The sequence below is a fragment of the Talpa europaea genome (assembly GCF_964194135.1).
Source record: "Talpa europaea genome assembly, chromosome: 8".
In the NCBI taxonomy this organism is placed as follows: Eukaryota; Metazoa; Chordata; class Mammalia; order Eulipotyphla; family Talpidae; genus Talpa; species Talpa europaea.
This window is the reverse complement of record NC_140075.1, coordinates 51,471,998-51,579,875: the sequence shown is the minus strand read 5'-3', so window position 1 is coordinate 51,579,875 and position 107,878 is coordinate 51,471,998. Positions and strand designations below refer to the sequence as shown.

At 51.0% G+C, this 107,878-nt stretch overlaps 2 protein-coding genes across 3 annotated transcripts; both read left to right on the top strand.

Annotated features, from left to right (window-relative positions):
* Positions 1–5,069: 5,069 nt before the first annotated feature.
* On the top strand, positions 5,070–41,838 carry IGDCC4 (immunoglobulin superfamily DCC subclass member 4; the record flags this gene model as incomplete). Of its 2 annotated transcripts, none has more annotated exons than XM_084240905.1 (20): positions 5,070–5,139; positions 15,454–15,804; positions 16,529–16,670; positions 23,110–23,246; positions 24,571–24,711; positions 27,791–27,946; positions 28,528–28,941; positions 29,470–29,634; positions 30,183–30,320; positions 31,157–31,327; positions 33,007–33,243; positions 33,396–33,497; positions 35,331–35,514; positions 36,515–36,642; positions 37,836–38,006; positions 38,258–38,395; positions 39,156–39,261; positions 39,745–39,973; positions 40,708–40,869; positions 41,428–41,838. In XM_084240905.1, 20 exons carry the CDS (start codon positions 5,070–5,072, stop codon positions 41,836–41,838), a joined length of 3,753 nt encoding a protein of 1,250 aa, XP_084097031.1. The 2 variants fall into 2 exon arrangements, with proteins under 2 accessions (XP_084097031.1, XP_084097030.1); XM_084240904.1 differs by having other exon boundaries at positions 31,154–31,327.
* Positions 41,839–47,802: 5,964 nt separating this feature from the next.
* IGDCC3 (immunoglobulin superfamily DCC subclass member 3) lies at positions 47,803–92,475 on the top strand (the record flags this gene model as incomplete). Its single annotated transcript, XM_084241001.1, has 14 exons — positions 47,803–47,890; positions 50,111–50,416; positions 85,498–85,642; positions 85,976–86,106; positions 86,534–86,671; positions 87,930–88,088; positions 89,233–89,410; positions 89,723–89,970; positions 90,171–90,335; positions 90,604–90,795; positions 90,941–91,045; positions 91,490–91,628; positions 91,784–91,994; positions 92,263–92,475. 14 exons carry the CDS (start codon positions 47,803–47,805, stop codon positions 92,473–92,475), a joined length of 2,418 nt encoding a protein of 805 aa, XP_084097127.1.
* Between the last annotated feature and the right edge of the window lie 15,403 nt (positions 92,476–107,878).

Sequence of the window (107,878 nt, the reverse complement as noted above, 5' to 3'; positions counted from 1 at the left end):
ATCCTGACTCTGTAAATGTATTCAGAGATGAGTCATGTAATAAACTTTGAATCATTTTCATTCATGCAGAACTTTCTGTTTTAACAAGCAAATAATTATCTTTTTTAATCCCAAACTTGTCTATCTTTCCACTGATTTTTCTGTTTTGCCTAATTGTGAGTAATTCCAATGTTTTTCTGCAATATATTTCCATTGCCGAAATACAACATTTCAGATATTTAATGAGTTAAATAGACTTTGATTGACTAGTCTGAGAACATAGCTATCATTTGTAGGGTTAGTTATTTAGGGAAATATGTCCTAATTTCCAAGCAAATAGTTTATAAATGTAATAAGCATGACTACCTGTATGATGCTATTTTTGCCCTCAAGGAGCTTCCAGTGTCATCTGAGACACAAGACTAAGATATATTAATTATGTAAGTAAAGAAACCGCTGTACAAGGCAGATAGAATCCAGTACCTACTGAGTGGTATAGACAGATTCGGGAGGACTAGATGGTCAAGGACTGGATGGTCACCTTTATTTTTTATTTTTATTTTTAAAGATGTATTTATTTATTTATACAAGCACTGGGTATAGTCAGAAGCACGGGAGGGTGAGAGAATTCACCAGAGCCAGAGCGGGGAGCAGAGCAGGCAGAAGGACCGAAGCACACTGCTGAGGGGAGCAGCGGGCAGCAGGAGAGGTCTGCGCGCCATGTGGGACCCTCCTCCGGTGGCCGGGGAGCAGCCAGGGATCGAACTGGCGCTGCAGAGGCTGCGGGCAGCTTCGCAACCCAGCGCTCAACCGCTGCGCCACTGGGGAGGCCCCCCCCACAAGATTTATTTATTTATGCATACAAGAACTTGGAGTATAGGCCAGAGGTGTGCGGGGTGAGAGGATTCACCAAAAACAGCCCGGGGAGCAGGTGAGACAGGAGAGGTCTGCTGCATCATGTGGGTCATCACCCTGGCCGGGGATAGAACTTGTGCTGCAGTGGCTGATGATAGCTTGATAGCACTGAGACTAAACCTGTGCACACCAGGGAGGCCCTGGGGACTAACATTAGGTTGAAATTTAACGATATTATAGCATCAAAAATTGCTTTTGGGGGCCTCCCTGGTGGCACAAGGGGTTAAGATGCAACCTACAAACCTATCTGCAGCCACTGCAGCACGACTTTGATCCCCAGCCAGGGAGCTACCCACATGGCACAGCAGACCTCTCCTGACTCACCCACTGCTCCCCTCAGCAGTGTATTTCAGTCAATCTGCCTGTTCTGTTCCCCACTCTGTCTCTGGTGAATCCTCTCACCCCCCCCCACACCTCTGGCCTGTACCCCAGTTCTTGTATGAATAAATAAATAAATCTTTAAAAAAATACTTTCATGATATGATTGCATTTTGTGCAATATATTTTTAAATTTAAAAATTTTTAGCTTTCCTCTAAAGCGTGAAGTAAAAGATTTTAGGATCTATTGGGAAATACTTCCCCACAAATAACATGTTGTGAATGGTCTAATTTTTTCTTTTTTAAATTTTTTTGGTCTGCCTTTCTAATAAACAAACAGATAGAATATCATCAGATCTTATTTTTTTAAACATTGGCTTTGACTTGTTAGTGATTAATGACTTTGGATCAGAAGATTATAACATTCTGTTCTGATGAGGGTTCACTTGAGGCAAATTTGCAAAATTATCATTTTTCTCCTCAGCATCAGATTTTTGTAGTTTTGCCATCAATGTTCCTCATACTTCCTGTCGTATATTTCTTGTGGGCCAACATGGCTATCAATTAAGTAATACAGAAATACCTGAGACTGACAATTATTTAAGTTTCTAATGGTAAACACCATGACAATAGAGGCCAACAATGCTCACTGGATCATCTTCATGGGGCCTCCATGCCTGCCACTCACAAACACCCCAGACACACTTGGAGGTAGTCCATAGTACCACTTGGAAGGGGAAATACAATATGTTATTGATTGATTTAAAAAAGAAAGAAACGTGCCATCTTCACTTTTTATGGTGTGATCTCTTTGGACCTCTTTGGAGAAATATGCTTCATTTTCATACTTCAACCCTCTTATTTTTCTTTTTAAAGATTTATTTATTTATGCATACAGAGCTGGGGTGCAGGCCAGAGGTGTGTGTGGGGGGGTGATAGGATTCACCAGAGACAGAGGGGGGGAACAGAACAGGCAAATTGAAGTAAACTGCTGAGGGGAGCAGCGGGCAAATCAGGAGAGGTCTGCTGTGACATGCGGGCAGCTTCCTGGCTGGGGATCGAATTCATGCTGCAGTGGCTGTGGACAGCTTCATAAGTTGCATCTTTAACCCTTGTGCCACCAGGGAGGCCCTGACGTTCATATTTTGGATGAGGGGACAATTATAAATAAAACAAGTAAAATATAGAACATGTCAGAAAGAAGGTGGTTAGGGAAAGTGGGCGAAGTTGTAAGGTTGGGGGCTGGGGGGACAAATTTCCAGACTTGCACTGGCTAGGTAAAGGCCTTGAGACTGAAGGGAAGCGGGCTGGCCAAGATCAAGTTACAGCAAGGAGGCTAGTGTGCAGGTGGTGGTAAACAAAAGGGAGGAGATAGGAGGTGAAATCAGAGAGGTGAAGTAGACATCCAGACCAGACAGGTGTTCTCATCGTAATAAGGACTTCGGCTCTGAACTAGGAGGCACTGGTGGGAAGAGAGGCGATTTCATTCACATTTTAACAAGATGCTGTTTGTTTTTTTTTTTTTGGTGGGACCCTCGCCGGTGGCCGGGAATCGAACTGGCGCTGTGGAATCGAACTGGCGCTGTAGAGGCTGCAGGCAGCCTCACAAACCAGTGCTGAACCACTGCGCCACCAGGGGAGGCCCCCAACAAGATGTTGCATTAAGAGGTGACAGTGCTTGGACCAAGGAGGCAGTGGGAAATGGAGCATGAAGGATGTGAAAGTGAAGAGTCAAAGAGGACTCCAATATTTTTTACCTGAGCAGCAGGATGAGCTGAGATGGGGAAGACTGTCAGGGGAGCTGAATTAATAGGAAAGATCAGAGCTTAATTTTAATTCTGGACATGTTAAATTTGAAACGCCTGTTAGACAACAGATGGAAATGCTGATCAGGAAGTTGGATACCCAAGTCTGGGGTTCAGGGTAGATGGTCCAAATCAGAGGTATAAACTTGGGCACCTTGAGTATAAAGATATTATTTAAAGCCTTGGTAATCAGATGCCATCACCAAAAGAAGCAAATGGGAGTTATGGGCTAAGTCAAATGTTCCTGATGGGCCTGATGATGAATGAACAAATGCTAGATCCTGTTAGATCTGCCGTAGTACAGGTGAGTCATAGGGTAAGTCAGGATAATCAGGTAGTTTTAGGGACATTGTAGGTGGGAACTTCAGGAGAGTTAAGGAAGGCTCCAGAGATAAGCACAACAAGAGGAATAAAGGAAAGGGCAACTGATTTTGATGGGAGATAGTCAAACACCCCAGGACTAAGGTCAACAGGACATTCCGGAAGACTTAGTTCTGGGCACTGAGACATTTAGGCAGTGAGTGAGACCACTGAGAACTAACCAATCACAAAGAGACTGGTGGGGCTTTAGAATAATCAGGGGAAGAAGGTATATATTCCCAGAGACATGACTCCACTTTGGCTTCCTTGCCCCTCTCTAGCCTGGTTCCACCGGTCTGGGAGTCCCACTTTATTTCTGTTCCTTTTCTCCTCAATAAACTTTTTCTTTCTCTAAGCAAATCTGCATCTTCTCGCTGCTTGCCTGAGTGTCAGCAAAGTTCCTGCTGCAGTTTCGAGAGACACCAACCCATGGTGGTCTAGTGGCTGGGACTCAGCACTGCACCTGCAGCCTGGGATCCCTTCCTGGCTGGGAGACTAGGCCTGAAAACCTGTGATTTCGGTATCCCAGGTATTACTAACCAGCAACAGATATGTTAGGGGTCTGCTGGATACAGAGATAAAATGGCTCTAAGTCCTAGAAACCACAGAGATACACAGAACAACGGACCATGGCATCTTGTTCATGGAAGGAACCTGGAGAGGGTCATTTATTCTGTCCTCTTTTCATCCCACCTAATGATTCAATACCTGGCTTTGAAAAATATTTGTGGGATATTGAGGCAACCAGTCTGGCTAGGGCAGTTAGAGAAAGCTTAGGTGAAGAAGGAGTGGGAAGAGACCTTCTGGAGTCAGAAAACCAAGTCTGCATCTGTTGTTCCCTAGCCTCATGTCCTCAGGCAAGTGACTTCACCTCCTCAAGCCTCAGTTTCCCCGAGTGCAAATCAGCAGCAATCAAACTTTCCTTGTCCCTCCCAGGGTTGCAGAGTGACCCGGATGGGGCGTGGGGCTTGGGGTAGAGTAAATGCCCTGTTGGGGTTGATTACTGCAAGCGCAAGGGAAGGAGGCCAAAGGAAGCTCCAGGCTTGGAAAGGCAATGGACATGGGGTGAGGAAAGAACGGCCATGGATGGCCTCAGTGGGTCTGCTGGCCTACCTGGGTTGATGCGAAACCTAGATTGGAATGGACTGGGTTCAGGTGGTAAGATGGAGTCATCAGCAGAAGACCCAGACCTTGACTAAGCCTCCACTGAGGCTGGAACCGAGATGAAGGAGGCCCTGAGGCAACGCCAGGGAAAGGAACCGGAGACACCGAGGCAGCAACAGGGTGACTAAGGACAAACAAGCCCAGAAACAAGCGAGCCAACAGGGGCCCCGGGAAGCCCAAGCAAAGGCGAGACACCGGGGAGCGGACCCCAGCGGAGCCGCGGACCCCAGCGGAGCCGAGTCCCCGCGCGGCAGCGCAGGGTCACGGCGCGGGCCCTGAGTCCCCGGCGGGGCCGGGTGGCCGCACCGGTCGGGCGCCCCCGCCCGGGCTGCTCGCCCAAGATGGCGATGGAGGGGCGGGCGAGGCAGCAGCAGCCCCGGCCCCCGCGCCGGCCCCCGCTCGGGCCCGGGCCCCCGAGGCCGCGCCCCCGCCCGCGGCGCCGCGCCTCCCCGGGCCACTGACGCCCGGCGCGCCCTCCCCCGGCGGCGGCTGCCGAGGCGCGGGGCGGCGGCGGCCCTGCCCGGCCCCATGGCGCGGGGGGACGCGGGCCGCGGCGGCGGGCTCCTCGCGCTGACCTTCTGCCTGCTGGCCGCGCGCGGTAAGGGCGAGCGCCGCGGCGGGGCGCGGGCGGCGGCGGGTGTCGGCGCGCCCGGGCCGGGCTGCGGGGCTGCGGGGCTGCGGGGCTGCGGGGCTGCGGGGCTGCGGGGCTGCGGGGCTGCGGGGCTGCGGGGCTGGGGCGGGCGTGCGCCCCGGGTCCCGGCGAGGGCGGGGGCCGCGGGGCGCGGGCTGCGCGCCCTTGTGCCGCGATGCCCGCGTTTGGGGGTCTGCGAGCTCCGGCCCGGGGGCGTTTGCGGCGCTACTTGTCCGCAGGGGGTGTGTGTCCTTGGTGTGCGGAGTCTGGAGTGAGCGAGCGAGTGTGTGTGAGTGTGTGAGTGAGTGTGCGCGCGCGGAGGCTGGGAGGAGGGCTTTTGCGGGCATACGTGTCCGCAGGGCGTGCCACGGTCGTGGCTGGCATCGCGGGGCCGTGGCTGCGGGGCTGGCGGCTTGCGTGGGGCGGGTTCTGCCATGCCCGCGCGTGTCTGCGGGTGGAGGATATGTGTGGAAGAGGAGGGGTGTGAGGGTGTGTATCTGCCCCTCCATTTGTGTCAGGAGCGTGTGTAATTGTGTTTACTGGGCTGAGCTAATATTTGGCCTTGGCTTTGGGGAGTGTCTTGCCCCTGGTGGGGGCGCAGAGCAGGGGATTCCAGATGAACTGGGGGTGGGGGTGTGGGGTGATCAAACACTCAACTTTGCTTAGTGGGTGTGGTCCCTGGAACCGGCTGGGGCTTTGGGGCGCTAGTGTTGCTCCCCCAAGCCCGAGGCCCGGAGTGGACTGGAGGACAGGGAGGAAACCAGTTGCTTTCGTAGACGTGTCCAACGTTCGCTCTTGGGATGGGACGCGTGTCACGCCTGCCCCAGCCCCCAGGAGATCAGGGGATCGCAGGGGAGGCCTCGGGGCCACCTCTGTGCGGGGTGGAGGTGGCGGTAAGTCAGAGTTGTCCACGCTGGAGAAAAGGTTGGGGATGGGGTTACGCAGTCCCAAGTCTGTAAACTTAGGGCTCCTTCTTCTACCCCCGACCCTCTCGCTTTCTGTCTGGTGTGCACTGGGGGGGAGGGGGCAGCCCTTGGGGAAGGTAAGTTGTAGGGCTGGGAGGGGGATGGGCTGCCCGCTTTGTTCGCCTAGTTCTAGCCTTCCCTGCCGAGGGGGGAGCTGAGGATGTGTCCGGGGCGAATCGGGGAGGGACTTGGAAGTGGGGGTGGGGAGGGGGATTTCTCTCCAGCTGCTGCGGCTTTCCAGAGAGACTCAGCCAGGCCACGTGGGAGGGAGGCTGGGACACAAGAAGGGGAAGGAGCCTCCGCCTGGCCGGCCCCAGCCCGTCTCCAGGAAACCCCAACAGCGGGTGGGAAAGTGCGAGAACTGCTCGGACCCTTCTCCCGAATGCGGACCTGGCTGGGGTCTGCCTGGAGCCTGGGTCCCAGTGGCGGCGCTAGGGGAATGAGCTCCCACCCCCCTGTCAGGTGAAGGGGGCGTGGATGTGCCACGAAGCCTCTGCCCCGTAGTTGGGCCGCCCTCTTCTGCTCTCTCAGGAGCTCCGGGAAGGAGCTCAGGTCAACCTATTCTGGTTGGGACTACACTAAGGCTTTATTGAATATGGGTGGGCCCCAGCGGTAAAGGGCTCAGTTTGCCTCAGAGACCTGGCCTCTCCCTGTTCCAGAGTGCATAGGCAGGGCCCTAACTGGAGTTCCTCTGGTAGCGGTGTGCATGGCTGGAGCAAATCTTTTGAGTATGCAAAGCTCCACAGGCCAGCACCTAGGTCATTCATTCATGCACCAAATATTTACTGACCACCTCTGATAGGCTAGCATGTACCTGGAATATAGTAAATAAGGAGCCAGACCTGGTGTCTGGTGCAAAACTTCCAGTTTAGGGGTGGGGTAGAAGTGGGAGTGAGGACTTCAGATAGGCTAGAACCTGCCTTGGAATGGGAGGAGGGGCTCCTAAGCTAGTCTCGGAAGGACAGGAAAGGATTGGAACTCAATGTAGAGGTTGAGTTAGCCCTGTGAAGGAGACTGAAGATGGGGAAGGTTTTCTAGAAAGAACAGCATATGCAAACTGTCAGAGGTGGCTTGGTTTAGAACATTACACAAAGGTAAATCTGGCTGGACTTTGGAGCACAAGGGCTGAGAATGGGGCAGCTTGGGGAAGGGTAGGCCAGTATCAAGATAAAAGGCTGAAGAGGGGCGCTGGATCTAGCTTCAGAAGAATCTGATAAACTCCACCAAGGTTTCTGGCCTGAGAGCCCTCATGAGCCTTTGGCAGGTTTTAAGATCAACTTTGCATCAGCCTGCTCCAGCTAGTGTGGAGAATCGATTGGGCGAGACTGGAAGCAGGAAGTTCCAGCTTCTTTGCAGGCTGTTGGAGTAATCCAGAAAAGATAGTGGCAACTAGTGTAGTGGCAGCTGGGATGGCAAGAGTAGCCAGGTTCTAGAAATATTTAGGAATTGGACTCAGTAAGACTAGAGGATGGATTGAGTTTGCAGGGGGTGAGGGAAGTCAAGTATAATAGACACCTCAGTAACCTCAGTGTGGCAGAATAAAGGACTGGTGTTGGGGTCAGGATAGTGACTGGTTAACCTTTTCTAGACTCTTAGGTGGTGAAATGCTGCTGTTCTCACCATATGTAAGAATGGGGCTCTTCCTTTCAACCAGTTATAATTTGGGGGGGTGACAAAACCAAAGATCAGTAATAAGAAGGCTTTAAGAACATGATACTTGCTTTCTTTTCCTCTGGGAGGTCTCCCCTCCGTCACTTTCTCACCTCAGAGGCCCAAAGGCCCACCTCAGTCAGTTGGGGTGTTGGGATGGCTCTGTCTAAGAGTTAGGAGCCAGGTCAAACATAGTCTCTCTTAAACATGAATCTTAATCAGAGGTTAAAGAATCATCATTGATCCTGTTTGTGCTTTCAGGGCCCTATTAATGGCCCTATTCACACATTATGTGTAAATTAGCACTACCTTCCTCTTTCAGGTTAAACAGTCTCACAATTAGCATATCATGCAATGTCAGCACTGAAGGGAAATAATTTTAGCATGAGCCCATTTGACAGATGGGAAAACTATGTAACTTCCTAAAGTTACATGGATAGGGAGTGAGCTGGGGTTGGAACCAGTCTCCTGGCTCTTGAAGCAGCCACTTTCTCAGAATTTGGTACACACATACCCAAGATTAACCTCTGTGCGTTCCCGCCCCCTCACATAAGAAATGATCAACTTTGGGCTTGGCCCCTTAGTTGGTCTGTCTGAAATCTGGAATCCACCCTTCTCCACCCAGCCCCACCCTCCCTCTCCTGTTTGGCCTCCATAGTTTCAGAGGTACAGCAACCAGACTTGACACGGAATTCCAGATGCAGAACAGATGTCATTGCCAGGCAGGCCTGGGGGCTCCCAGCTTCCCAGGGTGGGGAGGAGGAGTAAGAACAGTTCTGATGTGGGAGGACCCCAGCCCTAGCCTGGTCAGAGGAGGATGATGGGAGCTGGGAGTGGGGGCTGCAGGGAGGAAAACCAGAGAGATGCCCTCTTTTGGCTGACATGCAGAAAAGTGGAATCCTTTTCTTCTGGACAGGTTGGGTGGCCAGCTACTTCTGCCAAACAGCTGAGACTGAGGCATCCTCTGGATTTGAGGGCTATGGGGTCATTGTGGTCAGGAAAGCAAAGGTTCCATAAACTCTCACTTGGGTGCAGACCTGAGCTTGCAAACTGGTACAGATCTAAGCCTTCTGGAGGGTTTCATAAAGGCCTGTTGCATTGTCACATAGATTGGAGAACAGGGCTCCTGCAAGTGAGCAGAGCATGTGCACAGGGAGATAAAGGTGGAGACAGGAGAAAGACAATTTTCACCATAGGAACCACAGAACAGGAGAACAGATGAGGCAGCGCCCTCCCAAGCTGGGGCTCTTTAAATATAGAGCTTCTTTCAGTGTAGTTTGCTGTTCTGTCTGTGCCTTTTATTGGGCATCTCCTAGGAGTAAACACACTCTGCATAGATTATTTCCATCATCTCTGGCCCTGAAGGGAGTTACTACAACTTTCATAGATAAGGAAACAGGCTTGGAAAAGCATGTGGGGGCTCCGTGTCTTATCTTTTTGATTGTGTTTCCTCATGTCCATACAGCCAGTCATGGAGTATTTATTGAGTATCTACTATATGCCAGGCACTGTTTTAGGTAGTGGGGATTTAGAAAACGGACTAAGACATAACCTCAAGCTTGTTGCCTGGTTGGCGAGAAAGGCAGGTCAAAAATTGAGAGTGACAATTTTAGTGACCGAGGTCCCAGCATCCCATGAGGGCAGACGCAGGGAGCAGGAGCAGATGGAATAATGCATGGAAGCATTGTGCTCTCAGAGAACCAGAAGTGGTGTGGTCTGGTGGGGACAGAGGGGTCAGGGAACAGGAGGTAGGCAGGCAGTTGCACAGTGTGGCTTTGCTGTCAGGTTGGCTGAGGCTGAACCTCTCTCCTCAGGGGGGCGGAGGAAGGGAGCTCTGGGCCTTCTCAGTGTCCCAGGCAACTGTCCCAAGCTCTCATTCCAGCTGTTGGTGGGAGGGGCTTAGTGTGTGGTAAGGGAGGTGGCCTGGGAGGGGGGAGGGCGGTTTCTGGAAGAAACTAATTTATACCCCCTGGGAAAGAACTGATGATGGTGTCATGGAGAATTGCCCCTAGAGAAGTTGTAAGCGTGAAATTTAGAAGTGACAGAACGCTGATGTTGTGGCAAGTTTTTGGCTTAATGAGGGAGCCATTTCAACTTTATTCCCCTCCCCCAATCACCCACTCCTTTCCTGAGAGTTCACTGAAAGATGGTGCCCAGGCCCTGGGGCTCAGCAGTGAATCTCCTTTCTGTCTGGCTTCTAATTGGCCTCACAAAATCTAATTTATCCTGTAAGTGGGTAAAATAATCTGTCAGAAAAAGGAGATTGAGAGATGGCCCCTGGGGTTCCCAAGCCTAGAAACTGTCTCCAGCAAGGTCTCACCCAGGAGCTGGAGGAAAAGAGATTGTGGGAGGAGGAAGCCCACCTCGAGGCAAAAGGCTGGTGGGTAGCAGTGTCCACTGAATACCTGTGCTATGACCGCAACAGTCCTGGCAGTAAGGGCCTGGAGAGGCAGACAGGGCAGTTAGATTGGGGGTGGCAGGAAGAGATGGTTCTGAGCCACTGGACAAACCAGGCTCACTCCACAGAGCATCACTTTTAGGAAAAGATTTTGTGGTGCAGAAACCACATTTATATTAAAACAAACATTGCTATGTAATGGAGCAGAATGCAGAATGTGCCAGAGGTTGAAAAATAAAAACATTTCGGGCAGTGAGCCTCCTGAGTACGCTCTTCTCTGCTGCAGGGAGAATCTTGGTGAGAATGTTTGAGCAACGTAGAGACTCTTCATCTTCAAATTAGAAAAACTGAGGTTGAGAGGAGAAAAGTAGAGGACCCCCACCACACCCCCATTCCATCTGGGCAAGAGGAAGGGTGGGCAAGGGCCTACCAATGGCTATGTGATGTGAGACTTAGGACGAACTTCACTTGGGGAGACGGGGCAGCTTCACAGAGGTGGGGGGCTGGCACCTGATCTGAACCCCTAAACATGCATGTCCTGGGAACAGAAGTTGTATTGGACACTGAGGCAAGTAGGACCTTCTTATTCGGGAGCAACTGAGTCTTCAATGCTGGGTGTATCACCAGAAGGTCAGAGAAGGACAGTTTCCCCAGAGTGTCTCCTGAGATAGGAGGCCCAGAGGGCCTCAGTTTCCCCATCTACCGAATGAGGCACCTCGGGCTTCACACACACTTCCACTAATGTGGGCCAGCTTGGGGGAGCCCTGTTGTTCTCTGAGGAGCACCCCAGTTCTCTCCACAATCTACATCCCTGTTGATTTTCCCTATTCTGCCTAGTTGGGTGCTGGGCTCCTTAGAGGGTGGGGAAGCCAGACATCTGCTGAGCCATGAATATTCAGGAAGGGAATTGGAGCCTCCTCTGGGTTCCCCAGCCAGTCGCCCTGCCCCTCTGGCCACAATCCTGCCCGCCAGAGCCCAGGCTGCTGACATACCCAGCAGCTGCTCAGCCCCAACTGTTCACATTGTTTGTTCAGCGCGGCAGGGGATTTTCCAAACCCCGGACATGCTTTGGGGGGCAGGGAGGCTGCCGGAGGGCTCAGGGATTCGTGTCATGTGGGCTTTTCTCCCCTGAAATTCAAACCGACTGCTCAGTGGCTGGAATAGGGCAATTGGAAGCCACTGGGCTGAGAGCCCGGCCTTGCCTTCCCCTACCCAGTGTTTGAATCATGGAATCTAGGGCCTCACAGATAGAGGGGACTGCATGCTAAGAACAGTGATTAGCATTTGTACGACGGCCCTTTGCAATTTACAAAGTGCCATTAAAGAAAGTCCTGTTCCACTGGGCTCTGGACTGGGGTTCCCATGTACATCATCTTGTTTAATCGGCATAGGCTTGTTAGCATCATTTTCATTTTATACATGTAAAATGTGAAAACTGAATACCACAGAGTTTCAGAGGTTTGTCACACAGCTTTTAGGTGGAACAGCATGACTGAAACCTTGATCTTTGTCCAAGGTCAAATGCTCTTTCCACCACAGCACACGACCTGCAATGGTAGATGCCAGTGCAATTTCCTCAATTAGAATGGAAATTGGAGAAACATCTGAATTTGGAAAAGCACCCCAGAAATTATGCCACAGATTTGGAAGGGGGGGGCGGCGGCAAATCTGTTAGTAATATGTTGCATTGCAAGGTTCTTTTTTGCTAAAGAGATTAAGTACTTAAAATATAATTTCATAGATGTAACTCAAAAAATAGACTGGAAACCCGGTGAGGGTTGGACCACCTTCTCCCTCACCCACTAGTAATGAGTTCACCAGTGCCGCTGGAGATGCCCAGGGCAGCCTTTCTGAGGGAGTAAGAAAGGCAGAGGCCTGGTTCAGGTCCATTCTGCCTGTCCCTTACATGGTGATGTCAGCACCCTGACTTCTGCCCTGCCCTCCTCATCTCAGCCAGTCCAGACTTTTCTTCCTCACTCAATCTTGTTCCTCTTTAGGGATGGTGACAGGGGTCCGGGGGACTCCCAGTTGTCATACATGTGTGCAGGTGTTGATGAATGTGGCAGGGACTGGGATGCATGTGTTCAGGTGTGGAAAGGTATCTACAGTTTTGTGTGTGATGATCTGTTTCTTTAGGAGTAGGTATGTCCAGTTCATTGAATAATTTTAAGATCATAGACCCATAGACATCTTTGATACAGCCAAGTAAACTAAGGCCCAGAAGGGGAAATGACTGGCCCTAGCTGTTACAGGGCAACCAGTGTGAAATGGGTTGGCCTGACTATGGGTCCTCAATGGTGCGCTTCAGAGGGACTTATAATGAGACTCAACTGCAGGTACACACAAAAGGGGTCATATAGGGTTTGTTTATAAAAAAAAAGAAAGAAATGCATAGCTTAAGGAGAAAGAGAGATAAATTGGTGAATGCGTCCTGTCAGTTCCGCTGAGCTGGGACCCCAATAGGATGCTGATTGCCGGGGAAAAAACCAAGGGTCCCCAAGACCCACATATCTGGTTATATACCAACCTTGGCTGCTTACCTCCACCCTCAGTTCCCAGCAATACTCCCTTTGGTGGTGATGACACTATGGGATTTGTAGTCCTTGGTGTCTCGGATCTCTTTGGTCCTGGGTGGGGGTGGAGGGCCCATAAAACCTATTTGTGGAGTTTGTTCAAGACATCCTAGACTGTAACAGAGCTGGGTCTAGAACTGAGGGTCTCCTGATTCCATAACTATTGTGCTTTTTCTACATGTCCCAGACGGCTGTCAGTCCACACTGACCTTATCATGAGTATAGGCCATTGCCCTCACCTCTGTCCCTGGTTCGCTATCAAACAAACCACTCTACCTTGAAGCAAGAGTCAGGCCAGAGGATAAGAAGGGGCCTTGGGCTACTGAGTTTTTGTGGAACAGGGAGACAGCAGTACAACTTTCTGGGAGAACCATTTATCTGTCAATAATGGTTACTGGACCTTGATGAAATGTTTGTTAAAATAATAGACATTGATCTTTGTGTGATTTTGCCCTTACCGTGGGATGCTGTTCCCTTCCTCCATTGTCCCTCTACTCTTCCCTTTGTGGCCAGGCGAGTGTTGGAACTGCTGGCTCTTCTGGGGCCCCTAAAGAGAAAAAAGCCCTGATCTGGCTCACAGACTGGGTTCTGGCTCTGGTTCGGGAAATTAGCTGTAGGAAGAAGTCTTTGCTCTCTCTATATCACAAGTGGCAGCTAGCCAGTAGGGCTCTGGTCCCCCCAGTGCCTGAAAAGAGCCAGGGGAGCCTCCTCTTAGACTTGTTTTGGCTCGAGCTTAGGCTGGCCCCAACCTGGATGGTCACAGAGCACTCGGTTTTGCCCAGCAGGATCTGCTCACTGTATCCACTGTGGGACAGGAGAGGAAGTCTGACTTTTTTATTTTCATTTTTTTTTAAGATTTATTTATTATTTATATAAGCACTGGGTACAGTCAGAAGTCCATTAGGGTGAGAGAATTCACCAGAGCCAGAGCGGGGAACAGAATAGACAGACAAATGAAATACACTGCTGAGGGGAGCAGTGGGTGGCAGGAGAGGTCTGTGCACCATGTGGGGCCCTCGCCGGTGGCTGGGGATCGAACCAGCGCTGCAGAGGCTGCGGGCAGCTTCACAACCCAGCACTCAACCACTGCACCACGGGGGAGGCCCCAGTCTGACTTCTTTTATCCTGGTGTTCACAAACCAGCTAGATCTTATTTTTTGTTTTGTTTATTCAAGATATTTATGTATTCAGGGCCTCCTTGGTGGCGCAAGGGGTTAAATATCAGCACCCTCTGGGCCTCCCTGGTGGTGCAGCGGTTGAGCACTGAGTTGCGAAGCTGCCCGCAGCCTCTGCGGTGCTGGTTTGATCCCCGGCTGCTCCCCGGCCACAGGAGGAGGGTCCCACTTGGCGCGCAGACCTCTCCTGCCGCCCGCTGCTCCCCTCAGCAGTGTGCTTCGGTCCTTCTGCCTGCTCTGCTCCCCGCTCTGGCTCTGGTGAATTCTCTCACCCTCCCGTGCTTCTGAGTGTGCCCAGTGCTTGTATGAATAAATAAATAAATCTTAAAAAAAATATATATATATATATATCAGCACACTGAAGCTCTCCACAGTCACTGCAGCATGAGTTTGAAACCCAGCCAGGGAGGTGACCCCCATGGCGCAGTAGACCTCTCCTGTCTTGCCTGCTGCTCCCCTTAGCAGTGTGTTTCAGTGAATCTGCCTGTTCTGTTTCCCACTCTGTCTCTGGTGAATCCTCTCACTGCCTCCTACACCCCAGCTCTTGTGTGCATGAATAAATAAATCTTTAAGAAAAAACAAGATATTTATGTATCCACAAACACATAGCACATTCTCACACAGCATGTTCTCACACTCACAATACATTTCCTGGATACAATATTTTTCAACCCTAGTGTATATTCTTCATTGGGTATCAGTGGTCAAGACAATTCCTAAGGTTCCAGGGGAGGGGATGACATTGCTGAACCCCTATTCTATCCCAGGCCAGGCCTGTGCTGTGCTCTTTTCTCACACACGTGTCCTCTCATTGACTGTCCACAATAGCCCTATGAGAAAGGAATCACAGTCTTTTTTTATTGAGATATGATTCACATACCATAAAACTCACCGTTTAAAGTGTTGAAATAAGTGGTTTTCATATATTTCACAGGATGTGGAACCATCATCGCTATCTAATTCTAGAACATTTTTCTCTCCCAAAAAAGAAATCTCACGCTTCTTAACGATCACTCCTCGTTATCCCCTCTTTCCGGTCCTTGGCAACCACGAATTTCCTTTTTGTCTCTATGGATTTGCCTACTCTGGTTGTATTATAGAAACATGTGGCATTTTGTATCTGGCTTCTTTCACTTAGCATAAAGTTTTCAGTGTTCACCCATGTCGGAAGGTACATCAGTACTTCATTCCTTTTGATGGCTAAGTAATATATCTATCCATTCATCAGGTGATGGGTATTTGGGTTGCTTCTACTTTTTGCCTTTTATGAATAGTGTTACTATGAACTGTGTTTTCATGGATGAGGAAATTGAGCAGCGGGGGAGGGTGGGCAAGGAGAAGCACAGCGGTTTGGCCAAGGTCACAGTGAAGGTGAGTGCCAGGACCCAGAGGCAGGTCTCTCCATGAGACAACTTGTCCTACCCCATCATGTGCCCCTGCCCCGGTGGGGGGGCCTCAAGAGCTGGAGACTACCAGAGGTGGGAAGACACCCACTGATGACCCATGCCACCTCAATGCAGGGGAGCTGCCTTTGCCCCAGGAGACGACGGTGGAGCTGAGCTGTGGAGCAGGGCCTCTGCGAGTGATCCTGGGCCCAGGGCAAGCGGCGGTGCTGGACTGTAGTCTGGGGGCTGCCACAGCTGGACCTCCCACCAGTGTGACATGGAGCAAGGATGGAGGCGCCCTGCCGGAGCACGACCACCTACGCCTGCTTCCCAATGGCTCCCTGTGGCTGTCCCAGCCACTAGCACCCAACGGCAGTGACAAGGCTGCCTCTGGAGCCCCGGAGGTCATTGAGGGCAACTATTCCTGCCTGGCCCACGGCCCCCTCGGAGTGGTGGCCAGCCAGGCCGCTGTGCTCAAGCTTGCCTGTAAGTGCCTACATTTGGGGGCTAATCTGAGACCTGGGAGACCTTGGGTGTGCGAAGTGGGATTTGAAGTTAGTTGCTTGCCTTAAGGCCTCTCTCTGGAGTCCACTCCTACTTTTCCTGTCTCCAGTACTGTTAGGTAGATCCCTTGCTGGTATTGTCTGCCTCATTGTTCTGTAGTCCCCCTGCTCCTCACGCCTTGTCTTTCTCTCTGAGTTTCTGTTGTCTTTCTCTTGGTGTCTTGAGTGGAGCTCTCCTCCAAGAAGCCTGCCAGAGAGGCTTGTGAGAGTAAGAAACACACAGGTGCCTGCCTCCCCAGGGACCTCCCCACCCCACAGCAGGTGGAGTACGGGGAGTCAAGCCCCATTGTTCAGCTCACCCCTCGGAAGGCTCTCAGGAGGCACAGTCACAGATCACCATGAGATAATTTTCATGCGTGTTACTCTAGTCTGACCACGATGTGCTCTTAGGCGGAGGGACTTGAATTCATTCTGCTGCTGCATCTGATCTGTAATTACCCCTTCATTTCCCTGTCTGCCTCTCTCCAACGGTCTCCTTTGGTCTGTATTTGCTCTGCTCGCGTTTCTATTCCTGTGTTTCTGTGTCTGTGTGTCCACGCGTGCATGGCCTGCGTGTGTGTGTGTGAGGTGGTTCACTGTCCACGCTCACTGTCCATGTCTCTTTCCCACACCCTGTCCTTGCTTTGTCTCGCTGTCCTCATCCCCAGCACTGGCAGGCTTCTCTCTGCACCCGGAGTCTCAGACGGTGGAGGAGAATGGGACAGCTCGGTTTGAGTGCCACATTGAAGGGCTGCCAGCCCCTGTCATTACTTGGGAGAAGGACCAGGTGGCGGTGCCTGAGGAGCCTCGGTGAGTGCCCTGTAGGGTCTGGGGAGTGGGTCCCAGTGGGCAGGCCAGAGAGGGCTCTGGGGGATGCTCAGGAACTAGGATTCTTAGAGTTGGGGTGACTCCATTTGTTCAGACTGACTTGGGAGCCAACCACTGCCTGACTCTCCTCTCGCTTCTGGTTCAAAAGAGAAGTTAAACATGCTTCTCAAAAGAGAAGTTTTTGCTCTTTAGGAGGAAAGACTCCCACCATGCTGTGGAACTTGGAGAATAGTGGTGATAGGGTCCTTCCGAGCTAGTCCAACCACTTGCTGTTTGAGAAGGAGACTGAGGGCCAGAGAGGAGCTGTAGTTTAAGCAAGGCCACACGGTGAGTCATTGGGAAGAATGTTTGTTGTTAATTCAGGGCCTGGAGGCTGCTGGGAGGGTTTTCTCTTTGTAGGGTTCCTATCCAGTTTGCACCCTGGATGCGTAACTGCCTCTCTCAGTTGCATCCAGTGGGGTACAGCATCTGATAAATGGGTTGTGGATGTTCTTGCTCTTTCACCTTCCTGTCTCCCTATAAAGGCAATGGGTAAGTGGAGAAATGCCAGGGAGGAGTTTCTAGGGTGGAAGAGAAGCAGAGGCTAGACCCCAGAGTTGATCCCTATTTTGGCCTCCTGGGTAGGTCCAGATGTCCATGCAGAACGAACAGGAGGCATGAGGCTCACGTATATCTGGGCCTATGTCTTGACCTTAAAGAGTCATTTCATGACTGCCACCCCCATGGATTCTTGCATCTTTGGAATGTGCCTCCAATGGCCTTTCCCAGCTACTCTACAGTCCTCTCCCTATGTTTCTCTCGTGTAGTTGAGTTGACAGCTCACTCATTTTCTCCTGGGGGAGGTGGAGTTCCTTAGAACTCAGAAATACTGGTCTCCAGATCTCCCGGGCTTGAGACTAACCTGTCTGGAATGTGTTGAGTCGCCCCAGCTCCTCTGACTTTGGCCCATGTCTAGGTAGGGGTGAAGGTGTAGGAGAAAAACCACAGGACACATCCAGGCAACACTTGTGAGGGAGAAAGGCGAGAGGTCAAAATATAAGCGATCCTGTTGACTTTGGTGATCGGTGAGCCCTATTTGTCCTCAGCAAGTCACCTCTCACTCAGCTTCATCATTCCCATGTATAGATTAAAGGGGGAAAAAAATGAAAGGATTGGATTAGATCATAGTTTCCCAAAGTTTTCTCTTTATAACACATTACTTCCTAAAGATGCTTCTTGAAAAAAAGTGTTCCATGGTCAGATAAGGTGAGGAAACTGCCTGTAAATCTCCCTGGAATTGGCCAGGCCTCAGAAGCCCTGTGCAGGGGGCCGTGGAGCTGGGCACTACCTAGACTCAGTTGCCTGGTGCCCCTCTGGGGGCAGCCCTGTTAACATCCCATGGGTGAGTGTTCTAGGGAGTGGACCACGGGGATGCTGGCCCAGCTGTACCTGTCCTGGCCGCTTTAAATTCTATGCCTTTCTGAATGTGGGGTGTCTCACCATTATCTGGTAGGTACTTCCTGGAAGTTACATGAACACAGAAAAGATAAGCTGAATGAGAATCAGTGAAACCCCACTCCTGGGAGCCCCCAAATGAGGGGCGAGCAGAAGAATTGTCTGGGTTCAAAGTTACTACAAGGACTTCTTAGGGCAAGCTCACTCTGGGCCCAACATTGTGCTAAATAAGCCTTTTGCAAAATTTATTTTCTCACTTACTCCTTCCCATCACCTTCAAGGTATTTCTTATTTTTCTCCTAGTTTGTGTTCCTAGTTGATGCATTTTTCAAATTCATGAAAACAAAAAAAAGAGGAAACAAGAATTATTCATTATCTATTCACCCAAGGAAAGCCCCTGTTAGTTTTGCCGTCTGTCCTTCTGGACTTTCCCCTCTATATATTTATAAATATTACTTTTAAAATTTTGGGTAATATATTGTACATGCTGAAGTTCTCTTTCAATAACCTTTTTATTCAAAGTAAAAGTAGGATTGTACTTTAGCTTTCACTTATTTTCACTTACACATAATGCACATCCTTACCTATGTCTGTACACATGGCTATGTCAGATGATATTACCTGGACTGTTAAGTAACAGAACTGAAGATCAGAGACAGAAGTAACTTGCCCCAAGTCACACTGTTAGTTCCCAGAATGCCAGGACCCAGGGCCCTAACATGGATGACACACACACTTCACTGTGATTTAATGTTTGGGCACAGGGTCTGAAGAAGTTCCTGCTGCAGGTGGTCAGTGGCTCTGAGCTGAGAAGTTACTTCCCAATGTTCTCAGTGGTGAGGTGCTCTGGCCTCCCAGTATCTAGTTCAGGCATCATCCCGTGAAGCCACAGGCCTCTCCCAGAAGGCAGGAGCTGCCAGTTCCTGGACTCTGGAAGTGTTTGCCCCCAAGTCCTCTGAAAAGTGATCCTCTTCTATAAATAAGTCAGGCTCACATGTCCAGCACATTGTGTGGGGGGAATAAAGAAATGTCTAAAACAGCAACTTGATTATGTCCAAGGTATGTATTTTTACCCATGCTCAGATATAGCGCATGTACAAATATGCTATTCATAAACGCAGCCCAGTGGTTTGAAAAAGACCATATGCCTTGGTGTGGGGTGTGCACATGTGCAGTTAATAAACACACTCTGTCAGGGTATATGTGCATTTTTTTGGAACTGATGGTGAAGAGTAGATCCTGAGGCAGTTCCCTGTTCTCTATACTAATTTCTAATGATAGGAGATAATCTTCCTTCCATGGGAACCCGTGATCAATGAAAGCAATCTCAGGATTTCACAAAATCCCTTCATAATTTTGGCCATCCCAAAGCCATTCACTTGGTACATTTTCTTGAAGTTAGCTCTCTCTTTTGTTACTTTGACCCAACTAGAAAGGAACACTCAGTCAAATGGCCAACCGGCAACACTTACCATAAATAGAAGGTAACCATAAAAATAAATATGCAACCACTGAAATAAAAATGTGTATCTGGATCCACTTGAAGTCATTTCGTTATCACCATTCTCTCACACTTTTAAAATATGGCACTAATGGACTTAAATGCCATGGGGTCCCTCGTCTAGTCGTCTGCCCTGGGCATCCCCACTGTCCTTCATGCCTGTCAATCTCATGTGACCCTTTTCCCTGGGCAGATCTCTGAAGGGCTGGAGTGGGTGCTCCTGGCCTTCAGGAAATTCAGAGCAGCTGCGTCATTTTTTCCTGCATTCTTGAATGCCTGGGTCCAAGTGACCTTTTCAGGGTGGAGACAGCCGGCTTAAGCTCAGGCATGGAAAATCTTTTGCACAGAGGTGACTTTTCATTCTATGAGCAGCTATTTTGTTTTATTTGAAATTTGAATTAAATTTTAAATGATGAAATATACCAGAAAGGTACAGAAAGGGGGAAAATTGCCATCTACCAACTGAATATGGCTGTTGCCATTTTGAGTGTTCCCTCCTGGTCATTTTAAATGTAAGTATGTTTGTGCCTCTGTGTTTGGCTGTTGTGATTCATAGATCGTGTTTATGTCCATGAGCTCATGTGAACTTACAACACACTAAAAAATACCAGGTGCCTTTGTGAAGTAGGCAGGACAAGAATTATGGAACCATTTTTCCGGTGAGACACCTGAGGCCCAGACATTTGAGGTGATGTGCTAAAACCACCAGTGGTGCAACCAGTTCTCTCCACACCACTGCTGCTTCTGTGGGGGGGCCCGGAGTTACACAGCAGTGTCCAAAGCTTTTCAATTTTTAAAAGTTTTAAATTTTCAAATGTGTAAATATTCACTGTAAAAGATGTTTTAGAGTTTCTGGGCTGGTGGACATGGAGAGATTTGGGGAGCAAATCTGCCCCACTCTTTTCCCACACCTTGCCCTGCTTCTTTATCTTGCTGTTGGTTCATGTTGGGTTTTTTAGTATTCTTTGCAATACATCAGTGATCTAGTGAGTGAAAAACACTCTTTTAAAACACAGCAAATATGGGTGCCAAGTAACCCCACTCCCAGAGAAACCCCACAAATAATATATGTGAGCCTTACCCTCTTAACATTTTTCTATGCCTCTCCTAACCTATCATTTATCTATTTTCCAAAAATAGAATTGCTTCATAAACACTGTTTTGTGACTCCCCCACACCAAACTAACCAATATAACTTGGACATCTTTCCAAGGACAGAGCTCCTTAAAACACATTTTAAAAGAAAAGAATTTTGATGAACACTGACAGCAGCCCCTCTTGTTTCTGTTGGCTGCAGCAACAGCACCACATCCAAGGAAACGTATCACTCCTTCCTTCGTTCACTAATTAAACATACATGATTAAGGAAGTGGTACTTGTCAAAGGAGCTATCAGCTCTTGGGCACCCAGGGCACAATCTCCCTGGCAAGACTGAGAACTTTGGGGTTAAGAAATGTGGGCAGCTCTGGCAGGCCCCCTGCATACATGGTCAGCAGGCTAGACCCAGGGAGCAACCAGTTTTTGGATCTAGAACATATTAGCTGGAGGAAACCTAAATGGGTCTGGGGCCTTGTTTCCCAGGCAGGCCCTGCTGGTCTCCCCACACTTGTCCTTTCCCTTCAGTTTTCCATGGCAGAAGACTGGGACCTGGCCCAGGATTTTACTCCCAAGCACCCTTTGCCTCCTTGTCCCTTTGCCCACTCTGATGTGGGCAGCTGTGGGGTGAGGGTGAGACCCTGGGGCAGAGGAGGGTTTGCCTGTTGTACAAGGGAGGGAGGGAGGGATGTAGGTTTCTGGTTTTTCTCTAAGTATTTGGACCAGATTTCCAGGCCCCTGGCCAGAAGTCTCTCCCAACGCTAGTGAGCTAGCTCTTTTCCCGTGGTTAGATTTTCTAATGCCCCATTTTCCCACAAGCCAAGCGATCTTCACCAAATGCACAGCTGCCCCCTTCCCTCTCTGACCTTAGCCAAGCCTACAGCTAGGAGTTAGCACCATTTGCTCTATTGAGAAACTAGGACTCTCTACCTTGAGCTGTCCCTGCAAGGATAACGGCTGGAGGATTCAGCTCATTCACCCTCTGCTTGGGCCAGAGCGTGCTCTGCTGTCTAGCTCCATGGTCCTATGGGGAATTCTCCACCCTAGACTGCATTGTCTCTGGACCTTTCTAGCATGAGCAGCTTTCCCACCTTCTAATCAAGAGGGCAGAGAAGACACCCTCATCCATCGTGTCCCTCTTAAGGAATACATGTGTTAACTGAGGCTTGCTGGGGACTGCATTCCTTCCAGGGCATTCTTGGTCATCTAATGGCTGTTGAGACAAGGAGGGGGCAGGAACATGGAATTTGGCAACAGAAGGCCTGGGTTCAAGTTTTAACTGCACCAGTAATGAGACCCTGGGAACATATCCTACTCCCTCAGAGTCTTGGTTTTGTCACCAACAGAATGGAAGTTGTGATCACCTCTAGCTCTTGGATTTCTTTTGTGAGATATTGAATGAAATAGTGTGAATAAAGGAATATTGGCAGTGGAGGGAGAGGTAATACAGATAAATGGTTTTAAAAAAATATATATATATCTATAAATAAATATGTGTATATGTATATATGTATACAAATACGAAGGTATTTAATAATAAAGACTCTCACTGTGAGGATGTCCTCCCCAGAGACAAGCATCAAGGACATTCAATACAGACATGTAAGTGTCTCTATCTCTCTCTCTCACTGCCCCCTGCCCCCACAAACACACACACACACACACACACACACACACACACTGTTCTGTACCAAACATATTTTGAAGATCATCCTACATCAGCACACATGGGCTACCTCCTTTTTAACAACTGCCTAACATTCCATTGTATGAACATACCCAAGCCAATTTAGCCAGTTATCACCCTCCAATGGATACTTGGGTTGTTTCCAGTCCTTTATTGTTACAAATAGTGCTGGAGTGACTGTCATTAAGAGTACATTGTGGGGCCTCCCCTGGTGGCGCAGCAGTTGAGCACTGGGTTGTGAAGCTGCCCGCAGCCTTTGCAGCGCCGGTAAGATCCCCGGCCGCCAGCGAGGGTCCCACAAAAAAAAAAAAAAAAAAAAAAAGAGTACATTGTGTACACTTATGAGAATATCTGTGGGACAGGGTCCTTGAAATGGCATTGCTGTGTCAAAAGGCATATGCAGGTCTAATGTGAAGATATCACCAGCTTGCCCTTGAAAGAGGGTGTATTGATTGGTATGGAGTGCCCTTCCTTCATCCACATAGGGGGGTTTTATTAAACTTTTTGACCTTTGCCAATCTGAGAGGTAAAAATGGTATCTTGCAGCTTTGACTTGCATATCTTTATTATGAGTGAGGTTTGACAGTGAACTGCTGTAGGTATTTCAGGCTGGAATGGGAGGTGGACCCAGGAAGGTTTGGGCAAGCCACTCTCCCTGTGGTGCTCCTGCCCACCTCACAGGTAACCCCTTCCCCATTCCCAAGATTCATCACTCTTCCCAACGGGGTCCTCCAGATCTTGGATGTTCAGGAGGGTGATGCAGGCTCCTACCGCTGCGTGGCCACCAACTCAGCCCACCAGCGCTTCAGCCAGGAGGCCGCACTCAGCGTGACTCACAGAGGTGAGGGGGCTGGTTGGGTGGGAGAAAACTGGGGGTTTCTGCCATCAACCCTCTCAGCAGTTAAAGGGGACTCAACAGGTCCAAATGGGTGTGGAGGGTATTAGTCCCATGGGACAGGTGAGGCTATGAAGCCCCGAGAAAGCAAGACCATCCAGCAAGTCAAACAAAACTGGACTGGGAAGCCAAGGCTGGACCCCCAGTCTGGGGGCCCCCTCCTTCCCGCGTAGTCTCTGTTCCCCTGGGTTGGGTGGAGCGTCAAGGACCATGGAAAGGAGTGGGGTGGTAAGGCACCTGAAGAGGGGTATGAGTGCCCTGAAGTCCTGGTCCTGCCCCTCTGTGTACCCCAAGGGGCTCCTGGCACAGGGGGATATTCCCCTTGCTATAGTGCACTGCAGGTCTGGCTCCCTGCCAGCTAGTGTGCTTGTCTTTTTCTCTGATTCTCGGAAAAGATCCTATCCCAGTGTGACAAAGTAGGAAGGGCAGAGCTTTGGGGTCAGAAAGACCTGGTTGGAATTCTGGCCTCCTCACTCACCATCTGTGTGACCCTGGGCTTGTTATCGAATGTCAGGTTCAGGGAGGTGGTGAGAATAGCTGATACGAATGGAAAGTGCCTGGCACATAGCCCGCGTGCAACAGATCTGACTTCAGGCCTCCCCCAGCTGGCCTCCCTTTGCCATGAAATCTCCCCTCACCTGGCTGCTCCCTTATATCTCCCTCTTATCTTCTGCCCTGAGTAACCCCTTCACACACACCCACACTTAAGGGCTTACTTAGCTGATCAGCTGCTCAGCCTGCTGGGCTCTTTTCCTGCACCCTGGGTCTCTGCCTCCACCTGCTGGACAAACCAGGTATTCGCCATGCCCACCCACAGGGCCAGGGTGATGCTGCGAACTTGGCAGGGAATCAGCGCGCAGGGAGATGCCAAGGTGGCAGAAACTTGAACCCACCACTGCTACTTTCATGTGGGAGCCTGAGACCCTTTGGAGAAGGGACTTGCCTGTGGTCACGCAGCATGTTGTTGGCAGTGATGGAACTAAACAATGATTATTGTCTCCCAATCCATACCCTGCTAGGCCTCTGCCTGGAGGGTTAAAGGAGGAAAGACTGGGGGTAGGTGTGTCATAGGCCGGGTTATTTTTTTCCTGGTTCCAAGAGAAAAAGCCCTGAGTTCGGATCCCAGCTCTGCTGAACTATGTCGCCACTGTCTGCCTGATGACATCCTGACTGCTCCTTGTCCCACCTGCCAGGTGACTGCTATCAGGTGAGGTACTGCAGGTGAAGACACCTAATGGTAAGGTTGCCTGCTGGCCTGCTCTTTCTCCAGGGTCCCTGGTGTCCACTCAGGGGCAGGATGTGGTCATCGTGGCAGCCCCAGAGAACACCACGGTGGTGTCTGGCCAGAGTGTGGTGATGGAGTGTGTGGCCTCGGCTGACCCCACCCCTTTTGTGTCCTGGGTCCGACAGGGTAAGTGGAGGGCATAGGAAAAAGAGGTGGTGAATCTCACCAAGTCAGGGAACTGTAAGTGTGATCACTCAATGGCCACTGACCCTTAGAGCGGTGGAACTCCTCTCCCAGGGCTGACTATGGATGGGAAACCTGGACAAACTTTATCACCTGTTGGATAGCATGTTTCCTTTACCAAGCAAGCACTTGGCCTTCCCCTTAAAAACTTGTTATTGAAACCCTACTTGGGGTGGTCACTGGGCTGGTTCCCCATCTTCTTTCCCTCCTTCACAAGAGTTGCAAGCGAGTGTGTGCAAGCTGGGAAGGTGGCACACAGCAAGTCAGGTGGATCCAGGATCCCACAGCTGGTCTAACTACAGAGTTGCTTCTTGGTCTACCTCTCAGTCCTAGTATGCTGCTGCCTTTGTGTGCCTGGCTGCAGGCTGGGTACAATGAATAAAATCCCCAGATGAGACAGACAGGGACCCTGCTCTCTGAACTTGTGGTGTGGGTGAGGGAGATAAAAACAGCCATGATGAGTGGTTTGACAGTATCAGGCAGCAAGTGATAAGTTGTCAAATGGGACTGCATCACAGGAGATGCTATCCGGGCAACGAGCGCACTAGGCCAGACCACCTTGCAGCCTACTTAGCACTCATACCCGTTCTCCTGCACTTCTTGGAGGGTTGTGGCCAGGACTATTATTCTCAGTGGGCAGATGAGGACACTGAGACTCAGAAGCAGGTGAAGAGGCAGCATCAAAACTTTAGAGCCTATTCTCTTTCTGGTATTCCAGTCCATACAGGTCCTGTATGGAAAAAAAGCAAGGACTATTTTTGTTTCCATTCATCAATAAGAAGTGACTTGTTTCACCCAAGTTAATGGTGAAATAAGTCTTACTCCAGTTCTCTTTAGCCTTCTTTCCTGGATGAGGCTACTACCCTACCCTGCCTCTGTTTTATAAATTTGTATCTCACATTCAAAAGTATGTAGTTTAAAGAAAAATAATAAATGGAATAAATGGAATGGCTATATCTGCCACCGAGATGATGAGAACGAACAATGCTGATATCTTTGTGCTTCCTGATCTCCAAGGCCTCATTGCACCTGCAGCACTTACCTTGTTAGGGTGATGTTGGGGCCAGCAGAACCCTCATAATATTGGGACAAGGCTGTGGTGTCACCCAGAATTTCTATTATCAGTGTTTCTAATCCTGACCATGCATCAGGGACTTTAAAACTGTAGTCTCCTTCCCTCATGCCTGGAGAACTGTGAGCTAGCATGACTCCCTGGTGGCCTAGGGGTTAAGTCTCAACACTATCACTAAGGTCTGAGTTCAATCCTTGGCCAGGGAGCTAACCCACATGATGCAATAGACCTCCTCTAACTCGCCCACTGCTCCCCTCAGCAGTGTATTTCAGTAAATCTGCCTGTTCTGCTCCCCTCTCCCCTCTTTTTCTCTGGTTAATCCTCTCACCTCCCCACACCTCTGGCCTACAACAACAAAAAAAAGAATTGTGAGCTAGAAATCAAGTGTCCTCTGTCTTTGCTACTGAACGGTGGCCTTTGGAGCTACCACCTGGGCCCAGTTAAAAATGCAGAATCTGGGCCTACCTTGGGCTTCCACATCTGAAGGAGGTACCCTGCAATTCTATGATTAATATGCACAACAAGGATTTGAGAATTGCTATCCCACAGGATTCTGACATCTGTGGTTTGGAGAACTCACCTGGAGAAACTCTGCTCCTACCACTTCTAGACAGACTGGAAAGAAAAAGATTGGAAAAGGACTTCATTCCTGACCCTAGGCATTTTTCCTTTTCCAGGAACTTACTCCACTAAGTCAGGGAAGGGGCATGGCTTATTTTGTTTGATTTTGTTTTGATTGCAAAAGTTGTACATGTTCATTGTAGAAAACGAGGGAAAAGCAGAAACAAAACATCCTACCACTCACAAAAATTGTTAACATATGACTGTGTTTTCTTCCAGATTTTTAAATGCACATGTACATTTTCCCCTGAAAAGGAGAACATGCTGTATTTATAGTTCCAATTCTGTTTTCATTCAGCAGTATATCATATACATTTCCCCCATCTTCAAGAGTTTTTTCAAAACCTGGTTTTTGAAAAATCTGCCCTTTCTAGTTGTCCATAGTTACATTTAACACTAATACTGCAGTGATCAGCCCTGTTTCCATATCCCCAGGACAGGTGCCCACAAATGGAATTCCTGGCTTCAAGGTCAAGGTGTGGTCCCTGAGGAGCCCCTTGAGAATTTACTCTTTCTCTAGTTTTGCAACTGGTTTTTTTTTAAACTTTCCCAATTAACAGAAAATTAACATCTTTTGATGATTTGAGTTTCTTTGATTATGTGAAGTTGAGAACACTTTTTGTGTTCCTTGGCCATTTGCATTTTTTTCTCTGGATTTTCCATTCATATCCACAAGGCAGGGCTTTTGAAATGGTTTTCACATGGAGATAAAAGTCTCTGCACACATTCAAATCTTCGTTTCTGGCCAGACCTTTCTAGTCATAAATTCTTTTTTTAAAAAAAAAAGATTTATTTATTTATGCATACAAGAGACAGAGTGGGGAACAGAACAGGCAGACTGACCAAAACACACCGCTGAGGGGAACAGCAGGCGCGACAGGTGAGGTCTGCTGCACCACTTGGGTGTCTCCCTGGCCAGAGGCTGCGGATTGCTTCATAGTGCGGTGCTTAATCCCTTGTGCCACCAGGGAGGCCCCTCTAGTCATAAATTCTTCATTGTCTCATTGGCTGAGACTATAAGCAAGGTTGTGTCCTTTTTGAGAGAAATGAGTTTAATAATGTGCAGGAATAACTGACCAATGTACTCAGCACCTATCATGTGCCCACATTGTGCCAGGGGTTCTCAGTCCTACCCTCACGGCAGACCTTCCAGCTAGGGACTCTCCATTTTACAGATGGAGACACTGAGGCCCAGAGAGGGTCAGGGACTAGCAGGTGGCGGGATTGTTGTGCTCTCTTAACCAGCTCGTATAGTCTCCCTCCAGGGTGGGAGAGTGGATGGAGGGGCAGTCCTCAGGGCCCGCTCCAGCGCTGTGTCTCCTCCTCCAGATGGGAAGCCTATCGCCACGGATGTCATCGTCTTGGGCCGCACCAACTTGCTAATCTCCAGGGCACAGCCCCGGCATTCGGGTGTCTATGTCTGCAGGGCCAATAAGCCCCTTACACGCGACTTTGCCACCGCTGCGGCTGAGCTCCGAGTGCTGGGTGAGCAGGGTGACGGCTGAGGGTGTAGGTGTGAGGGAGACAGGATTGGGGCGGATTAACTGGGGCCAAGGGAAGACTAGGGAGAGAGAAGTGGGCAGGAGGGTATGTTAGACTGAGAGGTGATCCTGGAGTGTGAAAAGGGGATGGGGCTGCGTGGGTAGGGGATGTCAAGCTCACCAGGAGAATCCCTTTGTTAGGGAGCATCCAAGGTGACAGACTTGATAACTGGAAGAAAGGAGGTGGTGGAAAGAGATTGGAAGATGTACTAGGGGGAGTTGGGTCAGGGAGCAACTCTAGAAGGTAGAAGAGAAGGTAAATGAGGTGATGGGGTGAGGTACGGGAGGAGCTATTTAAGATATTTAGGGGAAGTCTGGGAACAATTCCGGGAGAGGAAGAGCATGGTGAGTGTGGGCCTGGGTTAAACCGGGGAGAGGGGTGTTGCGCTGCCCTGAGTATTAGGGGGGAGGCGGAGAAAGGTTAGAGCGCCTGGACGGGTGCGGTCGTCAGTGGGGATATTTGGGGTACGGGACAGAGCTCCTAGAGATCGGAGTACTAGCTCAGCTCCCCCTCTCCGCCCCCAGCGGCCCCTGCCATCTCGCAGGCGCCCGAGGCGCTGTCGCGGACGCGGGCGAGCACCGCGCGCTTCGTGTGCCGCGCGTCGGGGGAGCCGCGGCCCGCGCTGCGCTGGCTGCACGATGGGGCGCCGCTGAGGCCCAACGGGCGCGTCAAGGTGCAGGGCGGAGGTGGTAGTCTGGTCATCACGCAGATCGGCCTGCAGGACGCCGGCTACTACCAGTGTGTGGCCGAGAACCACGCGGGCACAGCGTGCGCCGCCGCCCCGCTGGCCGTCGTGGTGCGCGAGGGGCTGCCCAGCGCCCCCACGCGCGTCACGGCCACGCCGCTGAGCAGCTCCGCGGTCCTGGTGGCCTGGGAACGACCCGAACTTCACAGCGAGCAGATCATCGGCTTCTCTCTCCACTACCAGAAGGCACGGGGTAGGTCTGCTGGGCCCGGAGGCGCTGCAGCTAAGGCCCACCAGGGGGCGTCTCGGGAGGCACGGTTGGAGGCTGAAGCGGGTCCTTTGGAGGTAGAGTGGGATGGGTAGGAGCCCCCCGGAGAGAATTGAAGGGAGATGAGCTCATCTACCTTCAGACTTAGACAACAGTCTTCTGCCTGCAAAGTGTGTGGCACGTTTTCCTTTCAGCCAGTTTAAGAGAGGAGGAGGAAGATGCTTGTCCCAGGGAAAATGCCTTGGCATCCCTGGAGCCACATTTTAAACTGCTGCAGGAATAAATTCAGCTAGACGCCAGAAAGAACTTCCTAGGCAGTGGAAGAACTAATACAGTAGGACTAGAAGCCAGGGTAATTAATACTCTACAGCTTAGCTTACCTGGTATATGATTCAGCTATAAATTATTTCAGAGCCGGGGACAATATGAAGGCTCCCTAGACAGCCTTCAACTGACTAGGCCCTGGTAGTAGCCCTGTGACAACAGTCCTTTTGTCCCCTGTCACTGCAACAGGAATGGACAATGTGGAGTACCAGTTTGCAGTGAACAATGACACCACAGAGCTACAGGTTCGGGACCTGGAACCCAACACTGATTATGAGTTCTACGTGGTGGCCTACTCCCAGCTGGGGGCCAGCCGCACCTCCACCCCAGCGCTGGTCCACACACTGGATGATGGTAGGGCCTCTGAACCTGCAAGGGGCACCTTGGGGCCCAGAGAATTCCCTGGGGGTAGTGGCATTGCTTCTCTTTACTAGTGGGAGCTAAGGCACTTTTACCTGCCTTGTGTCATCTTTTGTTCCCTGTAAGGGGGTGGACAAGGGTTCTCCCCAGTTTATAGTCCGGGAAACTGAGGCCCAGAAAATGAGAGTGACTTGCCCAAGGTCAGTAGTACAATGGGACCCACACCCAGATCTTGAGGTTCCCTGTATCCAATGACCCTTCTCTGGTACACACATGCACCCTCCAGTCAGGCAGGGGCCAGTGACATTAACCCATTGGTTGTGGGAGATTGTGCTCCAGACTTATTTCTGGCTTCAGGGTGGGAAGGATGTTCCCTCATCTCCAGCTTGGGGCTCTCCTGAGAGGCTCCCTTTCCTCCCTCAGATCCTGGTCCTGGGCCTACTTCTGACTTGCTGTGTGACCTGGGCAAGTCTCTGACCGCTCCTGGGCCTCACCTTCCACGTCGGTGGAGCAGAGCTCATGCTGATGTTCTTCTGTCTCAGTCCCCAGCGCAGCACCTCAGCTCTCCCTGTCCAGCCCCAACCCCTCGGACATCAGGGTGGCGTGGCTGCCCCTGCCTCCCAGCCTGAGCAATGGGCAGGTGGTGAAGTACAAGATAGAGTACGGTTTGGGAAAGGAAGGTAAGTGGGGGCAGGTGGAGGCTCCACCTGCTTGGGAATTAAACATGTGAAGGGTTGGTCATAGCAGAATAGGGGGACTCTGAGGAAATTAGGCAGGGTGGTGCTATAGGGAAAATGAGCCTGGAAAAGAGGTGTGGGCTAAGGGTAGGGATGGCAGGAGTGAAAAAGAAAGACAAAGAGGCTAACTCAAGACTGGGGGAGGCCAGAGTCTATCCCCACCTGCTCTGTAGGTGCAGTGCATAATCCTGTAGGCTCCCTAAGTTTCTTATCTGTGAAATGAGGCAGGTAGCTAGGTAACCTCTGGGTCCCTTCCAGCTCAAAAAATATTAATAAATGAGTGATAGACAGGTAGAGGGTATGTTTGTGGTACTGGGGGAGATGGGGTATTGGGGAGGGTGTGTTAAGGTAGATGTTGGTAACCTGGGGTGTGGGTATGCTAGGGATAAAGAATTAGGAGAAGGCAAGTGGCTGGGAGAGGGGTAGGGTGAGGGTGAGAAGGGAGGAAAGGTGAGACTTGGGATGGTCATTGGGGCTCTGGAAGGTGGGCAGTTGACCTTCACGACCAACCCTCTGTGCCTGCACACTGCAGGGGCAGAGAGGAGGGGCGGTCATTGGCAGCTTGTGGAGAAGTGGGGAAAGCATGCCATAATCCTCTTCACTCTGAGCCAAGGCTGATGGCCTGTGTCAGCCGGGTTGGAGGCCCACATTGTCCATCTAGCTGCTGAGGCCTCAAGCTCCCCTGGGCACTGAGAAACCAGGATCTGAGATGAAAGAGTTTGGTGTAGGGGAGTTGTTGAGGGTGGCCACCCAGCAGCTAGTCCTTTCTGTCTCAGCAGATCAGATTTTCTTCACCGAGGTGCCAGGAAACGAGACACAGCTTACATTAAACTCGCTCCAGCCCAGCAAGGTATATCGAGTGCGAATCTCAGCTGGCACAGGGGCTGGCTACGGGGCCGCCTCACAATGGGTGCAGCACAGGACGCCCAGTGTGCACAACCAGAGCCACGGTATGGGGTCAGGGATGACAGGGTAGGGCAATGTGTGGGTACATGTGTGCCTTTGGAACCCAGACCAACCCACCCCCTCTCAGAGACTGCCCATGGCTCCTCCCACAGGATGAGTACTAGAGGACAGGTGTAGAGGCTGGTCTTTTCACACATACTTAGGCTCATGTCCCTTCTATTTGCCATGTGACCTCAGACAAACCGTTCACAACTCTAAGGCTTCAGTTACTGCCAAGCATGAAGATTGATAATGCATTGCAAATGAAGTCTCCAGTACATAATAAGAAGTTGCTAGGGCCTCCCCGGTGGTGCAGCGGTTGAGCGCTGGGTTGCAAAGCTGCCCGCGGCCTCTGCGGCGCCGGTTCAATCCCCGGCTGCTCCCAGGCCACCAGAGGAGGGTCCCACATGGCGCGCAGACCTCTCCTGCCGCCCGCTGCTCCCCTCAGCGGTGTACTTTGGTCCTTCTGCCTGCTCTGCTCCCCGCTCTGGCTCTGGTGAATTCTCTCACCCTCCCGCGCTTCTGACTGTACCCAGTGCATGTATAAACAAAAAAACAAAGAAAGAAAGAAAGAAAGAAAGAAAGAAAGAAAGAAAGAAAGAAAGAAAGAAAGAAAGAAAGAAAGAAAGAAAGAAAGAAAGAAAACGTGCCTCTCTCTCTCTCTATATATATATATATATAAAAAAAAAGTTGCTAAATAGCAGCTGCTTCCATTATTATGGTTGTATTTGGTTTTGTTGAGAGGCCCAATAGTAGAGTGGTTAAAGGCAGACAAAACCTGGTGCACATACTATCTCTGTGACCTTTGACAAGTCACTTAACTTCTCTGAGCCTCAGTTTTCTTTTTTTTCTTTTTTTTTTATAGAGGCATGTTTTTTATTTATTTATTTGTTTGTTTGTTTGTTTTGTTTATACATGCACTGGGTACAGTCAGAAGTGCGGGAGGGTGAGAGAATTCACCAGAGCCAGAGTGGGGAGCAGAGCAGGCAGAAGGACCGAAGCACACTGCTGAGGGGAGCAGCGGGCGGCAGGAGAGGTCTGCGCGCCATGTGGGACCCTTCTCTGGTGGCCGGGGAGCAGCCGGGATAGAACCGACGCTGCAGAGGCCGCGGGCAGCTTCGCAACCGAGCGCTCTACCGCTGCGCCACCAGGGAGGCCCAAGCCTCAGTTTTCTTATCTGTAAAATCGGGATAATAGTGTTTTTATTATTTTATAAGGATGTGAGAATGAAGTTAAAATACATGTATAAAATGCTTAGCATAGTGTCTGACACCTAGTAAGCCCCCCATACTTTGACTCTAAGTAGAGTTCCCCACTCTAATGGCTTTATCCCTCCTTCCCAGCCTCTACAAACACTGTGACTCCCGACTGCCGCCTTCCATACAGTCCTTCAGGGGACCTAGAGAGCCCCACACTCTGCCCCTTGTTAACCTCTTTGCAAATGCCCTGAAGACATCCCTGCATTTGCAGAACTCTGGGCCTGTACAATAATGAGCCCAGGCCTGGCACTTAGGGTGGTGGGTGAGCGGTGATGCTTTGAGAGAAGGCTGACAAGAACATCACTCAATGCTTCTTCCTGCTTTTTGTCTCTTCTTGCCTCTTCTTCCTCTTCATCCCTGGCCTTCTCCTCCTCTGATGCCCTATTCTCTTCTTTCTCCTTTGCATCCTGCTCCTCTGTCCCCAGTCCCTTTTGCCCCTGCAGAATTGAAGGTACGGGCGAGGATGGAGTCCCTGGTCGTTTCCTGGCAGCCACCCCCTCATCCCGCCCAGATCTCTGGCTACAAACTGTACTGGCGGGAGGTGGGGGCTGAGGAGGAGGCTGATGGTGAAAGCCCCCCAGGGGGCCGTGGAGACCAGGCTTGGGATGTGGGGCCTGTCCGGCTCAAGAAGAAAGTGAAGCAGTATGAGCTGACCCAGCTAGGTGAGGAGGGCTGGGGGAAGGAGCAAGATGGACATAGCTTCAGCGGGGGGCTGGACAAGTTGGGTGCAGGAGTCGGAGATGGAGTCTTCTCTGGGGATGAGTGACCCCAGAGGCCCCACTAGCCAGTGAGTGACCCCTGTGACCTTCTGCAGTCCCCGGCCGGCTGTATGAGGTGAAGCTCGTGGCATTCAACAAGCATGAGGACGGCTATGCAGCAGTGTGGAAGGGCAAAACGGAGAAGGCCCCCATACCAGGTGAGGGACTGTGGAGGCGGGAGGAGGGCTCCTTGGAGGCTTCTGTGTGCGGCTCCCTTTCCTTTTTTCTGGGCTGGTCCTGGTGATCAGGCCATCGGGTAGCCTCAGCCACCCCATTTTTCTAGGCCCAGGGTCCTCGTCCAGCTCCAAACAGCCTCTGTCATAGACAGAAAACTTGTGCCCTGCCTTTTAGTCTTGTCTTTTCATGATCTGTGAACTAATTTGTAAGTGCTAATTTGTAAGGTTTGGACCGAGAGCAACCCTATGGTGGAAAGTGACTCCTGACCCTAAGTTTGACCTTTACATTTTGAAAACACACCCACCAAGGCCACACTCTCATCTTATCCCTGCACTCCAAGCAGGGAGAATCTGTTATGTGACTCTCAGGAAACTGAGGCTCAGGGAGGTGAAAAGACTTGTCCAAGTCACACAGAACCCAGGCTTGAGCCAGGACTCCCAGCTCCCAGGCAGGATCTTCCCACTCAGGGCCCTGTCCTGGTGTCATGGTGGTGCACCCCAATACTCCCTTACCCCTACTTCCCAGGCTCATTTCCACCATGGAAAGCATGTTAGTGGAAAGAAAACTCAACCTGGAGCCAAGAAACCTGGGCTCTAATTCCAGTTTGTTTGTTCAGCAAATTGTTTACTGAGTGTCTGCTATGAGCCAGCTTTGTTCTAGGAATTTAGTGTGAAGAACTGCACAAATAAGGCCCCTGCTCTCCTGGAGTTGGCATTTTATGTAATAAACATGTTTATGTAATAAACATTACATTATGTAATAAACATTTATCATCCTATAGTACTTACCATATATATACACAGGTACATATATGCTGCATATATATTTCAGGCTGCTGTAACAAGAACATCATAGACTGGGGACTTAGGTAACTAACATTTGCTACCCACAGTTCTGGAGGTTGGGAAGTCAAGATCAAGGTGTCGGCAGAGTCAGTGTCTGCTGAGAGCCCACTTGCTCATTCATAAACCATAGATCATCTTTCTGTGTCCTTGTGGCAGAGAGAGGGCTGGAGAGGTCTCTTCTGCAAGGGTGCTGTTTATGAACTGAAAGTCTGTGTGCTCCCCCAATTCATATGTTGAAACCCTACCCTCTGATGTGATGCATGAGGAGGCAATTAGGATTAGTGCCCTTAGAAGAGTCACAAGCAAGCCTGCAACCCAGAAGAGGACCCTCACCAGGACTTGAATATGCTGGCACTTCACTCTCCAGACTGTGAGAAATGAATGTGTTGTCTATAAGCTACCCAGTCTGTGGTTCTTTGTTCTGGCAGCCTGAATGAACAAACACAGGCACTAATCCCATTCACGAGGGATCCACCGTATGTATATGAATTTTGGGGGGGACACAAACATTCAGTGCATAACAATATGCCAGACACTTTTCCATGTACTTTACAAATATCAAGTAATTTAATCATCATCTCATAGCTACTCCCTGAGGTAGATATTTCTATTGGTTTCACTTACAGAATAGGAAATAAAGGCATAGAGAGGTTAAGTAACTTCTTTGTGGTCACACAGCGAATCAGTGGCATAGGTGGGATTTGAAGAGGGGCTGCCTGGCTCCGGAGTCTGTGCTCCTAATTGCCATGATTGGCTACTTCTCTCCAGTACATTCTTACATATTAGTGTTCCACAGTCCTCTCTATGTATGACCTTGGCAAAAATCACTTAAATTCTTTCCTCATCTGTGAGCAGGAGCAAAAGAAGGGAAAAGGAAGTGACTATAAACTGGGAACTTGAAACCACTTTACATGTTTAGGGAGGAGTGTCTTCCTCTCTTCTTCAATACTTTTCTTTTTCACCTTCCAGATCTACCCATCCAAAGGGGGCCACCTTTGCCCCCTGCCCATGTCCACGCAGAATCCAACAGCTCCACATCCATTTGGCTTCGATGGAAAAAACCAGACTTCACCACAGTCAAGATTGTCAACTACACTGTGCGCTTCAGCCCCTGGGGTCTCAGAAATGCCTCCCTGGTCACCTATTACACCAGGTAGGGACTGGGCTGGTGCTGTAAAGGGGGAGGAAGGGTGGACAGGGTGGTGAGGGAGGCAGCGGGTGGTGGTGAGGAGAGACACCCTGGGATTCAGGAACAGTCCATGGTTCGCATGTCATATTGGGGGACACAGATGGAGAAGGGGAGGTCATTCAATCCCATCTCCTCAAAACACAACTTTGCACTTACCCCATTGGGAACATGATGCAGGACTGTCCTATTACTTCAACCTCAGAGGGCTCACAAGAAGAGACAGCCCGGCTGCTGTCCTGTGAGGGGCCCCAGTCAGATGGGGAGACAGAACCCCTGCCATGAGGAGTTGCTGCTTTATCAGAGAAAATATTGCATAGATATAAATGGTTGCAGCAGATGAAAAATTAAATCAAGGAAAAGATGCATTAAAAATGGTTCTCTGGAGGCCTCCCTGGTGGCACAAGGAGTTAAGTTTCAGCACTCTGAAACTTTCTGCAGCCACTGCAGCATGAGCTCAAGCCCCAGCCAGGGAGTTAAACTACATGGTGAGACAGACCTCTCCTGTCTCTCATACTGCTCCCCTTAGCAGTGTATTTCAGTAGATCTGCCTGTTCTGCTCCCTACTCTGTCTCTGGTGAATCCTCTCACCTCCTCCCCTCCCACCTCTGGCCTACACCCCAGCATTTGTATGTGTAAATAAATGAAATAAATCTTTTTTTTTTTTTTTTTGAAAGAAAATGTTCCCTGGGTAGAGAATGACTCAGATTAATCCAGGAAGGTTTCCTGGAGGATGGGGCATGGCTTAGAGACTGGACAGGGTGCACAGTTGACAAGACACCTTGGGAGCAATATATATTCAGACCTCTCTGTAGGTCTTCTGGGTGGTTTAGTGGCCTCCATGCCCAGGGGCAGATTCTCTTCCCCAGGTGGGATCTGGGGCTGGGGCTGGGGCAGGGGCTAGGGCAATAGATTAGAAGAGTGTGCCTGAGTACTAGTCATGGTTCTTCGGTTCTTCCCTCGGCAGCTCTGGAGAAGACATCCTCATTGGCGGGCTGAAGCCATTCACCAAATATGAGTTTGCGATACAGTCACACGGTGTGGACATGGATGGGCCTTTCGGCTCAGTGGTGGAGCGCTCCACCCTGCCTGACCGTGAGTGTCCCTCTTATCACCAATCTGTCCTGCCCCAGCAACCCTGTTTTCTAAAACATCCCTCAGAGCCCCATTGTGACTGTCATTTGCTTTGCATTTCTTAACTACTTACGCATGCATAATAATGTAAGATTTAGAGGAATGACTTCTTTTAAGGGGCTATAGCAAGACCACCGTGATGGGAGAAGAGAGGCTAGGCAAGGGCAGGAGTCCTAGATTTTGTATTTGGGTCTCTGTCCTCTCCCTGACGTTGCCAGGCCCTTCCCACCCTCATATGTCCTCATTCCTCAGAAGGGAGGAGAGGCCCATTTGCTCTGGAACCCTCTGGAAATGGCATTTCAAGACAAATGGACTTCTCTTTTCACAGCAGAGGCTCTTTGGTTCTGCAGCACCATGACCATTTCCCTTCTCACTAACAGAAGACCTTTGTCCCATGATCTGAAATAGAGATATATGTGAGGGTGAGAACAGAGGGTCCTCTGCTCTAATGAATTTCTTTTTTTTTTTAGCTTTTTTTTTTTTTTAAGATTTATTTATTTATACAAGCACTGGGATACAGGCCAGAGGCACGGGAGGGTGAGAGAATTCACCAGAGACAGAGCAGGGAACAGAACAGGCAGAAAGACCGAAAGCACTGCTGAGGGGAGCAGTGGGCAAGACAGGAGAGGTCTGCTACGCCATGTGGGGATCGAACTTGTGCTGCAGTGGCTGGTGATAGTTTGATAGTGCCGTCTTTAACCCCTGCTCCACCAGGGATACTCTTTCAATAAGTATTTTTAAACACTGTTTACATTGAACTTTATTGTGAATAGATGGCAACCTTAGTATGAGAATTTAAAATAAATGTAAATCTTCCCCAAAAATTTCAGTTCTGCTCCCAAGCCTCAGAATACCAGACAATTTCCTCAACTTTTGGAAGCATTGAGATGTGGAAATTTGAGGTGCTCTGCTCCCCTAATTGGGTGGAGCTGAGTAGGGAAGAGTTTCAGGGGGTGGATAGTGGTAAAGTTTTCTCCCTAACTGTTTTCTAGAAAGTCTCCAATTAGAGACCAGACCTCATTTTTTTTTTTGTTTTGTTTTATCCAGTGAAAGAGGAAGAAGGGAGCCCATATCCTCACCCCTGTCTCCCAGTTGCCCTCAGATCTAGGGCTCCTGGTGACCCTGCCTCTCCCTGTGTCCTCCCCTGCACTCAGGACCCTCAACACCCCCATCTGACTTGCGCCTGAGCTCCCTGACACCGTCCACTGTTCGGCTGCACTGGTGCCCTCCCACAGAGCCCAATGGCGAGATCGTGGAGTATCTGATCCTGTACAGCAACAACCATACCCAGCCCGAGCACCAGTGGACCCTGCTCACCACTGAGGGTGAGGGCTCCCACCCTGGGCATCCAAACAGGAACTTCCTCGGCCTCTCCAGTGGCTGGGTTTGTAGAGTGCTGCTGGTTGGTCCTAGGGGAGTCTAGGAGGAGTAGACAGAAGCCACTGCCCTAGTGGGAGGAGGAAGACTTTCTCAGTCCTATTTCCCAGCCCATCCCCTTATCCCATTCCCCTCCACACACACACCGCGCCCCCCACTCAATCCACCACCCCTGCTCTGTCTGCTTCCCCCACCCCAGGAAACATCTTCAGTGTTGAAGTGCATGGCCTGGAGAGCGATACCAGGTACTTCTTCAAGATGGGGGCACGCACCGAGGTGGGGCCTGGACCCTTTTCTAGCCTACGAGATGTGATCACTCTGCAGGAAAAGCTCTCAGGTAGGAGGGCCAGAGGGAGGCAGATGTGGGGGCCATCCTGGGGTGACCTAGGGTCTCCAGAAACCCCTGGAGTTGACTTCTTACCTTGAAATCATCTCTTCCAAGACCTTGTCTCCAAGTCCAACTACTCTGTTATGGTTCTGCACAGTGGTCCCCCTGGTTCGGAGTAGAGGTGAATTTGAAGGGAGAAAGAGTATGGATCAGTGGCGATTCAGTGCAGAAGTCAGATTTATGGGAGACAAGTTTGGTTTGGAGACTAGTTTCTTCTCTGGGAGATTGCTATAATTGGAGGATTGGCTTGGTGACATGATGACCCTTGTGGGGTGGAAGTGGACAGCCAGACTATGTCATTTGTATGACTCAGTATAAATGAAATGTGGGGTCCCTTATTTAAAAATGAGGGTCAATTTTAACATGGTGACAGAAGAGCATTAAACTCTTAAATTAAAGTGTGGGCCCCTCTGAGTTTGGCCCCCTTCAATCTCACTTGCCACACACCCAAGAAACCCTGGTGGACGGGCAAGAGTGTCACTGAAAGGGTCAAGTTGATGGATCAGTATCACAACTTCCAGATGTCCAAGGGGGAGGACAGTCAGAGGAAGAAGCAGGGCGGAGCCTCCCTGCCTGGCATCTGAAGATTTCAGGTATCCAATGGGTGAGAGTCAGGCTAGTGGTCTTCTGAGGAAGCCACAAGAAGTCCTATCTATGAATCTCGGGCTTTTCCTGTCCTTGACCACTCTGTCCCCTCTCTCTCCCACAGACTCCTTGGATGTGCACTCAGTCACGGGCATCATAGTGGGTGTCTGCCTGGGCCTCCTCTGCCTCCTGGCCTGCATGTGTGCTGGCCTGCGCCGCAGCCCCCACAGGTGGGCGAGGGAACCCGTCTTGACCACAGAAAAGAGAGCTTTCCAGAAGGGCTGCAGAGCTGAGAGAGAAAGGAGCCATGATTTGCCCCCACAGAGCTCCACTAAAATTAGGACTCTGGGATGAAGGGACTGGGGTGATGTTCTCATGAGTGTGGGGCAGGGTTTAGGGGAATCCCCAGCTTACCCCCCTCAGTGAGGGCAGGCATAAGTAAAGCTACTTTTCTCCCACTTCCTCTATAGCTGCCAGCACCTTGGAAGTGGGACCCCAATGTCCAGATGCCTGGAGCCAAGGGAGGAAGGCCCCCTTATGTAGGGTCATGGCTGTTTTAAAATGTTTCTCACTCATTGCACAGTCCAGAAGATCAAGTCCTAGAGATGGACAGAATCTACCCAGGAATATAGACTTGGCTAGACCCTTGCCCCCCTCCTCCACCTGACCCCTCACTCTGACCAACACTGCCTGTTGCCCATCTTCATTTCCAGGGAAACCCTCCCAGGACTGTCCTCCACGGCCACCGCTAGAAACCCTGCACTGTACTCCCGAGCCCGACTGGCTCCCCCTAACCCCCCAACTGCCCATGAACTGGAGTCCCTTGTGCACCCCCGTCCCCAAGAATGGTCCCCACCACCATCAGACATCGAGGACCGGGCTGAAGTGCACAGCCTCATGGGTGGTGGTGTTTCAGACTGCCGGGGTCACTCCAAGAGAAAGGTGAGTTTGGAGCTTGGGTAGATGAGCCCCACACTGCAGCTCATTCCCAAATAGGACAGCAGGGGGCACAAGAGCACAGCATGTGACCCTGTGAGAGAACCTCCCCTCCCCTCCCCTTCCCTGGCCAACTGCAGGAGAAAAGGGGCACTCTCTCCTTCCATGAAAGGGTTGGCAGGGCAGGGAAGCAGATGGGCCTCCACCCCCTGGCAGAATGGGTCAGTCTAGTTGTTATGCCCCTGATGGGCAGCTGACTCAGGGGGATCAGAACACCCAAATCCTTCCGCCTGGGAGTTGGGGTGACCTCCAAGACCCAGTCCTCCCCATATAGGGAAAAGAGCCTGGTCAATTTGGCTGTAGTCAAATAAATTGGGACCCAGAGAAGGCAGAAGGCATTTTCCCCTCCCTATACTAGCAGGGTGGCTCATCTCACTCTACCCCCAGCAGTCCCCTCAAATCTGAGTCTTTCCTCAGCCTCTCGCTGCTTCTGTGGTGAAGGAGATCCTTTCTAACTTGGAAATCTCTGGGTCTTACCAGGACATCTGATATTAGGCTTTTCTGCAGGAGTCTTCACCATCCTCCAGTTCACCCCACACTCTCAGTCCATTTTGTGCTCCTCCCATAACCTTGCGGTGGGAGAGACCAAGGGGTCCTAGAGTCCAGCTCTACTGCGTCCCTCTCTTCTGCTTCTTTCTCCCGCCAAGCCCTCAGTATTCCCACTTCCTTTCCCTGTGCAGGTCTCCTGGACTCAGCCCGGTGGACCCACCTGGGCAGGTTCCTGGGCAGGCTGTGAGCTGCCCCAAGCAGGCCCCGTGCCCTCTCTGACCCGGGCCCTGCTGCCCCCTGCTGGAACTGGGCAGACACTGTTGCTTCAGGCTCTCGTGTATGACGCCATAAAGGTCAGTGTGCCGGGAGAAAGGGAGAGGAAAGGAGAGAAGGGTCCCCAAGCTTGTGAAAAGCAAGTAGTGAGTTCTCTGAGACCCCCGAAGGTCACTTCTCTGGGGATAGGTGTCTAACCAGCAGACCCTGGAACCTCTACAGGTGAGTGGGCGAAGAACAAGCCAGTTTTCTAGAGTCTGTTTCACCTGGTTTGGGAACAGTCCCCTCTCTACCCACACCTAAGTGGGCCACAACAGAATTACCGTGTACCCGCGGGTGGGCCTGGCCTGAGTGCATCCAGCCCTCTCTCCTGTTCACTGAGGCCCTGACTGTGTCCACTGTGTCTGGAACTCGTGGGTGTGGGCAGATGGGCAGTGTTCCCATTTCTTTCTGCCTTCTCAGGAGGCTGACCATCATCTCTCATAGGAGAGTCACTGCTTCCCGCCCCATCTCCCATGTGATCGACACTCTGGGGCCCCCAAGGGAGGGTTGGTCTCTCTGCACCCCAACTATGTTGGCCATTCTGATGGTCCATCTTAATGATGCTCACTTGTCTTTGTGTTATCTGCTCTGACTAGGGCAATGGGAGGAAGAAGCCGCCCCCAGCCTGCAGGAACCAGGTGGAGGCTGAAGTCATTGTCCACTCTGACTTTAGTGCCTCCAAAGGGAACCCTGACCTCCACGTCCAAGACCTGGAACCTGAGGAGACCCTGTGTTTGGATGCGCCTGAACTCACCTTGGGGGTTGTAGATCCAGGGCAAGGAGCAGACTGTCTGGACACAGAGCTGGGAGGGTGTGAGCAGGCAACTAATGGGCCAGATAGACTTACGTGCCTGCCAGAGGCAGCCAATGCTTCCTGCCCCTACCCGGACCTCCAGTCCAGTGAGGCTTTGGAGGAGGTCCCTGGAAATAGCTGCCAGCCAAAGGCCCCAAGCCCTCTAGGAGCCAGTCCAGGCGTGCCCAGAGCCCCAGTCTCCTCCTCTGCTTAGCTCTGTAGCGGGTGCAGTTGGGGCAGGCTGGTGTGGATCACAGGACATGACATGTGTGGCCACAAGTGCACACACATGTACCTGCAGATACTGAGCACCACCAAGCCATCTGGAGCCTTCTAGGGTGCTTTGGCTGGGGGAACAGGGAGAAATGGATTGATTCACTCCTCCCATACTCGACGCATGTGATATGTGAAAGACACATGAGGCACCGCTAAATGTGATATACGCACGTGTGAAGCACGAATATGTGCTGGTTGACGAACTGGGGACCTTGGTCCAGGCAATGGTCACCACGGCCTAACTGATCCTCCAGGTCAGGACAGTGTCCCAAAGTGGTCCGTCACCAGCCCTGAGGGCCCCGCACCTCTGCTGCCCAGCCTTTTATTACACTCTGAGAGTGTCTCCAATGCCCTGTCTGACAAAGACAGTCCCAGCCCGTTTTCCTGTCTGGCTGGGCTGAGCGCGAGTAGGCTCTGAATGCCTGACATTTTAGCTGCATTGCCTCCGTCTCCCATGTCCCCACGGCCCAAGTCGAGAGGGTGACCCTGGCTCCCCTCGAAGCAACTCTGCATTTAATTTTGTAATTTGGGAAGTGCCTGGTCTTGAAATCTCTTTCTTTCCTTCCCCTTCACTGTTCTGTTGGTCTGTCTCCCAGCCTCCTTCCCTCCCAGTTCGATTCTAGTGTCCCATTCTGCTCCTCCTTGCTGATACTCTCCTTTCCTCTGTGCTTTGTGTCCTCCGTGAGTCTCTGCTGGCTCTCTCGCCTCTCCCAGACTGTGTCATGTGGCTGTCCTGCCTGGGCTGCAGCTCTGCATCCTCCCCTAACAACATGACTACCTCATGTCTGCTTCGAGGCCATAGCTGACTTCTGTGTCTGCCGTTCACTCACTCGCTGGTCATCCTCCTGTCCCCTCTTCTCTCTGTGCCTCCTCACGCCTCTCCCCAGGCAGACTGCCCAGGCCCAGTGCAGATGTGGGGAAGGCCTTCCAACTGCCCTGGTATCTTTCTCCCTGGGATCGAGATAGGTGAGTTCTCCTTGGAGTTGATGAATCCAAGTCACACAAGGGGATTTTTGAGACAGGGAGAGTGTGACCCAGAGGCTCAGGATAAAATTACTCCCTTTTCTGCAGGGAGGTGGGTTTGCTTGATGGTGGGGGTTAAGGTCCACCTTTCTTTCCAGTTGAAGCTAAAGGAGGGGCAAGGGTGGGAGTTAGTGTCCCCCCACACCCCCAGCCCCAACAACCCAGCCATTCCCCTCTATGTACCTTGAAGAAGTGGTGGAGTTGGTAGTGAGGGGGAATCTTATCCTCTGGGGTACTGGAGGGAGGTCTTTGCACAGGACAAAAGTGATTGGCTCCTTTCCTTTCGTTTTGTTTTTGCTTATTGAATCCTGAAGTCATTTTCTGCTGACCCACCACCCAGAGACAAGCTTGACTTCTATTTCCCGCGTGGAGGAAACAATGTCATTTGTTTGATTTTGCACCTCAGCTTCTTAGAGAAGCCTAGAACAAGAGGTTTTTCCTTCCTAAGTGCATCTCTTGAACAGATTGGCACACCAAGGGTTAACTCTGGCTTCTGGGCCAAATTAGAAATAACCAGTCTATCTTTTCCTAGGTTTTTTTTTTTTTTTTCCTCTCTTTTAATGGTGAAATGCCTCTCAGTGGAGTTGCAGCTTCCTCAGACCCTTTCAGCATCTGTTTATTACACTCGGGTGTCACTCACGTTTGACATCCCGCACCTACATTTCCTCCCCCTCCCCCTCCTTCAGCCAGCTTATGATAACACTAAAGATTATTAATGTTGGTTTTGTATCTCGTTAAGGACAGAATTGTCACTTGTACTGTTTCTGTAGCATTCAGCCTTGCTGTGGCTAACACCACTGTCTATGTTTCATCATTGCTCTGAAGGTCAAAAGCCTCATTTTATTTTGCTGGTCTGATTTTTTTTTTTCCAGGGGAAAAAAACTGCCCTGAATAAAATGGCTGTTTTAACAGTAGGCTCTTAGCATTACACCACATAGTCATTTTTCATGTTCTTGTTTAACAGGCACTGAGGTTCTGGTTTAAATTAAATAGCTGCAAATGAGACAATTTATAACCCATTAGGTTGGGTGGAAAATTGTTTCTCAAAAGCAAATAAGTAATAAATCTGGTATCTGCCTATAACTCACAGTTGATAAGAAAGTGGCCATTACTCACTAGCATTATATATGATTTGGGCTCTGGGTAATTTGGAAGTGTTAGGTTTGTGTCTTTGTAGCAGTATTTTTATTAGAAAAGAGTCTATTGGCCTTTTACAGGGTATTAATCGCTTTTGTCACCCACCATTGATGCCTTATGTTTTTTGAGTCTCACTTAAAAACCTTCCTTTTCTTGATGCATGACAAGTGTAATCAATATGTGCTCATTTATTTGTCTGTATTTAGTTTATTCTATATTATTTAATTACTTTTCCAGCAGTTTTCTTTTTCTTACAAATATGATATTCTTTAGTGTTAAGCCAAGGCATTGATCATGTATCTGTCCCTATAATGAGTTAATAAACTATTTTTCAAAAATGTGAAATTCTCTTTTGGAACCAATGATTAGTCTCTCTGCCCTGGGAACTGTATTTCCTATCAGGACGGGAAGTGTTGATTTTTGAGGGCAGAGAGCAGGCAGTCTATGGGGAAGAACTAAACCACCTTCCTCTCTCAATAGACACTAAGGAAAAAGATTTAAATCTAGTAAGGATGCCTTCTTGATAACACTCTTCCGGGCTCTCTGAGGATCTTTTTTCATCTGGGCACACAAGGGTACCCAGGCACAGTGGAGTGCAAGGGAGGCATGAAGGAACAACTCTAGAGATTTGGGTTCTTCAATCTTCTATGTAACTCTGGACATCAAAACTGCTCACGGCTGCATAGTCACACTTGTGGACACTGTGCCCACAAGCTTAGAATCACACATGTACAGGCACTTTCACCAAGATCCTGCGTCCCTTAACTCAAATATGGGTAGTGTCTCACACCCCACACCCATGGCAGGATCCCAGTTGGCAGCAGCTCTGCTGAGATTTTTACAGAGCCTGGAACACACATACTTTTCTACTGGAAGGAACCAAGAGCCAGAGGCTGTCTTGCCCAGGACCACCCCCAAAGTGACTGGTGGGCCAGACCTGAGAGTTAATTGACAGATCACACAGAGAGATACTGCACATTTTGCATGCAGCAGAATAGCCATTATTTGCATATCACTCTCAGACCAAGGGTTGTGATAAAGAAGAATTAAACACTTGTCAAAATGAATTTAAAATGACAGCAACTCAGGATACCAATTTGACCTCTCTGGAGCCCAGGACAAGCCGTGAAAGCCCTATGGAAGGGAGTTCCAGGACTTTCCCTCCTTTTCCTATGGCCGGTAAGAGGCCCATCATCCCTGCCTTTCCTCACAATTAAATTGCTTTGGGGCTCTGGCATGCTTGTGTCCCTGATTCTGAATTTCTCCATTGCCTCCCACTTCTTATTTACCTCAAGTCCTGCCTCTCAGGCTCATCTTCCAATTGCTATTAAGGTGTAGGGAGTCCCTGGGATGCACAAACCCCACCAATTGTAAACTTTCTTGATTTTCAGAGAACTGAAATTCTTTAACTCTTCTGGTTAGTTTCATATATGGTTAAGACTCCTGATCTGGGGCCTCCCTGGTGACACAAGGGGTTAAGTCTCAGCACTATGAAGCTATCAGCAGCCACTGCAGCACTATTTCTTTTCTTTTCTTTTTTTTTTAAAGATTTATTTATTTATGCATACAAGAACTGGGGTACAGGCCAGAGGTGTGGATGGTGAGAGGATTCACCAGAGACAGAGTGGGGAACAGAACAGACAGACTGACTAAAATACACTGCTGAGGGGAGCTACAGGTCAGTCAGGAGAGATCTGCTGTGCCATGTGGGTTGCTCCCTGGCCAGGGATTGAACTTGTGCTGCAGTGGCTGCAGTCAGCTTCATAGGTTGTGTCTTAACCCATTGCACCACCAGGGAGGCCCTGCAGTACTATTTCTATCCCAGGCCAGGGAGCTGACCCACATGGCCCAGTGGGCCTCTCCTGTGTTCCCACCCCAGCAGTGTATTTCAGTAGCTCCACCTGTTCTGTTCCCCACTCTGTCTCTGGTGAATCCCCTCATACACACACACACCCTCTGTACCTCTACCCTACACCCCAGTTCTTGTATACATAAATAAATAAATCAATCTTTAAGAAACAGACTCCTGATCTGAAGACCCTAGAATTAGTATGAAAACAGAGACTTAATTGACTTAATTTCTCTGCTATCCCAGTCTAACACCAGAGGAGCAAAGAGTGAGTGAGGCAGAAACTACCCCCTTTAAATCTCTTGCTCCTAGAATTTAGCAGATGTTAACCATCAACTACACGACTGGCTAGTCCATCGTGCTGGACCCAACCAATCATCTAATAGTGAGTGGCCAAGGTTCAAGATCTCCCAGAGCTGGCATAGGTATCTATCTCCTCAAATACATGTGTCATCTTTTCTTCTTTAACATTCCTAGGTGGGACCCCCTGTCTCCTTTTTTTTTTTTTTTTTTTTAATAGAGGCATGTTTTTCTTTCTTTATTTGTTTGCTTGTTTGTTTTTTGTTTATACATGCACTGGGTACAGTCAGAAGCGCGGGAGGGTGAGAGAATTCACCAGAGCCAGAGTGGGGAGCAGAACAGGCAGAAGGACCGAAGTACACTGCTGAGGGGAGCAGCGGGCGGCAGGAGAGGTCTGCGCGCCATGTGGGACCCTCCTCCGGTGGCCGGGGAGCAGCCGGGGATTGAACCGGCACCGCAGAGGCCGCGGGCAGCTTCGCAACCCAGCGCTCTACCGCTGCGCCACCGGGGAGGCCCCCCCCCCCCGTCTCCTTATATGAATTCTGACATGGAGCATTGAGTCTTCTTTGTGGCATAGAAACGTAACTGGGATTTTAACTTTCAGTGAGCTTCTCCAGTAAACCGGTCAGGGCCTGTGTCAGGACCAGCGGTGAGTAGAAGAGATATGATTATTTTATCTTTCAGATGAGCTCAGGGACTGCCTCGCTGTTTGGGCAGAACTGGGGTGTTCGAACCCGGGTTCCCTTAGCTTTCTCATTGTGCTCTTGAGTCTGTTCTCTCTGAACCCTGGAGGATGCTGCTGCCTTCCCACCCCTGCTACCTCCTATTCACCCAAGCGCCACAACTGTCCTGTCCAGAAAGGCCATTCTTGCATCTAAGCAGCCTATCGTTTGGGTGGAACGACTAGGAACCCAAAGAAAACAGAATCTTTGATAACTTTCTGCAGTTTTTAGGGAATTATCTCGAAAATATAGACTTGGACACGGTGGAGGAGGGCGCAGCAGAGTGGGTCAGAGCAAACCCCTCAGCTTTGCGTATTTCTCCACAGCTCGGACCCACTCCAGAGTCCGCTGGGCTGCGCTCCTCCAGGCCCCCAAGTCTGTGACTGGCCCGCAGGGAGGGGGCACGGGGCTGCAGCCCGGGACAGCGCCGGTCGCTCCAGTCACAGTTCAAAGCGCAGGGGGCGCGTCCGCCGCCCAGCCGGGAATGTCCGGCCGCTTAAAGCGCTCGCCGGCTCTTTTGTTCCCTACACCGGGCCTCCGGGGAGAGGGGGCTGGGGGAGGGGACCCGGAGGGGAGGAAGGGGGGCGACGCGCGGAGGGAGGAGGGCGGGGCGGGCGCGGGCGGTGCGAGTGAGGAGCGCGCACCCTGGGCGAGGCTGACAGATCGCCGGGGTGGGTGCAAGATGGCGCAAGCGGCGCTCCCCCTGCGCCCCCGGCGCTCCTGAGCCGGCATGTGGCCCCAGCCCCCCGCCGCCCGGGCTCGGCCCCGGCCAGAGCCCCGGCCCCGGCCCCGGCGCCGGCCCCGCGGGACGCTGTGAGCCGCGAGAGGCCCCGGAGCCGCGCGTTGCCGAGCGGAGCGGACCGAGAGCCCCATGGCTGCTCCGCGCACCGCGCCCCCGCGCCGGCCACGGCTCCTGCTGCCGCTGCTGCTGCCGCTGCTGCTGCCGGCGCCGAGCGACGGTGAGCCGGGGCCCTCGCGACCCGGGAGGCTGCGCCCCGAGCCCCCCTGGAGCCAGGCGGGAGTAAGCGGGCGCGAGGGGCGGACCTGGGGAGCCCCGCGCGGACCTGCGAGCGGACCCCGAGCGGCGGGGACTTGAGGGAGAAAGGGGGCCGGGCGGGCTGGGGCGGAGCCCGGGAAGAGGGCTCGGAGGCCGGGCTGCCGGGCGACCGGGGAGTATCACGACCCGCCACCCCCTGGGAAAGCCGGGCTCAGCCCGCGGAGGCTCCGACTCAGGGCAGGATCCGGTCCCTGGTCCGAGGGGCGAGGAGCGCGGCAAAGCTGCGGCCGGGCTGCTGGGCTAGAGTTAGGCGAGGAGGAAACGCGCGGGGGAGCCCGCTGGGCTGAGTCCCTCCTAAGGTGGGTGAACTGGGGTGCGCGGAGCCGGGCAGCGCGCACCGAGGAGCCCAAGGCGGCCGAGGCAGGAGGCAGCAGACCCGGGACGGAGGCCGGGACCCCGAGGCTGCGCGGGGCGGAGAGGGCGCGCCCTGGATTTGGAGAGCGCAGGAGAGACGGGAGGGGGAGAAAGGTTTGCGAGGGCTGCGGCTGGTGAGGAGAACACCGGGAGAAGCCCGCGAGCTGAAGCCGGGAAAGGGAAGCCGGCTCGGGACGCAGGAACCGCGGGGATGCGCACGTGCCCGCCCTGCGCAGCGCGCAGCGGGGCGTCCCTGCCCGGCTCCGCCCGGGCTGCGGGCTCTCTGTCCCGAGCTCCGTCGCCGCGACCCGGTTCCCCCAGTGTAGTAAGGGATGCATCTAGCGGGCAAAGGCTGCAATCTAGTCCTTTACCCTCGCACCCCAAGTTCTCAGCAGACCCTCACCGGGGCGGTGTTTTCTCCTCAACCCGGTAGAAGCAAGGTAGCGCGTCCGCATCTAGGAGAAACTTTATGTACCCGCGGCTAGACTGGGTTGGGTTGGAAGCTGAGGCAACTGAAGCGCTGGGCGTGGGAAGTAGAGGTAGGAGTTTGAAGGGGGGAAAGTCTCAAATGTCTGAAAATATCGCCAGCGCTCTCCTTGCTCCCGCACTCACCGCCGCGCCTCCCCCAGCCTGTGAAGGCGCTGGTCTTTGGGGCGGGGCCAGCTCCAGGAATGCTAGGTCCCTGGAAATGTCGGGGGTACCTTGGGGTGAGGAGGGGTGGGGGTGTCGGGGGAGAGGCTTGTGGCCTCCCTTTCAAACTTGATGGGTTTATTTCTCCTGGAGTAAAGTTCTAGCTGGCCTGGTAAATTACTCATTGGAGAAGTTGGCGACTTGGCATCATGCCTGGGATTAGAGTCCTCGTGCTTCCTGTCAGGCTTCCCGGTTCCCTGATCACCCTCGTTTCCCTTTTCTTCCCTCTCTTCCAGCTCATTTTTGTTCTGCAAGAGCTTTAGGATTACTGCAGAGGTTCTAGGAACTTCCCTCTTCCTGAATTTTGGAAAATCTGCTTTGGCATTTGATACCCCTCATCTCATCTCATGACAAAAGCAAAACCACCAAAGCCAGAGCATCCTAGGGGAGGGGCGGTGGGGCTGAGCCACAGCCTAGCCTGTGCTTGGATATTGGGCCTCCAAACCCTGCTCCCTGTCAGGCATCAGACCGGGGCCTCTGCTGGTTTAGCCAGCAAAAGGAAGTAATCATTTATTACTCTCACATTTTATTTGTTTAGAACTTTTAACTTTTCATAGTACCTTTGAGCCTGTTAATCATGTTCTGCAACCTGTATTGTTCCTGATTTAAACAGGTGAGGACTGGAAAGTCAGGACAGGTGAACACGTTACCTAAATCCTCACCTTGAAAGTCTGTGGGGCTTCAGTGCTTAATCAGAGTGACCAGAAACTACAGAAGTGTGACCAGAAGTGGCAGAAACTGCAGTGAAATCAGTTTTGCTTTTGTAACCTGGCTTTGCAACTATTAACTCAGAGACACTGGACACATTGCTTGACATCTCTGTGCTTCAGTTTCCTTATCTATAAAATAGCCAATGATACAAATAATATCTATCTCTCTGAGATGTTCTGCTAAGAACTACTGATTCAGTAAAATACTACATGAGACAGCACTTTGTAATGCATGAACTTCTATATATACTAGGGACTCCTTTTAACATTACAGAAAGATGCACAGATCCGGGCACCTGAACCCCTGTGTGTGTTCTTCCTGGCCACTCATTCCACACTAACCTCACCATCTCTCCTGCTCAATGCAGGTCTTGGCCACTCCCCTGAATTGGCATTTGCTGTGGAGCCAAGCGATGATGTTGTAGTCCCTGGGCAGCCTGTACTGCTAGGCTGCAGGGTGGAAGGGACCCCTCCAGTTCGAGTCACCTGGAGGAAAAACGGAGTGGACCTGCTGGAGAGTACCCACTGCACCTTGCTGGCCAATGGGTCCTTAATGATCCGTCACTTCCGCCTGGATCTCGGAGGCAGCCCTTCAGATGAGGGCGACTATGAGTGCGTGGCTCAGAACCGCTTTGGACTGGTGGTCAGCCGGAAGGCTCGCATCCAGGCTGCAAGTAAGTTGACACCCCTTACTTCTTTCCTCCCGGGCTGAGGATCCAGGGTCAGCCTAGGTAGGGTTGGGGAAACAGACATGGTTCCATTTTAAGCAAACTTCTAGAGACTATTTTCTCAGCATGGGTTAGTTGAGAGGTACATTGTTTGTGGTGGTGGAATTATATCATACCCTCAGTTATCTGATTGGAATGTGATTTGACAAGAATGTAGCCAAACAGTGTTGGGGAGAGATGGAGAAAGAAGGAAGAGCTTTATCCAACTCTTGGATCAGTGTGTCTTAGTTTCCACAAATACTGTGAGCTTCCCAGACCACTGAGTATGAGTTTTAAGTTTAAGGATAACCAGCTGTCATATTTTATGGGTGATTTAGAAGAATTTTGAAAGGTAATTTTGACCATATGCAATTTTTAAGTTAATGCTGACTTTTAAACACTTTGAGTAGGGTAAAACCTCACTCTGTTAGTATCGATGCTCTGAAATTTGCCAACAGTTTGCTTTACAAAAGATATGGCAGAATAATTTCAGTTATTGCAATGATGACATTACTCCCACTCATCTATACTGATATGCTTTAAAAAAATCAGTTTAGGGCCTCCCCGGTGGCGCAGCGGTGGAGCGCTGGGTTGCGAAGCTGCCCGCGGCCTCTGCGGCGCCGGTTCAATCCCCGGCTGCTCCCCGGCCACCAAAGGAGGGTCCCACATGGCGCGCGGGCCTCTCCTGCCGCCCGCTGCTCCCCTCAGCAGTGTGCTTCGGTCCTTCTGCCTGCTCTGCTTCCCGCTCTGGCTCTGGTGAGTTCTCTCACCCTCCCACGCTTCTGACTGTACCCAGTGCTTGTATAAACAAAACAAACAAACAAACAAATAAATAAATGAAAACATGCCTCTATTAAAAAAAAAAAAATCTTTAAAAAATCAGTTTAATTGAATTATAATTGACAGATAAAATCGTGAGATGTTTAAAATGGACATTGTGGTGGTTTTATATCTGGTGGGCTTTTTTGAATGGGAGAGAGTTGGTTAAGCAAGGTGTTTCAGCTCCAGTTGAGCTTCACTTGTGCTAATGAACCTCCAATTGTTGTGATAAAAGGATCGCTGTGGTTTACTGCTCTGTCCTGCAAAAATTCTGTTATTCTTTAATCTGTGCACACTGATGGGTGTGTGTTGCATAAATCAGAACAATCTATCTCCAGGTGGAAAGTGTGCCCCATCTATATCTTTATCCTGGGGGAGGGTACCCCTTAAAGAGCCTGCTTTAACTTTTCTAGGTAATAATTCTAGCTCACACTTATTAAGCACTTGCAGTGTGCTGGACATCTTGCCTGAGCACTTTACATGTGTGATCTCATTTAATCATCACAGCCACCCAGGGAGGTTGCAGTTATCCCCTTTTACAGATGAAAAAACTGAGACTCAGTGGGGTTCAGTGACATCTTAGCATGCAGAGGAGCAGGACTGCACTCTCCCTCTTACCTCCTGTGCATGCTGCCACCTCCCCAGTCTGACCGCTGACAAGTTTCTTCCTGGTTCTGAGAGCATGTGTACAGTTGCTCTGAATGGCTGGTGAGTGATGAATGTTCTGAGGCGGGAGCCCTCTCGTTGAGCTTAAGTTGCCCCTTTGTTCTACAGAAGGCTGGTCCAGGCCCCCATATGGAGCTTTCTGGGAGGCAGCCCTGGACCTTGAGACCAATCACTTATGGCTCAGCAACCCCTCCTTCCCAGGCCCTCCTGGCGGTGTGGGGGAGGCTGGTGCAGTCTCTGAGCAGATGGCTGGGTGTGAGGAAGAGAAGCATGGACGCGGGATGGGGACCCAAGGATGATTTGCGGGTGGGAGAAATGAGCGTTCTCAGGAAGATGACCTCACACCCTCCCTGGCCTGCGTTCTCTTGCTGGGGAATAGATGACCCTGGGTCTCCAGCCCACAGTTCTGGAGATAAATCCCAGGTATCTATGTTTAGGTAACTGCAAATGTGCCTTTCTATAAATGGTAATACCTTTAAGATCTGTGATGTTCTTAAACTCCACATAGTGTATAAGAAATTGAACTGTGAGCTCTGACTGGGGAAAGGGCCAGTGGGTAAGGTCAGCCTGGTTAATCCTTTAGTTTCCTGGGGACAGCTGGGGGGGACTTGCTGGCAGTCTGATATGGCCTTTCTCCGCACACAGCTTGTGTCCTCATGGGGGAACGCTCGGATACCAAGCAACCCGGTGGCTGGATCCCTTTTTCTCACTTCACAGGCTGATGTCCCTAGAAACCTCCAAAGCTGATTAGCTGCCTGGGTTTTCTCCTTTGGTAATAACTCCCTGCCCACGTGCCCGCAGGCACTGCAGATGTTGTGTGACATGGGAGTGTGCCTTACTGAAAAGGTGTGAGAAACCCTCTGGAGCCCCCTACTTCTGCCTGTTCCACAGAGGCTGATGGGGAGGGGGCCTGCTAAGCACCCCTCACAGCCACAATCTCCCCAGTGGACTACTCTGCAAGGCAGACAGGGGCTCAGGTCTGGGTGGGGCCTGCTGTGCATCTGAATTCTCTATGGCTGGGAGTGACGCCCTCTATCCTGCTGGGCTCTGATGCTGCTGTTGAACACTGGTCTAACCAGGGTGACTAAACTGCAGACTGGTTTCTTGGGGGCTTCAGTCCCATGTGTCTCCCTTTTAGGATGGAGTGGCTCGGGATCCTAAGAGTGCTTGTTCTTCTAGCATATCTGATTTCACTGCCTTGTATATGCTTTCTAGTTTGGAGGCTGAAGATTGTTAACAATGAGACCCTGAACAAGTTAACATCTCCATGGCCCGGTCTACTCATTTGTGAACTGTGCATAGTCCTGCTTTGTGGGATGGTTGTGAGAACCAACACTCCCACACTTTGGCTGACACATAGGAGGCTCTCGGTACTTATTCATCATTTAAAGGCCATTTCACTGACATGGCCAGCAAAAGCAACCTGCCTGGATCACCTCCCGGGCCCTAGCTTTCTCCCTTACTGGGATCCAGTTAAGGAGTACTCCTGGGAAATCTATCAGGGGTGGAATTGTTGGAGCCCAAGTGCAACTTGTTCTGTTTGAACCCCTTTCTGGGAGGGCCTGGGAATTTTCGCGAGTTTCTGGGCATGAGTTGAAGCTGGACTGGGCTGTGAGATGCCCTCCTGCCATCCTTATGGAGGGGCTCCCAGGAAGATATGTGGGCTCCCTGACCCCATGGGGACTTGTGCATTGACTCACACCTGTTGAGGTCTGTGTGCCTGGATGACCCCAAAGAGAGGTGGGAGCTCTGTAGGGAGGGGGAGGTGATTGGGGGATGCATTCCCAGCGCCCCTTAGGCAAAATCCTTTAGTCCCTGCCCCTACTTCCTGGCCTCAGTTTATGGCCTCAGGCCCTTGGGGAACTGGAGTGAGGAGATATATGATCTCGTGCAGGACTTCATGAACTTTATTGTGCCTGTGAATTACCTGGGTGTCTTGACACTACTCAGTTTTTGAATCAGTAGGTCTAGGCCAAGGCCTGGGGTTCTGCATGTCTAACAAGACTCAGGTGATGCTGATGGTGCTGGTCCACTCAGGTGATGCTGATGGTGCTGGTGATGCTGATGGTGCTGGCTAGAGAAATGACCACTCCTACATAAATTGCTGGTTAGGGGGGTCTGTGGGCAGCAGGGTGAAGACCAAACTCTTGGACTTCAGGGTCAAGGGTTCACTCACCAGGTGAGTTTGAACCCTTGCTTTGTCACTCATTGATCATGTGTCCTTTGCAATAAACTTTTTTCTTTTTTCTTTTTTTTTTTTAATTTTTTTTTTAATAGAGGCATTTTATTTATTTATTTATTTATTTATTTATTTATTTATTTGTCTGTTTGTTTTTTTTGTTTATACATGCACTGGGTACAGTCAGAAGCGCGGGAGGGTGAGAGAGTTCACCAGAGCCAGAGCGGGGAGCAGAGCAGGCAGAAGGACCGAAGTACACTGCTGAGGGGAGCAGCGGGCGGCAGGAGAGGTCTGCGCGCCATGTGGGACCCTCCTCTGGTGGCCGGGTAGCAGCCGGGGATCGAACCGGCGCCGCAGAGGCTGCGGGCAGCTTTGCAACCCAACGTTCAACCGCTGCGCCACCGGGGAGGCCCACTTTTTTCTTTTTTAAAGATTTATTTTATTTATTTATGCATACAAGAGCTGGGGTGTAGGCCAGAGGTATGGGGGGTGAGAGGATTCACGAGAGACAGAGTGGGAAGCAGCAGGTGAGACAGGAGAGGTCTGCTGCACCATGTGGGTTATCTCCCTGGCTGGGGATCGAACTTGCGCTGCAGTGGTGGCTGATAACTTGACAGTGCTGAGACTTAACCCCTTGCGCCACCAGGGAGGCCTTGCAATAAACTTGAGCCTCAGTGTCCCCTATCTGAAGCAGTGGGCATAATCCTGTCAGCCTGTGGGGCTGTTGGAGGATTTAAAAAGGTGATAATTGTAAAGTACCTGGCTCAGGGAGTAGCATCAAGGAAGTGCTCATTAAGGGTTATTGTTATTAAGTTTATTGTTATTGGTACTGCTAGGTATTGACCACTAAATTAGGTTTTAGGCCAGCCTGTCAAAATTTTGGCAAAGTACTCAGCGAGCCAGGACTGGGTCCCCACCCAGTCTGAAGCCATCTTGGCTAGGCAGGCCTAGGGGTGGATATGAGAGTGAGTGGTAAATCCAAGATATGGGAACAATCTAAATGTCCTCTGATGGATAAATAAAGAAAATGTGGTACACACACACACATAATTGCGCATGCACACATGAATATTATTGTGTCATAAAAAGAGAAGGAAATCCTCTCACTTGCAACAATACAGATAAATCTGGGGGATTTTTTAAAAATATATTTTTATTTTTATTTATTTATTTATGCATACAAGAGCTGGGGTACAGGTCAGAGATGCAGGGGGTGAGAGGATCCACCAGAGACAGAGTGGGGAACAGAACAGGCAGACTGACTGAAATACACTGCTGAGGGGAGCAGTGGGTGAGTCAGGAGAGGTCTGCCTCACCATGTGGGTTCCTCCCTGGCTGGCCGGGGAATGAACTCCTGCTGCAGAGGCTGTGGATTGCTTCATAGTGCGGTGCTTAACCCCTTGCACCACGAGGGATGCCCAAATCTGGGGGATATTATACTAAGTGAAATAGAAGTGGAAGTGAAAGACAAATACTGTACAGTATCACTTATATGTGGAATAATTAAAAAAAAAAAGACAGATAAGAAAGCTGATTTTCAGAGAATGGGCAAACGGATACCAGTTGGGTAGACTAGCTACTCTATAGAACTCACACTGTGTGACCTTGGGCAAGTCACTAACCTCTCTGAGCCTCAGTTTCCTCATCTTTAAAATAAAGGAACTAATACTTACCAAGGAGGAGTGGTGTGCAGATCATCAATGATAGTGTGCATAAAGAACTTCACATGGTGTAGGTACAGAATATATGAAAAGTGTTCCCTGGGCCTCCCTGGTGGTCTAGGGGTTCCATCTCAGCGCTATCACCTCTAACGCCTGAGTTCCATCCCCAGCCAGAGAGCTGGCCCACATATGGCGCAGCAGACCTCTCCTGTCTCGCCTGCTGCTCCCCTTAGCAGTATATTTTGTGGTAATTTTTTTTAAAGATTTATTTATATATGCGTACAAGAGCTGGGGTACAGGCCAGAGATGTGGGGGGTGAGAGGATCCACCAGAGACAGAGTGGGGAACAGAACAGGCAGACTGAATCACACTAGCAGTGTATTTTAGTAAAATCTGCCTTTTCTGGGCCTCCCTGGTGGTGCAGGGGTTAAAAACAGTGCTATCAAGTTATTGCCAGCCACTGCAGCAAGAATTTGATTCCCCAGCCTGCCCCGAAGGTGACCCACATGGCGCCTCAGATCTCTCTTGTCTCACCTGCTGCTCCCCTCAGCAGTGTATTTCAGTCAGTCTGCCTGTTCTGTTCCCTGCTCTGTCTCTGGTGAATCCTCTCACACCCCCCACACTTCTGGTCTGCACCCCAGTTCTTGTATGCATAAATAAATAAATCTTTTAAAAAATCTGCCTGTTCTGCTCCCCACTTTTTCTCTGGTGAAACCTCTCACCCCTTGCCCCTCAACACAAACCTCTGGCCTACACCCCAGTCCTTTTATGCAAAAATAAATCTTTAGGGACTCCCCTGGTGGCGCAGCGGTTGAGCGCTGGACTGCGAGGCTGCAGCCTCTGCAGCGCTGGTTCATTCCCCGGCTGCCGGCGAGGGTCCCACAAAAAAAAAAAAAAAAAAAATCTTTAAAAAAAGTTCCTTAATGTTGATTTAATTTTTAATTTAGTTAATTTGCATTTTAATAATATTCTTTAAATATCATTATTTTGGGGAAGTAAGAAAGGCAAAAAATGTGAAATTCTAAGCTCCCTTAATTGTGCTGGTTCTCTGGTGATTTAAGACACCTAGAAAGAGGCAGTGAGTCTAGTGAGGGGAGAAAAAGCCAGTTTTAGTGCCCTCCTGTCTCCACCTCAGCCAGTCACCTATTTCTTGGGCCCTGGATTATCCACATCTAAGGTGAATCTCAGCCTTAGGGAGGGCAGATTAACCAGCTGCTCTGGAATCCTCTTTCAGCTGCAGGAGCCATGGTCATGTGGATCTGGATATAGGGTCTCAGCAAAGCCATGTGCAACTAGGTCTGGGTGGGGTCTGGAGAACTATGGACTGGAACAACCAACTTGGGGGCCTCAGCATGTATAGGGAGCCCTGAAGTGTCTCTGAGTAGGGTAGTGGGTAGTGGAGGAAAGTGGCTCCTGGCACAGTAGCTGCTAACCCTGGAGCCCTTTGTCACCTGGAGGTTATATGCTCAGGCCTGGTGTGGGGAACCCAAGCTTTTCTCTCCTCCTTGAAGGGCAGCTCGGCTGAGGTATCCTTGAGGAAGTCTGACCCTACAACACACTCATCTGCCTACCTGTTAGGGCAAGAAGCAGGTGCTACAGCTGAAATGTCCTTGTGATGAGCAAGGCACCACACATAGGCTGCTTTCACGCCAGGGAGCTTGCCTGTGTGTAGGCTATGGACAGAGGTAGGTGCAATAGGTGGGGTTCAACCCCTAAGACCTGCCAGTCAGTACTCCACAGACTAACCCCTTCTGGCACTCCTGAGAAACTGTAAAGTGCAATGGAAAGTCTCTTGGCTGGACACCTGGAGCCATATGTGGCTCTGGGCAAGTCATTCACCATCCCTGGGCTTTGCTTTTCTCATGCCAAGTCGGGGTGGTTGGACAAAATTTCCTCTGCTCTAATAAGTCTTCGTCGCTGTCCTCAGGATGCCTGCCCTTGCTGGGCCTTTTCTCAGTCTATTCCTGCCTCTTCTCATCTCTCACTCCTCATCTCATCCTTCCTCAAAGACCACTTAGCTTATGGTAATTTCTTCGTCCTCCTATGGGGGAGGTAGGAGGCATTCAGGCTCACCCTTCCTCTCTCTGATGGCCACTTGCATTGTTAAGTAACTGTTTTGTGCCTGGCTATGCCATCTGTCTCTCCCAACTAGATTTTAAGTTCCTGGAGGACTTCTTTTTTTCATTTGTATTTCTCTTGTGTCCTGCCTGTGGAGGTTGGTAAAAACTAAATGAACATGTGGTCCTCTGGGTCCAAAGCTCTGTCTCTCTTGTTTCTTTCTGCTTCTCTTTTGCGCTCTGTCTCAGTCTGTCTCTCCCTGCCTGGTAATTGATAGCATAGCTCACAGGAACAGAAGCTTGTGAACAGGCAGGATCGGCAGGGGAATATAACACACTCAGGGCAGGATCATGGGGTGGCTGCTGCTGCTGTGTGTTTATCTCTGGAGGAACTGAGACTCTCTCTTTCTCGCCAGATGGGATGTGAATCAGAGACTAAATTGCTTCGTATCCCTCCATGCCTATGTTTTAGGGTCTCTGCTTCAGATTTTATTTCCTGGCTGGATGAGGCCTGTGTCCCCACGTGCAATGGCCCCAACGATAGAGGGAGGGCCCCCTCGCTCCCACCCGCAGGACTTGAGTGTGGAAGTTGATCGCTTCTGGTTCCCACACCTTGGCTCCACTGTCGCAGGCAGCCAGCTGGCCCCTTGAACACAATGTGCAAATCTTCTCTGTTCCTGTTCCCGGCATTGTCCGTGGCCGGGTGCCTTGGCTGGGAATGTGGGCCGGTGAATAGGAGAGGCATTTGCAGCCTGCAAATGAAACAGGCCCCCCAGCCCCCCTTAACCCTCTGTCCCCTCTCCGCCCCCAGGGAGAAAGGACTTTTTCACTCCTGGCCTTCTTGTATTGCCTTTCCCTCTCCTCTCCAGAGTCCCTGCAGGCTCCTGCGTGTGTGTGTGTGTGTGTGTGTGTGTGCGTGCGTGTGTGTGTGTGGTGTGTGTGTGTGTGTGTGTGTGTGAGAGAGAGAGAGAGAGAGAGAGAGAGAGAGACTTTTCACAGTAGCTTGAAGGCTGTTCTACACAGCCTTCAATAAAAGTGGAACGGAACAGAAGGGCACCCAGGAAAACGGCTCACTGCCGTCTTTGTTTAAACTGGACTGACTGATTCCAAAAATGTCTTCCTTGTGTAACTAATCTGTGGCACCCTAAGAGTCTCTGGCTGTAGCCGTGTTGCAACAGGAATATAGAAATCAGTAGAGTGTGTGTGTGTGCACGTGTACCACATGGACCTCTGTGGGTACCTGAGCATACAGGTGTGTGTCTGAAGGATGTATATGGGGGCCCAGGGTTGGAGTCCAGCTCTCCCCTAAGGGTCTTCTTGTGGGATTCCTTCTCCCATTGAGCAGCGTGGCCAGGCTAGAGAGATCGAGTGGACAGGACTACTGCAGGGCAAGACGCAGGGGTAGATGATTTCATTAGGTCATGCAAGAGGCTGATAGCAGACAACTGAAGTGAGAGAGGAGGGAAGCGAGCCCTAGGTCACTGGTGGATGGGCACATGGGCGTGGTCGCAGCACCTCTGGAGTCTCAGCCATAGTTTTCTTGTTCATTAGACTGGTGCCAACAATCTGGCTGCAATCTGAGCCTGCTGGCCTGTGCAGCTCCATCCTCCCTAAAGGCCCATTCCATTTCTGGGCTTGCTCTCCTCTGTCCCTAACTTTGCTCATTTGTCCTAAGAAATGCTAGCCCTTTGTGACTGCTCTCACATGTAAGGGAAGAACAGAAGAGAGCGATCTCTATGGATGGGTGCAGCCCCTTGAGGAGGGGTAGCTGCATAGGTGATACTGGGATCCTAAAATGTTGAAAAGCAGAGGTCCAGCAAAAGAAAAAGTGGGAGGATCTCTGGGCCAGACCAGAGATCCCAAGGACATGCAGGGGAGGGGAATGGGGGCTTAACAGAGGCCGGTCAGCCTCCTGATTTAGGCAGAGGGAGGAAAATTTGATGCTTGCTTCCCAGCTTTCCCCACTAGACATTTCCATCTCTTCTTATGATCTTGGTCTTCTGTGCTTCAGCCTTTGATATACCTCCCCCAGAAATCCCCCTCCCCTGCTTTCCTGTGAGGCCACACTTAGCATCTTTGTCTTTATCATCCCCAGCCCCAGTTTCTCCTGCCCTGTCCTATCAACTGGCTTCCTTTCTCCACTCCTTTTTCTCTTTATTCTTTTGTCCTTCTTCCTGCCTCTTTCTACAACTATGGCAATTCCTGTGTCCACCATCCTCTGCTGTGCTTGAGGGAGAACCTCTGAGGAGCCAAAGTAGGTGAGTTCAGAGATAGGAAGAGGAAAGACTAAGAGGATAATGCTCAAAGAGGTCCCCAAAAAAAGGGGTCCATGCCCCCCCCAGCAGGTCAGAGGAGCCCTGGGGCATCCGTTCATGGAGAGCAATCTGAGAACTTGGCCCCTGCTTGGGGCCTGTCTCTGAGCCGGACACTGACCACAGTGGGTGGTGGGGGCAGCTCGGGGCTGCGCTCTGGAATGCTGGTGTTGGGTTGCACTGCAGATGCGAGCAGTGATAATGGGCAGGAACTGGACTTTCTGGTCTGGCTGCTGCCCCCAAGGCCACTGGAATGTGAGGGGGGGACTAGCGGGAGGCCCCGGGGACTTGGGGTGGGCAGATGGAGACCAGACCACCTAAATGGAGAGGAGGGGGCAGACCACCAGGAGAGAGGACCAAGTTCTAGCCCTTTCACTGAGTTGCAGGCTGCAGCAAAAGAACCCTAGAATCTCAGCCCATCCAGGACTTTGGAGGTCTCCCAGCCTCAGGGTAGGATAACAGGCCTCATCCAGTGCTTTGGGAGAAACCAGAAATTCATGTGGCCCAACCTTCTCTTTTGACATTTTACAGGGTGGAAAACTGAGGCATCAGTGGGTACTCTGCCCAGGGCTGTGGTTGGTCCTCTAGCCGGGGCAGGCAAGAGAGCCAAGAGAGCCTGTTGAGTCCCTGCTTCTCACCTCCCCCTGCGTCTCATGGGAAAGATAGGTATTTTTATATATTACCCCCCAGGCAGATTGACACACATACTGCTGCTTTTCTTGTGTCCTGCCCTGCCGATGCAGGCTGTCTATAGTCGTGGTTCTGAATGCAGGTGTCAAGCAGAAATGTGGGCTCCTGACATCTCTGGCATATTACAGAGGGCCTCTGCATTTCTAGAGCACCCTGGATGCTGAGCTTGTTATAGAGCAGCCCCGATATTGAACGGGTTCCTGGCTGTGGTCCTCACCCGCGCGCTTACAAGGGACTTATGAATACTCCACTACAGGCACACACAAAAGGTTCATAAAAGGTTTATTTACAAGGGAAAAGGAAATAAGGAAAATGTACAGGGAGAAAATAGGGAAATAAAGTCTTTAATGCGTCCTACCCGATCCGACGACCTGGAAACCCAAAGTCACTCAGAGTGGCCGGACGCTGCGAGCTGGCGGAGAGCCAAAAATGGGGGATCCCCTCCAAAGCCCCCATGTCTGGCTTTATACCACACCTGGCTGCTTAACCCCACCCTCAGGTCCCAGCCACCTTCCCTTTGGTGGTGATGGGATTTGGAGTTCCCAGTGTCTTTGGCTTTGGCCTGGGGTGGGGGTGGAGTCCACAAAGCCTGTATGGAATTAGCTTTAGGACATCCTTTTCCCCTAACAAGAGGATTCACCAGAGACAGAGTAGGGAACCAAACAGGCAGATGTACTGAAATACACTGCTGAGGGGAGCAGTGGGCAAGCCAGGAGCGCTATGTGGGTCACCTCCCTGGCCGACGGGGGGATCGAACTTGTGTTGCAGAGGCTGTGGATAGCTTCACATTGCTGTGCTTAACCCCTTGTGCCACCAGATAGGCCCTGAGCTGAGTAGTTTGAGAGCTACTTGTATGCCAGCACTTGGGGTGAACTAACTAGTAGTAACAGAATTAGTCCTAGTAATGTGGGGCTACACAGTCTTAAACCCTTTGTATTAATTTACTTGATCTCCACAACAATTCCATTAATAGGTTTTACTAGTCCTATTTTACAGATGGGTAAACAGAAGCCCAGCATGGTTAATTATCTTGCCCAAGGGTACTCAGTAAATAGGGAAGCTGAGATTTAAATCCAGCCCTAACCTAAGTGCAGTGGCCTGATTGTCCTTAGAGGGGCTACAGTCCCTGGAGAACATAATCAGCATTAATGACTCAGAAATAGAGTCAGGTACCTTGGGACATGCAGGGTGTGTGGGGGGGAGGGGTGACGACGGTGTAGCGCCTTGACGGAAGTGGGAGCCAGCCACTGTTGGGTGGGCCAGGCGAGGCTTCAGGCCCCCTACCCCCAGCTGCAGCTAGAGGCCCTTGGATAACCTGCAGCGACAATTAGGTTGAGATGCTCTGGGTGAAGACTGTCCTAGCTGTGATGCTGGGCAGCAGAAGGGTCCAGGTTCCAGGCAGGAAAAGAAGTTGGGAGGATGGGGGGGGGGGGTGGAGGTGGGCGTTGCTTCTTCCCACGGAGGAAAGACAAGTTCCCTTCCCCCCTGGGGCCCCCTCAGCTCCCTTTCCCTTTCTTGTTTCCCGCATAATGACGCTGATTGCTCCACATCTGTCATAATTACTCTTTGTTTGAAAATTCAGAACAAATCACAGGAGAGGGACTGGTGTGGCTTGAGAAGGATCCTTCTCCCCAGGGGGCCTATGTGTGGGGGGAGGGGTAGCAGGGAAAAGCCATAATCAGCCCGGAGGAACCAGGCTGCTGATTGTCCTTGTGCTGTCCCCTTGCCTCAGCCATGACCACAGCCTCAGGGCCAGGTGGCCTAAGGCCTCATGGACTTACATGGCTCCCTTCCCAGGCCACAGTACCTGTCTGCTGTGGTGGCTGGGAGATTCTGCCCCCACCACAACCTGAGGGAGGGGTCTGCATTGGGTCCCCTGTCCTTTTGGCCCTACTAAATAATGGGTCAGGCAGCAGGATGCATGATAATCTATGCAGTCCAGCAGGGAGGGGCAGGCTGTATTGGCTGAGATGGTTCAGGAGTCCACGCACAGGGCTGGGGACCTTACTGGTAGGGGTGCGGGGCCGTTATATCTGGGGGGTGAGGGCTGAAACAGGAACTGAGATGGGTGCTTCCAAAGATTATCAAACCAGAAGCTCTTGTGGACCCAATAGTGGTCCTGGAAGCTCAGTGCTTCTTCACACCCACTCTCCAATTTCCTGCCCCCACCCCCAACCTGAAGGTTTTGGAGGCTGATAATTCCGGGGGCAGGTGCCTTGTCCTTTGACCCTGACTACCATAAGCACCTTTCCAGGTCCCCCCCACCCCACTCAGCTCCTTCCCAACTGGAATTATGCCTGCAAAGACTGCATACTTCCATGGGGAGAAATCAAGGGCCACCTACAAGTCATCCCCAAACCCTACCTGATGTAAACCCCCACATGCTTTTGCCATGGAATGGTGGTGGGGCTACAGATACCATCAAGGAGCTGGAGCACGGTGAGATGTAACTAGACTTGCACCGAGGATTAGGTCTGGGTTCAAGCTTCCTCCCTAGTGTTGCTGGAGCTCCCATTTGTGGGAAATGGGAAGGGGCACTACTTGCCTGTCTTTAGGAGAGTGGCGGAGTGGGGTGCAGGCATTGTGGAGTGTAGGGTTCTGTTCCCTCTTCAGCAATCCGTTGCTGGGGGCCCTCTTTATTAGGTGTTTTTTTTTTTTTTTTTTAAGATTTATTTATTTATTTATACAAGCACCAGGTACAGTCAGAAGCGTGGGAGGGTGAGAGGATTCACCAGAGCCAGAGCAGGCAGCAGAACAGGCAGACCGACGAAATACACTGCTGAGGGGAGCAGCGGGCGGCAGGAGACCCTTGACCAGTGGCCGAAAATCGAACTGGCGCTGCAGAGGCTGTGGACAGCACCGCTGCGCCACCTGGGCGGCCCTCTCTTTATTAGGTTTCAGTGAGCACTGGAGTCAGCAGGGTGAGGAGCTGGAGTAGTGCTGAGTCCTCGAGATAGGACCCCATAGAAAGTGCCTGGGCTTGGCTTGGGCCAAACACCTCCTCTTGTCCCACTGTTATTGACTGAGGGCCGTGGGAGGAGCCTGGACTCCACTCAGGCATCATCACACTAGCTTCTGTGGCCTCTGTGGCTCCTGCTTCCCTGAGAAGCTGTTTTTGAAATGGAAATATTCAACTTATATTTGTGTGACTTTGGAATCATTAGCTCACCTTCCTGGGCCTCTCTTTCCTCGTACGTGCATGGTGGGGAGGGTCACTTTCCTGGGGCCCATTTTCCACTTCTAAAATTCTGGGACAGGGCATCCCTCATGGCGCAGTGGTTGAGTGCCGGGTTGCAAAGCTGCCCGCAGCCTCTGCAGCGCTGGTTTGATCCCTGGCCCCTGGGTGAGGGTCCCACATGGCGCACAGACCTCTCCTGCTGCCCACTACTCCCCTCAGCAGTGTATTTCGTCAGTCTGCCTGTTCTGCTCTCTGCTCTGTCTCTGGTGAATCCTCTCACCCCACACACCTCCGGCCTGTACCCCCATTCTTGTATGCATAAATCTTTTTTAAAAATTAAAAATAAAATAAAATTCTGGGACACTGACTGGTTTTTTGTCTTGAGCACAGGGGCTCTCCCCACTTGTTTCCCCTCCTGGCTTCTTTCCAGGGTCGCTCTAGCTCGCCCCTCCATCTCCCTCTGTCACGCCTATCTCCAGCCATCCTGGTATACTAAGAAAGGCCTCTTCCTTCAATGACATGTCAAAGTTTTGCAGAAAAACTCTCCTGTCTTTCTCACCATCTTTTGCTCCAACCTTGTCCCCCCACCCTGAGTGGCACCCTCCTAACTCCTGCCAGTTCATGACTCCAAAGGGACCATCGTGGTCCGTGGAACTTGCAGGTTGGAGTTTTGCTATGCGCTCTAGGGGTGGTGGAGAGGGAGGAGGGCAGCGAAGCTGACCCCCATGCAGCGACTCGCTGTCCTCAGGCCGAGTGTCCATGGGAAGAGCATGACTGGGGCAGTGCTGAGCTTTGAAAACCACCCCTCTTCCTCACGCTCAGGGAAGGAGGGTTGTCCCCTACCCCAGCACAAAGCAAGCCTGCTTCTTCCTGAGGCAACCAGATCCAGGCAGGGAGGCAGGTGGGCTGACCTGACCAGCGATGGGCAGGACAATCAATGTGCATTCAATTAACTCCGCGCCACACAGTCGCTTGACTGTTATGTCACTGAGCCCGGGGAGGGTCTGTGTGGTGTGAGCAAGAATTTGTGTGTACGTGTGAAGGCATGTGAGTGTGAGTATATGTTGTCTGTGAGTGTGCATGTGTTCTCACTTCCTGGACACAGTGCCTTGGGGGAACTACTCTCTGGGGCTGTCCTGGCCGGTGTGCATGGGAAGGGACGTTTTCACCTTGTAACATGCGAACTCTCTCACCAGCCCAGATCCTGGAACTGGTCTGGGGTTGGAAAATGGAGCAGGAGCGAGGAGGTCCTAGGTTCCCAGCCCCTTTCTTCCCCATTGGCTTGGGGTGCAGGCTAGGGACTTGTGGCAAGGGGCTAGCCAAGCCCGTCGGCAAATCTTTAAATAGGCGAGCTCCAGGAGGGCAAAGGAGTGGAGAGGGTCCTAGAAGGCTGGTAGGATGGAAGACTTGAACAGGGAAGTGGGCACATGGTGCCCTGACAGGTTTGGGGGAAGGTGTTTCAGGTTTTGCTAATTCAACCTGAATCTACTCTGCCCTCACTCCCAGCTTACTGCCCGTGTGTCTCAGAACACTGTTGTGGAAACTGAGGCTTAGAGAGCCTGCCTTGGTCCCAGTCCTGGGTATACAGGGTAGGGCATAAAGGGTCTGGATGCTCTTTCCAACATGCTGATTGGTCAAATGGGGTTTGGACGCTAACTTCAATGTCTGGACCTTAAAGAATTTAAACCCAGTATTTGACTTGTGATAAACAATTCTTGGATTTTTTTTCAGACATCTTCACATCTGATTCATTTTTTGCTCACCCCACTTTTGCTGCTGTTTCTTTTTTTTTTCTCTCCTTTTTTTCCTCTTTTTTTTGTTTTAAGATTTATTTATTTATGCAAGAACCGGGGTATAGGCCAGAGGCGTGGGAGGGTGAGAGGATTCACCAGAGACAGAGCGGGGAACAGAACAGGCAGACTGATGAAATACACTGCTCGGGTGAGACAGGAGAGGTCTGCTTTGCCATGTGGGATTCTTGCCAGCCGGCTGGGATTGAACCCATGCTGCAGAGGGTGTGGACAGCTTCACAGTGCGGTGCTCAACCGTCTGCGCCACCAAGGAGGCCCCCACTTTTGCTTCTTATATATCCTGGCTTATATTGAACATTACCCTATTTCTGCACTAATTCCCTTCCCCTAATTTTTTGAAGTCTTTTAAAAATTATATTCCAGCTTTCTAGCACCTTAGAGAAACCCTGACTAATTTAGTTCCACTTGCAGATTGGATTAGAATATTCTTGATTCCATTAAGTCAGATCACCAATAATGATATTACATAGAATGAGCCTGCTTGATATTCCTGCCCTCCTGTGTTTCTGATTTGCTTCTCAAATCAGTCATTTTGCCATCAAACCGTGATAAAATCAAGATCATTGTAAGCAAGCTGTCATGACATTGATGGGATCAAGGCTTTGCTGAAATAAAATGATATAGCTTTTATTATAGCAACTCAAGAAGGACCCATTGGACTGTATGCCAAACTTTGCCTTTTCAGGGCAGGAGAGAATCAGGAGATACAGGCCATTCTGGTACAGTGAATATGTCATGCATCATATAGCAATGTTTTGGTCAGTGGCAGACCACCTATACTCAGTGGTCCCTATACATAGCCCAAGTGTGTGGTAGGCCACACCATCTAGGTTTGTATAATTACACTCTATGAAATTTGCACAGAAATCTCCTAGTGCATATATTTCTCAGATGCTATCCAGTTGTTAAGTGATACACGACTATTTGTATCTTGTCCCTCCCAGTGGTCTGCAAACTCCCTGAGGGGAGAGGCCTGCTCCTCTGTGCATCCGTCCTCAGTGCTGAGCAAGGGGCTTTGCCTGGAGTTGGTGCCTGGTGAGGGTGAGAGAATGGACAGCGTGGGTGTGTGAAGTGCGAGGGTAGGAACACCTCCTGCCTGCAGTGGGTTACTCACCCTCTGGAGTGCAAGAGCCTGGGACTGGGGAAGGGCAGATAAAGCTCAAGGGCCAAAGCATGGTTCCACTAAGCCATTCTCCAGATATTTCTGAGTCCCTACTGTCAGGAGCTGACAGTGGCCCTGCGCCTCTAACTGTACCCCAAGTACCCTATCCCAACCTCTTCGGGTCTGAAAGGGCACGCCCATCTCCCCATTCTGATTCCTTCCTTTAAAAAATCCTTCTTCCGGGCCTCCCCGGTGGCGCAGCGGTTGAGCGCTGGGTTGCGAAGCTGCCCGCGGCCTCTGCGGCGCCGGTTCGATCCACGGCTGCTCCCAGGCCACTGGAGGAGGATCCCACATGGCGCGCAGACCTCTCCTGCCGCCCGCTGCTCCCCTCAGCAGTGTACTTCGGTCCTTCTGTCTGCTCTGCTCCCCGCTCTGGCTCTGGTGAATTCTCTCACCCTCCCGCGCTTCTGACTGTACCCAGTGCATGTATAAACAAAACAAAAAACAAACAAACCAGCAAACAAATAAAGCATGCCTCTATAAAAAAAAATAAAATAAAAAAATAAAAAATCCTTCTTCCAAGGTCCCACTGATGGGCACTGCAGGGTGGAGAGGGATTTGATTAACCTCAGGTGCCAAGACTAAGTGCTGAGTAGGAAGAACCTGGACTGGTGAGTTCAGACCTCAGTCTACAGATGGCGACAGGTAGCCGTCACCTCGAGATAGGATATCCTTGCAGGCAAGGTGGAGATCCTGGGATCATCCCCAAAGGAGTTAACAGGGGAGGTTCTGTGCGAGAAGCATCCCTCTGCCCTCCGGCTTCTTGTGCATCCTCTTTAGAAGGACTCTCCCTGCCTTGCATGACAATGTTTTGGTCAATGGCAGAGCACCTATATACAGAGGTCCCTATATATAGCTGAGGTATGTAGTAGGCTACACCATCTGCCTACCTTCCTGTTATCTTGAAAATTCATAACCGTGATAACAAAGCATTCAGTGACTGCATGTTGCTGTGGGAATGGATAAAGGGAGAAAACACACACATACACGTTATTATATCCTATCAAAATACCCACAGAGCATTATTTTTAAATTTATTTATGGTCTTAGTTTTGGGGAAAGAATAGATAAGAAATAGACGTTTTAAAAGCACCTTTTCAGTTAAGAGTATCAGTTCTCTAATTTGGACCAGGAAGCTCCTCTTGCTTTTTGAATAGAGGATCATTTTCCAATGTATAATGTATGTGGGGTTAAGATATTCAGGCACACTTGCTGAAATCTGGGCAAACCGCAAAGGCAGCATACAGTAACATAGAGTAACAATTATAGTTGTAGTTTCTGTTGGAATGGTCATTTAAATCTTATACTATGAAGCTGGCGGCTAGTATAGCATTAAAATTATCTTTGATCTGCTACTAACTAGCTGTGGTTTCCCTAGTTTAAGGCCTTTTTTCCTCTAGATCGAGGGAGTTAGAGTCCTTGGGTCTGTGAAGGGGACTCAGAGGTTGGAGGGGGGGTGAAGAAGGTGCCAGAAAGGGAGGGCTTGGGCCTTCCACATCCACCCAGCCACAGCAGCTCTGTTTTTGTCGTTTGTTTGGTTTTGGAGTTGTCTAAATCAACTAACTAAGCAGACTGGCCTAGGCAGTGGGGAAGTTCAGCAACAGTTGTGGTGCCAAGTGGGCTTAAGATTCTAGAGCCTTAGGCAGAAGAAATACGACACTAAATTGAAGATTTAGAAGAGTTATGAAGAAAAACAGTATGATCATCATATCTGAGGTTATGACCAGAATTCGATTAAACCTTGATTCAGGACTGGGTCAGAAAAACAATAAGCTATGTTTAGATTTTTCCCCTCCCCTTTAAAAGCATGCTTTTTTATGTATCACTGTTACAAACTAGTGCTTAGTAATGTTAAATATGGATGGTCGATCAGAACAAGGAACAATTTTGGCTATTGTTCATATAATTTTTTTTAAAGATTTATTTATTTATGCATACAAGAACTGGGATGAGAGGATTCACCAGAGACAGAGCAGGGAACAGAACAGGCAGACTGACTGAAGTACACTGCTGAGGGGAGCAGCGGGCAAGTCAGGAGAGGTCTGCTGCACCACGTGGGTAACCTCCCTGGTCAGGGATCGAACTCATGCTACAGTGGCTGTGGATAGAATCATAGGTTAACCCCTTGCGCCACCAGGGAGGCCCCTTGTTCATTTAATCTCTTAACAGTATTGTCAGTTTTTAAGTTTATTCTCAAATGAATGAATGGCTGGGTAGATGGATGGCCCTGTTTAAGAGTTTGTCTATGGGCTGCCCACAAAGGGCTTACAATCTAGTTGTGCCACGGACACTAGAAAAGATTGCAGCTTCAGAAAGATCTCTGCGATATGAATCAAAAAGTGGCTGCTGGTTTAGTTCAACAACTTACTGTTGATCTGAGCAACAGATGAGTCCTTTTTGTTATTTGATAAGCTGGATAGAATATTAGAACATATGTATAACATTCTTCCTTTAGGTAGAAATAACCTAAGAGTCCATCAGAAAGGATTAGGAAGTATGTGCTTCCAGGAAATGTGGAACTGCAGGATATTAAAGCAGGTCAGTTCTCAAATCAGTAAATCTAAAAGAGCATCTCTCCTATATCTACCCGCCTCTGAGCTAAGCACTTCCAGCGACAGCAGAGATAAGGCGTTTCCTGATCTCGAAGGATGTAATCTCCACCTCCCTCCCCTCCACAAAACAACTGTATTCGGTGACCAGAATGCAGCCAACACTGCACACAGAATCTGTTGGATGCATAAATATTGTGATCATCAGCTTTCTAGGCCGACTCCCCTCATATTCTTATACATTAAAAAAAGTGACATGGGGGGCCTTCCTGGTGGCGCTAGGGGTTAAGCACCGCACTGTGAAGCAATTTGCAGCTTCTGCAGCACGAGTTCCATCCCCGGCCAGCCAGGGAGCAACCCACATGGCTCAGATAAATAATTTTTTTAAACAATTTTTTTTTAAAGAGGCACGTATTTTATTTATTTGTTTGTTTGTTTATACATGCACTGGGTACAGTCAGAAGCGCGGGAGGGTGAGAGAATTCACCAGAGCCAGAGCGGGGAGCAGAGCAGGCAGAAGGACCAAGGCACACTGGTGAGGGGAGCAGCGGGCGGCAGGAGAGGTCTGCGCTCCATGCGGGACCCTCTTCCGGTGGGCGGGGAGCAGCCAGGGATTGAACCGGCGTCGCAGAGGCCGCGGGCAGCGTCGCAATCCAGCGCTCAACCGGGCCCAGTGACATGACTTGTACTAGCCTAGCTTTCTGATAATAGTTTCCACAGGTAGGTGGTTGGGAACTCTAATCTTACCTATCAGCTCACCACTCTTCCTAGGATGAAAATACTGGCCTCGGTGCTTCTGGTATTAAATCCAGATTCTGAGGCCTGGCTTTGCAGAACCCCTATAATTTGGACCTCCCTTTTCCAATCATTTCCCATCCCCCCCCCCCCCACCTCACCCAACAATTTCTTTTCCAAGACTTTCCTCCTTTTCTCCACCTGGCTCCCAGCCCTTCTCTGAACTTCTCTTTTCAGTTGGTGGCACAGTTGGCCACCGAGATGCAGAAATTCCCGATTCCTCCAATTATTTCATCTGTTCCCAACGAAGTCTAATTAGACTGTTGACTGCAGGGCCGCGCCTGCTTTTCTGAATCCAGGACAGAACTGGGGGACCACAGTAAGGTGCCCCTAAGAACCTGCTGGTGGAGAAGCCTTGTTGAGGAGCCCAGGGCGTGTGTGTTGGGGCGCCCCGGGACAGTTGTGTGTCCGCCCACCTCCCACGGAAGGGGCAGTGGGTGCTTCCTTCCTCCCTGGAAAATGGAATTGCTGCCTCAGTTTCCCTTGCAGCGGCCGAGCGCGCCCGGGCCCGGGCCCAGCTGGGGAATGTGCGCCCTTGGGGGGAGGGGGTGGCGGGAAATGGTGCCTCGCTCGCCCCAGCGACATCAAACCCTCGTTTGGCGTGTGAGGACAATGGCTGTCTTATTTTCTCCATTCGCCGCGCACAATGCCGGATTCTCTCATTCACCCGCGGCGGTGCGAGCGAGGTAATTAGCCAGCGCCATTCAGCGCGGACACTATTGCTATGCGGGGGGGCGAGGACGCCCGCGTCGGCGGGGATTAGCCGCGGCCCGGGGTGTGCAGCTGCGGCCACTTCAAAGGGGCCCGGCGGCCCGGCCGGCTGTGGGAACCGGGCGCCGCCCGCGAGAGCCGCCCCGCGCCGGCCCCGGCCCTGCCGGGGCACCCGCCGGTGCTCGGGCCCGGCCGGCGCCCGCCGCCCTCCGCACCCGCAGGCCCCGCAGCTCCGGAGGCTCCTGTCGCCCCCCATCACACTCCCACTTTCATCAGCTCTCAAGTGCTTTTTTCTTTTGAGTCCCGGGAGTCAAAGGGCAAAGAGGGGAAGGGGGGGCAGGCGCGAGGGGGCTGGGAGCTTGACACCCGGCGCTGACCTCTGAGGAGTGGAGCAGATGGTCCCACTTACTCCTGCCGCCGAGCCAGCGGCTCTCAGGGCCTCCGGCTCCGGGCCCTGACCCCGCCCGCCTCCCGAATGCCTGCACTGGGGCCTCGCGGGGGCTGCGCTCCCACATGCTCCTCCGTGCACCCCGCAGCCCCCGCCGCCAGCGCCAGCGAGGCTGGGGACTGGACCTCCGAGGTCTGCTTCTGTCGATCCTGGAGCCTCAGGGAAGATCAGGGATCTCAAGAACCTGCCGAGCCAGGGCTTCCAACCCCGTCTAGGAATGAATATGAAATACCCTCTGGAGCTTTTAGAGAAATAGATTCCTAGGCAGCAGGCCAGGCCAAGGGGTCTGAATCTGGCAGCAGGGCTCAGGAATCTACATAGTTACCTAGGTTCTGAGCTTATTGGGTACACAGTCACGTTTGGGGGTGCCAACTTAGCACCTTCATTTTTATTAAAGAAGGTGAGTCCTCATATAGGAAGTGACTTGCCCAAGGGTAGATAACAGATACTGTGGCAGGCTAGGAACTTGGGTCAGAGAGAAAGTGGTGGGAAAAGACCCTGCAAAGCCATATGATTCTTAAAGTCAACATTCAGAAAGCAGTTTGTGGGCCTCCCTGGTGGTGCAAGGCGTTAAGCACAGCACTATGAAGCAAACAGCAGACTCTGCAGCACCAGTTCGATCCCCGGCCGGCCAGGGAGCAATCCACATGGCGCAGCAGACCTCTCCTGTCTCGCCTGCTGCTCCCCTCAGCAGTGTATTTCAGTCTGTTCTGTTCTCCACTCTGTCTCTGGTAAATCCTCTCACCCCCCAGCTGTACCCTGTACCCCAGCTCTTGTATGCATAAAGAAATAAATCTTTTTTAAAAAAACAACAGAAAACAGTTTGTGAGGAATTACTTAGTATTTGTTCTAGGTACTGGAGGTAGAAAGGTAAATTAAATTAGGCTATGCTCTGCCTGTAGGAGTTGCAGAGAGTAGGTGGATTGATGCAGAAGCAGCTGACTTTAACACAGTCTGACAAGGGCCAAGAGAGAGGTACAAGACAACACATCAGAGGCAGGGATTAATTCTGTTACCTGTGGGGGATACAGAGAATGGGGGTGCTCCTAGAGAAAGGGACAAGAGTTTCAGGTGGAAGGGACAGTAGATGTAAAGGAATATTAGAGCAATTATGTGCAGGGAAGTCTTGTCTCCCATGATCAGAGTATAAACCATGTGAAGACACAATTAACTGGAATTTGAGGCTGGAAAGATGAAACAGAACCTAATAATGAAGACCTTAAATACTATCCCAAGGAGAATACCCTTGATTCAAGGAGGACCACCAAAAGTGTTTAATGAATACATTGAATATTCTGGAAATAATTGTGGATTCAGGATGAAGGAAGAAGAGGAAGGAGGGAAGAAGTAGGAAGGCTGGAGGGGGATTGTAGGGTATATGAGTTAATCAGGCTTTTTGCGCCACTAGCCTCTGTGGCTATCACTTGTGGCCTTGATTGTGTTGATGCTGGAGGTATTTGGGAGCGTGGGCATAGGGCACAGTGACTGATGGTGGACACCTGGGGCATGGGTGTGGGCATGTGCAAGTATGCACACCTGAGCCTGGAGACCAGGAATATAAGGACAGCTACAGGAGGACGTGTGATTATAGGAGAGGTGAGACCACGAGAGAAAGCCAGAGAGAGCCCAGAAAAAGAGTAAAGATTTGTGGGGGGCTTGTCTGCCTGCCTCCCAGCGCCCCCTTCCTGGCCCATGCTGCTTCCTTGCATGCCAGCCTCCATGCCTGGTATGCCTATGTACCTGGTTCCCTGAGAGAGCATTAAGGCCTGGAAAAATCCACCAAGGGCTCCAAGACTCTCCTTTCTCCATCTGCCTGAATTGATAGTGAACCTTCCCTATGCTTGCTTGCACAATAGGAAGCTATTACAGAAATAGTTGACTGTGCCTACGCCAAGGCAATGGGATAAAATGGAAGGATAAAGCAGCATTTGGTGATCAGTTAGGTGTGGGAGACAGGGAGAAGTGAGGGATGGTGGCTCCGTGGTGATAGCTTGGGTATTCCATGTGTGGTGAGGCTGTAAGACACAGGAAGAGGTTAGGAGTGGGTTGGTGATTCCTTTGAATATATTGGAAAGCTTTTGAAACCCTCTACAGAAGATGGTTCCTAGGGCTTTAAGAGAATTCTGACAACTAGAAGGCAGCAATGGAGTTCTCCAAATAAGTCTGTTTCCAGGATTTGGCAGTCCCATACCAACCAAGAAACTCCATGATCCTTTCCTGGAATATAGGCCTCCCTCTTTCCCAGAACAGATAAAGCTTATTTATTCTGAGGTGTCCTTGGTGGTAGAAAGTTGTCATCTGTTACGGTTCTGTGTTGAGCCACCAGAGGTCCTGTAGAGCCACGAGATATAAATGCATTGGATCAAGTTTCAAGAATAGGAGAAGCCCCATTCCTGGGTGGAAAGAGACCACTTTACTTAGTGTCATCCTAGAATCTTAATGTTGCTATTGGCCCTAGAGGTTATTTGTCTATTCTGCCCACTCCCATTTTATACATCAAAAAAAAAAAAAAAAAAAGATTGGAACTGAAAGGTCAATAAGGGAGACTGTGACAGAGCCAGGTGTGATCCCAGGTTGCCTCTCCATTCCCTAACCCTGCCTATATTAGTCCCTTCAAATCCTAATATATGACTTTGGAAATTTGGGGGAAGTATCTGTTTTTGTTGAGTTGTCCCCATGGTCATGTGAAAGCAATTTACTTAATAGCTCCAGCCTGGGCCCCCTAACCAGACGCCCTTCCGGGAGGTGAGGGGGATCCGGTGTCTTGACCAGAAAGACGGAAGTGAAGGATGTTGTGGGCCTGGGCAGGTTTACATAAGGAAGATTGGTGACCCTGGCATGGGCGGAGACGTGCAGTCTGTGGAGAGGGGCTCTGCTGGGCCTGGACATTTTCAAGTCTAAGGCGGAGAGTGATTCCCAAGTCAATTCCCAGCCCCTGATCCTGTACCCCTGGCTGGTGCTTGGAAGCAGATGTGCCTCAAAGACTGCAGCTGGCTGAGACTTTTTAACTGGTCCAAATCAGCTCCCCCATCTTCCAGAGGTAGAGACAGAGGCCCAGAGAAGTTAGTAAAAGGACTGACTCAGTCCTCCCATTAGCTCTTTCACCTCCCACGTCCCTTTACTGACCTCATGGAAGGCACTAGCATTTCAGAATGCTTTGTCCTACCCTCCAAAATCAGGAAAACACATCGCTCCTTTGTTCTGTAAGACCCAGCCAGGACAGGAGTAGCCCTGTGGGTCCTACCCTGGCAAGGCCTGCCCCCCAGGTTTGCGGGGTTGGAAGTACTCTGGGAAAAGCTGTCCCGGGACAAGCATCTTGGTTGTTTTTTCACCTTTGTTAATAGAATTTAGGAAACATGTGTGGACTCAGCAATCACTAGTGGCATGATAACACCTCCATATCATGGTACTTTCTGCATTAGTCATGCTCTATGAAACTGCCCCAAACCCTGGAGGAGTACAATTAAACCGAAACCTGCTATGTCAAGGGTGTCTCTGAATATGAGTAGGCACAATGCTTGCATTGTGCTTGTACAATGCTTGTAAGGGCCTAGGATGTTGTGTATCTCTTTTTCTGTGTATGTCCATGGATAACATCAGCATGTTTGAGCATTATTTAAGTATGTGGGTCTTCCTCCATGCCCTTCCACCCTACCCCAAGCCCCATTCCTAAGCTGTGATTCAGAGAAAGAGCTCTGGATTTGGAGTTAGACCACTCTAAAATTCAAATGCCTATTTTTAACATCACTAACTGGCTGTGTGACCTTGGACTAATTACTTAACCTCTCTGAGCCTCAGGAAGGCTAATAATCTCTACTGCTCAGAATTATTCTGATGTGATAACTAACTTTTGACTATGGAGGGCTTCTGCAGGTCTGCTTTTAGGGCCATACACCTGTGATGCTACCTAAGAGCCTGTTCCTGGGGCTTTCACCCTTCTGGCATTTCTTAGGAGCTTGTATAGAAATACGTAATGACAGAGCCTTTTGGATAGAGGGAATTTTGCCCCTAGAGTGCCAGCACATCCTCTCTGACACATCGTCAGATAGTCAGTAAATGCTTACAGCTGATTCTGTGGGTCTGCTGTGTATACAGAATTGTTTCCCAGCCCCCAAACCAGGACACCAGGACACATTCTCTGACTCACTACCTGATATGTGGAATGAAAACAAAGCAAACTATTTGAAATCCTTACTGCCTTTGAAAACCTAGTAGTGGGATGTTCACATGGAATGGGTGATGCTTCTTGATCTTTCCCCCTCTCTGAATGTATAAGGGACCGCCACTGAAGCAGTAGACATACCCACCTAGTGGAATGTCCAGTGTGCCACAGAAGGCCAGTGTGTGTCCACAGCACACATCCCCCCAGGCATACTTCACACCCCCCTCTGAAGGCTGGGGGTGCAGGGGGAGGAGCTCATGATTTGATCTGGAAGAACTGGAGACTCCCAATTATGGGGCTGTGTAATTAAAAGTAGTGCTTTGAGAGGCTTTATTCTCCTTGGGTTGTAAAAGCCCAGCCCTCAGGCCACAGAGAGCCCCAGATCACCTCCCCTGCAGCCATGCCTTCGGCCTTATAGTCCATTGGAATCAAAGATCAGGCCATAAAGGTTCGATACTCACCAGTCCTACAGCAGGCCAACAGCTGGATGCAGGGACTTTCCCTTGCTGAGTCCGCTCCCACTGTCCACCACCTCTTCCCCATTCAGGCCCCCATTTGTCAGAGGTGGCTGAGGGGAGGGAGGGGTGAGACATGGATTTATGGCTGCTGACTTGAAAGACAAAGTTGCCTTTTGTGTTAGAATTGGGGCCAGGGGAGTGGTGAGCTGGTGGTGGAGTAGGAGGGTGGAGGGAGGGGCTGGGTTCTGGGGGCCCAAAGCAGGGGATGAGAGGCCTGAGGAGGCAGAGGAAGCAGACAAAAGATCCCTAGGCTTCTCAGAGCAGGGTCACCAGGCAAAGGCCCAGATGAATCAATCACCCCAGCGAAGCCAAGTGAAGTCTCTGAGCCATTACAGTCTTCTGGGGCTGTTTGTATGTGCTGGACACTGTCTGCCCACTCCCCTCCAACATCCAAACCCCACACAGCCCTCTCCTCAAAACATGTGCTTTGGATTCAGAACCTTAATTCAACACTCAGATTTGATTTGGAGGCCCAGGAAAAGTCAACCCAGGTCTTCTAAGTTCATACCCCACTTCAAATGACCATAGTTTATCGATGTGGGGATTCTTCCCTAACAGCCAAAATAGGGCAAGGTGGGGATCCAGATAATGGGGACATGAGGACAGAGTGTTGAGGAGGGTTGGGGAGCAAATGCTGATGACAAGACCGATACCCCATGGGGGACTGTGGGCAAGTCACTAGCCTGTCCAAGACACGGGGTTCTCTGCTGTCACGTCCCTCTTTCTCATACGCATTTAGAGATAGTATATTTACAAGTGCTTTCAAGAGTTAAAGAGGCGTGTGAGGTGGACCTTGGCTGGCCCCCTGCCCCTCAGGGGCCACCCCGCCCCAGCTGTGCCCCGCTAGTGGCTCTGCCTGGTGGGTCTGGGTGGAGGCCTGAATTCAGCAGGTGTTTAACTACACCTCAGAGAGTCACATCCATCCCCCAGAATGAGCCTGGCCAATAAAGGCACGGGTTTATAGGCTTCATAAACATTTTACTAGAGAAATCAAGGCCTCAATTACCCAATGGCCTCTTCCAACTGACAGCTCGCCTGTTGGAGCCTCTGTGAAGCCCCCAGCAGAAGTAAGAGAGAAGAAACCCAGCTCTGGTTTCTACCTGCTGCCTCCTTCTCTCCCCCCCACCCCCACCTCCACTAACCGGTTCATCATTCCGGCCTTGCAAATTCTCTTTACTCACTTGTTCAGAGGACTTGAGGCTCTTAGCCTCTCTGGGGAAGACAGCCGTCCCCTTGTGGAAGATAACCACCGCCACCCCCTGTCCCCCCAGCCCCACCATACGCTGCCATCACCTCTCCTTGCTCCCTTTTATAACTCAAGATTCTACTATTTTCCCTCAACAATAGCTAACAAGGATTTACTATTTGTCAAGGACAGTGCTAAGCACTTTGCAAACATATCTCATTGACTCCTTCAGGGCAGCAGCTGCGGCAAAATGAGCTTTTATGGTCCCTACTTTCTAAGTGACAAAACAGTTTCTGGGAGGTGAAATAACTTGCTCAAGGTCACGCAGCTAAGAGTAGTGGTGTGGAGGTTTGAACCCAGCTCTCTATGATTTCAGAGTTTGTACCTCTTGACTACAGCACTACCTCCAAAAGTTGGTAACAAATTTCCCCACTAGGAACAGAAATCTTGTCCTGTGAGGCCTGTCTTGCCATGCAGTGTGACAGCCCCAGGATGTGATCAAGTGTGGGCCTTGCCAACAGTCTCTGAGCCCATGTGGCCCAGTGGGAGGGAGCGGTCAGGGGCAAGGCTCACTGGTGAAGCTGGAGAGGTAAGGGTGGGCTCTCTGGTGAAGCAGCAAGAGAGAAGACAGCTTGGGCTCTGAGCTTTGGCCTGGATCTGGATCAGTGCTGTCCAGTAGAATTTCCTTTTTTTTTTTTCAGTAGAATTTCTTTTTTTTTTTTTTTTCAGTAGAATTTCTTAACCAAGAAAATATTCTATTGGTGCTGTCCCATAATGTAGCCAGTGGCCACCAAACCTTTGAAATGTGGCTAGTGAGTCAGAGAGACTGAATTTTAAAATTTTATTTAATTTAAATGACCACAGGGGACACTCACTATAGCAGATGGCTGAAATCTGTGCAGAGTGCTCTGGTGCTACATAGCTCTGAGGGTTCCCTATGCCCAGGGTCTGTGGCCACTTGTGGATGCCACGTTGTAAGTGGCCTTGCTCATCCATAGTGTGGCTCCAGAAGGGTCTCCAGGCTCAAGGCTTCTGAATACCATTTCACATAACAAGTGCTTAAAGGCTTTTTTTAAAAAAGATTTATTTACTTATGCATACGAGAGCCGGGGTACAGGCCAGAGATGGGAGGTGTGTGTGTGAGGATTCACCAGAGACAGTAGGGAACAGAACAGGCAGACTGGCTGAAATACACTGCTGAGGGGAGCAGCAGACAAGACAGGAGAGGTCTGCTGCACCATGTGGGTTGCTCCCTGGCCTGCAGGGGATCTAACTTGTGCTGTAGAGGCTGTGGCTTGCTTCATAGTGCGGTGCTTAACCCCTTGCGCCACTAGGGAGGCCCAGGAGTAAAGGCATTTTTACCTCAGAAGTTGTATCTCAGGGAATGACCCAGAGCTCAAGTATTTGAAGAGCTATTATATGAGGAACAAAATTGTTTGTGTCTTCTCCACTGCACTGGCCAGTGGAAGCCACACAGGTGACTTAAATTTGTCTAGTAGTCACATTTACAAAAAATCCAAAAGAAACAGGTGAAGTTGATGTTAATAAAAAATTTGACTTTGGGGGGATTGCAATTGTATGGGGAATATAAAAATAAAATTTATTAATTAAAAAAAATTTGACTTTACTTAATATAGCCAAAATATTATCATTCCACATGTCATCATTATTTACACATTTTAATAAGATTTTTGCATGTTTTGGACTAAGTCTTTACAATCCAAAATGTTACCACTTCCATTTATAATCAATATTTAAAATTATTAATTATTATTATTAATTTTAAATAACTTTTACAATTTTTTATTGTGGCACAATACACAAAACAAAATTTGCCACCTTAGTCATTTTTTATGCCAGAAGTTTATTTACAAACACATCTACTATGTTGAGTTCAAGAGCCCAATATTTCAGAGTGACTTTTTCAAATGCTTCTCTTCATATTTGCTCTATGGTTGAACTAAAATGCCCTTATTCCTTAAGTAGTTGGTGTCTTACTATAAAGAAAGGGGCAGGAGGGGACTCTGGTGGCACAAGGGGTTAAGTCTCAGCACTATGAAGCTATCCGCAGCCACCAGGGAGCTACCCACATGGCGTAGCAGACCTCTCCTGTCTCGCCCACTGCTCCCCTCAGCAGTGTATTTCAGTAGATCTGCCTGCTTGTTCTGCTCCCCACTTTGTCTATGATGAATCCTCTCACCACCCTCTCACCACCCCGACACCTCTGTCCTGCACCCCAGGTCTTGTATGCATAAATAAATAAAATAAATCTTTTTTTAAAAGGGGGGGCAGCAAATTCAGATCCAAAGCACAGTCATCATAATTAGAAACATCCACATTTTCTGCTGGAAATGGCGATTTCCTCCTGGGCCCTCCTCAGAGTGGTTTCTATGGGCCCCAGAGTTTGTGAATTCGGGTGCTCTATGGGGCACAGCACCGTCAGGAGCCCTTGAAGAACACAGACACCAAGGCGGAAGAAATGGCGGCACCCCACCCAACCCTTATTTCACAAACTTGTTCTTCTGTGTGCCTTGCCCATCGTCCCGTGTGCAGCTCAGCGGCATTCAGTGCCTTCATATTACTGGACCACCACCTCCACTCTCCTGTCTAGAACTTCATCTTGCAAAAGTGAAACTATTCCCGTTACACATGCCAGTAAGTCCTCCTTTCCCTCCTTCCCAGCTCAACACCCAGCCTTCTACCTTCTGTCTCTGTGACTGGGACTGCTCTGGAGACCTCCTATAGGTGAAATCACACAATTTTGTCATTTTGTGACTGACTTATTTCACTTTACATGTGCCCAAAGTTCATTCATGTTGTCTCAGAATGTCCTTTTTAAGACTGAATAATATTTCATTAAATCTTATGCCACATTTTTTAATATATCCGTTGATGGACTTGGGTTGTTTCCACCTGTTCCCTATCAGGAATAAGGCAGCGTGAACCTGGGTGTGCAAATATCTCTTCAAGATCCTGCTTTCAATTCTTTGCAGGTATATACCCAGAAGTGGAATAGCTGGATTGCTTGATAACTTTATTTTTATTTTTAATAATACTAGTTTTTCAAAAAATATTTATTCATGCATAGAAGAACTGGGGTGTAGGCCAGAGGTGAGGGGACGGTGAGAGGATACACCAGAGCCAGAGTGGGAAGCAGAACAGATGGATTTGCCAAAACACATTGCTAAGGGGAGCAACAGGTGAGACAGAGGTCTGCTGTGCCATGTGTGGGTTAGCTCCCTGGCTGGGGATTGAACTCATGCTGTGGTGGCTGGAGACCACTTCATAGTGCTGAGACTTTAACCCCTGCACCACCAGGGAGACCCAACTTTATTTTTAATTTTTTGAGGACCCTACTGTTTTTTATAGTGGCTGTACCATTTCACATTCCCACTAACAGTATATAGGGTTTTCATTTCTCCATGTGCTTGCCAGTGCTTGGTATCTTCTGTTGCTTTGGGTTTTAGTTTTTTGTTTTTTGTTTTTTTTTTTTTGGTGGGACCCTCGCCGGTGGCTGGGAATTGAACTGGCACTGCAGAGGCTGCGGGCAGCCTTGCAACCCAGCACTCAACCACTGCGCCACCAGGGGAGGCCCGGGTTTTAGTTTTTTGATAGTACCATCCTAAAGAGTGTGAGGTAATACTTCGTGGTTTTGCTTTGCATTTCTTGAATATTTATTATCTTTCTGCTCTATATGAGGTCTTTGACACTCAGTGCAAATATTACACTTATAGCCTATTTCAATTTGTCTAGTCACACTGCAAGTGCTCTAATATAGTTGAATACTATATTACAAAATAAGACTCTCAAGGGGAAAGTTGGGGGCAGTAGGTAGAAGCACATGGAATTTAGGCATGTCCTGGTGAAGACAAAAAACATTAGTGTTGCCCCAGCTGCCTATGGAAGGCCTAGGCGTCCAGGGTGTCCCTGTCCTTGGTTGGGATGGATAGAAGAAAGGGACTGGCTTTGGATGCCTTGGGAAGTGTCTGTAGTTCATGGTTGTTCCTTTTGAATGGCTGGGGGGGCGGGGAGCAGGAGGAAACTGTGCCTCTGGCTTCTGCAAAGGCTATGTTTTGAAATCCCAACATGCCTACTGATCTTTGTCATCACACACAGGACAGGAGTCTGGTTTTAGCCTAAGGGTGAGGGGGAGGCAGGGCTTGGGGGATGCTACCAGCTTCCTTCCCAGCACTTTGCTGCGACCCTTCACTGCCCCCCAGCGTTCCCCTGGAGCCTGCCTAATCAGATCCAGGCCTGACCTCACCAGAGGTCCTGGACCAGGAGGAAAGCCCCCCTCTCCTCCCTTCTAGATCTGCTCTCAGGAGACCCCTCCCCTTGGGTGATTTATAGGAGTGTCTGGGACTGTTTCCTGCCTGTTTCTGCTGCCTTCCATCCTGACGATTGCTGGGCTCTCTCTGTCTCTGTCTTTCCACAAGGCCAGGCTGTCCCCAAGGTGCAAGGAGTGACTGGGAGATTCCTTCACAGATTGCTTGGGGATAAAGGTGCTTCTCCCTCCCTCCTCCACAACTGCTGCCATGCAAGTCTTTGTCCTCCCTGTCTCTCTCCAGCTGGCACACCAGAAGGCCATTGCTCAACCATTGCCCATTACCCTCTCCCATCACAAAGTTTGAAGTGAGGTTCCTAAAACTGTCCTTACAAGACCACAGGTGTCAGCAGGATATGAAGCATCAATAGCCCCAAACCAGAGAACCACCTTCAAGTCCACTGGTCATTGATACAATTCCTCCAGCACTGCCACAAACTGTAATGGTATATATATCATTTCCCATTATCCACATCATCTGGCATACTTGTATAGGGCTCAGGACATTTAGAAATCCAGCCCTCCATCCCACACATCCATGCTTACTCAGGAACCCGCTTCCCAGAGAGACATGATGAGGGACTCTGTGTCTTGCTAGTGCAAGCCAGGACAAAAGTAAGCCAAACATACCCTACCCTGAGAGATTGGGAGAGACCTAACCGGCCCCAAGAAACTTTCTCCCCTGACTTCGTAAAGAAAAAATATTATTAGGCCTCCCTGGTGGTGCAAGGGTGCAAGACACAACCTATGAAGCAATCCGCAGCCACTGCAGCATGAGTTCGATTCCCGGCCAGCCAGGGAGCAGCTCACATGGCACAGCAGATCTCTCTTGTCTCGCCCACTGCTCCCCTCAGCAGTGTATTTCAGTCAGTCTGCCTGTTCTGTTCCCCACTCTGTCTCTGGTGAATCCTCTTACCACCCCCACACCTCTGGCCTGTACCCCAGCTCTTGTATGCATAAATAAATAAATCTTAAAAAAAGAAAAAAGAAAAAATATTATTGCCTGTGAACTAGGAGTGAGTGGAAGAGTCCAAGAGACGCCAGCTGCGTATGCTCACTCAAAGACTGTGAGTCTGGACAAGGCCTTGTTTGTGAAGACTGCAGGGGTCACAGCAGTGAGGGCCCTGCTGAGCACCTGTTTGCTCCTTCATTTGCAAGTGAAAGGACTGGCACTGAGCCACTCCTGGTAGGGTCACCCCTGTGGCACCTGAGAATATGCAGCGCTGACCTTAAAGATTGGGTAGGAGTGTGAGGAAGGGAGGTCCACACCTTCCTAAAGAGGACCACGGGACACCTTCTGTGGACCTGCAACATGGTGCCAACTCCCAACCAGTGAGAAGAGGCCTGTCCAACTTGTAGTCTACTCCAGGATTATCTGCCCGTGGAGAGTGAAAAACTTGCTGGAGAGCTATGGGACATCCTGACAGAGGGCAGAGGCATGGGACTTCTGTTTCAGTGCCAGTAGAGTCACCAACTCAGTTTTCCTTTCATAAAATGAAGGTGTTGGCGGCTTTAGATGCACCTTTAAAGGCCATTACCCTGCCAGTGAAGTGTTTGATACAGAGGTGCAGGAGGCATTACTCAATGGAGGTGAAATGTGGAGCCCTGGGTGGGAGGGGGTGCAGCTGCAGTCAAGTGCCCCAGGGGACCTTAGGAGCCCCTGTTTTATGCTGCCTGAACAGTATCCCCCCCCACCCCGGCTCCTTACCCGGGACCCCTTTCTGCTCTAGCCCTCATCTCCAGCAGCATGCTCGGCCCAGTTTTGTCAGTGCTTAGTTTTGACAGGGGAATGAGGAGGCCTGATGGTGAGGCAGACTTTTCTACATCGCCAGCACGCAGATAAGAAGCCGCCCTTTCCCTGGTCTCTTTCCTCAGGCCAGCTACTAGCTCTGAGTACCTCCAGGGATCCCAGAATGGGGGCTAGAAACACAAAAGGATTCGGTTCCTTAATGAGGAGGCATCTGTAGTCAGTGGAGCCATTAGTCCCCGCCCCGGGTCCCTGGGGGCTAGGGAGGGGCATGCTGCGAGCTCCTTTCCAGCTGGAGTGAGGTGGGGGCTGGCAGCTCCCAGCTCCTGAATGGGCAGAGCCTCAGGGGGCACTGACAGCCAACCTAGGAGCCTGGGTACCCTCTCCACCCCCCTAGATATGCAGTCTATCTTGCCCTCCTGGAGGTTGAGTCCTGGAGGCAGAAAAGAGGCCCCAATAGCAACTTGTCACCCTCCCTCAAGCCCCTGGGCTGACCTGCAGGCCCTTGGACAAACAGTCTTTGGCCTGAGACCAAGCAGGCTGACCTCAGGGTGCTCCCTGGAGATCCTCTCACCCAGCCTGATGGGGACACCAGCTGCAGCACTTGCCCCCACCTTCTGCCCCAACGTACCGCTTATAAGGGCAGTACCTAAGTGGGTGTGCATGATTGATTACCTCCTCAGCACCAGAATCACCAGCCCTATTCACAGCCTGCCGTGGACACTCAGGCCACATCATAGAGACAGCCACCACCTCCTGGCACACACACTTGTGCAAGTCGGAGCACACACCCATCAGCAGCACTCCCAGGAGACCTTGAGAGAGGAGGAGGAGGCAGGCCGGGGGATTTTTATGCATGTTTATATTTAATGAACCACATGCAAATGAGATGGAGAACGTGCCACAAAAGAGTCTGCCCCTAGAGACTCCGGGAGGAAGGGCACAAAGACTTGGGCTTTGGGGCTGCCCTGGAGTCCAGAACAGGCCGGAGGGTTGAGTGGGCCTGAGACAGGTGTGCCCACCCACTCAGGGGAGCCAAGAGCAGGAGCTGGGACTGGCTCCAGCGTCCCTGCTGCTGTGGGGGGAGAGCCCCTTCTGGGAGGGGACACTGTCCCGGTTGACGGAGTGCGGAGGGGAGGGGCTGCTGCCTGGACAGATGGTGAGCCGCCTTCCCACACTTGAAGCAAAGTGGATTTTAATGAAATCTGCAGCCCTGGTGCTGAAACTGGGAACTCTAGTAGGAGGGGCCCCTTTCCCAGGCCTTACAGGGGCATGCGGGTGGGTAGGAACATAATCAGGACTAAAATGATCTGGGGGTGCCCCTCTGTTCTTGCCTCTGCAGACCAGAGTTCAAGGGGCTAGTTCAGATCCCCAAAAGGTAGAGAGGGGATCCCTGAATATTTATGACACATTGAAATGTAGATTGGTGGGCCTGACAGTCTTCTGAGAGGCTTGTCACCTTGGATGGATACATCACGCTTGCTTTTGGGGGTCCATTGAGAAGCTGCAGAATACCTGGGGTTGGGAGTGATGAGGGTGGGCAAGGATAAGTCACTGGGCGTCAGTAACCAGGTTCTAATTCTGGACTAATCATGTTCCTTCTCTGGGCCTCAGGAGCCTCTTCTGTAAAAGAGACCCATACTCAGGCCTTGTGTACTTTCGGGGGAGCTTATAAAAAGAAATCCAAAAGCAGCTGAATAAGTGGGAGTCAGGCTTTCTTTGACTGGCCTTTGTAGGTCAGCTTTGGGGGAGCACTGCCTCCCAAGGAAACCCCTAACTGCCCAAGATTTCCTTCTTAGAGGCTTGTCAGCCTAGAATGTCTCCAGATTTCTTAGTGTCCCCACCCAGCCTACCACCTACCAGTAAGGGGGAGATGGTTCCCATGGATAAGAGGCATGGGAGGCATGGGTGTATCCCCAGACTGCTGCCCTGCATCTGCCAGCGCCAGAAAAGCTCCCTGCTCCACACTAGGTGGGCCCAGTAGTCAGGTCGAGGCCCTGTGACCCACCACCGGTCCCTTCCCTCCACACCTCAGCCTGTGCCTCTCCTATACATCTCCCTTTCTTTTTCTAGCCATGTCGGACTTCCACGTGCACCCCCAGGCCACCGTGGGCGAGGAGGGAGGTGTGGCCCGCTTCCAGTGCCAAATCCATGGGCTTCCCAAACCCCTGATCACGTGGGAGAAGAACAGAGTCCCCGTTGACACGGCCAATGAGAGGTGAGCCACGTGTGGAGAAGACAGAGGCTGCTGGTGTCTGGACTTAGGAGAAGGACCGCCCGCCCGAAGCCCTGGACATGGAGCCATGGGCCCCTGAGACAGTGGCGTTTCTGCAGCTGGCTTGAGACTGGGGGTTCCTGGGGCTCATGGGATCCAGTCCCAGCCGTCGAAGGTGTGTGTTCTTTGCCAAGGCTGGAATGACGGTGTCTACCTGCAAGGGTCCCAGTGTGTCTGTGATGATGACGGTGACAGTGGGAAAGATCCCAGGGCCCGTCTGTGATTCTGAGTGACCCTGTGGCCCGTGGTGCCAGTGCTGAACTCTCCCCTCCGCAGGTACACATTGCTGCCCAAGGGGGTCCTGCAGATCACAGGACTTCGGGCTGAGGACAGCGGTGTCTTCCACTGTGTGGCCTCGAACATTGCCAGTGTCCGGGTCAGCCACGGGGCCAGGCTCACTGTGTCAGGTGAGGGTCTTTTGCTCGGCCTGATTCCACCTCCAGGCCGCCTCCTGCCTTCTCCCCACCCTCAAAGCAATCCCCTTTTAACTGACTCCTGGAGACTCATCAGCCAAGTGTGTACAGAGCAGTCTAAACACACAGTGCTGTGCTCCTTGTGGTGAGGGCTCAGGGGAATGTGAGGCTCGCTCCCTGCTGCTGTTCCACCTGGGAAAGCCATGCTCTGTCTGTTCCAGAACTGTCCCATTGCCAGAGGCTCTGTGGGGCTGGGAGAAGAGGGATGGATGCAAGGACAGGCCTGTCTCCCCCACATCTCCTCTCAGCCCACAGGACCTGTTGTCTGGGCTGGAGCTTGTTGCCACCATGTCCTGGGTTGAGGGCAGGATGAGGTGGTAGGAGGGTCCTCAGGAGAAGAAATGGGGTTTCTTCCTCCCAGGCTCAGGCTCTGGGGCCTACAAGGAGCCCATGATCCTCGTGGGGCCTGAGAACCTCACCCTGACGGTGCACCAGACCGCGGTCCTGGAGTGTGTCGCCACGGGCAACCCGCGCCCCATTGTGTCCTGGAGCCGCCTGGGTGAGCCTCCTCCTTCAGCCCCTGCTTCTCCCAGCCCTGTCCCACCCCCTGAGAGGGCCTGCTCTCACCCAGCTCTGTGGGGACTTTGAATCCTGTTTGTTCTCCATGGGGGTTCGTTCTCTTGGAGGCCTGGGGAAGGGGGGGCTGTTTCCCTCTTCTTGGCAAGACCAGGGAGGTCCACCTCTCCATGGCATTCTCCCTCCCCCTGTGTGGATGGCTTAGCTCCCTGGGATACCTCTGCTAGCCTGGCAGTCCTGCAGAGATCCCCTCCTCCACACTGCCCTCATCCGGAGCGTGGGCCCCCAGAACCCCTCTCTCTGTAGCTCTCTGTGCCCCGGTCTCTTTCCCTTCCTGTGCATCCCTGCCCTCTATACCCTGGACATACTCCCGGGCTCTGCAATCCCAAACCCCTCCAAATCTCAGCCGGTGTCAAATCCTCACTCTCCACCCACCCCTGCCCCCGAGTCTCTAGCCTGGCCCCCTAAATCCCCAGCCTAAATCCCTAGGCAGCTGAAGGAGAGAAATGAAAGGGTGCAGATGGGCCCACATTGTCTGGGTGGAAAGGTCACCGGGGGAAGGAGAGTCTGGAGGCGATGGGGTGGGGTCCACATTCACAGGGAGACTGCACCACATTGTAGCAGCTGAGTGATGGGGAAGGAGGGGGCAGCAGGCGGGATAATGGAGTAGATTTCACCACTTCAGGGACTGAATGGAGAGCTGTCTCCTTGCATTCTGACTGTGCTAATCTGATCCTGGACCGGGGGTGGCGGGGAGGCCTGTCCCTGGGAGAGGCTGGGAAGAGTGGCCTCAGCATGAGGAGAAGCCCATAGGCACTGCAAGGACCATCTGGCCCAGCTTTTCCCGAAGCCTGATCTGCAGAGGGGGAGGAAAGACATGGGGGTCTAACAAGTTTGGGAAACAGCTCGCCTGGTCCTGTTGCTATGGGACTTCTCCAAACTAATGGATGCTGGAACGGATGGAGGGAGTGGAAAGGATCTTTAACCATGGACTGTTTTCACGAGAGACAAACTAGTTTGGGAAATGTCCACCTAACTAAACCCCTCACTTTCCTGACTGGGAAACTGAGAGAAAGGGATTAGAGGACCCCAGTGAGTCCACAATAATGCTAGGGCCAGGACCCTCGTCTCTGCTGCTGCTGGTTGTAGAGTCAATGATTGGGGCTGTCTGGGAGATCAGTGATACATCCGGGATGTTCCTCTATGCCCACCTCCCTGAACTCCATTCTTGCCCTCCTCAGATGGCCGTCCCATCGGAGTGGAAGGCATCCAGGTGCTGGGCACCGGGAACCTTATCATCTCAGACGTGACTGTCCAGCATTCCGGAGTCTATGTCTGTGCCGCCAACAGACCTGGCACCCGGGTTCGGAGAACAGCGCAGGGCCGCCTGGTGGTGCAGGGTACAGACCTTCCCCTTGCAGAGGGAGGGAAGGGGCTTTTGCAGGGCCTCCTCCCCCTGTCTCATTCCTTACCCCATAACATCCATGGCCCACCCTGGGGGCCGTCCTCTTACCCAGTTCCTATTTTCACCCTAACCCTGTCCCCTGCCCCTCCCCCGCCACCCAGGGACAACTGTCTTCTTCTCCGCCCATGTATATGCTGACAGTGGGAGAACATTCTTTTAGTCCTGTGTGCCCCTCCAGGTGCCAGCATCCATGCTATCCACCCCCATACCCTCCATCCACCCCAGTCATTTCCACTTTTTTGTCTCAGCTGGTCTCCCCAGCCTGCATCTCTGACACATGTCCCTCCCCCCATGAGCTGTTTGCATTCACACGTGTGGCACTTCCACGCTCACACCTGCCTGCCAGCGCTCAGCGTGTGTCATTTTCACACTCTCACACCCCAGCGCCCGCCTCCACTCCCGCGTGTGTGAGGCAGTTCTGTCCATCCCCCTGCTCTGGGGGCTCAACTGTCCCCATAAACCTTACCTGCCTTGCCATTTGCAAGGGCCTCCTGTGCTTGTTCCCTCCTGGAGCGCTGGGCCAGGGTGGGAGGGGGGAACTAGCAACTTAAATGCCCGTTTGTTTAGCATTCCATGTGCCGTTCATCTGTCCAAATGAAAGTGATGGAGCATTTCATTTCTCGGGTCTTAATGGAGACTTGAAGCTGGGGATTGGAGGAGAGTGGAATTGAATGTAGGGGTGGAGGGGGCCTGTACTGAGGGCTCATCCATCTCCCCGTCATTACCTCCTTGGAGGTGCAGCCAAATCTATTAGCACATTTATTTATTTAACAATTTCCTGAACAGGGAGCTCAGCTTGATTGCTTTCGGATACAAATGTCAGTCTTTTAAACAGTCATTAAAATGGAGTCCTCTCTTGGGTCTGCCTCTCTGGGGCAGAGGGAGTGGGACCTGCCACTCCCTGGGGACCCTGCTAGTGTAAAGGGTGGGCCGCCCCCCCCCAAGGAATCTCCCAAGAGTGGATGAACCCACCCAGTCGCCTGCAGACCTTATGATTCCCCTTTCCTGGCAGCTGTGTCCTCCCTCTTCACTTGACCCTCACGACTCTCCCTGCTTCTCTGTGCCCACCTCACCCCCAGCCCCAGCAGAGTTTGTCCAGCACCCCCAGTCCATCTCCAGGCCAGCTGGGACCACAGCCATGTTCACCTGCCAAGCCCAGGGTGAGCCGCCCCCTCACGTCACGTGGTTGAAGAACGGCCAGGTGCTGGGGCCAGGAGGCCACGTAAGACTCAAGAATAACAACAGGCACGTGCATGAGTGTGAGTGTGTATGTCTGTGTGTGTGTGGTATACTGGGGTGAGACCGGGAAAAGAGGCAGGAAGGGGGGCTGGGGACAGATGGCTTGAGCAGGCAGTGTGCCTCCTAGCAGGGAGGAACACCAAATTGGGAGTCTGGACACTTGGGTTTGCATCCCAGGCCTGCCGCTAACTTGCTGAGAAACCTCAAATAAATCTCTTGGCTTCTGGAGGGGGTTAAGTTTCTCCAGCTCTCAAATGGGGTGATTTGGCCAACCTCTAGGGCTACCCTGGGAGAGGAGAAGAGAATCTGAGGCTCTCCCTCCCTCTGTAGCACCCTGACCATTTCTGGAATTGGCCCTGAAGACGAGGCCATCTACCAATGTGTGGCCGAGAACAGTGCCGGCTCCTCACAGGCCAGTGCCAGGCTGACGGTGCTGTGGGCCGAGGGGTTGCCTGGACCCCCCCTGAATGTACAGGCAGTCTCTGTGTCATCCACTGAGGTCCGCGTGTCCTGGAACGAGCCCCTGGTCAACACCAAGGAGATCATCGGCTATGTCCTGCACATTAGGAAGGCTGCCGGTGGGTGGGGCCGGGAGGGCCAGGCTGTCTCTACAGCCCCTCCCTCTTGTTTGCTGCTTCTCCTCCCTTTCAATCCTGTATGTCTGTCTCCACCTTCCATTCCTTCTCCCTCCCCTGCACCCGGGCTGCCCTCATTTCACCAGTGCTGGTAGGGCTCCTCATGCCCCTTACTCTTCCTGACCAACCCGCTACCTCTCCAGACCCTCTGGAGCTGGAGTATCAGGAAGCAGTTAGCAAGAGCACCTTTCAGCACCTGGTGAGCGACCTTGAACCCTCCACTGTCTACAGCTTCTACATCAAGGCCTACACTCCAAGAGGGGCCAGCTCAGCCTCTACCCCTACAATTGCCAGCACCCTAGGAGAAGGTGAGGCCTGGATGGAGAGTACAGGGTATTAGAGCTTGTTCTGGTTAAGCATGGCACAGAGGGCCTGGCCTGAGGCTAAGAGGTGGCTGGGTCTAGAGGAAGGGGTGTCCTTTGCTAATTCATGTAAAGTTATGGTTTGAGCCAGCTGAGGTTCTGGATCAGAGGCCAAAGAACTGTCAGGCTTGGGTGTTCTGGGTCACAGGAAGAAGGTGGGAAGGTAGAGAGTCAACAGACACCTCACATCTTGGCCTCCTCTGTCTGCCCGCAGCCCCTGCCCCACCCCCACTGTCAGTGAGGGTCCTGGGCAGCTCCTCCCTGCAGCTGCTGTGGGAGCCCTGGCCCCGGCTGGCCCAGCATGAGGGTGGCTTCAAGCTGTTCTACCGCCCAGCAAGCAAAGCTTCCTTCACTGGCCCCATTCTGCTGCCTGGAACTGTCTCTTCCTACAACCTCAGCCACCTCGGTGAGGTGGACACGGCGCTGGGCTTCAGAGGCTGGGCAGGGGTGTGGTGCATGGGGCCAGGAGGTGGCGTGCAGGAACCACCTCTATTTTCCTGCCAGAAAGGAATGGGTGGAACAGTCATTCAGCAACCCTGCCTTTCCTCCAGACCCCACTGCAGTGTACGAGGTGAAGCTGCTCGCCTACAACCAGCATGGGGACGGCAATGCCACGGTCCGCTTTGTGTCTTTGAGGGGGGCATCTGAGAGGACAGGTATGGATTGGGTGTGTAGTGTGGGGCTAACAACTGACACCCTGGAAGGGAGGCCAAGAGCTGAGAGTAGAGGGGAACAGGCACTCAGAGAAGATAGGGGTGTGGCACATTGCAAAGAACCCTTCAGAACATAGGTATAGACACCAGTTTGAATTGTTGCTGTGCAAGGTCCTAGCAGGGATACTAGCTATTTTACAGTTCTTGGCAAGAATGAAATGGTCCATGTAAAGTGTTATTCCCAGGATCTGGCAAAAAGTTAGTGTTTGATAACAGGCAAAAAGAACCAGAAAGTTGGTGGAGGGGTTCTGTAGGCAGAAGCAAAGGTTATGTGCACTTGGGGTGGGAGCACCTGAGAGAGAAGGTGCTCCCAGAGAATGGGTGTCTGGGGTTGCTTCAGGCCGGGAAGGCTACAGCCCCCCACTTGCTCCTCTCCCCCACTCCCAGCCCTGAGCCCACCATGTGACTGCCGGAAGGAAGAAGCCACCAACCAGACATCCACCACAGGCATTGTCATTGGCATCCACATTGGGGTCACCTGCATCATCTTCTGTGTCCTCTTCCTCCTGTTTGGCCAAAGGGGCAGGTGAGTTCTGGGCCAGGAAGAGGGGGCTGGCTGGCATGGTTGGGAAGGCCTGGAGAAGGAGAGGTGGCAGGGAAAGGAATTTGGGGCTCACTGTATCTTTCCTTTTGTTCTCACTCCCTCCCATATCTCCCTTCAAATCATGGCTCATCCTCCAGGGTCCTCTTGTGTAAGGATGTAGAAAACCAGCTCTCCCCTCCTCAGGGCCCCCGGAGCCAGAGGGACCCTGGCTTTCTGGCACTGAATGGGGTGGGGCGGGGAGAACGGGGCCGAGATGAGAAACACGTGGACATGAAGGAGCTGGAGCAGTTGTTTCCCACTGCTGGGACAGCAGAGCAGCCAGAACCCAGATCTCACGCCAGATCCATGGTGAGTGCACACCTCTTTGTTCAGGCTCTAGTCACCACCCAATCCTGCCCTCCCTTCGCCTCAGTCCAGACCTTGGTCGTTGGCCAAACACTAGACCTTCTCTAGGCAAACGTAGCTGGCGTGCTTCTTTCTGTGCCCCTGAAGCTGTCAGAGACCTGGAGACCCTGAACCCCAAGTGGGTCGGACCCAGAGCCTGCCCATCCGGCTGGAGCCCGAGGACCTCTGGCCCTCATGCTGACACCTGTGTTATCCACCCTTTCCTCCGCAGGACCCTGTCCAGTGTGAGGAGACCCAGCTCTCGATGCTGCCAGTCCAGGGGATCGACCTTCTGGAGGAGATGACCTCGGAGGTCAGGGTCCCCTGTGCAGGCCCCGCGGCTGCCCTGCCACCCCAGGATATAGGTCCCAGCCTCCTCGTTGAAGGACAGGCCCCCCAGCTCTCCGCTGCACCAGCTGCCCAGCCAGATGACTCGGGACAGTAGCCAGTGTCTGGCTGGCATTGGAGGGGGGCAGTACCCCATTCTCAGGTCAAAGGCAGGATTTCCCCTGTTATGTGAGTTTCAGATGGGGCCTTCCCAGTATTTCCTTCCCAACAACCCCTCAGGTTGTCAAGATCTAAAGACACCTTGTCAGGGAATCAACCCCCTTAAGGACCTCGGGGGGGGGGGGAGGCCTACAAGAGCCCCTTCTTTAAAAACAAGCAAAACTTAAAATACTCCCCCCCCCTCCAAAAAAAGAGAGAGAGGAAGGTGAATTAGATTCCAAAAATATGCCCCTGTTATGACTGGGCCCCTGACACTGTCACCCTGCACCAACCTTGTTTTCTCAGGATGGATTTTGCTGTTTTGGCGCTCAGCACCTACCTCAGCCGGAATGAATGTCTTTGGGGGAGTGGGCCGTAGTCTCAGCCCCTACCCCACAGAGCCCTGATGCACTCCTACCTCAAGTCCCTTTGTGGGCACCTCCTCCTCCTCCCCACATTGTTGTCCAGAAGTTAAAAAAAAAAAAAAAAGGAAAAAAAAAAAGCACTTCCCCATTTCCAGGTGTGAAAGGAAATGTCTACCTCAAGGCTCACTGGCTCTTTGGGCCTGTGTTGTGTCACTGGACCTCCCTCCTGGCTCCTCTGCCTGCTGCCCACAGCCTTCCCGTCAGTCTCCAGAGAGGAGGCCAGAGGCTAAGTCACCAAGGGTGGGCCTCTTGGGGCCTACAGAAATAAAGATGGAATTGGTCAAAGAAAATGACAAAAAGCCAAAAATGAGAGGAAACTGTTCCCTGGAGTATAATTGGTTGCTCCAAACCAGCCACCCCCTAGCATGCTGCCGGTGTTCGTCCAGTCTCTCCGATCTCACTTGGACCCTCTCAGGCAACTCGTGCTGGCTGGGATCCCAACCCCCCTCTCTCCACCTGGGCTTGGGAGAGTGGGATGTTCCCCCTGAAGCCTGCCTCGGGTCCCGCCCAGACACAGAGCCCCTGGAGCAGGCTGGTCCCAGAATGTACTGTGTGTGTGATGTTGTGTGTGTGTGTGGGGGGGGGGGGGATGGGTGGGGAGGCGGTCCAGCAGAGGTCCCCCCACCCTCTGTGCCATGGGACCCCCCCCAGCCTGACCCCTCTCCTGGACAGTGAATTGGGCACTGTCGTAGATATGATCGGAAGCTATATTTATACAAGGTTTGTTTAGGGGTTTATGTTCTTGTGATTTCTTGTTTCTCTTTTCTGTTGTGTTGTCCTTTGAAATACTTAGTTAAGAGGAAAAAAAAAACCAAGGAAACAAATACCTATTTTTGGTTATACTCAGAAACATTTTTTTAAATAGCAGAAAGAAAACTTTTTTTTAAAGGAAAAAAAGTGTATTCCTTAAGTATGAGATTAGAACATAAATTCCCTGACCCCCAACCCTCTAGGGACTCCCCGCCTCAAAATTTAGTTAATTAGTTGAAAAGTAGAATGTGTGGTGTTTTCCTAGAAAGTCGTGTCCATGTGGACCCGGGGGAGGGCGGCCTGCCCTTCTCTCAAATGATGGGCCCACGCCAAGGGCTCCTCAAAGCTCCTAGGCCGTGCCCCCTCTGTCCTTGCAGCAGCTTCTCTGCACCCTCTTCATCCTGGAACCCCCTCTCCGCTGAGAAGGTGGGTCTGGGGGAGGTGGGGTGGGGGCCCCCTGGCCTGACATGGCCTGGCTTTTGTCACACTCTACTCATTTTGACTGAATAAAAGTCTTGTTGCCAAAGTGAACCTCAAGTTTCTCGGAAATTGTGTCAGGTCCTGGGGGGTAGGGGTGGGAATGCTGGGTTTGCAGCGGCGGCTAGGGTGGCGGGCTCTCCCAGGGTCAGAGCCCGCATGAGCCCTGTGTACCACCTACGGGAGCCACGTGGGCCAGGTCCTCTCCACAGATCGGGAGCTTCTGGGGTGCTCGCAACCTCCCCGGGAGGTCATCCACCTTCCCACTGTGCAGATAATGAAGCTGAGAAAGGACAAGCAAGATGAAGGAAATGCCCAAAACCTCACAGCCAGTTATGGCAGCATCAGAGCTTGCATCCAGGCCAGCCTGATGGTTCCAGGGTCTCATTTCAACCGTTGCTCTGTGCCTCCTTAGCTAGCACTAGTGAGGGATCCGAGGCCAGAACGTCTGCTCTGTGATGACAGCCTACTGGTGCTGAGCCGGGTGCTGGGCAGCTGCGTACTGTTCATGCCAATGAGGAGGGACTATTTTCTTCCATAGCCTAAAGCTAAGGAAACTGGAACTCTGACTCGTGACTTTTCCCAGACCACACACCCAGAACCCCTGGCCAGGCCCACTCATTCCTCCCTGTCCTCTCCTCAATCCAGATTCCTGACTGGAGTTGCCAAGGCTTTGCTAGGCCAAGAAAAACTTGACTTAAAGAGCTGTGCTGACAAAGATCTGGAGGGCTCAGTGGGCCTCAAGCTCAGTGAGCGACAACACGGTACTGCAATTATTAGGAAGCCAATGTCCCTTCTGCTGCTAAAATGGAAAGCCAGGGTAGCTCTCTAGGAGTACAGGGCAAAGCTCTATACCCAGTGCAGCAGGACCATGGGTTCCCTGGCTGTGGCTAGGGGCGTGAGGGGATCTCTCTGGGGGTGCTCCACTCTCCCTGCTGTTTCACCCAGGGTAGCTCCACTTGTATTTGACTTATATATCAGACTCTTCATGAGATCTCATTTGTACACAGGATTATGCTCCTGAAAGAATGTTTGAGAGCCCATGGGCAGCCTCTTGTGGAAGAGACCTATGGGGTGATTGGGTTGAGGGCAGCTTGGAAATGGCGATGGTGCTGTGGATGTTGAGCTGGTGCTGCAGCCCAGAGAAGGAGAAGCCTAAGGCTGCCCATCCTGAGTCTCTGGGGCAAGTGGTTGAATCAGCCCCAATACAGGAATTCTTCAACAACTCTAGTCATGCCAAGGCTGCCTGGGGGAGGTAGCGGGTGTGTCATCTGTTCAAACAGACCCTATAAAGGGACAGGAAAGTAGACTAGGTCATCTCCAGTGCCCCACCCCCTTGCAAGACTCCATGATGCTAGTATCACCGCAGGGAGGTGTTGGGAAATGTTTAGAAACCACTGAAGATGATGCATGTAGATGTATGTAAATTGTATGCAGATTACACGCAAATATGGGCAGGGCTTGTTTCTAACAAGGCCCTAAGCTGAAATAACATAGAGGGAGAAGCAGGTTCCCACATCCTCTGTGGGTCTCATTCCCATTATTTTTTTTTTAAAGATTTATTTATTTATACAAGCACTGGGTGCAGTCAGAAGTGCGGGAGGGTGAGAGAATTCACCAGAGCCAGAGCGGGGAGCAGAGCAGGCAGAAGGACCAAAGTACACTGCTGAGGGGAGCAGCGGGCGGCAGGAGAGGTCTGCGCGCCATGCGGGACCCTCTTCCGGTGTCTGGGGAGCAGCCGGGGATTGAACTGGTGCTGCAGAGGCTGCGGGCAGCTTCGCAACCCAGCGCTCAACCGCTGCGCCACCGGGGAGGCCCTCATTCCCATTATTACTGAAGATCGGTCTTGGGTTCCAGTGCTGAAGCTACAGGATGGGAGCACCAGGCCCCTGTGAACTCTGGAAAGGAGTTTCTCTGCTGGCTCCCTCTCCTCATGCATTGAAGGGTGAGCATTGATGGGTACAATGCATTGATGGGTGCAAGCCTGAGGTCCCCACCCAAACAGAAGGTAGACCTCAGGATGACAGAGCTGAGACAGAACCCTTCATGAGATGGAAATGGCCGCTGAGGTCTTCTGAGGAGCATGAGAACCCAAAGGAGGGAAGAGGGAGAAGAATAGGGTGGGGCAGGGTGAACACAGAGGGCAGGTGGGCTATTACCTGAGACTGGGGCTGGGCCAGGGAGGGGGTCACGCTGTCTGTGACACAGGTGAATCTGGGTTGGGAATAGGAGAAGGCAGTAGAGGCAAGCAAGGGCCCTGTCGCGAACTCTAGGTGGAGACTGCAGTCAGAGTGGAAGCACTGAGCCATGCCCCTCCCTCTAAGAGGTGTTATAGGGACTGGCTGGCACCAGTGGCTCCCCAGCGCCACCCTCACCAGTCACCTAGAGGACTGAGAGTGGAATAGGGCCCAGGTGCCTGAGAAGAAGGGCTGGTCCTTGTTCCTGGACTCAAGAGTGTGCATGCTGGAGCACCCAAGGACTCAGGGCCCTGCTGATCACCCCATGCCATGGACCCACCGCCACAATGCAGGGCTAGCCTGGTTGTCACTCCAAGATGCCCACAGCTTGGGCCTGCTCTTCTTTTACCCACCCCCTCCACCTTTCCTCTTTCCTCTCCTCTTTCTCCAGACCACTCACCAGCCCAACTCTGAGGCTCCTTCTCTGAAGGCACATGGTATCCCATGCAGTTCAGGCCTGACTTTTACCTCCTGACCTCATCAGCTGACTCCCCAATACCTGCTTAGTATGGAGTGATTCATGCAGGAATAGGAGGTCTAGCTGGAATGCTGGGGACACTCACAGAGCCACAAAGAAGAAATCTTTTAATCCGTTCCTTGGCTAGAATGGTACTGTCTTGGGTTAAGCACTGGGGCAGTTTTGTGCCAGGGAGCTGATCCACATGGCGAAGCAAACCTCTTCTGTCTTTCCTACTGCTCCCCTCGGCAGTTTATTTTAGTGGATCAGCCTGTTCTGCTCCCCACTCTGTCTCTGGTGAATCCTCTCACCCCCCACACCTCTGGCCTGTACCCCAGTTCTTGTATGCATAACTAAATAAAAAGAAATCTTTAAAAAATAGATAAAAAGTGGAAGCAACCCAAATGTTCATCAGCTGATGAATGGATAAATCATATAGTATTTAATTTAGCAACAAAATGAAGTTTGAAAATATTATGCTAAATGAAAGACGCCAGCGCAAAGGACCATGTAGCATATGATTCCATTTATGTGAAATGTCCAGAATAGAAAACTCTATAAAGCAGAAAGCAGACTAGTGGTTGCCCAGGAGTGAGAAGTCAGGGAAGTGAGAAGCAGCGGCTAGTGGGTGATGAAAGTGTTTTAAATTTGGGCCTCCCTGCTGAAGCACCGTGAAGCTATCTGCAGCCTCTGCAGTATGAGTTTGATCCCCAGCAAGGGAGCTACCCACATGGCGCAGCAGACCTCTCCTGACTCACCTGCTGCTCCTCTCAGCAGTGTATTTCAGTCAATCCACCTGTTCTGTTCCCCACTCTGTCTCTGGTGAATCTTCTCACCCCCCACACCTCTGGCCTACACCCCAGTTCTTGTACGCATAAATAAATAAATCTTTTTTAAAAAGTTTTAAATTTGATGGTGGTGATGATTGCATATCTCTGTGAATACGCTGAAAACCACTGAATTGCATACTTGAATGGGTGAATTACATCTTGATAAAGCTGTCATTTTTTTAAAAGTTGCTGAGAAGACTTAACGAATTCAGAACACATGAAGTTTGAAGCTTAAGTGTTCAAACGATCCCATGTTATAGGCAGAGAAACTGGGGCGGGCAGGGCAAAGTGACCTACAGTGGAGAGGCCCTGGTGGCAGCATGAAGAAGAAAGTGAGCTTGAAGGAGATCTCTGCCTGGCTAAGGTGGAGAGGAGGGACCCTCATGCCTAGCATCCAGCCTGGCAGCTGTGTGCCCCTGCGCGGACTGTGGCTGGAGGGGTTTGCTGCCACCCTGTGGAGGCAACAAGGAAGGCGGCCTCTCTACCCACTTCTAGCGGTCAGACGTGCTCTGCAGAAATAAAGCCACAGAACCAGATCGCAGGGAGCTGACAGCGCTGACTTTAGATAAATACAACTGTAATCTCCCCAAATAGTTCCTTGGATGGGTACCAGCAACAAGCTGTTGAAACAGAAGATGTGATTCACGGAAATCCAAGATTAAGGAAGGCTGGAAGAAGTGTAGAAAATGGGGAAAGGCATCTAAAACAGGAGGTGCAGAGCCAGCAGAGGCTTAGGTGTGAAAGTGCATGGCTGTGTCACCATGCAGCCAGGAGGCTATCGCTGCATGGAGCCTGGCATTTCATAGATAAATGTGTATGTATAAATAAATGGATATGGATATGGATAATGTATATGGATGAATGATTACTAGATTCGCAGAGCCCAGCATTTTGCAGTGCTGATGTGTCTGAGGAAACTATTACATGGTTTTCTGGGTGGAAATAGAACCTGCAAGAGGGTCAAATAGCCCAAAACCTCCTCGGGAAGGAAAAGGGCCTCCTGGAGTCCTCTGACACCGTGTCAGGACTACTTGTGATGTTTTATTTTGTTAAAGATTTATTTATTCATATGTACAGGCTACAGGCCAGAGGTGGTGGTGGTGGTGGGAGAGGATTCACCAGAGACAGAGCGGGGAACAGAACAGGCAGACTGACTGAAACACACTGCTGAGGGGAGCAGCGGGTGAGACAGGAGAGGTCTGCTGCGCCACGTGGGTAGCTCCCTTGCTGGCGATGGAACTCGTGCTGCAGTGGTTGCAGACAGCTTCATAGTGCTGCGACTTAACCCCTGCGCCTCCAGGGAGGCCCTTATGGTGTTTTATAGGACACTTCCGCATTGCCTCGTCTGAGTCTTCTCACATGCTTTTACATAGCGCATTGGACTGGGTTTACTGTCATTCTCCCATTTAGCAGACGAGGAAGCTGGAGCCCAGAGAAGCGCGGTGGTGGAGCAACTTGCTCTAAGCCCACATTGTCTGCTGACTTGTTATTTGTGGATTGAGAAGGAGGCAGGGAAATTTGGGGGCTAGGGGAGGGAATGGCCTAAGCTGACTTAAATGAAGATGTTCTTTTTGGAAATTGAGGTGAGAACCAGGAATATCAGACCCTGGAGTAGGAGGGTTGAGGAAGCTAGACATACCCTAAAATACAGGTCAGATCAGGAACATGCGGTGGCTCCTCCCTCTCCCAGAGCCCCAAGGCCATCATCCTGACATTCAAAGGCCCCTCACAGGAGGCAGCATCACCCCAGGTGGAGAGCATGGGCTTCGGTTTGTAATCCCTACTCAGTCGCTGACCAGCCCTGTGACTCAGATGATGTCTTTAACCTCTGGTGCCTTGTTTGCTCCCAGGGTAAACTATAAATGAGGACAGCACCTACATCCTAGGTGGTGGGTAGTAGGCAAGTCAGTTATTAAAGCACTCAGAATGTGCTTGCTATCATTACTACTATTTATATAAAACTATAAAATACATTGAAGAAAATAGGCAAAAAATTCTGCAACTTTGGCTTCAATAATGTCCTTGGTGATTCATCTCCAGCAGCAAGAGAAGCAGAAGCAAATATAAACAAATAGAACTACAGCAAACTAAAAAGGTTCTGCCCAGTGAAAGAAACTATCCACAAAACAAAAAGACACCCTACTGAATAGGGGAAAATATTTGCCGATAACACATTGACAAAAAACTGACGTCCAAAATATATAAAGAACTGGGCCTTCCCAGTGGCTCAGCAGGTGCAGTGCTGTGGGGCTCTCCTCAACCTCTGCGGCACAGGTTCAATTCCCGGCCAGTAAGGGAGCTACCCACATGGTGCAGCAGACCTCTCCCGTCTCGCCTGCTCTTCCCCTCAGCAGTGCTTTCGGTCTGTCTGCCTGTTTTCCTCCCCACTCTGTCTCTGGTGAGTCCTCTCATCCTCCCACGCTTCTGGCCTGTACCCCAGCTAGTGTATAAATTAAATAAATTATATATATATATATAAATAAAATACATAAAGAACTGGTGCAACTCAGCATAAGAAACAAGGCCCCATTCCCAAAAGGGGCAGAGGAGCCAAACAGACACTTCCCCAAAGAAGGCACATGCAGGCCAACAGGCAGGTGAAAATGCTCATTGTCACCTATCATCAGGGAAATGCAGGCCTAAACCATGGTGAGAGGCCACCGCACACCTGTGAGAATGGCCCACATCACAAAGACCAGAAACAAGTGTTGGCAAGGATGTGAAGAACAAGGAATGGAGACTAGTCCAGCCCCTATGCAAAACAGTATGGAGGTTTCTCAAAATACTGAAAATAGATCTAACATATGATCCAGCAATTCCACGCTTAGGTATATGCCTGAGGAATATAAAACACTAATTCGGAGATATAAATGCACTCCTGTGCTCACTGCAGCCCTGTTTACAATAGCTAAGTTATGGAAACAACCAAAGTGTCCAAGGACAGAGGAGTAGATGAAAAAATGTGGTCCACACACACACTGGAATACTACTCAGCAATTCAAAAGAATATGAGCTCCTGCCATTTGCAACAACGTGGACGGAAGCGGAGAGGATCATGCTAAGTGAAATAAGTCAGAAGGAGAAAGACAAATACCAGATGGTATAACTTATATGTGGAATACAGAGAAACATAACAAAGGATCAGTCATCACCAAACAAATAATTAAACTCTTAATACATGACTATAAAATTGAGGCAGCCAGAGGGGGAGTGTAGTCAGGTGGGAATGGAGGAAGGAAGGGGCCCAATGGAATATGATGGAGGCTCGTTGGGGCATTGGTGGTTGGTAAAAGTCTACGTTTGTAGGGGTTTGAGCCTATAATCCCCAGAACAGCTACAGACATAAACCTACTTTACCTCAATGAACATAATCTGGAGAGGAAGAAAAAAGAACTATTACCTTCTGTAGCATCATATGCACAATATATCTGTCCGTCTGTCTGTCTGTCTTCCCTGCGCCATCATCAAGTTTCCTAAAGAGAGGCATGGCGTCTGATCTCTATGACTCACTAGTGTTGCTGTGGAGAAGCACTGAATACACAATAAATGTTTTTGGAAAAAAAGCAGGAGAGCAAAGAGGGAGGGAGGGAAGGAGGGAGAGAAGAAAAGATGAAGAGAAAGCAGAAGAGAGATGAAAGGTAAGCTAGCGAGGAAGCCAAGAGAGACTTCCATTTACCTTCTAATAACTTCAGAGAAAAGAGCTTACAGACTGGAGACTTTGGATAATTTGCAACTCTTCCCTGGGTCTTATTTATTCCTGGACTTGATGCATTGAATCAGACTTTCAAAACCTCAAAGTGGCTCTGAACTTGATATTTAGCCCCTCTGAAGCTCAATTTCCTCATCTGTAATAGAGATAATAATGGTACTTATCTAATTGGGTTGTTCTGAGGATGAAACGAGAAAATGACGGGGAAATCCTTGGCCCCCGGTCCACAGTAAGCACTGGGTAAATGCTATGTGTTATGGGGGTGATGGTTTGGTGATTCTAAGAATTCCAAACCTGTGGGAATAAAGGACAACACGCTGCTGGGGGAGGAGGGGCTTCCTCAGCCCAAAAGCCTCCTATTGTCCTGGAGTCCAGCCAGTGGCCACATAGAGTGCACAGTGTTTTCTTTGGGGCCTGCCACCCACCCTTCCCCCAACAAGATACACAATAAAGACTCCTGATTACTTGATTAAAGGAAGTGGATACACAATTAATTTCAATTTTAGATCTACCTCCCTCCCCCACACCTTTCAAAGAGAATCGCACATCCTATTCCAATTTACACACTGCACCAACATGGAATTTTCCAGTGAGTTCTGTAGCCTTTGAAGTGACCAGACCAGACTATTGATTTATTTCCAACTAACCTCTCTCTTTGAACCCAGAAGGGTCAAGGTTAATTATATAATAAAACACACTGTGCCCAGCTGCCCCCTCTGAGGGTGCAGGGAGCCACCCCCCTCTTCTGAGATGGCCAGCGGTGGATCGTATTTCTGATCCTTTTGCTGCATTCATTTCCTTCATCAGGGCCCATTAAGAAGAAGAAAAAAACCCAACCCCCTCATTTCCTCCCTGAGAGATAAATTTTAATTTGCTGGAAACCCACAAAGGGGTTCTCAGCCGTGTTTCCAAGCTGCACCCTGGGCTTGAAAAATCTTGCATGGAGCACCTATCAAGGGGCTGACTGGGAACCGAGATAGGGGCAGAGGGGGGAGACGAAGGGGTATCGATACCACCCCCTAGTGCCCTGAGCCTGCCTCTCAGAGGACAAAGCCCCCCAAGGGCCCATTCTGTGATGCTCCCAGCACAGCAGGCTCTGGACTCCATGAAGCATTGCTGCTGGCTGAAGCCCCTGAGCAGCACTTCTCACGCCAGCGCCCGTCTGCGCTAGGCCTCTAAGGCTACACGATGTGGCCACTATTGAAATCACACTTTCCGGAATGACAAAACAGGCCTTGAGTGGCAACAAAACTAGTTCCAGTTATCACAAGTAGCAAGTGGGAGGGCCGGGATTTGAACCCAAGCTTTCGTTGTAGTGAAATCATGGATTCTCTACCCGTGCATCCTCCTACCCCAGAGAAACGGTGTTGCAAATGCTCTATTTCCATAATTAAAAGAAAAAAGAGAGACAGAGAGAGAAAGATTCAAAACTGTTATTCAATAAACGTCCATTGTCAACATTGTCCCAATAATGTCGTCCCAGCTGTGGTGCGTGTTTCCAATCAGGAGGCAATAATCTTTTCGCTCTGGGTTTTCTTGTCTCTACACCCTCCCCTGAAGGGACCAGTCCAGCTGTCCTACAGAGGAACCCATGGTGTGGATTTGTCTCAGATTTCTCCTTGACTGAAAAGATAATGTCTTTGGCATGAATAGTTCACAGGTACCCTTTTTACGTGTCACATCTGGAAGCCCAGATTGTTTTCCGTGAGGGACGCAGGATTTTCAGCTCAAAGGCCGACGCCTGTTCACGGTCTCCCTAGGGCCTCCCCCCAGGAAGGAGTGAAGGGCTCTGCAGCGGGGCCACCCTTGGCATCAGCCACGGAGGAACACGCCCCCTAGGGGTCCTCCAACCCCGCAGACCCAGTCTAGAACCTAGGGAGGAGGCCCGGCCATGCCAGCTGAGCAGTTGGAACATTCCCATGTTTGCATCAAGTCTCAGCCTCCCTCAGCTTTCAGGACTGCAGGGAAGAATCAGATCTCCCTCTGACAGGGGGAAAGGATGTCCTGAGCAAACTCCATACAGGCTTTGTGGACTCCACGCCCACGGCACTGGGAACTACAACTCCCATGATCACCAAAGGGAAGGTCACGAGGACCTGGGGGCGGAGTTAAGCAACTGGGCTCTGGGTTGGGGTATTTAACTGGCTGTGTGGCCTAAGAGTTGCGGGCTTGGCGGTGAGGAGTGCTAGGTTTTTGCCAGCTCGGGGGAGTCATCGGGATTCGAGGTCAGCGGAACCGGTAGGACGCATTTCCGAACTTACCTCCCTCTTTCTGTCCCGGAGTTATTCATCTCCCCATCTCCCCTTCCCTTGTAAATAAGCCTTTTATCAACCTTTGTGTATGTCTGCAGTTTAGCATTAAGAAGTCCCCTTTAAGCGCGCGGGTGAGGACCCACAGTCAGGCAAACCATTTTCTATTGGGGTTTGCCCTGTAACACCGCCTCTCCATAACCCTCAATTTCTGGCAGGTTTGGAGCTGGTCACCATGCATTAGAGGTCCCTGTGGAGCAACATCCAGGGCCCAGCCCAGTGCCCACCACAGAATGTTCTCCATACATATTTGTCAAGTAGGTTGTAACCCAAATAAAACTGGTGGGTTTTGTGGGCACTCTCAGTTTATAGTTGAAAGAAAAGTTCAACATCCAGGAACAAATCAAAAAGCTGTTTGTAGGCCTCCCTGGTGGTGCAAGGGGTTAAGTCTCAGCATTATGAAGCTGTCCGCAGCCACTGTGGCATGAGTTCGATCCCCAGGCCAGCCAGGGAGCTACCCACCTCTCCTGACTCACCCGCTGCTCCCCTCAGCAGTGTGTTTGAGTAGATCCGCCTGTTCTGCCCCCACTCTGTCTCTGGTGAATCCTCTCACATACACAGCCCTCCCCCGCCCCCACCCCCCCCACCCTTGTATTCCAGTTCTTGTATGCATAAATAAAAAAATCTTTTTTTTTTTTTTAAAGAAAATCAGTCTGCTGTCTCTAAGCTCAGTGCACCCAGAGGAGTGACACATCCCTGCTGGCAGGCTGCCCCATATCCAGTGTCACAGACAGACCCTAGAAATGGTAGCTGGTGATGTAGGGCAGACAGGTAGACAGGTTCTCAGCTTCAGGGGGCTGGTGGTACGCAACTTGGGATAAGTGTGTTTGTGTGTGTGCGTGCCCTGTGAATGTGCAGGCACGTGAGCATGCTCAGTGAGTGCACCTTTGCATGGGTGCACACTGTGAGTGTAGGTGCATGCACACACAGGGTTTTGCATATCTCTGTGCACATGTACATTGAGTGCATGTGTTTGTGCAAGTGTATGTGTGTGTGTGTGTGGGGGGGCATGCACCAGCATGGCCTGCTTGACCTCCTTGGCATCTTGGTGTGACTGTGTAGCCTTGCTGTGGCCTTGCTGCATCTTACATCCCCTCAGGGAGCAATGTCTCAGGGGGCCTCCAGGGACCAGCTGCCTAACTGAAATCAGAGGCGGTTCTGATCACAAGCAGGGCTGTCTGTTTCTGTCACCCTCTTATCTCAACTCCCCTGAGACCAGAGCTTAACATCAGAAAATGTTAGAGTCTGGAAGGAAATTTGGAGGTTATCTAACTTGTCCCTCACAGGGAGACCAGGCTCCAGAAGGAGTACTCAGAGTGAGAGGAGGCTTCCTCTCCAGTTAGCTGGGGCAAGAACCCCCATCTCTCCACTCACGTTCATGCTCTAGCCACAACCCCACTCCTTGGACTTCTGTCTGCTCCACAGTCTGCGAGTAATATGTTCAGGGGTCCCCAGGCCAGGGCTGCTGAGCACTGGAGAAGGTGTTCCCAAAGTGGGGAGTTACTTCAATACACCCACACCATGCCCTCCCCCTGCCCCCACCTCCCTGGCTGGCTTCAGTCCGCTCTCTGCTAGCGCTCTGGAATCATTCTGATCGAAATTCTGGTTGGTGCTCCAATATGCTTTCAGTTAATTACAATGTGAAAAGAATACATTCTGACTTGATAAATGCACCAGGCAAAACTCTTTCAAAATGTGGAATTCATGAGAAAAAATAATAAATTGTGACTTTGGTGAAAGTCTTAGGAATGTCAGTGGAATGAGTAACTGAAGGTTCAGAATACAACGGGAGTCCTCAGAGAGGTTTTGGTTTCTTCATCAAAAGAAAGGGTCAGAGAGTCCCTTGTGCCACCTCAGGAGGTAAATTATCTTTGGAAAAAAATGAAGACTTTTCTATAACAAGGGAGGGGGGCTGCCCTGGTGGTGCAAGGGGTTAAGTAGCAGCACAATGAAGCTATCAGCAGCCACTGCAGCACATGTTAGACTGCAGCCAGGGAGCTACCCACAGGCGCAGCAGACCTCTCCTGACTTGCCCGCTGCTCTCCTCAGCAGTATATTTCAGTAGAGCCACCTGTTCTGCTCCCCACTCTGTCTCTGGTGAATCCTCTCACCCCCACACCTCTGGTCTGCACCCCGGTTCTTGTATGCATAAATAAATAAAATAAATCTTTTTTAAAAAGTGTGGGGGAAGGACTCTCCAACAACCCAAATCTTCTTAGAATTCCTATGTGTTCAGGAGCCCATCCTGGGGCTACCTTTAACAAGGATGGATGCGAACAGGATCTTGGGGGTTGAGTGGGAGTGGGATTGTAATGGGGTGGTCCCCAGGAAAAGGGAAGGTTCCAGGTTGCCTGCCCCACCTAAGGTAGGGTGAAGTTGAGCAGGGAGGGGAAGAAGCTGGAGAAGAGACTGGAGAAGGAAGGAAGCAGAATGGAGCCAGAAGGAGACCTGGAGGAGGCACGTGGAGCAGAGAGACATGTGAAGAAGCTGCACTTGCCTCTTGGTCATGGACTGGGTGACACAGATGTGAGTGAGACCCATGGGGAGGTGACAATGGCAGCTTTTATCTTGGTTTTGATTTTGCTCTTTTCCTCCCAGACTTGTCTGACTGTTTTTTACCCTTTGCTGTGGGTCCTGGCCTGAAGGTCCTTTTAAACTTGTGGCAGGCTTTCAGGCCTTGCTTTGGGTCAACCCTGCTTGGGTGGGCTTTTACCCATGAGGGGATGGGTAACTTTTGGTGCTAGATTCAGAACTATATTCTTTGTCTTTTCTGTATTTTCCCCTAATTGTATTAAAATTCCTTTTAATTAAAGGTCTTATATGTTTTGTGTTGATGCGGCGGTTGGCAGGACCTATTTAGAGCAGGCAGGTTTAGGGGTTTTGGGGTGCCCCTCTTCCTGCCCTGTAACATATTTAGGGCCAGAAACAGTCAGACAAGTCTGGGAGGAAAAGAGCAAAATCAAAACCAAGATAAAAGCTGCCATTGTCACCTCCCCACAGGTCTCTCACCCACATCTGTGTCACCCAATCCAGGACCAAGAGGCAAGTGCAGCTTCTTCACATGTCTCTCTGCTCCACTTGCCTCCTCCAGGTCTCCTTCTGGCTCTCCATGCTGCTCCCCTCCTTGTTCAGCTTCTTCCCCTCCCCGCTCAGCTCCAGCCTCCTTGGGGGAGGGGGGGGGGAGTGCGCGGAGCGGGTAGGAAACCTGGAACCTCCCCTTTTCCTGGGGACCACTGTTACTGGGTGACTCAAAGGAGAAGCCGCTGGCACTGCTGATGTGGGATCCCAGGGAGGGAGCAGGGAGGCTCTGGGCTGAGGTGACACCCCCCCTCAACAGTGCTGAATCAGACCCTGAGGAAACTAGCAAGTGCCCAGGTCTGTTTTCTGGGTTCTGCTACAGGCTGATCTCCAGGGAAGGATCACTTTACACCACCACCCCACCACCAAAACGAAGCAGTGTCGCAGAGTTGAGGTCCCCTTTCTTAGCACAGTGGCAGCCAGAGCACCAGCCACACTGTGGCTGTAGGGAGAGGCTGGACAGTGGGGCTTTGTGTGGAAGCCACAGGTTACCCCAGGCCTGCAAAGTTTGGAGCAAAGGCCATGTGTGTGAAGTGTGTGTGTGAGCGTGTGCTGGGTACTTGTCTTATTTGCTTTCCCTCTTTCTAGAGCAGGTCACACCTGTTACAGAATGAAAACCTAGGGGTGGGGAGATGAGACACTAAAACCTCCGTGAAGGGAGAGCCTCGCCGTGTACTTGAAAATGGAACAGCTCCAGCTGAAACTTAATGTAAAATACTGACCACACTCTGATTTTTGTAAAAACGTAAAAAAAAAGCCTCCCTGAAAACATGACCACGTGCTTAAGTGATATAACAGAGGTAGCACAACACTTTAGATACATAAATCTGTGAAGCGTGTTTACTACATACACTGCAATTAAAAATAAAACCGCTACGTACAACCTCGCAAGTTACTTAAAACCAATAACTATATTGTCTGATATTGAAACACCAAAATCAGCCTTGTCAGAACAAGGCTTCAAAAAATTGGGGTTAAGTCTCAGCTATAAATTCTCTCCACGATAAGCCCTTCTAAAAAGGCGGGGAAATTAAAGGTGTGGAGAGAAAGCAGTGTATGCCCGATCATGGGCCAGGCTCCCGCCTGGGGT